Source organism: Anguilla rostrata, chromosome 13, assembly GCF_018555375.3.
Source record: "Anguilla rostrata isolate EN2019 chromosome 13, ASM1855537v3, whole genome shotgun sequence".
In the NCBI taxonomy this organism is placed as follows: Eukaryota; Metazoa; Chordata; class Actinopteri; order Anguilliformes; family Anguillidae; genus Anguilla; species Anguilla rostrata.
The window spans coordinates 31,944,037-32,087,689 of NC_057945.1; the positions used below are offsets into that span (position 1 = coordinate 31,944,037).

Sequence of the window (143,653 nt, forward strand, 5' to 3'; positions counted from 1 at the left end):
CGTGCTCTTGCCCGAGAGAGGAAGGCAAAATAATTTAACCGTTTTTTAATTTAATTTTTTTTTTTTTTTGAGGAAATATAAAAAAAAAAAAAAAAAAAAACAAACTCCCAGACATGGACCGGAATGAGTCAAAGGAGGAAGGAACTCGCCACAACTATGCATTCCACGGATCAATACCAAAGATAACAGGATGCGATCTCGGTGGTACGCACCTCCACACAGCCTGCTGGCCCGTGCTGTACCGGACAGCGCCCAGAAGGGGGCAGACTGTGGCCCATGCTCGTGCGACGGGGTGGGGGGACCGATAAGACTGAGCCGCCCTTGTGCTCTACAGCCCCCCACCCCCGCCTATTTGAACTTTAACCTTTTTCTTTGGCCTACATTTGGGACACAGGAAGTGCCTGGCAGCAGAACTCGGCTCACGTTTGTGGATAGCGGCTCTGTCAGTCCTGGACGTCTGTACGATCTACGTTTACTACTGTGGGAGAACAAACTAAGCCTAATTGTACAGTAACTCATTATGAACTTTAAAAAAAAAATTATCCTGAAGGTTACATAAGTGGTACTTTTTGTTAAGTGTAGTTGCACGTACCCAGCCCCCCCCCCCCCCCCCACCCCTTACTGAACAAAATATGACTTGCTAATATTGGTGGTACTTTTAGTTTTTTTTTTCTCTCCAACATTTCCTGTTTGATACGCAGTCTATTGTAACATTAAAAGCCCCTACCTTCAAATGCTGCTTAATAGCAAAATAAATATGAAAAACCCTGAAAATATTTATAGCTCTTTTGTTATAGTCAGGTTGACATGATACATAATTATTCATCCTATAAATGGATGCCAAAGATCAACCTTTATATTGTTCTGTTTTCCTCTGTTACAGGGAAGTGAAAGGCACAGAGCTCTTTATGCAAATCTTAGAGTCCGTCACGGCTTTTTTTAACAAAAAAAAAATGTAAACAAAGACAAATTAAAATGGTCTGTAGATTTTCCCGTCGATGTTGGATTATTTTGCTTTCTGTTTATTTAGTGCAGGAAAATAAATTCCCCGAATGAAGTTTCTACTGGTTGCCTTTACCCCTCTCCACCAATGACGGGTCAGGATTTATGCGAGGTGCTCCTGTTGATTTCAGAAGGTGGTTTGTGAGTGGGGGGGTGGGTGGGGGTGGGTTGTATAATCTATGGCTGGACAGCAGATTAGGGAGGGGCAGGTTGAATGGTCCACTGGCCCTCCCTTACCCCTCTCCATACAGCCCTATGGGACAGCTGCCATCTTAAAAGCCAGTGCCAGGTGTTCTGCATGATATGGTCTCTGGGATATCATCGGCCTGCCTGCACGCACATACACACATGCTCTCTCTCTCTCTCTCTCTCACACACCCACACACGCACACACACATGCTCGCTCTCTCTCTCTCACACACACACGCACGCACATACACACACGCTCTCTCTCTCTCTCACCACACACACACACGCATACACACACACACACACACGCTCCCTCTCTCTCACACACACACGCACACGCTCGCTCTCTCACACACACACACACACACACGCACGCACGCACGCACGCACATACACACATGCTCTCTCTCTCTCTCTCTCTCACACACACACACACACACGCACGCACATACACACACGCTCTCTCTCTCACACACACACACACGCTCCCTCTCTCTCACACACACACACACACACACACGCTCGCTCGCTCTCTCTCACACACACGCGCATATACACATATGCTCTCTCTCACACACACACACACATACACACGTTCTCTCACTCACACACACATACACCCACACTTTCCCCTCCACACAAGCCCCTCCATACATCTCGCCACCAGTCTCCTCACCACACAAAATAGCGCCTTCCTTGACAAACACAGCTATCAGCTCTCTTATCTACCCACTGTGAAAGCCTTCTCGGCAAACTAAGCAAACACACTGCGTGCACACGTCCACCACAAGAGACCCTTTCAGAACTCGCTTTTCTGCATCGATACACACCGTCTTCGTAGTCAGGAACCAGGGCTTTGATCACTCATTATGCCACCATTAAACATCTCACACGAGCATAAAAATAATCTGCAGTGGTTTGTTTTTATATAAATGTAAAAAAAAAAATAAAAAAAAAAGATAGCTGGGTTGGATTGCGATTACCTCAGCATCAACCCTAGATTTACGCAACACATTTTATATAACTTAACGTTTCCAATGATAATATTCTGATAGCCCGTTGGGTGGGCCTCTGCACACATTCATATATTCCACAGCTGAACACAAGTCTACACTACAAGTACTGTGGTAGGTCTGTATTCACGTGGTTAACAATGGGAAAATGGCAGATGTATGAAAAACCATTTTAATGGTCAAATCACTCAGACCAGGTTTACTGGCACAGATATGGCTCAACCAGTTGGTTTTTTTTGTTTTCGGTTCCATACTTTCAAATTTTGTTTACTGCTTCTTTTTAGCAGAGCAAGAAGCAACACTAAACTTCACGGTAATCGGTGCGTTAGCACGCCATTCACAAATGACTTGATTTGAGAACCTTAATGTGACTGAGCATTTCATCTACAAATCCAAATATGAGGCAGCAGGCTGCAGCTGGAGGTACCGCAGCGGGAGAGCCAAGCGAGCCGCGTTCCCCAGGACCGGGCCGGGTTCTGGGGGGTGGGGACGGGGTGTGTGTGTGCGAGGAGGAGTCCCACAATGCACTGCGGACCGAACGCTGACCTCCGAAGCGCCCGCTCCCAAACTCGCTGCGAGGGATTGTGATTCAGGAAGGCCCCACGGCCCCCCAGCCCTGCATTATTCACCGCCTGTCAATGAGCGCGGGATGAAAGGCAGGAGGGACGGAGCGGGAGAGGAAGAGGGACGCGGGGGTAGCCGGGGGAAACGCTGGCGGACAGAACAGCGCGGCCTGTGTTCTCGCTCCGCCACCTGGGCGGAGAGGCGCGCGGGTCACACGCTCGCTCGGGGCGAGAACTCCGCCCAGTCCTCCGTGTGCGTGTGTGTGTGTGTGAGTTGTGGTGTTGTGCTCCAGTTGTGTTGTGTGTGTGTGTTGACGTGTTGTGTGTTAGTGTGTGTGCTTGTCGTGTTTCTGTGTTAGTGTGTATGTGTGCGCTGTTGTGTGGTTAGTGTGTATGTGCTTGTGCGTGTTCGTGTTAGTGTGTATGTGTGGCGCGCTGTGTTTGTTAGTGTGTTGTGCGTGTGCGTGTTTGTGTTGTGTGGTGCTGCGTGTGTGTAGTGTGTGTGTTGTGCGTGCGTGTTCTGGTTAGTGTGTGTGTGGGCGCCGCGTGTTTGTGTTGACGTGTATGTGCGTTGTGTTTGTGTGTTAGTGTGTATGTGCGTTTGTGCGTGTTTCTGTGTTAGTGTGTGTGTGTGTGCGCGCAAGTTTGTGTGTGTGCTTGAGCACCGCAGAACTGCCCCAGGCTAGCAGAGATGCCGGGCCAGACCTCATCCTCTCTAATACAGGCACGCATGCTAACACAGCTAGTACACACACACACACACACACACACACACACAAGGCAGCTACGACTGGGCTGAAAATCCATGGAAGGAATACAGATTTGTTGTTGGTGGGGAAGATGTCAGATTTACTTTTGAATCTGAATGTATTACAGATTGTATATCCTGAATGCAAACTCCCATTCGCAGCAGCAAGTCATTTCCATATCCCTTCCAAACGCTTTCATTTTCACTAAATTGCAAAAATGTGAAGAAAAAAAAAAAAGTATGGACGATTCAAAAAGCATGCACGCTGTTTGCAAGGCAGCACATTAGAAATGCTCATATACCCCAGCGTACAGCTTTAAAATTTCTGGTACACAGGAGAAGAGGGGGGAAAAAAAAAAAAAAAAGAAAACACGCCCTGACTTTTAGTAAAACTGGTTTATTTTATGTACATCCGTTACTCTACGCAGTAAATAGGAGTGAAATGCAACGTGGCAGTATTAATGATCATCAATCCCGGTATTAAAGGGTGGTATGTGAAAACTGGGGAGGATTAGAGCCCAGGCCTCAGGGGTTAAGTCCTCCGGGGTTCAGTCCTCCGGGGCTCAGTCCTCGTCCGACAGCTCCAGATCTTCCACCAGGTCCTCGTCTCCGTCGGCCAGCTCCTTCAGGTCCGACTTGGACAGCTGCGCAGGCGCTCGGACCTTCTTACTCTTCCCCTCTTCCTCCTCATCATCATCATCATCATCGTCCCCACCTGCGAAACAGACCAGAGTAATGCATCACAGTTTAAGCTGGCTTCCCATGTCCAGGGGAGCAGGGCATCTGTCCCATTCAGCGCTGAAACCTGAGGATTCATCCACTTCAGCGAAAGAGGTGACTCAGGTGACGTTTGTACGGGTGAGGAATACACAAGGAAGCTGGGGGAACCTCGGCTGCCATGTTAAGATCTTAGTGGGAATTCCAAGGGCAATGTTTGCCATGAACTTCCCATCTGGAGTCAGAAACTGAGGGCCATCAAACGCAGAGACTTCCGTCCGATTCCTGACTGAATCACACAGTCCCGCAGTTTGCCCACTCCTTCCCCAACAAAGCCACACCTCATTCAACAGCTGGAGATCAAGTGGCTACAGTCAATCGGGGGTGTATCAAATTAGGGTGGAAATGGGCACCTACAGGACGGTAGATCTCCAGAAACAAGGGTTTGGGGCAGCCTTGGCATTGAAGGTTGTGAGTCACTGTCATAACATTTATTAGTTGAAATGGAAGTCATCTGAATATTATTAAAATCACTTTGTATTCCTGAGCCCCTTGCGCATTGACCCGCTAGGACTCTTGGATCTAGGGTCTGCTGCGATTAACCACAGGCAGGAGAGAGGTCTCTCAGCCGCTCAACAATATACGCAGAGCACAGCTGCATCATGGGAAGTGTAGTGTACAACGGGAGGCACTTTAAAAAAGCAGCAACAAGGTGTTCAATGCTCATCTTTGCAGATTAACAAGTAAAGGAAGCTCATTCTATGAGCACCAGTGCCATTCTAAAATTTTCTTTAAGAATCCAGTTTCATTTTTATTCATTTTTAATGCCCTTTAAAAAATGATTCCATCCTTTGAATTGCATTTGTTTGCCTTAGAAAAAAAAATGACACAAAGCAAGTGAGTTTCAGGACCGCTTTCAGGAACATGAGGTACGCCCAGAAAAGACAGACCCTGTTCAATCCCTCCCCCACATCACAAAGAAGACTTCCCTTTCCCTTTACTAACCTGAAGAACCCTCCACTTCATACTGTCCCTCTTCGTCATCATCGTCATCCTCACCGCTCAGGTCGGACAGATCATCCGGGTCCTCGTCGTCTGTGGCTCCTCTGCGTTTGCCTGCTGTAAATAAGGGGCAGAGATCAATTTTTATTTTATTTTATTTTTTATTTTAAGAGAGGCCCCGCTCAGCCCCCGGCCCCCGAAGGGACGGCTCTGCGGGGGCCACTTTGATCTCCAGGGTGCCGCGGCAACTGGAACGCGGCGAGGGCCACTCTCCTCTCCGGCCTTTATCTCCCGCCCCCCTTTACCTCCCGGCTGGGGGGGGAGGGGGAGCTGCTTCCAGTCTAATTCACACTCCAATATCACGCTGCAAAAATGCTGAAGGAAGATTTTAAAAAGCTAAAAAACGGAAAAAAATTCATAAATGAATGTTAACGGCCCGACAGGGAGAGAGACTATTCTGCAGTCGTTTTGATCTCCGAACATTTCTGACGGCAGCCACCGACGTCCCGTAAGGAAGGGTGCTGACGTGAGACACCCCCGAACCAGAGCGAGGTCGCGCGCGCCTGCTAATTGGGATATATCGTCCCTCCGCATTAATGGTCCCATTCAACACAGCAGCAGAGAGGCTTCTGGGACGTTTATGAGCAGAATGCTGAACGCAGCATCGCTTCCTAATGGCACGCTGTTTCTAAACAAGAAACGCCCTGATTGCCCCGCGTTTTACAGATCCCAAACATCTTAGCAAAGCTCAGCCGCTCCATCAAATTAACTGGTGCCTTATTCCAGACTCATCCAAGCAGCAAGAACAACCTGCTTTTTCCTTTTTATCCCTCTGAAGAGTAGGTTTTTCCAAAAAGTCAGTGTTCTAGAACTCTCAACTACCAGAAGTGACATCAGCATTAGAATGCTGGGTTAAGAACACTGTAACCTTGTGTGGCCTAAAGGGTTAAATACACTGAATGACAGAACTGAGAGAGAGAGAAAGTATGTAAGGAAATGAGACAGAAAGATCAAGTGCCATTTGCCATCGACAACATAACAGCTATTACAGCATTTATGAGTGCGATGAACTGCACACCGATTTAAAGAATGGACTTTGCCTTAACCATGAATAGAAACTGGGAGGGGGAAAAAAAAAAACTAAATGGGCTGCAATTACAGAGCAGGAGCTTTTAAAGCTGCTCTTTAAGAGCAGATTCAGGAGGAGCAACACAATGCGAGACAAGTCCTAAAGTTTATCTGCAAAATACATTCGTCAGATAGGACACGGTTAGTGCCATCGAGACAAAGGCCCACTCGAATGGCTTTGAGCGACAGGCAGACCGCAGAGCTCCAGTTTGCAACCATGGCCCCAGATTGACGAACGCAACCGACGCAGGGCTCAAAACCGTCAAGAAACGAACCTCATGACTGCCAAGGAAACCGCAGCACGCAGACATGTAACAGCTCCTGCTACGCACACGGGTATTTTTATTTTATTTTTGTCGCGAGGCCCGCGAGCCGCCTAGCGCTAATCCCCAAACGAGGATCGCCTGCTGCGGGTGGCCGGGCCGGTTCAGCAGGAAGACGGCCAAATCCCCGCACTTTGAAGGAGGATTTGTTTAGAAGCTGCCCAGGAGGCGCTCCCTCGCCGACGCCGCCCGCTCTAATTATTAAGACGCCGTGGCGACGGGGCCGGCGGCGGGCCGGGGAGGGGAGGGGCCCCGCCTCACTGCGCTCAGAGGGCAACACTGACTGAGTCTGACTGCCCCGAACGCACAGGGCAGCCCTGAACACAACCCACCCAGCCAGCACTGAACACAACTCACCCAGTCAACACTGAACACAACCCACCCAGTCAACACTGAACACAACTCACCCAGTCAACAGGGCAGTCCTGAACACAACTCACCCAGTCAACACTGAACACAACTCACCCAGTCAACACTGAACACAACTCACCCAGTCAACACTGAACACAACTCACCCAGTCAACACTGAACACAACTCACCCAGTCAACACTGAACACAACTCACCCAGTCAACACTGAACACAACTCATCCAGTCAGCACTGAACACAACTCACCCAGTCAACACTGAACACAACTCATCCAGTCAACACTGAACACAACTCATCCAGTTGACAGGGAAAGCCTGAGGCCAACTCCCTGAGCAGAGGGGGCAAGGGTCAGAGGCAGCCGCAGAACGGCAGTGAAGAGTGTGTGTGTGTGTGTGTGTGTGAATGTGTGTGCGCATGCGTGTGAATGTGTGGGTCTATGCGCACACGCGTGTGTGGACATGTGCGTGGATGTGTGCGTGTGGGTGTGTGTGTGTGTGTGTGAGTGCCTGCGTGTGTGTCTGTGTGCCTGTGTGCGTGCAGGCGTGTGTGTGTGCGTGCGCCTGTGTGTGTGTCTGTGTGCGTGTGGCTGTGTGTGTGCGTGTGCCTGTGCCTGTGTCTGTGTGTGTGTGTGTGTGCCTGTGTGCGTGCGGCTGTGTGTGTGCGTGTGCCTGTGCCTGTGCCTGTGTCTGTGTGTGTGTGTGTGTGTGCCTGTGTGCGTGCGGCTGTGTGTGTGTGCGCCTGTGCCTGTGCGTGTGTCTGTGTGCCTGTGTGTGTGTGTCTATGTCTGTGTGTCTGTGTGTCTTGTGTGTGTGTGCCTGTGCCTGTGTGTCTGTGTGTGCGTGCGGGCGTGTGTGTGAGTGTGTATCTGTGTGCCTGTGCCTGTGTGTGTGTCTGTGTGTGTGTGTGTGCGCCTGTGTGGGCGTGTGTCCCCCCCCTTCCCGCCACAGAATCCCTAATTACGCGCCGCCGCCTCACAGGCAGTGGAGCCGCCACCTCAGCTCCGGCAGCCGCTCCCCGGGAGCCGGCACATGAAAAGCCTTTAATTGTTTTCAGAGCGCTCGCTGGAAGATTTCCGAGCGGAGGTTGGCTCGCTTTTTTTTTTCCTTTTTCCTCCCCCCCGCCCCCCTCCCCCCTCCCCCCCCGGCTCTTATCCAGACGGGGCTGGGGCGACGGTTGGTAACCAGCGTCTGCCCTCAAAAACCTGCATGCGATGAGATCACCAGGAGGAGGAAAAAAAAAAAAAAAAAAAAGGAAAAACAGAATGTGCAAAAAAAAAAAAAAAAAGCCTAAAAAAATAGGGCTAATTACCAAGCAAGAGAAGGAGAGAAGAGAGAAAAAAAAAGCTTCCCTCTCCTTTTTTAATTCCTTCCCGCCCTGTAGCGCTCCCTTCTCTCCGCTGTATCTATGACAACTATTTGATCGGTCTACCACCAGCCAGGCCTCCGTGGGCTGCCAAGTCGCCAAGCGTTCCGGATGGAGGGACGGGGGAGGGGGAGGGTGGGGGGCCGGGGGATAGCAGCCCATTAAACCGGGTGCTGCGGGAGCGGAGGGGGGGGGGGGAGGCGGGGAGGGGGGGGAGCGGGGCCGCCAGCGTCTTTCCCGGCCAACTGTTCTGAATTAGGAACCCCCGCCGGGATCCAAGCCTGCGAAAAGAAAAGCGCTTCCTGTGAGAGAGCGGCGCCCCCCCCCCCCCCACACCCCCACCCTCCCCCGGGGCAGCCGCCCGCCCGGCCGCTCGCGCGGACTTCACACAATGAATACCAGATGCAGGGAGGGAAGAGACAAAAAAAAAAAAAAAAAACTGCCGCCACCCTTCCCCTTCCCCCTTTTTTCTTTTTTTTTTTTTTTTGGGAGGGCCGCCGGACTGAGCCGCATGTGTCAGCGGCCGGCCGTGACCCGCGGCTGACCCGCCCACAAACAGAGGTCGCCGCGGCGCCGTGGAGACAGCGCCGCCGAGCCCGCCGAGCCTCTCTCAGCGGCCGATTTCTCACACAGCGGCGAAGGGAAACAGACTCCCACAGAGCCGACCGTTTTACTGGGGGGGGGGGGGGGGGGAGGAGGGGGTTTCACAAACACACTCCGCCTCACTTCGCTTGTGAGCGTCAGGGACGGCTGTGTGTGTGTGTGTGAGCCTTCGCTTCCCAACCGAAGATTGAGCAGGCTGGGACCTGCCGTGGCTCTGCTCTTACAGCCGATGCCACAGATAGAGGCTCAGACGGCACTCTTAGACCTGGCTGGCAAGTTCGTACTCTATGAAACAAGCTCTTACTCTACTGTAAGAACACACAACAAACAAGTCTAATACGCCCTAAAAACATTTGAACTGAACTAAAATGCAGCGAAGTTTTAGCTGCTGGAATATCCCTTTTCCACATCTACAGTGTTTTTGCTTCTCAGTAGGAGCGCTGTGCATGGAGCGCCGAACAAAGAAACACAGCCTCCTAGTGGCAGCTCCGAGAATTACACCGAGTTTTTTATTATTATATCGCTTGCGACTACTGCACGCTACGAACTAATAGGTCCTTTAACACTGGACGCAGTGGCTCAATTCAAAAACAAACCTGCCAGCAGTACATTCCCACCTGCGTACAACTCCCACCGACTGACTGCAGTGCGTGACCTTTACCCCAAAGGAATAGTCATCCTACTCTTCACCCAAACAGACAGACTACTAGCATCTAACTCAGATATCACATATTTTCAGTCATGTCAAAACTGGTCCAACTGGCTATAGCTATTGTCTACAGATGCTAAAAAATACATTAGTAAATTTTGGCCTTCTGAGGGTGTCGGCAAAAGTACTTCCAGAATGCCTTTAGTGGTCCAATCAGCCTTCTCTTGTAAGGTCTGCTTTTAAACACCCCCCCCCCCTTAGCGTGTTGGAGCCATTACATCTGCTCTGTGTGGGGGGTGGGGGGACATAATGCGTATCAGGAACGCAAAATCAGGGAGGGGGAGGCCCAATTGTGAGGGAATCGCAGGTCACACACAGTCACACGCACGCACACGCACACACAGAAACCAATCTTCCAGCGGGTGAATATTGGCTTAGTCAGGACACATTCCAAACTAAATTAAAGAAGGCTTCCCCCAGAGCCGTCAAACTCGGGGGAGGACCGGCGGTGAAGAGCCTCGTCTTCCTCCTGGAACGAGGCGGAAAAGGGGAAAACCAGGAAATGACAGGGTCCCATTTTTATTTTTTGTTTTTTTATTTTTACCTTTGACTTTGAGTCCCGCGCTTTCATCGGCAGAGTCGCTGTCGGATTCAAAGAGATCCTTAAACTCTTTCTTGTCGTGCGCCTTTCTGTCCTGCAGCTTCTTGCGTTTGATCTCGGGCAAGTCCAAATCTTCCATCTTCACACAGAGGGGAGGGAAAAAAAGAGCAGGTTTTAAGACATAAACAGAGCCCAAATGCATTCATTTATTAATCTAATGTAAGGAAGGGGGGGGGGGGACATAACTACTCTATCAGCAGTGAGACTGTGCAGAATGCCAGGGATATCAAGCGCGGTGCGTCCCCCCCCCCGGGGCCCGAGCGTTGGAATCGGTTTGATTTACGCCCGAGCGCCGCGTTCCCGGTGTCATTAAAAAGCGCGTTCTCAAAAACACATCAAACGGCGGCGCCGAGGCGAGGTGTCCCCCCTCCCCCCCACCCTGCCCCCCCCCGCCCCGGCCGCCGCCTGAGAGAGAGAGAGAGAGAGGCCGCCGCACGTCTCGCCCTGTCCCCCAACATTTTCCGCTCCGTTTGAAGTCCCCGCTTCCTTTCTTGTGGAGCGGCGGGAGGAAAAGAGCACGTCTTAAAAGGCTGCCGATTCCCCGGGGGGGAAAGGGGGGGGCGGGGGGCGGTGGGACGGGATGGGCGGGGGGGGGGGGGAGACGCGCCTCCAGCTCCGGGGTGGCGGGGCCCGGCAGGTTGCCAAACGGCCCCCGCGCGCCCCTCCCCCCCGCTCCCCCCCTCCCCCCCACCCGACAACAACCCTGCCGCGCTGAACTGCCGGCGTTCTCGCTTTTAAAAATAAACCCTGCGAGTCTCTGCACGTGAAACTGCACTGCGGCTCACTGACGCTCGCTGCCATCTTACCCCCCGCCTCCCCGCCCCCCCCCCGTCGCTCTCAGTCTCTAAACACGGCGGCCATGTTGCACACCGCTCGCGTGGGGCCCATAAACAGACGCCGTCCCCACGGTCACCTACGAATCGCACATAACGGCCGCGATACGGCAATTAGTCCGCCGGTTCCGCTAACGATCGCGATGCACGAAGGCGACGGCGGCCATTTTGATGGTCCGCTGGAGGGACGGGGTCGTACGGTGTGACGCTATCAGCGGGGTAAACACCGCAACGGTTAGCCAGTCACAATGGGCGGCTACTCGCTAAGCCCCGCCCATCCGTCGTAACCGAGCCGACCGCTTCCGCCAAACTCGGCTCCGGCAGCGCGCCCCACGCCCCCCCACGCCCCCCTGCGTCCGACGGGACTCACCCTCTCCTTCCCGGAGATCTCCAGCTGGATCTCCTTCTCCCGAAGCTTCTTCCACTGGCTGTAGTAGCGGGTGAGCGGCGTGCCCTCCTCAGCCGTCTCCTTCTCCCAGGACTCCTGCAAGAAGCACCAGCACAGCGGCGGGTCAGGGCCCGGCTCCACACAGCTGGGCGACCGAGCTAGCCGGGTCACTGCGCCCGGTAAAACCCGGAAAACGGCTCTTTACACTTCAGTCCGCGCTCCGGATTTGGGAGGTTTCCGGGTTTTTACCCCGTGCAGCTATCCTGGGCGCAGGGCGCGCACAGCCACAGCAAAGCGAAGAGCGCGCGCACTAGCGAGAGGCGCTCCAACCAGACAGACCCAACGTACAGCAGCGCAGCGGCCATCTTCGGAAGATGCGATAAGCATGAGCAGGGACTTCTCTCAGCTATGCAGAGCAGCCTTGTGTGTCTAAGGGGCCCCAGGAAAGATCTAAAAATGAGCCTTAAAATAATAAATAATAAAAATGATAAATTTTAAAAAACAGCATACGGGGGCCCCTTAACCACACCGGGGCCCTGGGTGGTCACCTACACGGCCTAATGGAAAGGTCGGCATCGCAGACGTGTGCAGAAATGCACCCAAAGGTCACACACCTGACACAGGAACAAGGACCGAAATGGGGGATCAAGGTGTTACCTCTAATGAGAAATCATTTACAAAAGACTGGAAACCGGAATCAGACACACACCTGAGCCACAGATCCCGCGCAAGCTCTTAAAGACACCCTCTCCCTCTCTACCCACATGCTGTTTCTCTCTCAGCATGAAGAACCTCACAACAGAAGATCAGACACTGCACTCTCTCAGCACCTCTTAAATCTCAAAGTCTACATAAAAAAAACCTACATAGTAATTAGAAAGACAAAAGGTCACAAGGCAAATTTTAACGAACAGTTGAGATTTAAATGTGCTGTAATTCTGTGAGAGAGAAGGGACTGGGAGGATAGAGAGAGAGAGAGAGAAGAAACAGAAGGTGGTCTGGAGAGGAGAGAGGGAGAAGACAGAGAAGCAGTTCCCCGCCAGCCCTTCCCAGAGGTCCTCGCTGCTGGTATTGATCAGGTCAAATAAGATTATCTAACCTTGAAACCCGGCGGACGGCAATGGATTGTGGCCTCGGTCGACTCTTATCGGAATGCATTTATAAAAATTTGTGGAGTTATTACGACTGGGAGGGGTGGGGGGGGGAGGGGGGGGGGCTGGGGAGAGGGGACGCCGAAAACAACGCCTCCTGCATTCACCGCACTGCAGGCCATGTTAAACAGCCCGGTAGCACAACAACAGCAAGGGTGCACAATGCACTCGACCCCAGCCTTTGCTTTGTAATGTCGTTGTTTTAATGTAATGCTTTCCCTCCCTCTGGGGTGCACCTGTAGCTCCAAAACGTGACCCATGTCTCAGCCCAAAGGACCCAGCGACCCGGCTCTCCATCCCAAAAACGAGGCCTGGATACTGGCTTCGTTAGCGGCGCTAACACCCAGCAGCGCTAGCATTAAAAATAACGACAGCAGCACGTGACCTGCTGATAAACTCCTCTTCATGTCACACCGCAGTGCGCAACACTGAACTTTGCCATAAAATATAGCATCGACACTTCAGCGTCAAACAAGCTGTGGCCAAATACACATTTAAATGACGAATTCAAATTAAACTAGTAACGTCGGTGTTTGATTAGAAATGTAAGCGCGTCAGTTCAAAGAATGATATACTAAGACAGTTTGTTGACGTTTTTTTCCCCCATTTATAATGTGACTGCCATTACAAAGTTATTGCACTTAAATAAAACTTTAAAAATAGGATCGTGAACTCAGGCATTAGACATATGGTTTTCATTTCCTCTTTCGATACGATCTCCCCGTGTTACTTCACAGGTCATGACAACAACCCTGACCAAAGTTAAACCCTGTGACATTTCACAAAACAGAAAAAAACATTTGGTGGTGGGGGTTTAAAAATTTGTGATCTTTTTTAATTAATTGAACTAATAGCTCCCAATTAAGCAACACACACGTGAATCTTTTATCGTCGTCTCCACAGCCCGTGGAACTGGCCGTAAACGAAGGAGACGCGTTCTGAGCGGTTTGACTGAGCTGAGCGGCGCAGGCCGAGAGGACGTCCTTTCAGCCGAGCGGCCCGAGTGCTGATGGCAAGGTTACGCAGCCTGCGGGGCGGAAACACAGCGAAGGACACACACACTCACACTCAGTATCTCACACACACACACACAGTATCACACTCACACACACACACTCAGTATCACACACACAGTATCACACACACACACTCAGTATCACACACACACACACAGCCCCTTCGCCGCACAAATACACACACACACACACACCACCTTTACCACACACACAGCCTCTTCGCCACACAAAGACAGGCAGACACACAGCGCCTTTGCCCCACACACACACAGCTCCAGTGCCACACACACAGCCCTGGTGCCCCACACACACACACACACACACACACAGCCCCGGTGCCCCACACACACACACACACTCAGTATCACACACACACACACACACACACACACACACACACACAGCCCCGGTGCCATGCAGTCTGGCTCTGCAGAGAGCAGCACACCTCCTCAGGTCTACATTACATGCGCGGGGCCCCTCTTTAATTCCGCTCTTAAATATTTATTAATGCGGCCGGCCGGAGAGGAGGGGCGGGGCGGGGGGGGGTGGTGTGGCGGCGCGGCGGCGCTGGGACTGCAGACGTGCGGGGGCGTAGCCCTGTCACGCAGAGAGAGGGGGGGGGGCGCTGCCAAACTCTACTGAGAGCTACAGCCTAGAATAGACAAGAATAGCAGGCCTCTGTGCTCTCTGACCACCCTCCATTCTCACCAAGCCTTTTTTTTTTTTAGTAGTGCACTAACGCTGCTCCCTAAAACAAAAGAAGGCCTGTTCTGTTAACAGGGGTGCCATCCCGGTCATACCCCCGCCCCGCCCCTCCCCCTGCCCGCCCCCTGCTCGGGCTGGCACCGCGCGGGACGCTGTGGCGGGTCCCTGGTTGGCGGTATTGTCCTCCCCCCTCTCCTGTCCTCTTCACAGCCTTAGCGCACACGCTCATCTGCACAGGCTGCTGGGACCACACAGTGGCTACACGCAGTTACTGCTGTGTGTGTGTGTGTGTGTGTGTGTGTGTGTGAGAAAGAGAGAAAGCGAAAGTGTGCGTCTGTTTGAGAGTGCGAGTACACGTGTGTGTGTGTGTGTGAGAGAGAGAGTGTGTGTGTGTGTGTACACGCAGATCTTGCATTTGCTGCATGCTCACTTCGCCCCCCACACCACAGAGCTTGGCTCTGATTGGTCCAGTCAGCGGGTGCCCCGTCGCCCCCACAGAGCAGGTGGCCGTTGCTCGGTTACGGCGGCCGATGAGCGGCAGGCCTCCCGCACATCAGGCTGCAGCTGGAATACTGGTCCAGACAGAGGTGGGCGGAGAGCAGCTGACATCTGCAGGGCCCGCCTTAGAGGGGTCACCGCGGTGACGAGGACTGGGGGTGGGTGTGGCACCAGGGGTTTTGGGGGGTGGAATTTATTCCATGTGAAACTCAAAACTAATCAACCGTCAGCCAGCTGCTGCTCTGACAACACCACTGTTGCTATCGCTGCTTAGGAAAACATGCTCAGAGTCCCAAATTAAAGTTCACACGCAAGGAAATCTGTCCAAATAAGACGCATATGGTGGTAAAGGGAGTAGAAAGAAGTATCGACTCCAGCGTCTTGACGAAATTCATATTTTCAGAAATAATACGCTTGATGTTATGGCCCAACCACAACTTTGACGAGTAAGGCTGACGGTTTCTCTCGCGAGCGCGGCCACAGGCCAGGAATAAAAGGTGAGATGAGGGCTCCTACTTCTGTTTAAAAAAAGCAGATGAACTTAGAGCACGACTGCACTGTAGGTTCTGTTTTTATAGTTGCATAACCTCTTGTCCTCCACTACGTATATATATAAAAAAAGAAACTGGACGGCATATGGTATCACACACACACACACACACACACACATATATATATATACACACACACACACAGACCACAGTTCTCCGATAAAGCAGAAACGCTAGTGCCACACACACACTCGCAGGACTGCAGGGTTGGACCGTGCGTGTGTGGCAGCAGCAGCAGGGGAGAGACAGGCCGTGAGGAGGAGGAGGAGGAGGCGGAGGCAGGCGCAAACATGGCCGCCGCTGCTAGCGCGTGTGTGTGTGTGTGTGTGTGTGTGTGCGGTCAGGCTAATGCAGCGCGGACCCCGCCAGCGCCGGGCCGGGCTGGGCCTGGTCCCGGGCCAAATGGACCAGCCCCCCCCACCCCCCGCCCCTCGCCGCCGCCCGCGGCGCGCTCACTCACCACCGCCGGCCCGTCGGCCACGCCGAAGGCGGCCCTCTGTCTGCGGGCCGTGATGTAAGCGGCGTTCTCCTGCACCTTCTCCAGGAGCTGCCGGATCTGCTTGCAGTAATTGGCCACTTTGCATTCCTTCAGAAAGGCTTTCAGCTGCGGGGCAAGAGGAGGGAGCGGTCAGCCCGGTCAGGAAATAACCACGGCACAGCACGCCCTCAGATAAATAAAGAAATAAAATAAAATAAAGGTCCTGGAAATTTTAAGATGCAGAGAATCTGACTAATATCTGTTTGCACAGGACTGCAGTCTCCACTCTACAGGCCTGGAACCACTGGTAAATATTTACTGGGCGTGTTAATGCATGTGAAGGTCCCAGTTACGTAGCAGGTCTATTAGAGAAGGGCACTTATACTTTTGTAAAGGTGCATTTGGTGCCTGTAGAGATTCTGCAACAGATGAAAGATACTGCAAGAAATTATTATAATTATTCGAGTAGTCAGTCACATAGATGGCAGTTATCTGACAAGTTCTGTTGCACAAATTTGAAAAGGCCATTATGACAGAATAATACAATGACACAATATAGGTAATGTGCAAGTAAACTGGGAGCAACAAGGCTGCTATTGGTTCATCCAGTAAAGGCACTGCTGCGGTTAGTCTGCTAGTTGGGCTGCACGTGTGAAGCATCTTTCTCCGACCGGTGTCTTTGCCAGCCCGACTTCAGAACCATGGAGTGATAAGCGATGACATCACACGCTACGGAGCACAGCATGTGCTTATCTGTGCCCGCCCAAATCAATAGGGGGGGTTGCAGTAATGATCACTGACGAATATGGCTGGGGTATTTCAAATTGGGGACAAAAATGAGGAAAGAAAATAAACCTTTTTTTTTTTAAACTGGGAAGACCACACTATTCCAGTTCCAGGTCAGACTGATTCAGTTTACCTTCAGTGAAAATTCTAGCAGCAGTGATCGCGAGCCCAAACACAGAAAGCAACGGGACTTTGGCGAACGCCGCAGACGATGACCGGAGAAAAGAAGTTTATAAGATCAGTCTCCCACAAGAGGGACTGCCAAACCCACGGGCTGCCCGCCCTGTGCCCTCAGCCTGTCGGCTGGCTCGGCGCAGACACGAGGCCGTCTGCGTTTTGTCTGGGCAGGGAGGAGGGGGGGGGGGGGAGGGTGTGGCTCCGCCCCTGAAATGCGGGCGGGCGCGCGTCTGAGACGGAGAGCCCCGCGCCGGAGGCCTTCCTGCAGGAAGTGCGGCCCGGCGGTCACCGGAGCGCACGCAGACATAACAGCAGACTGAGAGGGCCGCCGCCACCGCCACCGCCGCCGCCACTGGGCCAGGCTCAAGCCGCCCCCGCCGCGGGCTAGGAGGCTAACTGCCCCGGAGTCCAACTCCACAACAATAATAAAAAACTATTTTTAAAAAACCCCCACTGTAACCTGTTTTACCAACTCTTCAGAGCAAAACGTAACCAGTCTGCCTTTCAAAAGTGTTGCCTTTTTCACTGGCATAGATGAATAAACGCAAGTCTGGTGACTGAGCGGCTCAGTCAGAGGAGCTCACCATGAACGCAGGCGGGATCCCTATAGCCCAGACCTGACGTGTTCCACCAGTCACACATCTATGACTGAAGGCCACAGAGGCTGGAGATGTAGCCGGTGGACCCCAAACACGTCACCACTGGTGAGACTCTGCTCTGTCTCCAGTATTATAGCGTGCTCTAGTGTGGGGTAACAGGGTCACTGGCACACAGGTGAGCGGACTGGAAAAGGGCATGAGCAAAGCCTCTAGTGCTGCTTGTCAAAGCGTGGGTGTCACCAGTGGCCCGACTGCCCATTCCACATTGGGGAGCCCCAATAAGGGAGCGGGATGAGGGGAGGGGGGGGTTTAAAAAATAAAACTAAATCTTTGGTTGGTGTGTGTGAACCTCACCAGGCCACTACGAGTCAGAATCGGTAGAGAACCTGGCAGTCGTGCAGTTAGGTAATGCAGCTTTCTCTTCAGAGCGGTTTAACTCTGGGAGAATCACTGATCAAAGGCTGACTGACAGAACTGAGTCAGTACTGGCGGGAGACCAAAGAGACCCATCTGACCACGCTCCTTTGCCAATGGCTATGTTGAGATAACTGGCAGCAGCACCTCATGCTGAGAGAGAGAGAGGTGTATTGTGGGTAAAAGGGCTGAGAGTGTGCGGTACCTGAATGACGGTGGGTAGAGCCAGCTCTGGGAAGCCGATAGCGCTGGCCTGGGTGTGGAAGTACTCCAGCAGAAGGTCATACATCTGCTCTACGAGACCGTCCTGCGGTAAATATGCACATACAATACCGTTATACACACAAACACAAAGCGATTATGACACAGTTAACGGACACAAAATGGAGGACAGAAGCTAAGAGCGACCTAGACCCACATCTATGGTGTTCTCCGCTGAAATGTCAAAGGTCTGGGCAGAGCGACAGAACACAGGAGGCGATTTCATGACACGAGTGGGGAAAGATCAGTTTGCTTCTGATGTTAGACGAGTACTCAGGATACGCTTAAAAAATAAATAAAAATCGGTGCCGTCAAGTGGTCCAAGACATCTTTTGGTATTTAAGCGGACATCCTACAAGCCTCCCCTTCCTCCCAGCGTGCAGTTCTGGGACTGGCTGACCGAGCCAGCCGGACACGCCCCGCCCCGCCCCGCCCTGCCACTCACCCGGAAGGCCTTCTCCTGCAGGTTGACGTTGTTGAGCTTCAGAATCACGGCGAAGTTGATGGGCTTGGCAGTCATCCGCCCAGGCTTCTTGTTGAAGTCCACCTGCTGGAAGACCTGGATGACAGGCGACACGCAAACACAAGATCAGAACGCGGGGAGACGGTGACCGGAGGAAAATGGAGGCGACGCAAACGGCTCACTGCATAAAACAACAAATGGAGTCAAAACAAGCGTCATTCGGTGAATCTGCTGCAATATATTGGTATCGATCAATCTTTACTGCGCACACAAACAAAGAACAGGAAGTTAGCTCAGAGTTAAACAGAGCTGCCAGCTGAGATTTATGGCCTTTTTTTAAAACTGATAAATGTGAAAAGGAACTCAATGTTGGAGATGCTTTTACTGGCTGAATTCTAATGAGAAAAATCTATACAATATGCATGCACACATTCAGAAGGACCAAAACTACAAGTAAGAGTTAAAAAATAATTCACATTTATACCAGTCAAAAAAAATAAATAAAAAAACTCCCATAATGCACCATCACAACCCTTCAACCCAGCAGAGAATGCTCAATGTTTATGTTTACTAAATAAATGTTCAGTCGCTTATGTTTCCTTGGGTTCTTCCATATGAATGTGGACGGTAGCTAGAGGTCCATCCTTGAGCTGACACGCAGAAGATTAAACTTCACACAGATAAGCATTTCCTGATAGGTCCGGAACATTGAGTCTATGGGCTCACATGCAATGCATTCTGCAGACTGCTTGTGGAGCACGGAGGTCAGGTGTGAGGTTGTTGGGTGCGTGTGTGTGCGTGTGTGTGTGTGTGTGTGTTGGCTCAGGACCGCTCTGTCTGTGTAAACATCGGATGTGGTGTCGGACTGTGGGGGGACGAGCGGCCAACTGGCCCAAGCCAGAAATGAAGACAGGCTCCTAAAGCAGAGAGAAGCTCACTGTCATGCAGCAAGAGAACGAGAGAGACAGAGAGAGAGCAAGAAAGAGAGAGGGACAGAGCGAGAAAGGCAGAAAGAGACAAAGAGAGTAAGAGAGACTAATTTTAGAAAGAGCAGCGCACTTATTTGAAACTGAATGCAGTGACGCATATAATGAATACAAGGTTGTCTTTTTTTTTTTTTGGGGGGGGGGGGGCTCGCTTTAGCTGCCAGAGGCAGAGGATGTGGGCTGCGCAGAGCTTTACAGCAGAGCGCACAAACCACACAGCGCCCACACAACCCCCACCCCCCCCGCCCCCCACCCTTCCCCAAAAGGCAAGACCAGTTCTGCTCAGGCAGTGACCACTCCCCGCGAGGTAACGCTTCACCCCCCCCGCCCCCCCTTGCCCGACCTCCTGTCTTCCTGTGGTCGCAGCTGTTTGCCGTCTCCACTCTGCCGTTGTCACGGCAGCAGAAACCGCGGCGGCCCAGGAGCCGCGCTCGCCGCCCCGGCCCGTGGAAACCGTTGACGGTTGGGCGCCCTCCGCCTCACCTGAACGCGAAGGTGCAGCGCGAGCTAGCGGAGCGCACCTCCGTGAGCGGGCCTACGCTCAGAGAGACCCTGCGCTCAGCAACCCTGCGTTCAGAGACCCCGCGCTCAGTGAGACCCCGCTACTGCTCCACCGCCTCAGCCCTCCAGCGCTGTCTTCAGCACAGAAAGGCAGTTACTCTGCGCTGGCGAGCAGCCAGCCAATTAACAGCCTCCAACCTGCTCTCTATCTCGCTCTCTCTCTCTCTCTCTCTCTCTTTCCATCTGGAACACAACTGACCCCACCGCAGATACTTTTTTTTTTTTTTTTTACTTAATGCTCGAAACTGAATCAAAGCTCTACAAACCAAACGTATAAGCCTTCATGCGTTCTATGAAAGATTCATTTGATTCCTGAAAGTAACTGCCATTCATGACCATATTGGCCCCCTACCCACACACTACTCCCCCAGTACTCATAGTATCTTCACCTACCACACAGACTACAGACACAACCGACAGGCGAGGCAAAACAGAATCATTTCCTTTGTTAAACATTATTTCCATCTGAGTCTTTGTATCGGTTTCACATCGCAGTTTTCTCCGATAGTCCCTGGAAGTAAGACCATCGCTTAGAAAGTCAGCGAGGCCTAACGAAGGTCAATGAAACTACAACAGCAGGCGGAGAAGTGAACAGCAAAGTACAAAGACTAACACCCTAAATGATGCACTGTTTAAACCATAACAAGGAGAAAACGACATTAATTCAACCTAAATACTGAATTCTCACAACAACAAAAAAAGCCTTCCTGAACTGGTATCATATGGATATAAATTAGAGTATTGAAGTGACAGTTTCGCTCTTCCCCTAATCAACAGCTACATAAGGGAACACTAGTAATACCATGCAAACATTTCAGTGGCAATATGCATGTGACCACATACCAGCTTGCAAAATAGCACTTAGAACGGGAGCTACAGGCTAAAGGGAGAAAAAAGAGCAGTTGGCGCAGGTGGCATTGGGTGAAGATAAGACCAAGCTGGGTTGATGCAATGGGTTGGAAACAGTGGTCAGTGTGTTTATGTAATAGGTGACCTTGGATGAAAATCTGTAAGTAATACAAATGTCCTAATAAAGTGGTTTCAGGTTGTAATGGTTAAAAGCTTGAAATCCATCAAATGCACAAGCCTATGCAAAGAGGCTGACAAACATGCTTTAATTTAAGAAATTAAATTAAATTTTTTTTTTTTTTTAAACAGAAAAACTACAGCTCAGACCACGTCATACCTCCAGTAGAAAGGGCAAGACGGGAACGAAGGTCTTGGTGCGCTCGGAGAGCAAGGTGAGGGCTCGGACGCAGTGCATGCGCAGGGGGTAGTACCGGGTCGTGGGCACCAGCCTGTCAAACACAGAAAACGGGCCTTTCAAACAGAACAACAACCGCGATCATCACTTACACTGCTTCAGCTGGCTGCTGCATATAGCTGTGTGAGGAACCCTTTGTGTTTTATTTAAAGCCCGTGGAAGGAGGAAGTGAATTTGGTGGCTTGGTCAACAGTGCCACCTGCTGGTAGAAATGCAAAAATGCAGTATACCCTACTGATTCTGCCTCATTAGCAAAAAGCAACTTACAGGACAATTGATCTGAATTGACCTGAGCTTCCAGTTGTTTACTTTTGGTTTAACCCACAAGGGCTCTATATGCCAACCAAGATTTAAAAAAACAAACAAGCACACCTGCTTGTGCATGTATGCAGAATCACTCAAACCAATGCTTGTGTCACGTTCAGGAAGGTTAATTCAGCCTCAGGATTTCACAATGGGCAGGAAGACATTTTAAAATGATTCCACTAAACTGCTATTCCTAGTGAGACAGATTGAGCATTGGACCAGAGAAAGAAGCAGGTCCTTACTTGATGCAGCCCACGGTGACCTGGCACAGAGGGTATATCAGGGGCTCCAGGACGTCGCTGGGGTGAAGGGTGCTCAGCACCCGGCACCACAGGAACAGACAGTGCACAAACTGCCAGTTATACACAGACTGGTACGTTTCCTGTGGATACAGACAACGCAGTTATACTGACTGCTACGAATGGCAAAAGCTCAAACATCTTTATACTGACAGCTATGTCCCATCTACACACATCTCTGAATACAGACAAACTCGTTATACTGACTACTACCGAGGAAAGATAACACCTACGAAAGGCACAAACATACTAGACATGCTAGACTACATACATACTGACTCATAAGAGCACAAACATTAACTGTGGTATACCTACGAGCACAAAATACTGACCGTACTACGCAAGACTCAAACACTATACGACTCATACCCTGAGCACAAACATACTAACTGCTACGTGTGCTAAGAGCTCAAAAATACTTAATGACTGGTATACACCCTCTGCGCACAGGCAACAGCTATACTGACTGCTGCATAGCCTATGAGCTCAGTCAACATATTTATACTGACAGGCAGCAGCATCAAATGCAGATTGACAACATTCAAAGCTTTTATAAACGACAAATTGTGCAATCACCAACTGATAAAAACAAAACTGAACATTCCAGAACTTGAATGAAATTTTAAGTTTCCTATAAAAAGAAGTTTTCTTGCAGAGCATCCCTAGGTGGCCATTAATGTGCCTGCAGAAAATGAGGCCGGGGAATACCTTCTTCTTCATGGTCATGGCGTTGCGCAGGTGGATGGCCAGCTGCCGGATGTAGATGAAGCCGTGCTGGTAGGACACCTGAGTGTCCAGCGAGTACATCTCCGTCAGCGTCCGCTGCATGAAGTTGATCATGGGGAGGACGTTGGGCGACGTGAACTTGCAGTTCTTCACGTAGGCGATGTACATTTGCTGAAACCACAGAACAAAACAAGGGTTCGGATCAAATTAAAACAAGCTGCTGGATGGTTCATTCGGTTAAGGCACAACACGGTCGGTCCGTGCCAGGCCGTGCCTGTGTCAGCTGTGGCCGGTAGACACCACAGGGTGATGTGCAGTCAGCGACTGCGTAGGGAATTCAGTCGGACAGGATTCCAGTGACCACAGGGTGCGTTCAAGACCGCATAACCGACTACACTCTTTGCGAGCTTAGCTGTAGTCTAGTGTGAAAAGAAGCAGCCAGTCACAATACGTATTTAGAAGAACCGTGGATGTCTACACTCTCCTGAATCGGCAGGGTCTGCAGCTGCAGATGATCAGCCATTCCAAATTGGGCTGGGAATCGGATATGCTCAACCAAAAACGTTTTGTTAAAAATGAAGAAAACCAGCAATATTACAGAAATATCGATGGCAATAGTGGGTCACATTTTGGAAAGCCGTACCTTGAGGACGGGGTTGAGGTAGGACGCCTGCTTGTGCCGGCAGATCTTGTTGAGCGCGAGGAAGGCCAGGACTCGAACCGTCTCCTCCCCCGTGCTCCACTGCTTGATCAGTTGCTGAATTCCCACAATTCCGCAGTTAAACACAAGAACTCGGGCACAGGCTACAACTTTTCTCTAACACAGCACATGAGTAGCTCACAATTTCAATGCCATTAACAAGCGCTAATTTCCCTTTCTGAACAGGATAAACGGCCACATTTCAAACACACTTTACTTGCTGAAAGCATTCAGTGGTGACTGGCCACCTTTTTGGCCAGGCTGTAAAAATGTCAAAACTTAATCTTATGCCTTTCAACAGCAGTTCCATTTTGCTTTTAGTAAAACGGTCATGAAATTGAACATTAAAAAAGAGTTTCAACTTTATGATGCATGACCCTGCCTGCATTCACTCTGCAAACAGAAACATTTTAAAAACACACTTTAATGACAGTATTAAAACGCTGACTGCGCAGCCCGTGGTGAACTGTTCACCTTGAGGAGGTGTCGGCATTGTTTGGGCAGACACAGGTAATACGGCACCATCTGGTTGGCATGTTTCAGCACCGCGCTGATGACCGTAGCCTCCGTTAAGCAAGACAGGAGCTGTGGGGGCCAAACAGCATCGTACGTTAGCTACGCAAGCTGCATCAACACAAAGGCAAATTCCCACATGTGGTCAATGTGAACTCAAGACCAACGTCAGCGAGCCGGCCAGACTTGAGGCTACACACCTGAACGATACCGCTCAGGTACATCTTGATGTCCAGCTGGTTCTTCTGCCACCGGGGGCTGGACGATGGCAGCACCAGTCTTGGAAAACCAGAGGGCGAGTATAAGTCACACACAGACAGTTTTAAAAGTTTGCAAGAATATTATCTGCACTTGCATCGATGTCTGCAGACATCAGTAAATATTAAGAAAATAATTCATTCTTCTCCTGAAAGCCCTACCCCGTTAACATAGCCCGTTTTCCCACACTCAAAGTCAGGCATTTTAAAGGTTACAAAGTCCGCCCTGAAACCCTAAAAGTCGAGCGCTCTCGAGCTTTCAAAAGGAACCCCCGTGGAGGGGCCTGAGGTCCCCGGCCATGGGAACGGCAGTGCACACTCACGTTTTTTGGTCCTTCTGTGGTTTGAGGTTAAGCATCCGCTGCAGGGCCACGAACATATCTCTGATGCAGAAGAGCACCAGAGCATTGAACACTGGACCAGAGAGACAGGGCATCAGTGAAAGCGCTCGCAGCACATCAACGCTTTGTTAGAAAACTCAAAGTTCAGCAGACCACAAACATTTTTTCTTCTTTTTTTTAAAAAACATTTTAATCGGTTTAACAGCAACTGATCTTATGTCTGATATTTAGACGGTTTATTTTGACCATGTCCTTTAACTGTTTTAACCGTTTTAACCGTTTTGTGGGAAGTGGCTTTCAGCCCAGTTTGAAAGGCAGCGAAAGGCATGAACAAACACCGTTAGCACTACTGCTGTCGGATATGGAGAGGCGAGCTACCTGAGCTGTCCTCCACCTTGTAGCGACACGGGTCACCCCCTTCGCCTTTGGTGGTTGCCACGGCAGCCTTGAAGGCCTGGGTAATGTCCCGAAACAGCTTGAGAGTGAGTTCCTCCTGGAAAAAAAAACACCATCATCACATTATCATTACATACTCAATATGTTACCATGGCAATCGTGATGCATTACAGCAGAACTTAACCTACTTTGTTTAGGTCCAGTCTTTATATCAAGTACTGTTTATTTCCCCTCATATTCTGTAGCAAATGTGCCAAGACAAGCCTGTAACTTTGACGGTATTTATTTTTTCATCAATACCACTCATTTCAGTTTAATGCCCTTCTGAATCAGCGATGAAAAGCTTGCTGTAAGGTGTTAGTGTGTGCTACTTCTGGTTTTATACCCATTTTGTGGACCAGTAATTTGCTAACTGAGATCTGACGTTATTTCATATACATTTCCCACTCTGTTCTCCTGGCCAATTTGCAGGACCACATTTTGCAGCTGCAGGAACAACCCCTTGCTCACAATTTTAGAGGTCAGGATGAGCATGAGCGTCTGAAGCGTTAAATCTACCAACCACTTCATCGCCGTATCAGCTACCGCTCTTGAGGAACAAACAAACAACCAACAGATGTCTGGCACCCATTTGAAGGTAATGGTGAGAGATAATTCCAGAGTTACCGTGCTGGGTGACACTGGCCAATTATGTGTCTGCAGCGCCCCAGCAACAGTACACACTGGTGTGGCCAATCAAGGCCAAGTGACTAATGTAACTTAAAGGCCCCAGAACACATTATTACTATGCCGAGCACCTCAACTGGGTGGGCCACTCTGGAAACCATCCGTTGTCTTTGCAATTACTAGTCATTTTGAATGACTTATTTTCAAAATGTGAACATATTTTTACAACCTTGATGGCTGCTCTCCATTCTTCCACCATTTTTTCGGTCACTTTGATGACTTCTGCTTTAGCTTTCTTGGATTTCTTTGCTGCTGCTGCTGCCTCTGCCACCTTTTCATCTTCTTCCTCTTCCCCAGAGCTGGCCTCCTGAAGACACGGACACAGGACACACACAAATATGTAGTACACGCAGGAACCGTGTTCAGAGAGTGAAGAAAAAAAATAACAGGATATAACCTTTAAACTAGAACATTCCATTAATTTAGCATCTGCACAGCCTTTGAAAAATGTTAAATCAGCTGACCAATCCTTTGCTGGGTGTGCCAAGAAGCAACACACACTGCCAGCAGGACAGAATTACAAGATCAAAATGAAAAAAGGTTTACAACTGGCACAAAAAAAGAATCATACACAAAGCAGGAAGACCAGAATGGTGTTATATAGTAGGCACCTCCAGTTGGTTGGGCAGCGTGTGGTACTTGCTCTCGTCCTCGTCTTCAGAACTATCCGTGTCATCGAAATTGAGGAGCGAGCGGTCATTCTCCTCCAAGAACTTGTAGAACTCGGGGTCCTTGTTCTTTAGCCGGGAGAGCTGGTCCTTGTGCTGGGACGCCTCGCCTTTCTTTTTCTCGCCCCTGTAGAAAAGTCACGTCACGGCAAGTGTCATACTGTAGCAAACCGTGTTTTCAATATTTAAATGTTATTCCCAGAATTTCCATTATTCCAAACATAGCTTCTGCAGCTGGGATTTGTGGAGGTTCCAACTAAATTAAGAGCTTTACAAAAGAGTATAGACAGTGTACCGGTTAAAGGAAATAAATCTAATTTTTAAAAAAAGAATAAATAAGATAACACTGCAGTATAATGCTACTGTGTTTTAACAGTTTTCCATATCCCCATCTTAGAGAGTCCACTGAATATCAGGTCAGATTAAATGTGTTTGAGCATTGACTCCTGCTGTATATTTGAAAAGGAAGTGGCATTTAAGATCACCACCCATCACATATTAATCGCTACCGTCTGCTCATTCTTAACTCTTGTCACGCTTACTTGACTTGCGCTCCGTCACTGGACTTTCCAGATTTCTTGCCCCCTCCATTTTGCAGTACAGAAGACTCCTCCTCAGAGTCTTCCTCATCTCCTGAATCAAAACCTGAGGCCAGGAACTCATCCACGCTCAGGTCCTCCAGCTTCCTGAAAGGTGAGACAGCAACACTACTGAAAACTTAATACAGCAACAAGGCTACATAGTGCAGCACAGTTCCACTAATCAGCATGTGGATTGGCTGATACTGTGGGCTCGGTGAGCCATCTAGAGCCATGTAGAGATCACTGATGTTTGTCCATGGCACTGATCCAACAGCAAACCTACTCTTCTCAGAGCCAGTAATGCTCTAGCATTTCCAAATCCTGGATCTTCAAACCCACAGAGTATGCTAGCGTCCATTAAAACAGTTGTTAGATATAAGGTTTGATTAAACTGTGGATTTCTCATTCATTTGACATCTCTTGACAATTAAAACTTTCTCTTGTAGCAGCATGCTTAAGTTTGCAGAATACAAAGTAGGTCAAAGGTGTTTAACATATTATTCCACTTAAATTAGGGGTGGCTGTTTCCATTAACCTTTCATAATTGTTCCTTTAAATACAATAATAACAAATCAGTCAACTGCATGAATAATTAATCAAAATTATGTTCAGGATTTATTTATTTATATTTGTTTTTTTTACCTTTACCAGATTGAGAAAGAGGAGAAATAAGTTTTTAAAAATACACATACATAATTCGAATGCTCCGTTAAATTAAATGGTGGGTCCACAAGAGCTGGCTCATTAGGCCCAGAGAGTAAATGGATTAAATGGTACCCAAGAAGTGAAACAATATTTCAATCACTTGAAGAGCGTCTTGGCCCACAATAATAAGGATCATACAACGGCAATGTATTCAAACAACTGCCCCGTACAAGGCAACATAACGGCCGTGTTTGGTTTAACTACTAGCGTCAATACTTTAACGATATTTGTAAACAAACTAAATATAATCATGGCAGCGACCTCATAAAACGCAGCAGTTAACTAACAAACAAGCTTTATTTAAACAAATGTAACTTTCTAGCCAGCAAACTTAAATCAATTAAACCTGGTAGTAACGTTACTGTAGCCTGCCAAATTAGAACTGCTTATGTCGTACTCGGTGTTTGCAGCTGCCTACACGTGGGTATTACTTTAACAGGCCAACCAAGATGCAACTCTGCACCTTGCAAACTAACGTACAAGGCGCTGAATTTTTGGGAGGGATTAAAAGCTTCATGTAATGACAGCAGAACTCACTGCTGGTTCATAATGCCTTGTGCTGGGCCAGCACATATACCAGTTAGTAGGCCTATAAGTTATAACTAGGCACACTGTACATACCGTATCAGAATAGCTAGCTTGCGCTCACCAGACCCCAACCACGTAGCTAAGCTTAAGGGCCTTGCATGCTAGTATGTAGCTACGATATCGAATAGGGAAAGGCTTACACAGAACTTTCATTCCATCACTCAGCCATTCTCTAACAACAAAAAACACACAGTAAAAAAAAAATAGAGCGGACATTTCGTTTGGGATAAATATCGCTGTCGAAACGAGAATATCAATAGCCTTACCGCTTGCTCGTTGATGCCATGCTGGATCCAAAATGTGACTACACCTTCCGCCCAACATCACATCCGGGGCCGACCAACTAATCAGCTGAGTAGCTTGGTCTTCTGTTTCACGACAACTTTCACATTAGCAAGGCTCATTGGAAGGGCTAAACAAAAGGTTTGCACACTCCGCAAGTATGATATGCTAACGTGAATTACTATAACTAATTGTCGCTTCAGACTATCACAGTTCAAGTGACAAAATGTTAGACCTGTCATGACTCACAAGAAACATCCATCTCTTCAATCTTAAATTAATTTTGATATAGTATAAGCACATATTTCAGGCCGCCAAAGCATGATATAAGGTCATTGTTATTCTAACTAAGTTGCATACTTACCTAATAAAAAGGTGCTCAAGATAGGAGTAGGCTATTTGCCAAACCACTACCACCATTTCCTCATTAGGTTTACATATTTCTTTAATATCCGATTACACTGAAACAATAAACCCCCATCCAGTTCAGGTGAGCTGCTTTTGATCATCCCTTAAAAATAAAAATCAGGGATTTTCGCGACTGACCTTCCTCTTGCTCAATGGGGAAATTGGTGGTTTGCCTTGCAAGAGAGTTTGCCGATTACCCGAATCATACTGGATCAGATGGGCTCTTCGGGGACTGGACCACTTAAAACATATGCACCTACGTCAAACATGCCCAATGCAGTAGGAGAACCAGGTATGACAGTGTGTTCTATAACAAGTACATTTGACATGAAAAACATTGTCCCATGCATCGTAAATGTGTATGAATGTTAAACAATGGGTCGTTATACGATTTCTGTGCAGACTTAAAAATATTTGCGGGAAGGCTGATAGAACCAAGATATTTACCAGCTCTTCTTTCAAACTGACTCTAGAGAGCTGTGTTTTGATGCGGACATGTGATCCCGAACTCCTCAAATCGCAGAGCTATTCAGGTCTCTTGGTTTAAACAAAGAACCAAATCCCCGATTTTATAGTATAGGCATCAGTTTTTCCAATGCTGCGAAATAATCTGGAAAGGTTTGCGAACTATCTGTAAGAAAGTCGCTGCCCCTGCAAACATACATAACGGGTAAGTTGCGATCGACTTCCAACTGACCGTCTTGCTAATGTTATAACTAAAATGCAGTGTGTCTCTTTTCGATATGTAGCTCAATTAAAACTTCAGATTGTTGTCATTTAATGTGGACAACGTTTAGTAAACAGTTGGCATGATTAATATTGTTTGGCTTGGCTAACTGGGCTATATTTTGGTTCATAAACGGCTTCCTTTGAATGTCAAAAGCGTTCATGTGTTAACATTTATCGATACTAATATTATTACGCTAGAGTCTAACGTAATGATTGTCAACAGTATTCGACATCATCAGTAGCCTATCACGATGGCAAGCACCAGTTAAATCCAGTCGTTAGTTGGTATCAATTTTTCGGTAGATAGGAAGCTATTGTAGCTAGCTAAATTTGCCTTCGGGCGAGTTTTAATTCCTGTCGCACGGTTTTGTTTGCATAATGCTATTATGGCCAGCCAGCTAGCGATCTGTGTTGTTTCGCGTAGCTAGAGAAACCAATGTCAACAATATGTTTCGCTGCCACAGGCTGAATCCACGCGAATATATTCAATTGCTTCCTGTAGATAATATTTCTTACTTGTTAAAACAAGTTTCCTATGCATGTTGTAATATGTAGCTAACGCTGGCTAATGCAGATTTTAATTCAAGCTTCCTCGAAAATTCAGTGCAGACTGTGTCATCATTGGCGTATTAAGGTAGTATAGAATCGACTGTGTGGACGACGCAGAATGGCATCCCGTATGCTCTGTAGAAATTATTTTAGACATTTAAATACAAATCCGTGTTCGATAGACTGGCACATCCAGGCCGGAATGAGGTCAAATGCGGTGGTGTCAATGGGCAAAATTTAAGGGATAATTTTAGTTGCTTTTGTTTAATGAAGGTTTGCTTCGTTGACCAGCCCTAGGTACCGAAACTACCTTAAATGAATATCGGTGCTCGTGCGGTTTGCATTTACGTCAACACGACTGATGGCTTGCTTCATATTTTTATGCCTTGCACGGTTATGTAGATGGGCCGTATGAAGATGCCAAAGGCAAACATCATTTAGTAGGATCCTACAGTATGTAAGCTCTGCTAAGGATATATTAAAGAAGAAAGGAAATAAACCGTAGATCGTTCATATTACGAAGTAGTCTTTTTTTCCTTCTTATCTTTGGACAATAAACTCAACTGTATTCTGCCAAAGGAAGGTACCAGGGGATTCTAAAGCACAGATACACGTTCAAGCAATGTCTGGATTGTTTTGACATATGTAAGTACACGAGACATAATTTGAAAACGTGTGTATATCTGAATTAATTGCAATCGTAGATTTCAGTTGCACAGTGTGTTGCAGATGTGCTGAATAAGGACCAGGGTATGGATCTTTACAGATTTTGAAGTAGCCTACCTAATGCAGTCAGGGAGTGAAAAAATGACCGTTGCAGCGCAGGGCTTGGTTCATGCTCCCTGAGTATTGTGCTTACCTTTTATGTATAGGCTACTATCATTTTATGAATATCAATATATCCTGGAGCAAAATGTGACTGTGTCCTGTACCCTCAACTAGGATATAGGTTGTAACTCCCACTAAGGATATAGGCTAGATATGGGTAGCCTTGGTCCCATCCTGCTGTTCCATGGTATCCGTTAGCTTGTACACCCTGAAATTTGAATGTGATGGATATGCACTGTGTGTATACAGCCCTATTTTGCTACTGAATTGCAGCACTTACGAAAACTGAGACCGTTCAGCATCAGTAGCGAGCAAAAGCCTGACGTAAGGAAACTGGACATTGTCCCTGCTGAAACAATGTTCCTCCCTAACACAACATATTTGAGCAGGAAAGAAAAGACCCCTTCACATGTCAGAGGGGGCCCCTTTTGTTTAATCACACTTATTATAAAAGATCTATCAATGATTCTTCATTGTTTTGTTGCTTGGTAACCAAATATTTTTTCCCCCCACAAATGATCCCTCTGGCAGTTTTGCCTCCTGCATCCTATTTGACAAGTAAATGAAAAGCAAAAGGGTTTAGTGCCTGAGGATTGAGTGAATGCTTTGTGTCTAATGGAAGAAAAACAAAATCGAACATTTCCATTTGCCCATTATGACTGTATTCATTTGAGATTGTGCAACATAACCAAGTGTACTGTCTATTAATTTTCTTTGTCTCACGAGACAGAACCATGTCTATGATGCAAAAAACATAACTGAAAGCTTCAATCTCTTTTTCCTATGTAAAAGTGTAGGCTAACTACAGAATTACACTTTTAGGTAAGAAATTGACTGTGTGCCCTATATCAACATAATGACCTCTACAATATATAACATTTCTATACACACAAACACTAATTAAAACGTAATTTGTGTAGCAGTAGGTTCTTGCTGCCTTCGAACATGCGTTGAATAAGCAGTGGCCATCTTCTGTGCCGTTTATCTTTCGCACATGGAGACTATGGGGGAAAATTACCTCCCCCAAACTTCTGTCCCCACAGACAGAAGAGGGTCTGGAGTAGAGTGTACTTTCCTACTCTTTTTCTGCACCTGATGTTTCAATTTTCAGTTATTCAACTGATGGTCTTTGGGTACATTTACACAAAAATGTAGCTCTTATCCTCCAATTAAGTTTAAAAAAAAAAGTCGTTGGGAGAAAAAAAAAAAACCCCAAAGTGATGCAGGAAATACAGCGCAATATGTTCACTCATTTATCATTCACTAATGGGATGGGAGCGCATGTCACTGGAAGATGCCAAATGTCTCATGGTAGTACTGTCTCTCAAGTCCAGGTCTAAATACAAGGGCCTGCATAAGAAGCAGAGAATGTCTCTGGTAGATTTCCCTTCGTCGTCAGGCTCCCTTGCACTTGTTGTTGAAGCCGGGCTACATTCCCAGGACATTTGACTGGTGAATCACCTCTAAAATGGAAGCTGTGTGTCTCTCGCTCTCCCTCTCTGGCTGCCCATAGGGGCAGCTGTGCCCTAGCAAAGAGGGCTGAGAGTAGCAGGTCTGCGCGCTGGGCCTTACGGTTGTTTCAAGTCAACGTGCCTGCCAGTGGGTACATGTCAGTTTGTAGTGCCTCATCTCCACCATTTCCCTGCTGATTGTTCTCATTGGAAGGTGAGTTCCAGGAAGCACTGTAAGCAGATTCATTGATCTGCACTGATCTGTGTAAGTATTTTGACAGTGACAATTCTTTTTTTATTTTTTATTATTGTTTTGGCTCTGTACTCCAGCACATTGGACAATTGGATGCGGAGCTGTTCCTTGGCCAATTGTGTGTTGCATCATTAGTCCATGCGCAAAGGTCTAGTATTCATTTTAAGCTTGGCATTTATATTTGGAGCCTGTTGCTGTTGCCTCTCAACATAGAGACCTAACTAAGTGTCAAATACCTGTAAACCAGGCCATCATAAAGCTGAAAAAACAGAATAAATCGATCAGACATAGGCAAAACATTGGATGTGTCGAATGCAACAGTTTGATACATTGTTAAGAAGCAAGAACACACCGGTGAGCTCGGCAACATCGAACAACTTGGTAGACCGTGGTAGTGGATGACTTCATTTTGAAGAAAAACCCCTGTCAGACAGATCAAGAACACTCCAAGATGCAGGCATAGATGTGTCAACGCCTGACACAATGAGAAGACCACACCAGCATCACCCCAGAAGGTTCACTGCAAGATGCAAACCACTGGTAAGCATCAAGAACAGAACGGTGAGGTTAGACTTGGAGAACTAAAAAGTTAGTTTAAAACAAAGTTCTGGGACAAACTCTTATTGACAGGTGAGATTAGTACTAACCTCTAACAAAATTGTGGGGAAAGAAAGGAACTGCTCATGATCCAATGCATACCACCTGATCTTTGAAACATGGTGGAGGTAGTGTTAGGGCTCTGGCATGTATGAGCGAGAATGAGTTTGCATTTTAACCTTATACTCATCGTTTCAAATCCAGTATCCAGGAGTACAGAGCCAGAACAAAAATTGTCACTGTATGTCATGTTAACTACAACATATTTATTACTGTTACCATGTGCCTCGACTCCTTACCCTAGTTAGTAGGTGCCACAGTTTTAAATTTTAGAATTGTTTATTTTATGTTAAATTCTAAAGCAGGGGTTGTCAAACTTTTCTGATCAAGGGGACCCCAATAAGTTAAAAAGGTTGCTTTAAAAATAAATAAATAATATTTAAACATTTTTTTCCAAATCTATATGCAGTCATTGCATATCAAGTCTGACCAGAGACACCCTGCAGTTCCTTCAGGGAGCCCCAGAGGTCCGGGAGCCCCCTGTTTTACAACACAACAAGTGCACTATAAGAAGTGTATCCATTTGAGGAACACACAAAGTGTACAGTGAAAAACTGGTTTTTGCTCCATACGTTTACCCTGCGGTGTAACCGACACCAGCATCTGTGGTGGTTATTGTGTTGGGACATCCGTTTGCTCAGTCATAACGCTAACGTCTTCTCCGTTCTCCCATTTCCCTGGACGTGCAGCGAAGCGGGCTGTGCCTGACAGTGGGGGACTTTTAAAGAGAGCCTGCTGAATTATTTAAAGCATGAAGCCACTTTCAGAAGCTCATCTGTGAGTCGGTGCAAGTCAGGAGGAGACATTTTGGCCACACAATGGACCTGGAACTAGTTTAATTGACTCATTTTAAAGTAAAAAAATGTATGAAAAAGAAAAAATATATATTGATGTGATGCTAGAGCAATTGCCTCCCTTATTACAAGGAGTTGAAGCAAAATGCATTAAGCAAAGTTTTGACCCGTTACAAAGAATGAAAAGTTGTAAATTGATGGGAAAATACACAGACCACAAAGCTTTCTCAAGAGGTTAAGGCTTTTGAACGCGCTCAACAACAAAAAATGTGTCACTGTCAAAATACTTATGAACTGTACTGTATCCTGTTCATTAGTGGACTGGTTCAATTTTGAGTATGCCATAATTTTGGGGAGTGTCTCATCTGTTAGTGATTTGGAACAATAGGAAACAAAGGGCTGTGCTTTAGTCACCTCAGTCTGGGGGAGGTGTTTTTTGCCACTATTGACTTACATGGCCACATTGATGCCTCTGTACAGCATATCCGTTACTGAGACAGCTTTCATCCCAATGTGTATTTCTACATGGACACATGTAGGCTGAGCTCCCACATGAGAACTTTCCAATGCCATTACTAATGTTAAAGCTATTATCCAACATCACGTGTAATGCACCACACATTTTATGGGAATACGATTAACTTTGCAGATGGATGGCAAAATGTATCCTATGCAAGATATGATTCAGGTCTCATCATACAGTGAAAATATGGAGTTTACCAGATGAGATTTTCGGGTTACCTCCGCTCTGGATGAACCACATAGGCCCATATCCTGGTGTCTGGAAACATGGAAAGAACATTGTATAAGGCAGAGACATTCCTGACGTGAATGTGTAATTTGGTTATTACGTCAGGACAGATTGGTTTCTGAGGCTTGAGGTCTTGTGATCACATTGACAGCCTTGTGGGTCCAATTTTGTGTAAGAGCTGTTGGGTGGGGGGAAAAGTGGGGAAACTGAACTGCTAACCCTTCATTTTGTGCCTGGAACCTGTCATTGGTCTCAGTCTGGTTCTCTTTCAGAACGCATCATCACAGCGCCGACCAATGACATAAAAGAAAGCCTGTCTGTTTGGAATAGTCCCGGTTGTCTCATCTCAGTCTGGATTCAGGGGGGATGGAGGGGTCTCCTCACGACTTTGTCAGCAACAGATTGATTTATTGTGTTCCCCTCAGCCAATTTGTGAAGGCTTTAGCTCCAAGCACCAGACAATTCTGTGGAGGATGTGTCATTACAGTTTAAATTCAGGCCAACTCTGACGGTTTCTCATCAATACTCATTCTGAAATCACACCATGTGCAAGTAACAAAAAAAAAAAAAAGAAAAAAAAAAGGCTCAAACACGTATCCAGCTTCATGTCATCATCTGCTGCGTATCGTTAGCTTGTTAGTGTGATTTGTAATTCAGACAATGACAACGTTATCCCCTCTGCAAACTGTTTTATGCAAATAACAACATAAGGACACATTAAAAAAGAAAAGAACAGGTCGTTCAGCCCATCTAGGCTCACCATTTACCTGCAAACTGGGAGTATCCAGCTCTTGAATCCCCCCGAGGCTCTCTGTCTCTAATACATGGCTTGGCAAGCTGTTCCGTGCTGTTGATGCCTCTTTAAATGAAAGAAAAGAAGTTCCTGATATGTGCAGAATATGTACATTAAGCTGAAGTTCTGCTTATTGTATAGGTACAAAGGCATTGGGTAACTTTAATATAGCCGCCTTTAATTTGTACTCGCAACGTTTTGCTTTATATCCCAGCAATTTTTTCTGTTTCCCACATGCATAACTTTGTATTTTATTATGATGGATATCATTCACCGGGTTATTGCCCACTTGATTCTGTTTAAATGATCTCAAATTACTTTAGTGTGTTCCAATCAGTTTGCGGAACTGGAACAGTAAAATGGAACTAATGTTCTCATCACGATCATTTACAAATAATAAAGAATGATTGTTTTAATAAAGAATGCAGACCCTTCTCTCAGTGAGTGAGGTGTATGGAGCTGATGTTCTCACGAGGGGATTAGTGAATGTGCAAACAAACACCTTGTTTCCATTGAGCACAACAGGGTTGTTTTTCCAGAGTTAGGTTGTGGGTAATGGAAGCATGGGCAATGCTCACACCCCCGAAAGCCTCTTGGGCTTTTGATGTTTTTTAGAAAGGGCTTTTTCTTGCTGCTGAGTTGTGGACTTAGTCAGACACGCACACGCACACGTTTTTTGGCCAAAGGTGGGGGATGTGGGACATCCCATGAAAGAAACATGCCGTCCTAATGTGGTGGATGGAGCGGAGCCGGGTTTATGGGCCTCGTCAAACCTGCAAGTGGGAGAATGCAGAAGAAGCCGCCGGAGCAGAAGCAGATGGATAAACACACAGTTACATGACGAGTACTGAAGAGGTTTCAGAGGTGTATTCCTCCCCACAGAACGTCATCTTACACAAAGATGGCTGTTCCACAACAAGCTGCCGTTTCCGGATTGCGCAGAAGTGCCCGACCGGGAAGGCATTTAGGGTGTGTCTGTTGGTTGTTCCATGAGCACTGATTGAGTAGAGGGACAGGCGCAGATGATTAAACAGAAGTGGAACCGAGCCTGGCCATCGCATTGCGGGAATATTGCATGTACAGTTTTGGAAAGCGGGATAGAAAGGAAAGCCTTTAAGTTATTTTTAGTGTGATGTTAAGCTCAGGAAAATCTCTGGGCCCAGGGGTTACAAATCTACTGAGGGAATTCTGCTAGCTTGGGCAGAGGGCATTCTGGGAGTATGTGATGCTGATCTGTGAGCACTACATCACACAGACACCTGTTTGACAGACATTAGACAAAATTAATTGAGCAGCTGAAGTTCAAGAAAAAGGATGCGCTGTCTACACTTTAAATGTTAGCTTGTGATCTAAATACAAAATACAGGCAGTTGCTTTTACTGTGTTCAGCAACCACTGCACCAGGTGGCAAGGCTATGCAAACGTTTGTAGATGACTGCTTGTGAATGTGGTGGAAAAGGGTGGTGGGGGTGGGGTCAAATCTGGAGGATTTGGAGGAACTGCCTAAACTTATCAGAACCCAGGACCACACAGTAAAAACAAAAGCTGACTGAACTGGTTTTGGGTTCCCAGGGGGTCCCAGCTGGATTTTTATTGGCTGTGACTTTTAATCAGGAGAGATGCAGGTGCGAGTTGGTCTCAAGGTATTCATTACGACGTACGAGGAGATCACAGGTGAAGGTTTGGATTAGTATAAAACTGACTTGCTTGAATCAGTCATGACTCATGAGGTGGGCATTTTGACTCCTCCTTCATATGTGGCCAAGTGCTGCTCACTCCATTCCAGAAGCATCACAACAGGGAAGAAATAGAAAACAGATGAGTCCCAGTGCTTTGATCTAATGGGGATCTTAATTAGCACTTAAAAGATCGTAGGGCTATTGCGCAGCTTCAAAGTACTGTTTGAGTTGGACGTTTTCATTGAATAGCAATGGTTGATTGAGCCTTCATGAAGAACAAAATTTGTGGAGCCATCATGTGTTAATTAGTGATGTTAAATCAGTCACAAGTGTTTCGCTGTGGTGAGCTGTATTTTCAGTCATCAAAGCAAGCTGGTGATTGACAGGTGTAATGGTAGCTCCACTCACCACGTAGTCCAAAGTTTCACTGATTTGTATTAAAATTTTTTTAAGGATCTTGATTTTTGAATAATGTCTCTGGTGCTTTTTCTTTCTCTTTCACCAATCCTGCAACCGTGCCACACCGGGGGGTGAAAAAAAAAAAAAGAGGCTTGTCGTTCGCTGTTGAGTCCCCGAGCGAGGTCAGGGAAGGACCCGGCCACCGACCGCCACGCCATGATGGAGGGCGGCATGCAGCTGCTGAACCGCGACGGCCACAGCATCTCCCACAATTCCAAGCGGCACTACCACGACTCCTTCGTCTCCATGAACCGCATGCGGCAGCGCAGCCTGCTGTGCGACATCGTGCTGCACGTGGCCGCCAAGGAGATCAAGGCGCACAAGGTGGTGCTGGCGTCCTGCAGCCCCTACTTCCACGCCATGTTCACCAGTAAGTGCCCCCCCCCCCCCTCCAGCCGTCAGCACCCACCCCCTCACCATAGCACCGGCAGGTAGATTCTGACCCAGGTGGCACATCCAAGAAGGGCCGTTAGCACTGAAATACATGTTTCTACCCGTGATAAATTCCTCTTCTGCCCTTACATTATGTTTAAAAAAGGGAACGCCCCCTCCCTCACTTGTGCGTGCACAAAGTTGTCTTCTCTATCATAAATGCACTCACACCTTTTTGGCAGGAGTGTGTGTGTTTAGTAAGCCCTCTCTACTGGTGTGGTCTGCTGAAAAGGCATGTTGGGAAAGCTCGAAGAAATGAATCCTACCGAGGCGAGGGGTCATTGGTGTGTGATGAGTCATGGATGTCACACTGACCTGGGACTGGCAGGGTCTAGAGTTGACACCAGACCGTGGGGCCATTCTACACCCTACAAGTGTCTTTTAGACACCCAGCAGCCCCCACTAATGCAGTTTAGCGCTGTCAAATTTCACATTTAGATTTTATATTCAAATATATATTTGAATAGGAAAAAAACAGTATTTAGCAACATGGCTGAAAGCTGGGAAGTAGTGGTGGGAACTTAAGTTCCTTTTGGTGAGCCCAGAGAACCGCTTAGCTGCATCCCTCTTGAAAAGGAAAATGGAAATAAAAATGTTAAGGCCTGAAATTGGGGAAAAGTAAATGAAATCGGTTTCCTGTGAAAACGTTCTTCTTGGCGTCTCACCGCGCAGATGAGATGTCGGAGAGCCGGCAGACCCACGTCACGCTCCACGACATCGACCCGCAGGCGCTGGAGCAGCTGGTGCAGTACGCGTACACCGCCGAGATCGTGGTGGGCGAGGGCAACGTGCAGGTGAGACCCTGTCCCTCTGCGGGACATTTTTACAGTGATGACCCCCCCCCCCCACGCCCATGCTCTAAACCCCTGTTACTCAAATCATGGCCCCCAAGGTCCGAGCACTGCTGGTTTTCCACCCGCCCTTTACCAGGGAGTCAGGTGTGAATGCAGTCTGGCCGATCGGTAGCACTAATTATTCAGTTAATTAGCTGGGGGAAAAGAAAACCAGGGACGGATTTGGAATTGAGGTCCAGATTTGAGTATCCATGCTCTAAACAGGCCTCCTCATTACAGGGCTCCACAGTAAGCTGGGCTCAGTTGCCTGGGGTGGGCCCAGAGCGAGAGCACTGGGAAGTCACCCGGGTTGGCCTCATTTCCATCGTCTCTTTTGCAAAGGTCTCACTGTAAATAATGCAGCAAATATAAATGATTGATATGTATCAGTTAATGTGGGTACACAGTTGTGCTAATCTTTATGTGCCCAAACAAAGCAAAGCTATATGTAGCTACTGTTACCTCTTCGCAGTTATGTCAAATCCATAGCCTTTTTTGTGAGATGCCAAGGCTAGTGCTTTCTCTGCACTTCAGCTGTGTGTCTTTATTTCTTTGTTTGACAGCTCTTGTTCAATGAAAGAAAAAATGTGCCATTCAATGGTTCTACGAAAACATCCACTTCTTGACACGCAGAACTGTATGACGGAACTCCGTAATAAAATGCGATTAATAATAAACCATCTTCCAAATTTAAATCCTTTTAAAAATGGTGTTCACTTTATCATCCACCATGTATAAGCATAATAATAAATAAATATGGTTTAAAATGTTGAACAAAATCTCATTGAGGATATGATTCTTTTCTTGGCCTGTACAGTATGTATGTGTGAATTAGAGAGCCAATCAGTTTGCATATGGTGCACAGACATAATGAAAGTTGTGTGTCCGGTTTAATTATCAGTGATTAAAATTTGCATTGGCCTCTGTCCATTCCGGAGGCAGCATGACAGCTGAATATAGCAGCCATGCTGGTATTAAGTTGCACACTGTCTGCTCCAGACCGACTCTCATGGCCGGCTGGGCATCCTGTACGCCTCTTAAACAGTTTTCTTTGGCTCTTGACAGGTCATATAAAGACTTACTGCAGTGCTGATGCAGTGCTATTTAAGCCACTTCCATTCGAAAGCACCACAGGGCTTTCTCCGACAGAGAATGCTGTCAGATTATAATGTGTGAATTGTGTGATTATCGGCTTGCCAAAATGACAGAATCTGTAGCCGAGCCCATTCCTATGCCAATACAAATGAAACTTAAAATGAATCAGAATTTTATGCAGTTGTGTGTTGACATATTCACTTTCATAGTTCAGAATCTGTTCATAATTCCACATGAATGATTAAGATAGGGTATAGGAGAAGAAAGAACTGCATTTCTTTGTAGCCATGGCGAATGCTAATAATAAAGAGAGCCTAATTATTATCTTTAGTAGCACTGTTTGTATACAGTTTTAATTGAGTCGCACCACAGTTCTGTTGACTCAGTTTTGTTTGTCTTTTAAAATGTTCTTAAAATGTCCCCCCCCCCCCACCCCACCCAGACTCTCCTTCCGGCCGCCAGCCTCCTGCAGCTGAACGGGGTGCGGGACGCCTGCTGCAAGTTCCTCCTGAGCCAGCTGGACCCGTCCAACTGCCTGGGCATCCGCAGCTTCGCCGACACGCACTCCTGCAGCGACCTGCTCAAGTCCGCGCACAAGTACGTCCTGCAGCACTTCGTGGAGGTCTCCAAGACCGAGGAGTTCATGCTGCTGCCTCTCAAACAGGTAAATGGGCGGGGAAGCGCTGATCTCAGGTCAGTTGCAGATCTGTGTGTGTGTAATGGCTGTGGTTGTGATTAGGACTAGAGAAAATGTTCCTGGACCAGTTGTGAGGGGGTGTCAGGGTTAAGTAATTTCAGGGGAGTGCATAAAGCAGAGATGGCGTGGTCTTTTTCTGTGGAATCACTAGCCTCGTTATACATGCATAATATTTAATTATTTAATATTTAATTATTCCAAAAACGTTCATTCAGACTGTAGATTCCAAACTGTTTACATGGATGCTAAATTGAGTGATCTGATTAAATGTTAAATGTTAAATTAAATGCCCCAAGCATGTAATCAGAATAAAACTATGGACATGCAGAGAACCCCAAGCTCTTGCAATACCTATGACATGTACTGAATGATGTCATGTTTGGTAAATGGTAAATGGACTGCATTTAAATGCATTTATCAGCGCTAAATGTGCCTTATTCGCCAAGCATTGGGTTGGTTAGTGTCTGCTCAAGGACATTGACATGCCAGCGGGGTTGAAGAACCCTCCACTGCCAGACATCGTCTTACCTCCTGAGCTATGTCGCACCAATATGTTTGAGTACACAATGCACATTCCTAATATAAATACAGGTTGTGTGGGGTGTACAGTACTTGATACTGTTCTTGCATATCATGCATCAGCATGAGCAGAATATATATTCTCCTGTGATCATTAAACAGGAGAAGGCGAGCACAAGAGCAGCTTTACTGCAATGACAAATTAGCAAGGTGTTTAGGGAAAAAGTTGTTCCAGAGTGTATACAAATCTCAGTGCTTTTATCAAGCAACTCTGGGGGGTAGCGAGACCAAACTAGCTTATTAAGTAGGCTTGACAACTCTGGTATGGAGCATTGGTACGGTGTCAAACTCAAACTCAAAATCAACGTTACTTAACCTGTGAACTAACATGCACAGAAATTACATGTATTCCATCAAAGAAAGTGTTCAGTTTAAGCATTTAGATGGCTAGTATTTCCTACTGTTTGGATTATCAAAAGGTTTACACCACCCCTTGAATGGGATAGTCTGTCCCAGCTGAGCTGTGATTACATAACACATTTCCTTCCCCCCCCACGGGCCCCTTAACCATAACAGGACCCTAGGTGGTCGCCTATATGGCCGAATGGAATGGCTCTGGAGAAGGCATTTCATTTGCACACTGGGTCATCAAAATTATTATTATTTTTTGGTTTCGCAAGATTCTTGTTTGGATGTACCAAATAAACATGCATTTTAATGAATTGTTTTCCTTTGGTGAACGTGCTATGTGCAACGTTCACATTCATTACCATTTCAAAAACACATTTTCACTGTCTTTCGAGCTCAAGTTAGCCCGGGACTTACATTAACTGCCAAATGTACAGCATTTCTTTCCTGTGTACATTTCTCTATTCACCAGGAAAAGAATAAGGGTTCCATTTTAAATCACATTTTCTAATCATTTCAACCTGTAGAAAAGTAAAAGGGGAGAATGATTAGCCAAAGCCGTGCTGTGGATGGGGATGGTCATAATTGCCGACGAAGCCTGTTTTCCACACTAAACAGGAGACAACCGGTTGCATGCTGATTGGTTGTTATCATGAAGAGACCCTGTCTGAGCTGCAGAGTGCTCTATTTATAGGCCTGCTGAACCCTGACACTGAATAATTGGTTCTGTAGACAGCTGGCCAGATGAGCTCAGCTCCACGCTCAGCCGGAGGAACAAAGACCCGAAACGGGCCAACCTGAGCAGCCTGCACCAAGGTCCCGTAAAAAAATAAAAATAAAAATAAAAAATAATAAAAATGCTAGACTGCAGGGCAGACCTGTTCTCTTATCAGCCGAGTCTCAGTTCCTCCTGTCAGTCCTTCTGAAAAGCATCGTGAACAAGGGAGAAAAGAACTGGGAGGGGAGGAGTGATTGGTGGTGAGTTGGAAAGGGAGAAGAGAGAGGAGGGATGCAGTTCAGTAGATACGGATCGCTGTATCGGATCACCGGCTCATTGTTGTTGAAGTGAAAATGGCGGGATTCTTCCGAGGCTCCCGTTACACGCCGCGTAGAACCCGGCCTCTCCTTTAGTGTCCTCGGCTTGTCTTAGCCTCCGCCCCCCAGCTCTTTGTTCCGACGGTGACACTGAGTAGGGAGACAGGAACAGGACACCCGGAGGAGAGGGCTAAACCCGCTCCCCTGGGGCCCGAGCTCATCGAAGGCTGGTAAGCATGGGTGGTGAGGCCACCAGCAAGGGCCTGCATTCAGCCTTTTATTACCCTGATCCAGGGGGCCTGCATGAGGCTCACCAGGCTGGCCTTTTTTACCCTGATCCAGGGGCCTGCATGCAGGCTTATTACCCCAATCCAGGGGCCTGCATTCAGCCTTTTATTACCCTGACCCAGGGGGCCTGCATGCAGGCGTATTACCCTGATCCAGGGGCCTGCATTCAGCCTTTTATTACCCTGATCCAGGGGCCTGCATTCAGCCTTTTATTACCCTGACCCAGGGGGCCTGCATGCAGGCTTATTACCCTGATCCAGGGGCCTGCATGCAGGCTTATTACCCATCCAGGGGCCTGCATGCAGGCCTTTATTACCCTGATCCAGGGGGCCTGTATGCAGGCTTTTATTACCCTGACGCAGAGCGGGCCTGCATGCAGGCTTATTACCCTGACCGAGGGGGCCTGTGTGCAGGCTTATTACCCTGACCGAGGGGGCCTGCATGCAGGCTTATTACCCTGATCCAGGGGGCCTGCATGTAGGCTTGTATTACCCTGATCCAGGGGCCTGCATGCAGGCTTTTATTGCCCTGATCCAGGGGTCTGTGTACAGGCTTGTATTACCCTGATCCAGGGGGTCTGTATGCAGGGCTCCTTTTCCATCTTACAGCCACCTGACCCAGCACATCAATCAGCACACTCCCCGGGCGGCTCCCTAGTGCCCAGGCAAGGAACGGTCACGGTCAGCGGTGCCAACGGCCGTGCTGGAGAGCGGAAAATCTAAGCCCCGGTTTCACGGCCTGACGCGTCAGGGGAAATGTGGCGTAGCGGTTAGAGCGCCGGACTCTGGACCGCACGGCCAGGGGTGTGCGCCGCGGCGGAGACGCAGTCATTACACCCTCGAGTGCTCACCAAATCTGCTGTGGAACTGAGAACGAGTAACACGGGAAATTATCACCAGACTATTTAGATGATATACGACTTATTACAAATCAAAAAGATTGCCTGCTGTAAGCTGCGGAACTGCAGTTGTTGTTGAGGCTATCGATTTCAGATTTTTAGTTGTTTACAGTCAAATACACCTAATGAGCCCAAAATTAATGTGTGTAAAACTGCCAGCAAACATTTGAAAAATAATCCCAGGTAGTGTAGCCTTATGCCTGGCATTTAGAAGAACCATTCTGTTGGCTGCACGTTTCATTGAACATCTGCTCACAGCTCTTTCCCTGGAGCTTTGGAAGGAAGAGAAGATGCTGTAGACATGCTGGGTTTGTTAGAATGGTACCCTGCTCTAGTCTTTCTACATGTAAAACATGGTGGTGTTGCTTTTTAATTCAAAGTGATTTTTCATGCACATTGTGCAGTACTAAACAAATAAAACTAAGCCAATCTGTAATTTGATTAGACCAAACAACCACAAATACTACCATACATGGTCTCTGTATTCTAAAAAGAGAAATTCCCAGACTGCTATGCCTTTATAAATACTTAGATTCATTTAGCTTAAAACAAAAATATTTTAAAACATTAATTGCCAAGATAGCTCTGGGTTAGTGGGTAGTTCCTGGGCCAGGGAATAAGCATTTTTTTTGTTAAAGTGGCGTACTCCAGAAAATAAGTAGCTTCCAATGGGTAGGTAAACACTTGTTGCTAAGGACAGGTGGTCTTTGAAGATGTCACTGAGAAGTATTCCCATTAGTGGTTACAAACTTGCAAGTGAAACTTTCGCTGTAACACTTCCATGATCAGAATCACTCTTACACTCTCTTCAGTGTCAGTTCTCATACGATTTGTGTGATCAGTTTTCTGGGTCACATGAAATATACTTAAATGCGGGAAGTGTTCGACGCTGGAAGCAAAAAGGCTGAGTGGAGATGGCCAGTATTCGGTCCGATGTTAAAATGTGTATGGAGCACCTCGTAGTCTTGCTTCACAAAGCTACTGTCTTTGTCCCTCTGTGTGGGTGTGTGTGTGAGCGTGTGCGATGGGGTCAGGGGTCAGGGATGACAGCGTGGCAGGCTTGGATGCAGTGGACACAGGCCTTGCAGTGTGGAATTACAGCTCAGAGAGCTCTCCGCTCAGCAGCTGACAGATCAGGCCAGGCCAGGCCCACCCAGAATGGGAGCCGAGCCAGTGCCCCCCCCCCTTTCCTCCGCCTCTCTGCAGCACGAACCACATACATGAGTCACATCTGTGAGGCTCTCTCCTTTTGTAATTAGGATAGGGGCAGCTGTGTTTCACAATAGGGAGGAGAACTTTATTTTTAACCAGCTGGTCATGGGTTCCAATCCCAAGCAGAATATTGTTTTTGTAGACTTGAGAAAAAGCACAAGGTGCTGAATTACCTTCAGTAAATCTCCAGCTCTATAAAAATGAATATCTATAAATGAATAGTAAAAAAAAATAAAGCCCTGTAAATCTACAACGGTAAGTGCATTGCCTCACAGCCTTCATGTTATTGTAATTAATGTGCAGCAGTTATGGCTGTGCTCTCCCTCTCCGGTGCCCTGTGTTCTGTGGAGTCACTCTGCAGCGGTTCGCGTGGGTTCTGCTCTCCACAGGTCCTGGATCTGATCTCCAGCGATAATCTGAACGTCCCGTCAGAGGAGGAGGTGTACAGGGCGGTGCTCAGCTGGGTCAAGCATGACATCGACGGGCGGAGGCAGCACGTGCCTCGGGTAAGCCTGCCCCGTGTTTATCCTGCCACACACACACACGCAAATGAGCAGCAAAGACCTAGGCCACAACCAAATCAGTGTGCTTGCCTACTGTGGAGCATGCTAGTTGAGTATACTTTTTTAAACAGCTGTATGTAACATTGAGCGTACAAAAAAAAATGAATTAAATTTAAATGCTTATTTCTGTGTTTTTGCCAAGTAAGTTCAGGAGTATGCTATTCAGGAAGTAAATTAACACTTTGGTCCCTTTTAATATGACATGCAGCTTGATGTTGTATTCCATCAGACAAACACAGCTGGCTAAAGGAAATTTAAATACATTTACATGCAGTCCCAGTGTCAGTGGTATGTGGTGAAGTTTACTTTTTACGGTACATTGTCTGAACTGACCTCACACTTTACAGAATAGCTTTGAGATGGCTTATTGCTACACAGGTACAGGACGATTTACGACAGTCATAGTATGGTTAGAATAGTATGGTGGCTATTTTAGATACGCCCATCGCTAACTGAACACGTTGTACTACTTTTATCCATACTGCATCATCGCTATCTTTGAGGACACAGTGCATTTAGAGGATCAGCACACCCCCACTCTCACTGAATTCTACCACTGATCTTACTGTCCCTGTTTTTATCCACTCGTCCTAATCTCTAACGGTGCTCCTATTTAGACTCCAATTCTCCCCCCCCTCACTCCCCTATCATCCTCCTCTCCCCCATTGACAACACTTCTCCTCTTTCTTTCTTTCTTTCTTTCCCTCCCTCCTCCTCCTCCTCTCCCCAGCTGATGAAGTGCGTGCGGCTGCCGCTGCTGACGCGGGACTTCCTGATGAGTCACGTGGACACGGAGCTGCTGGTGCGGCACCACTCCGAGTGCAAGGACCTGCTGATCGAGGCGCTCAAGTACCACCTGATGCCCGAGCAGCGGGGCGTGCTGAGCAACAGCCGCACCCGCCCGCGCCGCTGCGAGGGGGCCAGCCCCGTGCTCTTCGCCGTCGGTCAGCGCCCCCCCTCCTCCTCCTCCTCCTCCTCCTCAGCCCCGCCCCCTTTTTAAAATCACTAAAGACACGCCCGCTTCCCACAGCACCGCACCGCTGAAGTATCGATCGGGGATATATATAAAGGCCTGGGCTCTTAAACTGCCTGCTCTCTCTCTCTCTCCAAATGAGCGAAGGCCTTTTCCAGCCATTACCTGCGTTTATTATGGAGAGTGCAGCCCAGCGCTGGTTTACAGCACTGCAGTTTTACAGAGGTGGGGGTTTTGCTCCGCACTCACTCATAATGAGAAATGCTCCCTGAATGTTAATTAAGCACTTGAAACGCCCGCTGCTTTTTAATCTCTCAGTCTGTCGGTCCACATCAGCTCCGTTTATACAGTTTCCTTCAGACTTGTCAGGTATAATATGTGGCTGGTAAGTGAGGCTAATTCTTGGCCTCAATCTCACAATCCAGCGGAAGCACTAATATCAGCCAGCAATGGCTACGCCACAATACACGTAAGCAAACCAATGTGGGCAGTGCCACCGCTACAGTGGCAGTGTTGTATAATGGGCAAGGAGTTACCAAGGTCGTGTAACCTAAAGGTCGCTGGTTCATTTCCCCGGTAGGACACTGCTGTTGTACCCCTGAGCAAGGTACTTAACCTGCATTTCTTCAGTATTATCCAGCGCATAATGAATGCATGTAATGCTATATACAAAATGGTTGTGTCGAAGTCGCTCTGGATAAGAGCATGTAATGTAATGTAATGCTAATGTTGGTTACGCTTCTCGTACATGAAGGCAGTGCTGGTCAAGCTCTGTTGCTGCGCCATCCACACGGGGACTGCGAGGCCTACGACACGCGCACGGACCGCTGGCACATGGTCGCGTCCATGTCCACGCGCAGGGCACGGGTGGGCGTGGCCGCCATCGGGAATAAACTGTACGCCGTCGGAGGGTAAGAGGACACCGGGAAAGAACCCGGATCTGACGGACGCATCCGACTGACCAATAGCGAAAATAGTCAAACTTAGAAATGTAGCCCTCCGACTCCGCTTTTGTTCCTCATGGATAACCCCCTTCCCTCAGATATGATGGCACCTCAGACCTGGCCACTGTGGAGTCGTACGACCCCATTACCAACTCCTGGCAGCCGGAGGTCTCCATGGGAACGCGGCGCAGCTGCCTGGGCGTGGCCATCCTGCACGGGCTGCTCTACGCGGCGGGGGGTTACGATGGCGCTTCCTGTTTGAACAGGTACTGCGTGCTTCCTGTTTGAACAGGTACTGCGTGACCTCCTCTAACCCACATCTAGGGCCCGAGTATGGTTTTTAAAATGTTTACGGCTCGCTAAATGTTCACGCGTGGGACCGTTTCTCTGTCCCGTGTAGCGCCGAGAGATTTGACCCCCTGACCGGCACCTGGACCTCCGTCGCGGCCATGAGCACCAGGAGGAGATACGTCCGCGTGGCCACTCTGGGTGAGCACCAGAGCGCTCTGCTCATCACCCAGTCATTTAAAGGTCACCAGTGACAAAGGGATTCCATCCAACTCTAAAGCAGCTTGCTTTGTCTGCTGAACTATGGATTTACACACATTTATAACACATTTGCAATTACCAATTGCAAATTTACAAAAGAGTAGCACTTGCATAAATGTGATTTGTCCGAGTTAAGAACCAACCACTTTGCAGTTAGATTGAATCAGGCCCTTAAGATACATACATCTGAAACTGAACTTCTGACTCCAACCATTTAATATTGTGCATTAAGCTAATTTTCCAAGAGATGCTTAAAAACACCAAGTTCACGCATTTGACTGAGCTTCTGTTTGTGTGTGTTTTCCAGATGGAAATCTGTATGCGGTGGGTGGATACGACAGCTCTTCACACTTAGCAACGGTAGAAAAGTATGACCCTCAGGTAAAGCCAATGCAGGTGTACACAGAAGTACACATTTTCATAGTCAGCATGTCTGAGATTTAAAAATGAATGCAGGGATGAATAGATTTTTATTTTTTTGAATTGTGTTCACTTTAATCTGATTTACGTGGTTCAAAACATCACCTCAGAGCTTTAAGAAATGCGCCCATGCTTAAGAACCCTCTGGAATGTGTAGTATGTTTAAAGAACACAGACCAGGATTAATCACCTATGAGGCAATGTGCCAGGCAGTTGGCCTATGGAACAGTGCCTGTACCAGCATGTGCACTAACAGCAGTTAGGTCATGATGACTGCAGTCATGTGACACATGACATCACTGGTCTGATCTTTCATTGGTCTGCCTCAGAGCAATGCCTGGACTGCCATCAACATGCTCAGCTGTGGAGCAGCATGTGCGCACTAGCAGCAGTTAGGTCATGACTGCAGTCATGTGACACATGACATCACTGGTCTGCTCTCTCATTGGTCTGCCTCAGAGCAACGCCTGGACCGCCATCGCCAACATGCTGAGCCGCCGGAGCAGCGCCGGCGTGGCCGTGCTGGAGGGCATGCTCTATGTCGCCGGGGGCAACGACGGCACCAGCTGCCTCAACTCGGTGGAGAGGTACAACCCGAAAACCAACACGTGGGAGAGCGTGGCGCCCATGAACATCCGCAGGTAAGGCGGTGGTGCAGTCGTGCCTGATCCAGGGGGAGGATAGGCTGTGCATCAATTCCTCCCTGGACATATTGTAAAGCGCTTTAGGATAAAAGCGCTATATAAATGCAGTCCATTTACCATTTTGGGGCGATATAGCTCAGGAGGTAAGACCGATTGTCTGGCAGTCGGAGGGTTGCCGGTTCAAACCCCGCCCTGGGAATGTCGAAGTGTCCTTGAGCAAGACACCTAACCCCTAACCCCTAACTGCTCTGGCGAATGAGAGGCATCAATTGTAAAGCGCTTTGGATAAAAGCGCTATATAAATGCAGTCCATTTACCAGAAGTGCTGCTTAATCAGTAATGCTGGGCCTTAAAATGCAGTAGCTGTCCTTCCACACTCTTTAAAACTAGGGCTGAGAGTCATAAGGGGAGTGCAGCTCAGCTCATAGACCCACAACAAAGGCACCAACGCATCACAAAGCAAATTGAAGTGCTATATTGGCAGAAAGAACCCAGGACTGAAAGAACCGTGGTCTCAAAAAATATAAAAGGTGGCCGGCTGTCCCTCACTTCCCCACGTGGTTCAGGGTTGCTGCGTGTTCAGCTCCCATACCCTTCCCCACAACAGGTAGGTGAGTATCGCCAGTTAGCACACCCAACAGAAACAACCAAAAAAAAAAAAAGAAGAAAACCTACCCAATACATTTCAAATAATAAAAAGTAACCGACAAGAGGCTTCCAGCGCAAATAAGAAATTAAATAAAAACCTTTTTCAGCAGTGGCTTTGAGCAAACCAGCTCTGGTAGCAGCAGAACTGGAAAGTCAGTGAGAGGGAGAGACAAAACCCCAAACAATTCCCCGGAGAGCTTCTATATAGGCTCCAGCCTTGTGGTAATTAATCCAGGTGTGTTCAATTGAAGCTCACTTCCTGGGGAAACACACAACACACAAGACAATGGACACATATGGCCAAGAGGGGGCGCCAGAGGAGCGTAACAGGGATGCTGAATGAATTTAGACAAGACTGCGAATCATGTGATTCATGACGTTCATGTACGTCTGCATTTAGACCATCCTGAGGTGGGTCTGTCTATAAATAACAAACACATTCAAAGGGCACTTGGATTACTGCTCTCAGATTATCCTGTTACTTCACACACCTCCTTTCAAGTGTGTCTAATCAGAATTTAATTTAATTGAGTTAAACACACTTGCACACACAAACACATGCACACATAGTAACCCACAAACCGTAGGAAAAGGACTTCTTTGGATGCTGAAAGCACGCTCCTATAGGTCTGATTCAGAAACAATTGATACTGTTGCATCTACACAAAGCACTCTAAGCACTTTACCTGGGTATTGTAGTCTCCCCGGACATATTTTTAAATCAACAGTGGGTTTCCTGCTGATAATATTGCCGCAAACTCAATTGTCCACTGTAAAAGCTTCCTGGGGTTAAGTGAATCAGAGTCTCACATTTATGACAATGAATGTATATTGCAGTCCAGAGACTTCTCCATTATAGCCTCATTTGACAATAATATGCAGTGCCCTCTCTTCACTGGCCATGCTATGAAGGGTAGGTATCAGCAACCATGCACACATCAGTGGGAAGATGGGTGAAATACCTTTGCTTAGATTTCATATTAAATGACAAACCGACGCAGTCCCGCAATACCGCCATGCGACCTGCCTTTAAGGAGTCTTATTGGCTCCTTTCTGTGTGACCGAATGTCCAGCTGTCCAATGAGCTTGCGTGCGTCCCCATGTCTGTGTTCTGTCCCGTCTGCACGGCGGTCTGTCCGTCCCCCAGGAGCACGCACGACCTGGTGGCGATGGACGGCTGGCTGTACGCCGTGGGCGGGAACGACGGCAGCTCCAGCCTCAACTCCATCGAGAAGTACAACCCGCGCAGCAACAAGTGGGCGGCGGCCTCCTGCATGTTCACCCGCCGCAGCAGCGTGGGCGTGGCCGTGCTGGAGCTGCTCAACTTCCCGCCGCCCTCCTCCCCCACCCTCTCCGTCTCCTCCACCAGCCTTTGACAAAGAGCCCAGCCCCGCCAAGCCCCGAGCCCGGGCCCCGGCCCCGGCCCCAGCGCTGGCCCCGGGCCCGGGCCCTCCTCCCGCCCGCCCTGCCTGTCCAAGAGACGCAACTGCTCCGTCTGACCCCCGGGGAGCGGGGCCGCGCGGGCGGAGGGGCGGCTGAGGACGGCGGGGCGGAGGACGGCGGAGGCGGAGGAAGGGGAGGGGGGCGAGAGGAGGGAGGAGTCGGGTCCGGCGGTGGCGGGGGGGGAGAGACGGAAGCGCCCGGTGCTGTGCTGTTCTGCAGCCTGAGTTCCATCAGAACTCTGTTACCATGGAGATGCTAGGTCGTCTGGGGGGAACGCTTCGGCATCCCTCGGATGCAGGCATTCCCAAAAAACACACACCTGCCCCTGCCCACGCTCACCTGGGCAACACCCCAACCTCAGAGTGCAAGCAGTCACTTTTTGTATCATAATTTCCATGTACTGTAGTATAACCTCTTTCTGTTCTTGTTGGGTTTTTTTTTTTTATTTTTTTATTATTGCTATAATATTATAATACAAAATTATATTTATTCTATATAGGAATCTAGCTGTTGACTGAATCTGCCTTGCATGTTTACTGAATTCGATCCTCTTTGGCAGAATATTAGGCTGCAGCGCTGCTGTGTCACAGTAGGTGGCAGTAACGAGCAATGGTGTTACCTTTTTACAAACTGCAGACAGGCTGACAGGTCGGGGCAGTGATGCAGTGCAGAACTGTGCACTTGCAGAAATGTGTCACTGCCGCAGTTCCTGGCAAGCTTGAAAAAATGAAGTATGGAACAATCAACAGTATACTTAAGAAATATAACTATAATATTTATTAGAGAAATATCATTTCAAGAACAAATTCAGACAACTTGAACTTTTTGGGGGGGGATCTTAAGTGGTGGTCAGTGAACTACAATTGGTGGGTGGTGGGTGGTTGGCATGGGGGATAGGTAACTTGTCCTGAACCCGTTTTAATTGATTGCTCAGTTTGACAGCTTTACTAATGATCACCCACCAGCAGCACGTTTCTTTTTTACCTCAGTTGTGTCTAATATGGCTGCATTACACTCACATACTTCATATACAGTCATTTTGATTGTATCATTTTTTTGGACAAAGGAAGCGTGCGCACAGAGCACAGTCAGAGGGAATTAGCACCTGACCTGACGGGTGATTCAAAGTTAATTAGGTCAGTTTGTTTAACATGCATACCCGAAACAGGTCGAGTCCAGGCATGGTGGTAGATCCTGGGGTGGTGCTGGGGGGTGGATATGTCCCCCCTCAACTTTCGGAAGTCAAATGCCCCCCCCCTCCCCCCCCCAAAGAAAAAAAAAGAATCCTAAAGAAAATTTCCTGTTTGTTGTCCTGGCCAAAAATGATGTTTGTAGACCACCACTGTCTCATGCTTTACTGTTGTTCTGTTACTTGCATCAGGAAAGACTGATGTAAAAGAGAAGGACGGTGTCACTGGATAAGTTCTCAACCCATTTTAAAATATTTTGGCTGGGATGAAAGTTATAAAGCTTTTGAAGAACTTAAGTATTTTTAGTTTTAAATGTCCCTTATATTTATTTACAAATTAATTTTAAACTTAAAAATAACTGTTATATATTATTTTGGAAAGATCCATAATTTAGTAAAAAATAAAAAAGAAGAAGAATAAAGTATGTGGAGTGTGTTCAGTGAGCATTGAAATGTGTGACTGTGATGGTGCAGTGAAACGTAAAGATGGAAACGTGATTGGAACAAAATTAGTTTAGCCTTAATATTAATGCTTTTATTACTTATGAAGATGTAATCATAGGAATGGTGTATTGTGGGAATGTCGGCACGTTAGCATTGCTATCTCTCCTGGAACACCGCACAGGAAATGGCTCAAAGACCAAATTATAGTACACAGGGACAAAACCGGAACCTTAATTTTACTAGTCCTCCCAATTCTTCCCTCTCCTTGCGTTGTTATTTATTAATTTGCTTCACTCCGAGTACTGCATTAAAATCTCAGCAAAAACAAACAAAACAAAAACATTTTTAATGCTCCACATTATTTAGACGGCGATGATCAATGTCAGCTGACTGAGTGACTGAACTGCATGCCTTTTCTCAAATATTATCTGTGATAAACACATGAAATACTGTATACTGGGAACCTTGGCCTACTTAGTATTAGATATTGTAAACATAGAGTAACATTTGAACACATTCCATCCATCACCTCATTGGTTGGCCTGTCCATTTACCCACCACCTGTGTGCACATTTTTTATTAAAAGTATTAAATCTAAAGACCATTTTCATTGACTGTCAGATTTTTATTTTAATCAACTGTTATATTCCTTTATCATGCAAACTCAGCAGTAAAATCAGTATGGGTCACAAATTAAGGCTTAATCTGAATCTAAATCAGTAGTTGTACAAAATAAAAATCAGTAAAGGTGTGTGGGGTCAGTTATGCATTGACCTGATGTACAATCTGACTGCTGAATGACTTTAGTTTACTCTCTGATGTCTGTTTCGGTTCTCCATGTAGTGACACATTCACAGCATTGCATGATAGCATTTGCTAAATTAAAAGTGCAACTGTAATCACACAAAAGCAAAATGGAGGGAAGTAGTGTTGCTTTTAAGAGTCACACAGAAAATTGTTCCATACGGTCACCAAATGGTGTCAGCGCTCACTACATGCTTCGGTGTAAATGTAGCATATTAGGACTATGGTATGATCACAAACTTCTGAGAAGTTACATTTTCCTTTTTTTGAAGGATTCTGCTTATCAGACATAGCTTGTTGTACGTAGGGGGTGGTGAACAGCATTGTGAATGAATTGCATCTTATTTTCTGTTTTTAGTTTCGCTTCTGTATTGATGATGATGATGATGATAGTGATGGTGATGGTGATGATGATATTGTTGATGATGACGACGATTAGGATGTTGGTCACTGTGTCATGTTCTTGTTCATAATGGGTCAGGACCATGGAAGAATGTTGTGCTACACACAAACTTGGCCTTTTATTTTTTGCAAATACCGTGTATAAATGTTAACTAAGTATAAATATCCAATGAGGCATTTGCTTGATGTTGATGTAAATGTATTTTTTTTTTCAGTTCTAACTTATTCAAAGTGATGTGCATTATTTATTCATGTGTAAATTATGTTTGCTGTATTTATGTGGAACCTAACTAAATTTTGCACTACGGTCAAAAGAGAAGAGCAATACACTCCTGTATAAACACGAATAAAGAGGTTTTTCAAGGAGAGTTATTCTTGTGTTTCACTAGTGTGCAGTTCTCTCTGTCTCATATCTGTCAGAAACTTAAGCAGGACCGTTAGTTTGCTTGAAAAGTGTCCAGAGAATATGACCCCCCTGCTGATCTGATTCAGTATTTACATTATTCCTTTCTGAATGTTTTGGCAGGTGAGATTAGGGCTCGGCGGGCTGATCCTAGATCAGTTACGGGGGGCAGAAAGTTACCCCCGGCTTCTCTTTCAGGCTCGCCATCTGATCTATCCAGCACCTGTGTCCTCTGCTGAGGGTGCTGCTGCCTCAGGTTACCGGGGCCAGTTGCTCCGTGCATTGCGGAATCGTAAGGTTTTTTAGTCATGTGACCGGGTCAGCGGCTTTGTGTTCTCCCGCCCCCCTGCTCCCCCCCCCCCTCGCTATCTGCCCCGTCTGATCCGCCCCAACAGCTGAACACTCTCACTTTACCCCCAGTGACCTCAGGCGCCCAGAACGCCCACCTGTGTTCACTGACTGTGCCGAAAGCAGGCTGAGATCCGCTTGGAGCTGCTTGAGCTGGGGAACCTGTGTTAAAGGACTGCCTCTTGGCAAATGACATCGTCTTTCGCCATCGCTTGACGTGCACCTTTCCTCCAGTACGTTCTCGCGTTTTGAAGAGAGCATGGAATATATAGTACTTGACTGCTGGGGAGATACAGAACCACAGTTTCCAGCACAGTGCTGGTCTCATACAGGTTTGGTGACGGAACCTTGAGAGCGCACGCATTTCTTTTAACTGCTCTGTCCTGTTTTCTGTCCTGTTGCGGCTGCGTTTTTGAAACATTGTGAGTGAGCGAGTGTTCCCTTCCATTACCCCCAATCATAAATGTTCAGCGCTGGAGAGGAGACAGCACCTGGCTGTGGAAAATCAGGTCGGGGAGGTAACGTTGGGCCGTGACACACCTTAGCGCGGGGCAGTGAGGTCAGGATCCCCCCGGTCTCTGTGTGCGTCACGGCAGTTAGAGGCTGAAAGGCCCCTGTGCAGACATGCAGGCCCTAATGGTTTTACAGCCTGCACATGCTCACACAGCGGCCCTCGGGCCACTAGCTGCTCTGCTCAGCGCAGGCGATCCCTGGATGATTCACTTACCGCAGCTGGTTCAGTTTTGTGGTACAAGACTGAAAAGACATGTTATCCTCCAACACAGCAATGCTATACGAGCAGTGGGAGTGATCATTCATCTTCCCACAGAGTTCTTTATCAGATTCTTCAGAAAAAAGTACCCATGCCTGCGGTCAGGACGACGTGGTACTGTATGTGACATCGCTACAATCACCAATTTTTATTTTATTTTATTTTCTGGGAACTTTAAAAAAATCATTTTAAATTATCAATCAAAAGAGTCTCATACAGAGTATATACAACCATAGCTGATGTCCAGGACTTGTTCTTCAACAGTAGCATACACCCCTGCATGTACTGCATATGCACTACACCCCATTACAGTACATCGTATACATAGCACCAAAAGCCCCATTTCATATAGCAACTTTGCTGTAGGAATAAATTATACAGATTGCCTCTGCTAATGTTATGTGTTATGAATAAGCAACCAGTTTTCCATAAAGTTTGTGTGTTTGAATCCAGCAAAAAGGCTCTTCAAAAAGCCGCCAGTTATGTCTCCTAAGAATGTTTTGTGTGATAATTATTTCAGTAAGGAGTTTCAGTTAATGAGCGCTCGGTCAAAGGAAAACATGAAAGAGCATTAAACGGCGTTCGGTTGCTCCGCATCAAAAAGAGGCCCTTCCAAATGGGGTGTCTCTGCGGTTCGATTCCGTGAGAAATGTCGCGCCGCCGCCTCTTTCTCAGTCACATGAGGCGAGCACCCCCTCACGCGCTCCCTGATAAAACAAGCGGAGGTGCGACTTTGGCACCCCCCCCCCCCCCCCCCCCCCCGCTGTGCGGCTGGGAAAACTGTTCTTACAGGTGCAGACTTCATCTGAAAAGGGCTATGAAAACACACAGAAACGTCTGATGGAAAGGGCGAGGCTGATGGTAAAATGAGAGGACTTTTAGCGAAGGACGTTGATTTGATTTCTGTGACGATGCGCGAATGAGCAGGAGAACTGTGCAAATGCATACACAAAAATCCATGGAGAAACAAGCATATCTGGAAAGATTTATCTCTGGAAAAAACCAAAGGCCACAATGAACGGCCGGCATATTCATGAATGAATTGAATTGGAAATGGTGAAGATGGAACATGCTGCATAAAAAAACAGTTATGGGAATCTTATGCATGTTGACATAGAAAATTTATGGTGGCAAATATAATTTAATGGGTTTTATATGGGTTAGTATTGGTGACTGGCCAGATAACCCTCAAGTGTTTTCTTTAGAGGGAGGAAATAAATGAGAAGGCAGACATTATTACATGTTCTACCAAGCTTCAACAATCCATCTAAAGTCTTTCAAATTCCAGAAAAATTATGTTCCTTTTCCAACGAATAATCTTTGCGTGTCAAAAACTGACCTAGTGTATGTGGCAATACCATGACACCATTATGAGCATGAATAATGGAAAAGAACGAAACTGGACCTATTTTTGTCTTCCAACAAAAACTGTACCTTGTGCAATCCTTCTTTTGAGATGAGTAGAGTTACAGTTTGGAGAAAGCATCAAGTTGTGCGCCCAAACGTGATACGTTAAACCTGTCTTCTTTATTTCGGAAAGTGTGCCATCTATAAATTAAATTTTCAGCTCAGTGGATGTTATATCTATGTAATTCTCAAGTATGAACAAATTGTCACGTAAGAAAGTTTAGAAAGAGAATTGAACACTATCCCCAACAAATAGTTGGATGTTTATTGCATACCCTTCGGAATGGTGTCATTCCCATAGACAAAAAAGTGTAACAATTTGCCTCCGGGGGCGCGCACGTTTCCGTCCCAGTTTCTGCCTGGCAACCGCTGTCGAAACTCAGAGACAGCGGAACAGAGGATAGCCAGGATAACCGCAGAATAAACTTTCCCAGGCTTGTTCCGAACCCCCTCTGTTCGCATTACTAAAAGACCGTCACGTCCCTGCGGGGAATGCGCTGCGTCATGACAGAGCGCGGTGAGTCAGCTTCTCGACCTGGTGTCTTTTGATGCAAACCAGGTCGCGAATCCACTTTTTCCTTTCATCGTCAAGTGATGACGGCGCTGCCGACACGTGCAAAACTCGGCCATGAATCCGACCGCGTTGTTTCCTCATGTCCCCCACAAATCTCCACGGACTTTTTATTTTCCGAATGAAGCACAAACAGCTGGTCTACGCATGAGCAACTGTGGTCCTTACCCCCACTAACACACCAGCTAGCCACATTGGCATTCAGTCACGCTGTTAGTTTTCCAGTTTTAAATGAAAACCAAACACCACATTCCACATGCCTTAATAATTCATAGGGCATAGACACTTTTTTTCTGAAAATAGTTTTTGTGTAACCATCGTGTACTTTAGGTCCAGCTAAAATGTGCTTTATAGCTTTTGGGTTGTCAGAATAGAAAAGTGCGGTGGAAATTTCTTATAATTGCAAAAATAGGTCAAAGTAATTAGAGCCAAATGAATGCAAAAAATGCACGTGTCAAAAACAACCAAATGATTCATTATAATATAGACTCATTGTGTGGTTGACCAGAGAAAGATTGAGCAACAGTTTTCAAGCAGCGGCAATAGAGTTTCTTGAAAAAATCAATGACTCCCATGTAATTTTCTCAAATCAAAAATGGCCCTTCATTTGTCTTTGTTAAAAAGAACACAATACAAGTTCAATCAAGGTGTTTTTAATTTGTTGTATATGCACCAATTGTTATTGTTAGTATATGATATGCTACATATGTATTTCAATGTTATACTGGGCCAAATATTATATCGCTGACTGAAATTAGAGGACAAGTATTACAAATATTACACTCAATTCCAGATACACATCATTGAGGTCTCTCTAATGATATGGTCTGTACCTACTGATCATAAATGCTGGTGGCACATTCTATCTGTACTTTACACTCAGATGAAGCATGAAAACATTTGGTATAACTGCACTAAAACCTACTGTTTAGGTCAATATTTGCATTCCAATCTCAGTCCATGAAGTTCACGCAGGGGTCTTGGGAAACAGTCCTGAGTGGAGACACTTCAAAGCCGTTGTCATGCTATGCTGCTGCACTTGCTGTGCGGGTTTTAACCATGTAACTGTCCTCCAGAGATCCACAAGCAAACCAGGAATGTAGCGGGAAATGCAGACGACGGAACACCGCTGCTCAGATAAATACAGAAATCTTTTGAAACGCTGGGCCGGGAATACCAGCCACCACCCTTTGCAAATAAAAACCCCTTCTCGAATGACTGATTGTCTTCACAAGTGCTACCAATGTGGTTTTGTTTATGCGAAAGGTTCCAGTTAAAATCCCGTTCAAATATACTGAGCGTGGAAAAGCTTTGTACAGAAACAAATATTACGATAAAATAAATATCCGGTTTACTGCCGAACAAAGGAGTCAGGTGATGCATGGCTGGCATCTTCAACTTTGATCTCAGGTTGATTTCACCTGGTTGACAGGGCTATGGAAACCGCTAGTACTTACATATCATGCATACGCACATGAAGTGTACAGCAGATGAACCCATATTGGTAATGAATTCAAACAGTCATATATAATCATATATTTTCTATTCATACTAGAACAGTGAAAGTAAGAATGCAAGACTAGTTTATGAACCTAAGATATACAAGCCTTCACAGTTGCTTTACATTTGCTTTTTTTAACTAATAAAGGTTTTCATGTTGAGACATGTCTTGGTAAACCTGTGACAGTCCCACAGTTCTGTCACCTCAAGTCCTGTGCTTTAAGGGTTTTAGGGCTGTGAACCTTTTTTTTTTTTAAAAAGAGCACCATTTGTCCCTCTGAAAGTGTGAAAAATGCCACTTCAACAGCTCCCTGTCTCCCTCCTGGAGCTAATTTAGTGCCGAAATCCCACACAAAAGTATGAAGTTCGATAGCCAAGGGTTCGCTCCTCCCCTCAGACCTCATAGAGGGCACACAAACGCACGGACTCACAGAAGCAGATAAGCTCAGAGACAGCTACACAGTCACTAGACAGAGAGAGAGAGAGAGAGAGAGAGACACGCACACACACACACACACGCACACACACACACACGCACAGACTCACAGTCACATTCCCCTCTTCTGGCGCGAGGACCGCCCTCCCACCCCCCACCCCCTCCAAACCCCCCAGTCTGACACACCCACACACGAGTGCAGTATAGCTCCGGTTTACTGCTCTGTCTCCCTCACTGTCTGCCTCACCTTGTCAGAGAACACATCGCTGCCTGGATTACAGCAGGGCTTTTTTGTAACCAAAGGGATACAGCGCAGAGACAACGCGGATAAGAAGAGAGCTCAGACGAACCCTCCCAGCGCACACAGGGTCACCATGGGGAGCAGCATGTCGTGCGTTCCTCACCACAACTTCAGGTTCTCCAGCAAGAGCTTCATCCGACGGAACAGGTGAGCGCAGTGGGCTTTATTATGGTCTTTATGATTTACTTGACTTTTGTGGGTTCTTCTGAATCGGTTTAGGACCATTTCTGGTGTTCAGCTCCGGTCCCAACCGTTTGCCCGATTCTGGTCTGTTGTGGCAGACTTGGCGCCGGTGTTACCGCAGCCTCCGCGTTGGTGCATACTGGAACTGGTCGTTATTCACTGGACAGAAATGTGTGCGGTTATGGGCGTTAACTGTGGACTGAACTGTTCTGCGGGGTAGTGGATAATGAGAAAGCCGGGGTCACTCTGTTCATGTGTCCATGTTGTATTAACTGCGCACTGCCTGGTCCGTTGGGATTTGCTTGCTGTTTTGCATGCTGTACCTGTTCTAGGTTAGAGAAGAACCGGTCCCAGAGGTTTTATACAGCAGTACTCTTCTCAAATGTATAATGCCCTGCACACTCTGCGTTTTTAAAGTGTCCATTGATTACCTGACACTGCTGACAGTGCACCCCTTTTCTGACACCACCCTCACTTAGCCTGCAGTTTTATCTTTGGGTCCTATAAAATTATTATATAAAGGATCCGTAACTGAAAACCATTCAACAAAAAACTGCTGAGAAATGTTAAATTGTCTCCATCTTTGACCTAATCACATACTTAAAAAATAAACACACAAATCAGTGAGGGCTGACTTTATTGCATTTAAAGCCTTCTCATATGATGGTGTTGGTGAAACTAATATATATATATGTGATATATATATGATTGTTAGCCTTTATAGTGATGAACAAAATTAGGACCGCCTGCATCTGGATCAAACTGAGAAAGACGTGATTGGTGCTGTGGTCAGTTTAAGTGACAGTGGTGGTTTTGAGAAATACGGCACAAACACCGAACCACAGCTGAATACATCGTTTTCCAGCGCAGCACGGTGGAATGCCGCTCCGCTCTAAAGTTTCTGCGCAGGGGCCTTCCGTCCGCTTATCGGGACGCCGCCGGCGAATCGCTCAGTCCCCGCGGTGTATCGGCTTTCGCCCCCCTGCCAGGGCGCGCGCGCGCGCTGCCGCGGAGCAGGAGCTCGCCCGAGCCAGAGAGCCGGGCATTTTCAAATAAAAACAGGGGACAATAGTCCAAAGGGCCCGTTGCCCCCTCTGACAAGGCGGTTATCAACAACAATGACTGCAGTGTTTCCTCTTTCACTATTCCACGCTTCGCAGATCGAAATTCTGATGCACAAGCAAAGGCAAGGAAACGCTTAAGATAGATAGGAAATATTGGTCCGCTGCTTCCTGTGCACTTGTTATATTCTGTTGTCCCTTTGTTAGGATTTTCGAAGATACGCCAGCGACCATTTTATTGGCATTGACGCTTATTGCAATCTCTTCTCATTCAGACTGTGAGGGAACCCTTTGTCTCCATCTTAATCACTTGCAAATTAGAAACTGACTCACAAGTGATTTAAACTGGACTATCAAGTTTACTAGGATGGATTTCCTTTCTCATCAATACACATGGCTTGAAAGGAAGTCGTTTGTTTAAATGATGGCATTTAAGACAAAAAGTAGAGATCAGCTGTGACAAAGGAAAGCATTGAAGCCTTATTTTAACATTTGTATTCTACAGCTACATAACAGTGGCGGTTTTGTGTTGGAGAAACTAATGAATGCTACACTCTAATGACAGTGACTGAAAGGCAGATTACAATGGATGTTTGGTCAGTAGTTTGGTTCAGTTTATCCACAGCCAACTGCAGCAGTGCAATGTAAATTTAAACTGCAGTGGTGAAAACTATTGTGACAAATACCAAAAAAAAGCTGTAAAAAATACCACAAAATACACAACTTGCTCTGAAGGAGATGACAAAATCCTTAGGCTAACTGAGCTACTCAAGGTAAATTCAGTTGGACAGCATTGCCCCCAAGATCTGCCTTCAGCAGTTTAAAAAAATCAGCATTTCCCCAAATACAAATGTAGCATTTATGTGTTTTGAAATATTGCAGTGGTACCGATTTCATCATACCTGTCACATAGCGCCATGAAAACAGCAAAGGAAAAGCAACTGAGCAATCTCTGCTGTATTTCTTTAGAAACATACCACTTTCCTAGAGCAAGTGCTTTGTACAGGGACTAATGATCAAAACATTTTGATCTGAGAGTAAAAATGAGACATGCCTATTTTTAAAGCTAGTTTTCCCTAAAAAAAATCTCTCTTATTTTAATTGTTCCCTTGGAAACAGCAACCGCTTGTTCCGTAAGAAGAACCCACAGGAGGGCCAGGTGAAGTCCAACAGCATCATAAACATCCTCTGCACCGTCACGCCCAGGAAGGTGAGGCCTCTAAGCTAGGGACTTGCTTTTTTGTTTTATTTTATTTTTTTCAAAATTGTGTTTGTTCCTTCTTCTCCCAGTCTCGAATGCCCAGCTGTATTCATTAGCGCTCGCTGCAGCAACCTCTGCTGTCGCTTTAGAAGAGCGGAGACAAGCGCGTGCTCTCTCCCAGAAGCGAGGGATGCCAGCCTCCTCTTCATATCACGCCACAGTTTGCCGTCAGGCTCGTGCTGAAAGTCAGAGGAAGCCACTTCACGGGCAGCTTAACCGCTTAACAGATGGACTTGTGGGAACCTGATCGACTAACAAGGGGCAACACAAGTGCACCTGTCTCTGACCCCGAAAGGCTCCTCTCCACTTTTGGCATTGGCACGGTTTGGGTTTGATTCCACACTATGAGGCCCCTTCCATACACTAGAACAGTGCATTATAACAGGATAAGCCACAAAAGTAACCCTTGGGCCTTCTATTTCAATTGATTTGAGATTCATAAATTATACAGCTATACAGATTGACTATTCCACTTATCTGTGCTCCTAGTGCCCCCCCACAAATCCTGAATTAAACACCAGTTCTTTTTGTGTCAAAAATTAATCACTGCAAATAAATGGGTATATGCATACACTCACATATTTCAAGCATAAAAAGAGCAGACTTAACGAATGTCGTTTTACAAAGGATGGCACTCCCTCATTAATTTTGATGAGAAAAAATAAAACCGATACTTCTTAATTCCTTTGTTAATTAACAAGTGTTAAAATCCTGACACTAATGCGAAATTGGTGAGCTTCGGCGTGAATACAAAAATAGCACAACATTTGGTCTCAGATCTATTCCGTGCACATCACAGAATAATTCACTTCTCAAATTTCCTTTAGAACATGCTGTACATTCTACAAACACTTGTGATGCATTCTTGTACAGTGTCTAATGCTATGCTGCCAGGAGCCTTGTTGTCGTGGCTGACTGCAAGCAGATTATTAGGAACCTTCACAAACCACATTTTAAGTACTATCAAACACTTGAATTTTAGAAGTATTTTAGATTCCAACACCAAGAGGCAAATCCCTGCCACAACCGTTTACCTTTATATTTACTCAATTGCTCACCATGGTATGGGTAGGAGTGGGTCCACCATTTTGCCATTATGAATCCTTGCACTGTTTACCTGGAGTTCGATTGGACCACAGTCTTTGACCTATAGGCCTGCTGTGTGTGTTTTCAGGATGTAGTCTTACCATCAGTGCTTAGGTTTGTCATAGTGACTGTTTTCAGAACGCACACCTGACCAGTCATTTCTCTTTCATTCAGGAAATGTCACAGAAGGATCTCAAAACGATAGAGAACATAAAATGGAACCCGCCGTTTGCCTACGACCCCTCTGGCGGCTGGAAGAAGAGCAGCGTCAACGTGAAGAACTACGGCAGGATGATCCACAGCTCCAAAGTGCGCTTCCGCTTCCTGCACTGCCAGGTAAGCCCCGCCCTCGTAACCAGGACAACATGGTTATTACGAACGGAACGTGGCTTAATGTTGCTGTGCTACGTTCCGTCACCTCTGTGATGCCGCCGTGTGACCCAGCTGTGAAACCTGCTTGATGTTCTAAAATAAATGCTGGTTATGAAAGTGTGAGTTTAATTATCGGTGCTAGAATCAATGTGCAATCAAGCCATAAGGGGGAGGGACTACTGAAAGCTGAAAATGCAGAAGTGCGAAGTTGGGGGGGGGGGGGGTTCACCGATGAAATGCTGCTGCTTCATCTCACAGGAACAGTGAACTGCTGAAACGCAGAGCATAGGCGATCATAGCCCATGTCTGAACATGCAGAACCATCAGGGTTGCGAAACATCCTTGTGCTCAGTTATGTGCGTACTGGGAGGAGAGGAAGAGGATGAGGGAGGGAGAGGCAGGCTGGTAGAGAGTCAGAGGAGGGGCGTTGTTTTCTTATTTGTTCTTTCTTATTTTATTCTTTTTTTATTACTTTAATTCTATCTTTTTTTTAAATTTTTTTACAGTTTTCAGTTAATATAATTATTACACAAACAAATTAGTCTTTAAGGTGCTGTTTGAATTATACAACCATAACTATTGCCATTGCATCATTTATATGTTGTAGATAAAGACATCCCTACACAACATTATATGACATTACATATGACATTACATTACATTGCTGAAAAGTCACATCAAAGGCTAAGACAGCTTGAATTTGAATTGGATTTGAATCAGGATTTGAATTTAAGTCGCACAGGAAGGGAAGAAAATTAAAGAAAGCTTCCATCTGAATTGAATTTGAATCAGGACTTGGATTTGAATCATACAGGAAGGGAGGAGCAGATGAAGAGAGAGTGTGAGATTGGGGGCAGTGCCTGTAATCCACCTGCAGCCAAGGCAGTGTGAGAACACCACTCAGTGAGCTGCGTCATGCCATTTTTCTCAATGAAAAAGAGCGGCAGTCATATTTTGGCAGTTAACAGAGTGCCGGTGTGAAAGAAGGAAAAATACAAAAGCGTCAAACAGAACCAATCAAGTGGTACTAAATTACTGGCCGATGTTGGTGCTGTTTCATAAAAAAAGGTTGGCTGTGTCTTTATGAAACCAAACGAGGGTAAGTTCATCTGTACAGCGTGAAACAACCATTTCAGCTCTACACACTGCTGTAGCGAGCCACGCACAGGCTGAGTAAGCGGCAACGGAACAAGTGTGTGTCATGATCTTTGAAAGCTATCATATTGAATAACATCCAGTGACCTTAGAATTTGTAGGCTTCAAGGGCAGTATTGAGATAAATGACTGGGTCCAGCCCTGGGTAATCACTGACGTGAAGTTGTGCAATCAAACTTCTCTCATACTCGGTCTCTCTTTGTTAAAAAAAAAAATGCCACTGGCCAATCTCTTTCTCTATCTCATCTCCTCCCTCAGGACATACACGACTGCTTCTTGGACCTCTTCCAGACACACCTTCATTTCGTCTCCAACAACCCAGCTGGGCTGACCTACCAGGTGAGGGCTTGCTCACTGAAGACCGCACGTCTTCCTGTGCCTCAGCATCTCACTGCTGGCCTGGGCAGAGCCCGGTCTCTCTCCCACGTAGAAGCATTTCTGTCAGTCAGGACCGTGATCGGAATGAGCAAACTTAATGAACGGTTGCTGCATTATGCCTGCTGGTTGACATCTGTTTCGCTAACTGTGGACCTTTTCCTCTAAGATGAGAAATAGCTAAAATATTCACTTTTATCAGCCGAAATTCCCACAGGACCGAGACAAGGAGAAGCGTGACTCTGGTAATCATACACTGACGCAGCTATGGGATGAATAGATGAGGAAAACAAAAAGCTGATACTGTACGTCCTAATATGTACGGATGTCCCTTGTAAGGTTCCAAAGGTGTTCTGTCCTTTAATTTCTTTGTAAAAAAAGACCATAGAAAGTTAATTCACTTGGCCAATTGGGCAATCACTATTGGCTTCTGATGAGACATACATGGTCAGTGTGTCTGGCGTGGTGCCCTGCTCAGCCCGGGCCGTGGCAGCTTAGATAAGAGCCCCAATTCCTGTCATAAAAGAATTTCTCCCGGCTGTGACTTCATCAATATCGCTGTATCATAGATCACTATGTCACTTGCTGTATTTACCAGGTGACTAGTTTTAATACCGTTTTTTTCCCCTTGTCTAAAATGTGTTTATCAAATGGGTGGGACCTTCCTCCATGCTCTATGGTCTAGGCAACTTGGAGGAGTGTATTTGCATTGTGCTTTTGCAAATGCTGTTGTAAATTAGTTTTATTGAACTGTGCAAAAAAGATAGGAATTTTTTTTTCTCTTCACCAATGGCATTAAGTAACTTTTGTACTGGACTGTATATGGGAAATATTTAGCATGTTCATGGGGATCAATACAAGGGAAACATAATGCAGTATGGTGATGTCATGTATGAATATGACATTACCCAGTTCCCATCCTTATTCAAATGGCTGTTTAATCTTCCCACAGGGCACGCTTCCACTGAAGGAACTGACAATTTGCAAACTCCCCAACGGCGGCGGCACCGGGGAGCCCAACGACTTTGCATTCCAAGTTAACGGTAAGCGGCCTGTGTCTTTAAAAGACCCACCAGTCCCACCGGCAGGGCCGAAAGGAGAGCACAACCCCGAAACGTTCATGTTACAGAGTTTAGGGCACCCTGCCCCGACTTGCTCTGCAGGGGAAGATTCCAACTGGGCACAGGACTGACGGGTAGACAGGAAACCATACAGTGTAACTACTAAACAAAAACCAAACACATACTCGAAATACAAATATGTGCCCATCACATGTTTAAGATGGCTTCCACATGAAACTATATTTAGCACTTATACGAGCTGTGAATTTTACATGCCATCTGATACAAGCAGGTCAACACACAGCTGACACTTTCAGTTTTTTTCTGAATAAAAAAAACAGAACACCAAACATATACAGTAGAATCACAGGGACAAACTTATGTACCATATTAATATTTGGGGGGTTTCAGGTTATTCCCTTCTCTTGTGACCACATCAGCACTTTGATTTGCATCTGACCAACACAACAAAAAAAAGAAGCACAATCTGTATGTGGACTTATGCTGCTTGCTGCTGTATGTACAAAAATGTGGTGAGCCAACTCTAGCCAATCCCCGATAATGATGATAATCAGGGAAACGTTTGACATGCCCTGGCAAATATCTCTGACCGATCTTTAAGTGAGTGCGCTAGGTGCTCATCGTATACTTGCCTTAAGCACGTCTCCCATGGCTCTTTATCTCACGCCCAAAAAAAAAAAAAAAAAAATTTGAAGCGGTTTACAGCAGGGATAGACATTCCACCGATTCTAAAGGGCCATAAAGCATCACTTGTGGTGCCTCCAAACCCCACCCTTTCGGCCTGGACTGATTTAAGGCCTTCTGGCTATACAAAGTGCTTCTTGTTAACTGGCAGGTGCACTAGAACTTGTTCAGCTGTTGAGCGAAGATGCCATTGCACGCTCTGGCTAAAGTATGGCACATTCTAACAAGGCCTTCTACTTGCACAGCTTGCCACCAAGACAGGTTTTCTCGATTCACATTAATTATTAACAAATGCCTTAGGGAAAAATCTTTCTCGAAAGAATAAAGAAAAACATTCAGTTATGACCTGAACGTGGTAAAAACACCATGTTCCGCAGACTAACTGAACATTCCTCAGCAATGTGTTCAGTTTAAAATTGGCATTTGGTTTTAATATGCAACTCTGAGCAGGAGGTGGAAGGCTCTAATTTAGTATCAACAAATGCCTATCAAGAACAAAAACTCAAGTTATTCTAGCTCAGACCTGAGTAATCAATCAAACGTATATCCATGATGTAGCATGACAATACACAAGAACTGGAAAACAACAGAAAATGAAATGCTCAGACAAATGCTCTTGGTCATACACGGAACAAAAAGCGAATAAGACCATTCCAGCTATATTGGTTTTTTTTTTTTCAAAATGATGTGCCTGCCATGTCGCTGCTTAATATAACTTCACATGCTCACGTGAAAGCTCCACCACACCTTTCAGCACCTAGGATCTAACCATCCAATTAAGACAGGAATGTATGGGAAGCAGACAAATGATATTGCACACACATGCCATAGACTCTAGCTGCATGAATAAAATCTTGAACTTGCACTAGTATGCCATTGGTTACAATGGCCTGCTTCAAAATCTCAGTTTCTCTAAGATACTCTAAGTATCACCAGCATTGGGTCCTCGAGTAGCATGCTTTCCAATCAAAGACAGATTTCTGGGAAGGACTGGGATGTAATCTGTCCTGTTATCTTTGGTATGCAGGTGTGGCCTAAGGAGAGGTCCAGCCTTACGCCTGGTCTGTAAGGCAGCTCTTCAGATGGGTGGATTGTTTTTCAGTATGGTGTGGAACAATGTTAGCTGCATAGTGTACATTTTATTAAGGCCAGTGATTATAGTCAATTCCTGAAAGAACATTCCTTAAAAAAGAACATTGCTTTAAAAAAAAAAAAAATTTAAAAAAATAGCAGCACAAGAACAGCAAGCCCGAAAGCTTAATATCCGCTCTGCAATGATTACATTACATTACATTACATTCATTTGGCAGACGCTTTTATCCAAAGCGACGTACAAAAAGTGCATTTCACGGTCGTAGACAACTGCTAAACACGGGTTCAGTAAGGTACAATACTTATTTTGTACAGCTATTTCTAGCAGAGAACAGTGAACACTATTCTGGCCTAACATCTGCAAAGCCAACTAGGCAGAAGAATAAGCTACAGTATTAGGACAAATACAAATTACCAAGAGGTGTTGGGATGGGGCAACATGTAACAAGTGACAGGAAAAGGGTTTTTTTTTTAATTTTTTTTATTTTTATAAAAGAGTGAAATATACAGCGTGGTGGTGGTTACGTCTTGGAAATGATAGAAGTGATGAAAAGGATTTAGTAAAACATTTCCAAGACGTTCACACATCCTACAAGAGAGGCTGTGAAGTTCTCCAGCCCTCCGGCACACCCAGTGCAATACAGCTCGATATTCGCACTGCCGTATCTGTGGCCATTATATCCCATTACATTGTGTTACAATCACTTTGCACACTCTCTTATCCAGAGTGATATACGAAAGTGGAGGGCACCAGTGTTAGCGATGAAAATGTAATGTGAACATTATTATCCCCCAGTATTTAACCAGGTAGGTCAGTCAGAATAACTTATAATTTACAATAATGACTTGCCATATAAAATGTAGTTAATATGTAGCACACAAGATAATGAAAGAGACAACACACACAAACACATACACACACACACACAAAATTCACACTTGCAGCGTTTATCTTTCAAACACAACTTCCCAGAGATTAAAATTCAGTTGGCACAAGGCAACCAACTGCACAGTTAGTTTAAACTGTATTTATTTCCGTTAAGCTGCTAACCAGCAGCCACCAGCTATCACCTCTCATATAAGCGCACTAGTTTGTTTCTCTTCTGGAATCCGTGTGGAAGCGGGCCGCCTACACAACCCTGACCTGCTCCTCTCCCCCCTCCGCAGGCGTCAGCTTGAACCCCATCATCGTGTACTGCGCAGACCAGGAGGAGCTGGACGCCTGGTTCGGCCTCCTGAAGGAGCACGTCGAAGCCAACGGCGGCGTCGTTGCCTCGGATGAAATGAACGCGTACACTAGGCTCAAGGTTCGTCATTACATTACATTACATTACAGGCATTTAGCAGACGCTCTTATCCAGAGCGACTTACACAACATAGCATTTTACATTGTATACATTTATACAGCTGGATATATACTGAAGCAATTACGGTTAAGTACCTTGCTCAAGGGTACAACGGCAGTGTCCTTACCCGGGAATCGAACCTGCAACCTTTCGGTTACAAGCTCAGTTCCTTACCCACTGTGCTACACTCGTCAGCCTTCGGCCCTTAGCATTATAGCTTGTTAACTATGGACTTGTATTAATATTTAGTCTCCATTCTAGACTCACGTGTGACGCTTACATTCCTTTGAGACTAAAAATGATGCTATTGCAGTAGTCGTTTTTTAATGTCTGTACCAGCATTTGTTTAACCTTATTGAATGGCTATGTTGAGCTTGAGTGTCTGATAAATAAATAAGTCCTCTGTGGGACTCACTCTACGTATCACAGGGCTGAGAACAAACAAGCACTGCATAAATGACAGCACGGGGTCCATTAACTGATATGCAGTGACTGTGGACTGTGCTGTGCTCAGACTGTACTGTGTGGGGGTGGGAACAAGCAGTAGTCGTAGCGACTACATCAAACGAGAGGTAATGGCTCATCTGTGCTGTGGCGTGTCCTCATTGCACACGCCCGTACCTGTGTTGCAACATGTTGCAAAATCTGACAGGCCAAATCCGTTTACTACCCTGTGCCGGATTAGAGACCGGAAAGGAGCTTGCAATTCTGTGACAGCCCTGGATGGCCAGGTGCTCAGCCACAAACCATGCAAATGCCAGTCTTGATGCCAGTCTCAGAGCGTAACCCCAGCAACTGGTGATGGCTGATTACTTTAATGAGTGAATGGAAAAAAAAAAAAAAACCACTCACAATTTCTGTGAACACAGGATTAACATGTTGGCAAGAGCTCTGGGAATTTTCTGTACCAGCATTTTAACCTTGTGTGTGTGCGTGTGTGTGTGTTTTTTTTTACACAGTACACAGATGACAGCAGCAAGGGTGGAGAGGAGCTGAGGAATTCGGTGATGAACGAGCCCATTTATGAATGGGAGGGGTCCCAGAGGGACTCCCTGGGGCCCGTCACCTACGTCAGCAAAGTCAGGCTGCAGCACCTGCCGTGCAAGGTAACGCCAACCTGTCAATCAAGTCTGTTTCCGCAGCCTGTTTCATTAGACCGGATAAAGTCACAATGTACACTCCGTCGTTCAAAAGGTAAACCCTCTGGGTGCCTTTGACGAAAGGCGGTTTTCCTGTAACAAACGGGAAAATAATAATACTGTTCTGACTGACTTTCCAGCATTATGCAACCCTGTGCTTTTTGCTCCAGGCATAATTTCTATTCCTGCTGTACTTGTGGGACAGTTGCAGGATGCTCTTTGTCTCAGCTGCATAATTACAGAATCTTGCGTGGAACATCCTGTGCAGACATGAAATAGCCAATCGAAGCTGCATACTGGTCTTAGCCTTGTGGTGTGGTTAGTTAATGAAAACCTGGTCCCTGACTGTGGGTTCGTTATTGAACTGTACATAAAAAGCCAATATAACCATGTCCCCACTGTACACAAATCTCAAAAATCTAAATACAGGAAGTAATCAACCAACCCTTAAAAAAACTTTGTTTGACTTGGCTGGCAGCTAAATAGACTTTAGACTCTCTCACTTGGTTTTGACTTGATTCACCAGCTGCCAGCTGACACACCCTCATTAGTGAAGACACACAAAGAACATGTCAGCTGAAAATGTTCTGAATAGCCTACGCAATGAAATTCTGCAATCAAATGTTTTTTATTTTGTGAAATTACATACTGCATATACACAGCATGTGTTGAGAACCTTACCTAGTAGTTATGCTGCATCTAATAGACTTCCATATCGTGGGCGACAGCATTGACCAATAGACATTTTTGTTTATGTATATTCAACACAAAGCCTCATCCAACTGCAGCATCAAAATCACATCAATCATATAATTCATGATTGGGAACTACAGTAGTTGTTGGCTAAAATGGCTGACTGAATGCAAGGTGTCCATTTTTCTTTCTGTCTTTTCAGGAACAGTACAGCAGGCTACTGGTGATGTACCCATCCACACTCATCATCCTTTCTGAGGAGAGCGATGGGCTCTTCTACAAGGTAATTCATCATAATGAGTCATATCAAACTCATTAAGTTATGTAGCATATTGTAGGGAGAGAGCAAGTATCACACTATGCTGTTATACGTGCAGACAATCTGCCCCCAAAACTAACTGCGCTTCTGTAGAGATAGAGAGAAATGAATGCCTAGGAAGAGCTGGGTGGTCAGATTGACAGAGATATATACTTGGAAACTCTACTCTCTGTTGGGAGTGGCCATGGGATCTAAAAGACCAGGACCTCAGTTAACCTCTGGGAGCATACACCTCCTATTGCCCAGTGTCCCAGTCATTACATATACGCATGTGAGGTGCCTAATCTGAGCAAAACACAAATATGGTATAATAATATCATTAAAACTATCATAAGTGAAATTAAAAGGGAATACTGGATGTAAATGGAAATATATCAGCCACTCCTACATTTATCATTAATATAACCCATTATCAGCTGGGTTTTCTTTGAAGCACCACTGGTATTTATGACAATATGTGCATTTGCAGGGGAAGCTTCCTCTAGACACCGTCAGTGTGACCCTGCCTTGCCACAATGTGAAACCCAACACGTTCGTGATTGAAGGTGAACTATTTTAAAAGCCGAACTGTGTATTTGTGCATCATTTGCCAGATGTCCCTCTAAAATTCATAGCTGGGATTATTACCTGGTCTACCCGTACACGTAACTTTAAGATAGTCATCTGGAAAGTCCCGCTGACTCTCACAGCCGCGGTTCTGTTTCCAGGGAAAATGATACACCCCATCATGGTGACCTGCCTGGAAGAGACCGACTTCCATGAGTGGATTCGCCATTTCCAGGACACACCAGCGGCAGTGCACATCCCCCCTCCTCCGGTCTATGACATCATCTACACACCGACACAGACAGAGGTGAGACATGTAGGAAAAAAAATACTGCACCCAGTCAGGGAGCGACAGCCTGTTCGTCCACTTTCTCACTCCCCTCACGGCAGACCAAAGGAGATGGATGTTTTGTCTCATTGTGCATTCCTCCACATTAGCCACCACACTAATTAGCCACCACATGCTATTAGCACGTTAGCTTGCTGAGGTACAGAGGCAAGGCACCAAAAGTCACGGACACTTTGTCCTGCTACTCTGGTGCGGGTGTCACTTGCTGTAGCGAATACTTCCAGTACACCCACTCACACACTGCTGGATTCCGCTGCTCTGTGCTGCTCTTAAGGTCTCTTTGCACGCCCCATCGTAGGCTCCGGCGCTTGACAGATGGAGTGGACAGAGCGGCCAGGAGCTGAGCAACTCCCTGAATACGAGGGCGTCCAACGGGCTCCCGTTCCTCAACCATGTGGACGATCTGCTGTCTCCCGGTTACACCGAGCCGCTCTGCGTAAGTCCAGTCATTCGCGAGTTCGCATGCTGTGTGGACCAAAAAGCCAACATGAATTACAAAAATAATGTAAATATAGAAAATCAAAGCATATTAAAAATCCAAAATATATTATAAACACTTGTAATGTCCTTATTGAGATGTCTAATTCTTCATTGAAAAAAGATTTACGCAAACCCACAATAGGTTAACAGGTATACCTATTAATTGCTCAACTGTGACCCTACGCTAAGCTGAAAGCGTTAGGCAGCGAGGCGCACACCCGTGAAATTGAAACCAGACAAAGCCGTTGTGTTTCACGCTGAATGGGATTTTATGGCGGTGTCATGTGACCCCAGGATCCCTTGGGGAGGCTGCCCATCAAATTAGTTGATAAGGGGCCAGGCAGAAAACCCTCGCGGAACACAAGGCCGCTTTGTTCTTCAGCGCTTGTAATGCAACCGCTGTGTGGTTTTCCATCTCCCCCAACCGTGAGTTAAAGAGGGAACTAATAACCGACCCTTTCGTAAGCTCCTGGCAGGTACGCTGGTAAATGAAGCGTCATGTTTTTTGTAGTGTCTCAAATTTTGCTGCCATTTAAAAAATATAACCAATTAAATACTGTTAGCATAAATATTACATTGTGTCGTTTCTGTAATATAATTGAATTTTTTGGGAGGGTTGGTTGGCTGTCATTTTTGGATTTGTTTCTCAACGCAAACCTGTTCACTTTGTCAGGTGGAATTAAGTGCTAACTGATGTGTCGCATAAGACAATACTAACCTCTTTAAGGTGTACAATCACAAATATATGATTACAGTGTTCTTAAGTGAACATTCTAATGCTGATGTAACAATAACTACTGGTAACTGAACAGCGGAATTCTAGAACACTGACTTTGACTGAATTTTGAAAAAAAAGAAGAAAAAAAAACATTCCAAAAAAACCTACTCTTCAAAGGGTTAAATCTTTTACAGTATTGTGTAAATAAGTGAATAACTCCGCCCACTGCCTCCATCCTGTCGATGGTGTTGCGTGATGCCACTCCTTTATGGAATGTGTGGGTGATTAAAATGCTGTGCTGACCTGTCCCCTCTGCAGTACATCTCCAGCCGGCCAACCTCGGGGGAGACGGAACTGTCTGCGCACGCGAGCAGCCGGAGCAGCAGCGTGTCCTCCCGCCTGCGGCCCGTCCCCGAGCTCCGCCCCCCCTCCTCGCTGTGCTACTCCTCCCCCCAGCACAGCTTGGACCGGCCGGACAATGTACCGCCATCGCCTGTCTACAACATGCCCTACACCTCCATGCATCAGGGCGCCCCTGTTCGGCAGGTGGAGAAGGCCCCCTTGGTCAAGGTACCAACATCTCTCCAGCCGTACACTCTATACCCATTTATCTAACTTTTAACCCTACCCTTAACCATGACTGGGAGAAAAGAAAACCAGAAATGGATTTGGATTTCGAGGGCCAGATTTGAGTATCCATGCAATAGACGCAAAAGGTCAATGTATCATTTAAAAACCAAAATCTCTCCTCTCCCCTGTGTTCAGTCAAACAGCTGGAGCACTACCCAAACCAGTTACCAGCACTCGGCCCCCCAGAGGCACTCGGTCATGTGCGGCCCCCGGAAGCCGCTGTCCCCCCTCTACGATGACCCCTGCACCCCCGGCGGGTACCTCTTTGAGGACAACTATGCGAGGCCACCGGTAAGTGGGTCAGAGAGTATTGGATCTCACCCCTCGCTCTACACAGAGCCTGGGCTCACCCAGGGCGGCAGATTGGACAGGGCAACGGGGCCGCATGCTTGACATTTCCCCACACTCATCATGATTAATTGGTAGCGTGGAGCATTAAGGCATTAAACACCATCTCGGGTGGCTCACCAGGGAAGCAAGCTTACCCGAATGCGTCTCCTAATGGCCATTTAATACTGTATGTGCCTGGCTGACCATCGGACCTCCAAAACACTTTCCCATTTAGGTTTGTGATGCATTTCATTTTCAGACACTTTTTAAACACTTCTGCCACGCCAACGATCACACTCAAATAGTAATTACAGTGAACTTTGGCCTTGGGTGACAGCTGATACAATGATCCTCTGTTAATGATGTTTAAAGTGAATAATGTCCTCTCACCTGGTAAAAGTGCCGTTTGCGGCACATGAGTGAGCGCCATGGTCTTGGACCCGTGCCAGTGTTGACTGTAGCCAGCAGCCCTGCAGGGGTGGTGCATGATCAGCTTTCCAAAGCGACATATGGGAGGGATTTGGTTAGCGGGGATAGTGTTCATTGCTTTTGGCTGTCCACTCGCCTGTGGCTTGCCCTCTGTGCACACGTATGATTGGGTCTCCTCCATCGCCCGTTCTAAGCATGCACAGCTCCAGTTACAAAAAGAAGCTGGCAGCAGGGGACGTATATGAGCACGCTTGTCCATCGTTTGCAAAGTAGACATTCCAAATTTGGGTGGAATTGGAGGTGCCAAATATTAAAGAAGAGATACATTTCGTTGTATCCTTTATTTTGTATAAGCAGATGCATGCAGTGAAACTAAAGTGATGATTTTTGATTTGTGTATGAACTTAAGTCATGATCCAGGCTTAAAGGAAGCAGAGCTCGTGCCCTGTTGCATCATTTCTGATGCCGTGTTCTGCACACAGCAGGTGTCGAGACAGTTCTGGGAGAGGTCGGCACTCCATCAGGGCCCCCAGATTGTGCCCCCACCCTTCCGGCTGCAAAGCCCTCCCTTGGGCAAGAAGTACAGGAACACCCAGCCCCTGAAACAGGAAGCGCAAAACGCTCACAGGGGTGTCGATCCGAGGACTGAAGACTTCTCCAAACTGAAGCTGCTGTCCACCCCCACGGCCGTGCCCAAACACAGCATCACCGCACAGGTATGCACAGGACTCACACCCCGGGCCTACTGCAAGTCCCAGAATGCACCAGTGGGCTCCTGTGAATGTGCGTCTTATCAGGCCTCCATTCTGCCACTTATTAATTTGGCAGTTGGCTCCAGAGCATTAAAAAATAGAAGCGTAAAGAGTGCAAAGAATAACCATTGTGTGTAATATTCATTATTTGTGCAATAGTAAAATGTGGTACGATTATAATAATATAATTTATGTATATAGTGTATTATGTATATAGTAATCAATATAGTATATATAATTCATGCAAAAAATCATGCAAGTAACTATGCTTATTAAATGGAACAGTGTTATTATACAGTCATCTAGCAAGCCAAAGGTACCTGAGAAGGCTCCCGCATGTGCGTAATGAAAAGATGTAATGCAAACTGCAAGTCGTGGCAAATGACTGGATCTGTGCGAGCACCGTAAAAATGCCTCAGTTTAAGGTTTAAGGCCAGGCAGTGTCTGCGTGTAACCGAGCTCCGGCCACCCGGGAGACCAGTCGACCGCGAGCATGCGACGCCCCGCTGATCCGGTTGGAATTCCAGGGAGGACGTGCTAAATTTAACCGCGATCAAACAGATAAAATCACCCTCTGTTTTTTCTGTTGCTCACAGGCGACCTTCCCCGCACAATGCCAGCGGATGTCCACGGATTATTCGCAAGGTAGGAATGTCCGGCATGCCGGTCGGCTCTCCGCCGTTTCGCGGTCGCATTCAGCATTTTGTCTTTCCGCTCGGGAACTGGAATGCGCCGTGTGAGTTTGCATTATTGCTGACGCGCGCGCTGCACCCGCAAATCTCGTTGTGACTGAGCTGAGCCGGCAGCTCATTTGAATTTTACATTCCGTTTCTCATGTAAAACCATTTCTGGAAAGCAGTGATGAGAAAAGTTGAAAAACTTCTCTTTTGCGTAAAATAGGTCAGAGCGCACTCATTTAGATGGCTTGGGAAAACACAAAATATGCAAAAATCCTGATTCTGACACTTCCAAAAATAGGGAGAACATTTTACCTTTTAATTTATGTAGAATGTTGAAGCGCATCCTAATCCTGGGTGACATACCCTGCGTGCAGTAGCATACGTACGTGTATAAATATGGTCTGTTTGTGCAGCTGGAAATTGTCTGAAGCAGCACAGTGCATTCTGGTGTGGTGCGTGTGCTCTACCTGAGTCACACCTGCTGCCTCCTGTTTGCAAACCCAGTTTCTGGAGCACCGAGCTGCACTACACTGCCTGCTGTAAATTTCCAGGTCAACAGCAGGCTAATGAAGGCTGATGCTCTAGAGATAAGCACCAAGTAATTTAACCCGTTAAAGCTCAGGAGTGTAGGGCCATTATGACAGTGATTTATACATGAATATCAACATCCAGTCCGATGCTTTTTCTAAGCAGTGGTCTCACAGAAGCGAGCTGTATGCCTGCAATGTGAAACTGTATACGCCAGCCTGACCTGGCCTTTGTGATCGTCTTGCTCCGTCCCTGTTGTCTGAGTCCGCCCCTGCGATCCTATCCCAAAGTCGCAGGCCAGGCTGTACAGGCACGTCGCTCCGCTCTGTCGATGATACCCTGACCTTCTCTCCGAGTCGTGACACGCTCTGTTTCTGGGCAGATTGGGAGGGGGGGGGGGGGGGGGGCTCGGCCGGGTGTGGCAGCCCAAGGCTGGGCATGCTATCAGGGCAGTAACAGTGGAGATTGCAAACACAGATGTGGGTGTGAAGCTAGGCTTAGAAAGGGCTTCAACAGCATTTTTTTTACTGCAGCACACCCACACACACACACACACACACACACAGTACAGACAATCACAGAATTATGTAGAAGAGCATATAAGGACACCTTATGACTCGGCCATTACATGCTTTGATATACAACACACAGCTGGCACTTTCATGGAGTCATATTTTTTTTGTCTGTTATTCCTTATCATTTCACTTATCCACACAACTTAAATTTGGGTTACAGAAGTCTTACATGTTTAGAAATTAAGTTTATGTATTAGAACCAATTAATGAGTTTTTTTTTAGTATATAAAAATGTACAGCATATCATCATTTTCACGGATGTGTGTATGCAGTAGGCAAGTATTTACAGTATGTAAATGTAGGCTTATCTTATACTGTCACATTAAAGTACACAAATCATTGAAATTTTACTGTTAGTGTAATGTAAATATGACCTATGTTTCCGTTATGAATCACAGTTGCGTCATTTTAATTTACCTGCACGCCAGATCTTTGGAGACGTGTGCCACAAGGCATATATCAACTTGAGTGCTCAAAGAACACAGTAAATGTACTTTTAGCCAAATAGAAATAGTCATTTTGCCACCAAATCTTTTTTTTCAGGTAGTTTTAACTAACCACCTGAAAATCCCTCTGTCGTCCCAACAGACAAATTTACTGACCTGGAACACAAGGAATCGGCCATTCTGGAGGAAGACTATGACAACGTCTGGGACTTCAACTGCAATTCTGGGATGTTTGCAGGATCTGGGATTTTAGCACACCAAACGCAGGCAAACCAGGGCAGGAGTGATGTCACTCACATGATGTCACGACAGAGATGGTCGTAAGAAGACAACTGTGCAGGGGGCTTTTGTGCCAGTTTCACATTTCATATATAACTGCCAGTTTAGAACATTGGACTCGAGAGGCAATGCAAGTAAGGAAAAAAGAAAGAAAAAAAAGTGGGGGGGGGAATTGTTTTACAAAAGGAATAAATCTGGATTATAATTCGTCTGATGTAAAATATCTTGCAGGAAGTCGCACAAGGAGTGTCTCCACATTGCTATGGGCTGCGTGCCGCATGGTGGTTCACTCCCAGATGAGTCAAGTGGCCAAACCAAATTTTTTTTGTAACTTTGACCCCATCCTTCCCGAGCACACAGTGACTGCATTCCAAAGCACTTCCTCGTGTCCTCTATCGCCACACGAAGAGCAATAAAAATGTCAACTTTGATTTCAAGACTAAAGGGTACCCCTCATAACAAAATGTTACAATGTGCCAGTAGTCAAAAAGCAACTGGTCGAAAGAAGTACTTGTCTAGATTTAGGCACAATATTTCAGGCAAATACATTAAAATGCCTCCTTCAGTACTGCACTCCACGCTCTCCAGGACCTGAATTTGGAACTTAAAGACAACTTGAAGATAACAGATCTATCGCATAAAGTGTGGTGTTACATTACATTGTGCAATATGTAAATAGTTTATTTTAGAGTGCTTTTAGTTTTTAAATGTCTTATTTTTTCCTGTTTAGTTTTTAGTCATCAAAACTGTGGTTACATTGATTCACTTTTTTATTTATTGAGAATCAGACAGAGAAAAACAACGTAGCATGAAATTATCTTGCCTGTGTATTTTAGTGATCTTTTGATTGTGGTTATACTGCTATATTTATGAGGCTTTTTCATGTTTTCTTCTGTAGAACTCAATGCTTTCAGAAGTATAATTTAAGTTATTTAAAGAGAAATCGTCTTGAGAGACTGCTGAACATATGTGTTGCTCCTCTGTTTGTGTCTGTATTTAATCTGAAAATAAACAGAATTACACTGCAGATGTGATCTTTTTTTTAAATGGACCTAATTTAACAAAAACTATTCTAATATTTCCAGTTTCACTGCCTATTTGTGTGTGTGTGTGTTTGGTTGTGTGTTGGGGAAAGGGGTAATGGGACATTCTTCAAATTGTGATCTTATATTGCCCTCTGCTGGTATATGTGAATTATTGCACATATGGTTCAATTCATGGCCTTGTAATTAAAACATAATTAAAATTTCACAGCTACATAATGGCATTTGTGAATTTGTTTACTCTCCCATAAAATAATATGCATTCTCAGAAATTACAGAATGGAGATTACTTATGAAGACCAGTGGCTCACAAAACCCAGTACTTTTTTTAATATAAAAAAGGGTTGAGGATCTTTTTTAAGGAAAAAGCTTTTTATTTCATTGGAACAGATATCAAATTTAGGTTTTCATTAAATTCATGTTCAGTGTTTTGCACATCTGCCATGTCTACACCCTAGCGCCTCAGAAAACTCTAATAAAACACAGAACCCTGAAGATGCAGAGACTCTTTGACAAATCACTTCTACCTGAAAATTCACATTCATTTTAACACATACACTCTCCATATAAAAAACTAAACAAAACCATCACTAAGTTCATGTCATCTGAAAATATCAAACCAAATACATGCAGTATTTTGGCAACAAAACTTGGTTTACAGAATTGGCTACTGAACAGCAATAACACAAACAGAAAAGCATCAACGGCACGATCAGCAGCATCTTTCATATTCATTGCTACCAATAACCGACCAACGAATGTTTAGCTCAGATGGGGAGAACTTGGATAGGGCAGGAGAGCATATGGACAGAGCACAACAGGTGTTCACATGTGACCCGTGACACAGCCTATCATGTTCCGGTACTTTCCACAACTGTTTTTTAATTAGAAGCTTTCGACAGAGAAGAAACCTTTTCCTTCGGCAAATGTCTGCATTGATGAAAGGACAATGCAACAAAATGTAGTCTAATTTATATATAAAAATAATTACTTTATAAGAAAATATTATCAAGCAGCAATATGAAGAGTAAATAATGATGGCACTACACGCACAACAGTTTCAAAATAAACATAGGTTTGTAAGATTGTCTTAACCTTGCACCACTACCGGAGGAAAAGTACATCACAGTGAATCGGCACCAAACCACTCACGAGCTCTGGTCCCAAGTAGAATGCCCCGGAAAGTCTTTGCGGAAGACGGGACTGAACCGGACAGCCTGGAGACATCATCTCTTGTTCTCTGATGCGTCCTCTCGCATGTACCTCCGCAGGTACTGAATAGCTGAGATCGCACTCACGTTCGCCAGGAGAGCTGAATAATATTCCAAGGGAGAATTTAGAGTGTTAGTGAGTGAAGATGAAGATGACAGATACATGAAAAAGGTGCTTATTGTGGGGAAAAAAAACCCTAAATGTTTTGAAAAGGACCTGACATGATGTTTTTAAATGCAAGGCAGGGATATAGCACCTTTTCATACACATACACAAAAGACAAGAAACTGCTCCCAAACAAGGCATGACTTTCATGTTCTGTAAACAGTTGTAATTAAATGATATTGTCAATACTACAGGCACCTGCTTTTCGTTGCATTTCTCTTTTTTTGTAGCATTGAGGTCACCATTTAATGGGCCTCATTCACAAAACTTTTCTTAAATTATTCTTACTTATGTTATTAAATACGTTCCTACAAAAAACCAATATGGGATTCATGAGACATGTGCAGACCTTTGTTCTTGTGCATATCCCAGGTGTATGAGATGATGAATGCTGACTGTAAATTTAATGCACAGTCCTGTTCATGTGATTAGCATAGGGAAACAGCCATGAACAAATAAAGATAAGAAAAAAAATGACAAATGTTGAAATGTTCTTGGAAAGATCCTTACAATCAAATGTGATCATACACCTTTTCGTGAATGAGGCCCGATGTCCGTACCTGTTTTCCAAGTGTCTGCTGACTGTGGGTTGGCAGACTTCAGGACCCAGGAGGCAAAGGCAATGCAAACCAAGCATATATCAGACTGTCTGAGCGTGAAGAGGAAGCCCTTTCCTACAGGAGAAAAATTAATGAAAATTAATGACCGTGTAACTGGTGTACAAACATAAAATATAGCCTGAATGAAAACATGATGTAATCCTTGAGATCACCCTCAGTAACCGTAAACTATCAGTGGCTTCTCTGTGGGTCTGTGTGTTCAGAATCCTGAATTTATTTTGCTTGTTCTGTGTGAATATATGATAATATGAATATGAATGAATGTGATTCATAACAGCACTAGACTAACTGCATGTGATGCAACCATAGCTTTAAACCACTGTATTGCATTTTACTAGCATAAACCATTGATACTTTGTGCCATCAGTTTATTGAGCAAGGAAATGGATTTCAAAAAGCTTTAGTTTTACAGAATAGCATTTGCTCTCACTTCATGCAGTCAATGGAAACACAGGAACTGATAGTTGTGACACTAAAATGCAATAAATTTAAATGCTCAAGGAAGCAGCAGAGTACAGGATCAGTGCCATCAACTCACAGTAATGTAGGGAAAACAGCCATGTGCCCTCCCCCATCATACCACAGACACCTACATGCACTGGACGCTCTCGCACGGCACTGATTCAAGCTGAAGTTCACAAAAGTGGAACGCAAAATCGCAACCATTTGTATGCATTTATTCGATTATTTATGAATTTGTTGATTGAGTAAGCTTTGGAAAAATAAGACGCAAAGCCTTTGGGAAAATGTCCTGGTGACACACACGCAAGCGCAGCTCTTGATCCAGGCCGCCCCATCGAAGGTGACAGAGATTTAAGTGTCTGTTTTGCTTGTTCCACTGGAGCCCGACTATTTTTACCGCTCCCTCTGCGCCAAAGATCTAAATAGCACCTGGCAGTGCATTTTGTTTGGTGGGGAACAGCGCTTATGGTTTTTCCAGCAGAGCACTACCGCACCGAGAGCATTTGGGCTCTGACAAAAGTCAGCACGATCGATATACGAGAGTGATTTATTTTCCAACTTGTAATTAGAGCATCAACGGGAGAGGAAGGCTTAATGAACAGCCATATATTATCAGTGATTAAATTTGAACCAATCAGACTTTTGCTGTGAGTTTTAAAAAAGTGATTGACAGCATTATGGCGCTCTACCCATCGTGGAGCTCAGGAATACTATTGCCCTTTGGCTTCCTTGTTCCAGACGTATTAAAAAATATGCTCTGATGAAGGAGTTTATCTCTGATACATGTTAGCGTCTTGTGGTTCAGTAAATATTTTCTGTCTGAGCCCTCTCTTTTCTGAGCATTCACAAATGCTTGCAACATCAAAGAAATCATAACAGAACATCGAAAGAAAAGGAGCCTTACTTGGGAAAGAGACCACCGCTTGCATGCCTGTGTCTCTCTGCTCCCTGAATTCGTTACAGAGCTGGTTCTCCAGGTAGAGGTTAGGATGAGAATGGCTGCGGCCTCGATCATCCATGGGATTGCCTGGGTCTGTGGTGCTGAAGAGCGATGATCTTTCCCTCCAGCCTGTGGCTGCAAATGCCCAGGAGGTGGACCTATCACGAGAGCTGTACAGCCCTCCTGTGAACCTCAGTCTTCGGAGGGACAGCAGGTTCCTCCCGAAGAGACTCCCCCGCCAGTCCTTGTCTATGAAAAAGTGTTCATCCAAGGCATCCAGGGGTCCATGGGGCTGGTCGTCGAAGCATGTGACCACGTGGATTGGTGAGTGCCTATCCTCATCTTCGGATTCAACTGGTGACTCTTCAGGAAAGACACAATCGTACTCCTCGGCGAACTGGAACTCCCGCTTTACCGAGCGAGAGCAGGAAAAAATGGGAACGCCTGTGTCTGCGCTGAGACTCCGGATCGAAGGAAAGAAAATATTCCCTGCCTCAAAGTCCGAGAAGAAATAATCGTAGGTCTCAGGTAAGGAGAGAGCACTTGGTGCCCTGTCACAGAGTGAAACAATAGGGCTATCTCTGTCCGACAGTCTGATCTCAGATAGGGAGCAGACAATAGGGCTATTGTCTGACTCTGCTCAATAGACAGACATAGGAGTCCTGACAGAGTGGGTGATAGGGAGACAACAAAGGCTAGCCCCTGCGACTGATCAGTAGGAGCAACAGGGCTAGCTCTGACAAACTGGTTTCACATAGGGAGTAAACAGTAGGGCTAGCTCTGCCTGACAGACTGGTTTCACATAGGGAGTAGACAATAGAGCTAGTTCTGTCTGACAGACTGGTTTCACATTGGGAATAGGCAGTAGGGCTAGCCTGCCCGGACCGTTCAAGAGACAACAAAAGCTGGTCTGTCTGACGTTTGATTAAAGGGAACGTAGCTAGCTCGCGACAATGGTTCATAGGGGCAGGCTCCTGCCTGACAGACTGGTTTCAGGTAGGGAGACAACAATAGGGCTAGATCGATCTGACAGACTGGTTTCACATAGGGAGTAGGCAGTAGGGCTAGCTCTGCCTGACAGTCTGATGTCAGATGGGGAGTAGACAGTGGGGCTAGCTCTGCCTGATACACTGGTTTCAGGTAGGGAGATAACAATAGGGCTAGCATTGTCTGACATACTGGTTTCAAGTAGGGAGTAGGCAGTAGGGCTAGCTCTAACTGACAGAGTGGTTTCAGATAGGGAGACAACAATAGGGCTAGATCGATCTGACAGACTGGTTTCACATAGGGAGTAGGCAGTAGGGCTATCTCTGCCTGACAGACTGATTTCACATAGGGAGTAGGCAGTAGGGCTATCTCTGCCTGACAGACTGGTTTCACATAGGGAGTAGGCAGTAGGGCTATCTCTGCCTGACAGACTGGTTTCACATAGGGAGTAGGCAGTAGGGCTATCTCTGCCTGACAGACTGGTTTCAGATGGTGGGGCAGAGGTAGGGCTAGCTCTGGCTGACAGTCTGGTCTCAGCTTCATCTTCACCAATGAAATGCCTCGATATTTCAGGGAAAGTCATCACATAGGTCTCTGGTGAGGCCTTTCCAGAAAGAAGAGGCAGAGGTGAGCTCATCGCATCATTCCCATACTCCAGTGGAGCCAAGCTGCAAGTTTCCACAGGTCTCTGCTGAAGGCTGGAAAGCATGCTGCTCTCACCCGCCCCTCCAGCAGTCACTGGCAAGGACATAGAAGACTGTTCCTCTTCCTCCAGAGTCTGCAGATTCTGCGCAGTCGCAGCCTTACACAGAGTCTTGAAGCTCTGGGTCCCGTCCGAGAACAGATGCTGGGAAACGGTGTCCTCTGAGGGACGCTCCATACATCCCCCTGCTTCGTTACCAGACCCCGTGGAGGTGGCATCACTTTCCCACCACTCCCCGCAAGGCTCTGTTGACCACAGCACTGGTGATTTTCCATCTTGGGGTTCAGGGCTGGGGTTTGCGCTGGCACTCAGGGTTTGCTGGAACTCGTCTTCGAAATCTGATAAAAGGGAGGTGTCCCCAGCCCAGCGGTCAGGCTTAGAGTCATCGGGGTGGGCAAAGTAGCCCGAGTCCGCAGCATCTGAAGCATCGGCCACAGCCGCGTCTTGCACGCGGGGGAGGTCACTGGGGCGCCGGGCGTTACTCACTAACCTCAGGTGCAAGATATCATTTATCGTTAGCTTCTCCATCTCATCCCAAAAGGAGGATATGGCATAAACTGGGCGTGTGGAGTCCAGGACTGGATCCAGCTCCCTGCTTACCGGGTCTTCTGTGCAGGTGCCTGGCTCTTTTGGGAGAACGGACTCATCTTCCATGATACTCTGAATGTTGCAGTCAGGAGACGCAACAGCACTGAGGCTTGCAGTAGGCGAGTCCTCTGCTAATGTTTCTTCACTGTCCAACTCCTGCGCTTCGCCTTTGATTGGATCTAATGGAGGCCGCAGGAATTCTGGGAACGTTTGATTGGACAAATTTTCTGCACTGTTGGCCTGTGATACGTTCGTGCTCCTTAGGCACAGATCGTCTCCTGTGAGATTATTCTCATTCCTCTCGGGATTGTGGGAGATGGAGTTCCTAAGCATCATGACTGAGCTTTCAATTGGGCTTAGGTCGACTGCGCGTTCATCTGAAACTGTTGTGTCTACGGGGTGCAATATGGCAGCTTCTAAACGGGGCTTTTCTTCTATGCTTTGCTGATCTGCAGTTAGAAAGCATGAATTCACTTTGGTTACTGTTAGGGGCTGAGCATTAGCAGTAGCAGAGAGAGTGGAGTCTCTTTCATGAATTACATATTTTGCTGATGTATGACCGCTTTCATCGGTATATAAACACGGGATGCTTGTCTCTTCTGAGCACATTAGTTTGTTGTTTGATTTTTTCACTTCTTCTTGATCTGGACAAGTGTGGTCCTTTTGAATTCTTGGACTGTTGTGGACTTTATCTGGGGTTACGAAATCTTTTGACTGGTCGAATTCACCAGAACCATTGTTGATTTCAGAAACGAATGGTCCGCTAGGTTCTGACACATTTGTAATTTGCGGCACCACTGAAAGAAACCTTTTAGATTCCAAGTCAACTTGCTGATCTGCACTCAAACATCTGTGCAATGAGTAGGAACCAGGAATGGTGTCAAAGACACAACTGTTTGAAATTTCTGGCGATTCTATGGAGATGGATGTCTCTGAGGAGATTATGCCTTCTTCTGAGCACCTTTTGGGTGTGCTATCGGTCTGTGAGTGTGTGGGACAGTTCTTACACTGGTTTTCAGCTTCTGCATCATCCTGTGAAGCTCTCTCTTCTCGGGAGAATGGAAGATCCTCTTGGTCAGAATTCTTGCAGAAGACTAACATTTCCCAACCGGTGTCACTTTGACTGGAAAAAAGCAGCTTCACCAGAAGGTTCTGGTGATTCAGAGGGTTAGGGGTTACAACAGTGATAGGTTTTGATGGCTCTGTCCAGCCAGACATCATAGGGCAGACTGGCTGAGAACTCTTGGGCATACTATCATTCTGTTCTAATGCTAATTTGCGCTCAAGGGCAGCATTCATTTGCAAACTGCTTCCAACTGACACTTTTTGTTGTTCTTGGTGATTATTTACATCCTGGGAGTTTTGACAGTTTACTTTGTGTCCCTCAAACTCACAGACAGTCTGAAATACAGGCAATGGTTCCTTTGAAAGAACCAGTGCATTGTGATTTTTTAATATGTGGTGTTGGGTTCTGGTTGACGTGACAGATTCATTTGAGCTAGACCCCTCTGCATCAGATATGGAGTCATCAGGGTTATTGTCTATTTCCTGACTCTGTGGCTCAGAAACTCCAAGTCTCTCTGCTCCTGAATTACACTCAATGTCTGGGTCCTGCCCCTCGGACCCAGTGCCCAGTTCAGGCCCATCTTCACTGCAACTTTTTTTTCTTTTTTTTTTTTTTGCCGGTGGCCCGGGACTTTCTCTGGAGTGGGTCTGGCCCATGTTAACGGTCACAAACCAGCGTTCCTTTTCCTTCCTATGAGGTTTCTCACGGTCACTGAGGTGGCCAGCTCTCGCTGAGATATTAGCATCAGACTGTGCTTCTGTGTTCATTGGTGAATCCTTCTGAGGGTCAGAGAATGAGATAGAAGGAGTTGCCAAAGATGACTGGCCTGCCTCTGACTCTTCTATTTCCATGTTCATTTCCTCTGGTGATCCTTTCAGCACAGAGAAGAATTCCCCTGCAGAGAGGCCTCTGCAATGTCCACACTTATTACTAGCTTGGAGGTTTGATAATGCAGATCTAACATCACCGCAATTTGAGGCGTGAACTGCTATCTCCCCTTGAGGAACTGATTCTGTAAACAGATTGATAGCTGCAGTTGCATTCATTTGAATCGCAGGCTCTCTGCTCGTGCTGCCAGTTGCATCCACACAGTCCCAGGCTGTCTCTTGGTAAACGTCTACACCACATGCAGCACAGCACGCACCAGCTGGTTCTGTAGCTTCTTGGGGTTTATCCAGGCTGCAGTCTTTGCTTAAATCTGCACTTGCCTGCTCACCACAGCTGAGCTTTGCAGGATCCTCGTCCTCCCCAGAGATCACAGTTCTTTCAGAGAACACATTTACAGTCTCTTCACTCCCTCCAGCAGCTAGAACATCCTCAGGACCATGAAGGTCTTTGGTGCTCTCAGGAGGTTTAACAGGCAGTCCTTCCAAGTCCGAGGGGCTGTCAATAGACCTGTGAGTCCCCAAGGGGCCCGACTCCAGGCTGGCCCGCACCTCCTGGCTTGAGAGGCAAAATTCTGCTTCATCAAAGTCACTCAGTCCCGAGTCGTCCAGGCCCGCTAGCGCTCCCTGCTGAAGGTTGCACTCCTCGCTCTCCTGGAAAAAGGAGTCCCAGTCTTGCTCTGCCATGTACACACTGTGGTCCAAATCGTCCATTGTGAAAGGGATGCCTCCAGATGCACCAACATCTGTAAAGCGTACAATGTCATATTTGAACATCATCAACTTCCATGGACACTTTTTCTTTCTCAGATAACATTCTCTGATAAACATTATTTAATTTAATTTTACAATTACCTAATTGCCAATGTAATTAATGCCATGACCATAGACCTTAATTTTAAAGATTCAGTGAGCTAAAGTTTAATGTCAAGATAAAAAGCCTAAAAGATTTCATATTTTAAGTTCCACTATTGGGTGAAAAAGTTACTGGTATAAACATTTTAGCACATGCAAAAATACTTCCTATAACAGCTGTCTCACATTTACTCAAAAAATGAGAGAGAGAGAGAGAGAGAGAGAGAGAGCAGTGGAAAAAAGTGCATCAGAGCATCGTACAACTGTAATTGAGCCCAGAATACACATGAAAATGACTTCCTGGAAAGCTTATATGATGGGCACCAGCGCCATTCAGTGACCCCCACCCCTCCACCACCAGTGAGCACAGTGATATGTGCAGTTCACTGCATCACTGCACACCATTGCATGAATGGTGGTCATACCCTGCTCCCTAAAACTGTCATGCAAGAGCTTGTGTGACCTTAGAAAGTCCACTCGTGTGACCTTAAAAAGTCCACTACTGACATAAACAGCATCACTCAAATGTACACATTTACGTGAACAATGCACAGATACTGTCAAATCCGTGAATTTCTCATGAACATGTACACATAGTCTGTGTTTTAAAGTAAATTATTCTATTTTTGTATCTTTTGGTTCTACTTACTGAGGAGTCATTGCCCTTATCGAAACAAAATCAAATTTTCAGTCAAAGAAATAAAATGCAAAATCCATCTTGTGAAGTCTAATACATGAAATCCAGTTTCCTTTTGTACACTTTCTTACAAAATATGACACATATATTGATTATGGTACTTTTTAACACCACTGATCATAAAGCCCTTCTAAGTGAAATGACATTTGTGAGCAAACGCAAATGTAAATGTAAGACTGAAGCTCAGTACTGAACTGAAGTCGCCCAACAGAACAAAACATGTAGTGCAATCAGCCCGTAATTATGAAAAGAAATGGTCTATGATCGAAGACCAATCGAAGCACGTGGCTTTTTGGCACAGGCCTTTTACGGTGCGCGTTTGGTAAGCCTTACCTGTCACAGCTCGCCTGTGCGGCTTCTGCTCCCCGACCTGCAGCGGTGCAAGTCCAGCAGAACGTCTGCGCCGACACGGGAAAAAATGTCCTCCCTAGAGCCCGTCCTTGTGCGTGGGAGAGAGAGAGAGAGAGAGAGAGAGCGGCCGCCCCATTCTCCCGTTATAAATAGAGAGGTGTTCGGAGTCACATGCAGCGGCCCCCCGCTCCGGTGGTGTTAGCGTCCGGGGGAGGCGTACCCATTTCAGCGCCCTAAATAGACAGCCCTCGCATGCACCGACACATGTTGCTGTCTTTGTTACTCTGGCTTACCGTGGTCACTGGACGCCCCAATCCACCCCCCCCCCACCCCTCTCAATTTAGGTCATCTCCTCTTTTTGTGTGGAGACCTGGCCTTTTCTGAGGGGGTCTCGGTCTGTATTCTTGCCTCAGAAGGCGAGGGTGAGGGACTATGGTGCTTGAACACAATCTAACTGTAATTTTCACGAGATTCGGTTTTCCTGCGTATTTGCTGTTCGTATGCGTGGAACGTATCAAGGCAGAGACAGAGCTAAGGGGGCATAACAGGAAAAGCTTTTCTGGGCACCAGCGGGTTCAGAAGACCAAAGGTGTGGGGTGTGTATGAGTGCGTACATGTGGGGGGTTGAGCATTTCTCATATTTTTTTTTCCCCTTCAGGCATTGTTTCTAGATCCATCCATGTGTCAAGGCGGGCCCTGATTCAGTATCACTACAAAAAGCCTCTGCTTATGATAGCAGTCAGAGTGCTGTAGTAAAAATTATGTTGGTCACCCAACTCCAACAAGGGTCACCCAGGGCTAAATGGAGATTCCAGTGAATTCCAGTCCATACCTGTATAGACCACATCCACATAAAATGATGCTTGACTGGGCAGACGTCACAGGGCATGCAAGGCATGTGCATATAGATAGAGCTGACCTATGTGATGGTAATCTAACATGCTGTTTGTACATGCCAGAAAGTGGTTTACTCCATGTTATGAAACCATGTAACGTAGTACTGCTACAAAGCTGAAAGAGACTCAGTGCATACACCAAGAAGCATAGCATATTATCGAAGTTAATGTATTTCATTTTTTTGTCAAATAAGGGGATCTATCACTGAAATTGCTTATTGCTTGGCTAGCTAGAACAAAAGCTTTCATTTTATTTTCATTCTGCTGCTGCTTTGTGGTACAAAAATGACATAATTTGGAGTTCAATGTGCTCATGAGCTAATGCATAATACAGCCTTGGGTTCACCATTCCACTGACAAAGGGCAGATTCACAAGGAACTGAAATGCAGGACATTCTGTCCTGAATCCCTATTGCTACATAGCAGGTACTGCTATCCACAGTTCACAGCTGCTGATCAGATCCTTGCTTTCTGGTCCGTATTAGATGTACCGAGCAGAAGGACACCTAACCGACTTAGCCTAGCCAGACCTGGTACTTTTGGCACTAAAATGACTGTGATTAAACCAATGTGTGGCAGGTCTAAATCCGAGGCAGAGAATTGCAAAGGGACACTTGTGTGTGGAAAGTGGACAGAACCATGTCTGATTTTCAGCTGGATGACAGGAAGGCAATTCAAGCAGCCTTGACGATTAAAGGAGAACTCCACCCAAACAATTTGCTATGTTGTCTCACTTTCAGAATTTTAGTTGTGAAATGTATTTCATGTGTCAAAACCAGATCTTTCATCTGATGATTTGGAGTCTTGTTTTAGTTTCACCTGACCTGTGATATGCATTACAGATGCTACAGAGACACCTGGTGGTAAAAGGATAAATTGTTACAAAGTTTTTTCTAGTTGCATTACATTTAAAATGATGTTTCATATCTAAAAGATGGAGAGCTTGGATATCAAACATCTTTTTTAAATTGAAGGTAACACAAATAATTTCCGGTTTTTCTGTGGATACAGAGATACTAGACGAACGCTTTAATGCTCAGCACCTTTTGTCCACACCTGTTGAGTGCACTCTCTCACATTCACCTTTCCTTAATGAATTCCATCATAGCTTGTTGACATATGTTATATCCCAGACCCACTGCTTACACTTAGCGGGATTATTTCAGGTCAACAATGAGACAGGACCACCCCTTCTCTCAAAAGGCTAATAACTTTAATCTGTTAAGCAATTTAACAGGAGGGATGATGCAAGGCAGTGCATTTGCAAAATGCTCTTGTACACAGGGGCTTAAATGTGCTCCACGAAGGGCTGAATGTATACATTTATTCTATCCCATAATTACTGTTTTTGGCCAAAGGGAATGATTACAGATTAGATAAACTGATCCTGGGTCAGTCCACGAGGACAGAATGTACTCACAAAGAGAGATAATGTACTTGGTCTGCAACTCTACCATACCCGTAAAGGGCAACAGAGCATTCACACACTGGGGGGGGGGTTATCCCCATTTGTGAGTCTTTGGGATTAAGATCAGAATCTGCTGCGGCTACTTAGCGGTGACTAATTGAAGGGCGATCTTCTGGTTGTTGTGGCTCGTCAGCTCCTGCAATAGGCTGTCGGTAAAATGGATCCCCTTGAACAGCATCTACGAGAAACAGGTGGAGAAACGCTGTTCTTTACGGCAACAACCAGCGTCTGTGGTGTACCCCTGGGGTACACCGCTCGAGGCAGGCAGGGGGGGGGAAACACAAATAGCGTTTAAAAACGTGATGCAACTCAGGGCATACCAAGCCTTTTCCATTTGAACGGCCCCATAAAATGGCCACACTAATTTAGGTCTCCTACCTCAATAAACTGGTCATTTGACACACTTATGCGACAACCGCAAAACACGGAAAAAGCAAAGTGTGATAAAAAAAAAATGAAAATTTAAAGTCTAACATCTCATGAAAAAAAATGTATCAAAATGGCATAAATCCAATGAGACCTCCATCATTTAAATTAACAAGCATATGACCCAAGAGAGAATATGCATTCTAAGTTTCAGACCTATAAACCTTACAACAGATTTATTATGAAAGGCTGCATGGATATAAAATCTGTCATAGTGAATTGAGTAGCTGGCCATTGCTTGGCCCTTTAGGCTGATCATAATTAAAACATCTTTTTTACTATAAAGTATTGATTTTAAAAACCACAACAGGAACCTGCAGTTCTGCACAAACCACTCCTACTTCTGCCAAAAAGTCCTCAATTCTGCTTCTCACACACCTGCTTTTAACTCATGGTGATTGCAACGATCAGCAGGTGTGCAACCGTCCTTAATCAGTCACGGATTCTGAGACCATTAGCAGCTTAAAGTAGGCTGGAATTACAACGTATTGAACAGAAGACACGTTTCCTTTGGAGCTCCTGTGAGAATGTTCTGTTTCATGCCTCAATGTCCCTTAAATTATTTCTGTTTCTACACAATAATTCAAAACGAAAACAGGATCATATTTTTTTTATCACTGGCCAAATGAGCCAATTAGCTGATTGCACTTAAGCTGTTTTTTTTTTTTTTGTCTTCAGGCACAGGGACAGTTTTCAAATAGCATTCATGAACAGGAACCTATCATGAAATATGGCTATCAATCACTAAATCATCGGGCTAATTAAATAATTGATATTAATCCACCTCCTTGTCTGCGCCTGCTCTAGACAGAACCTCTGCTGAAAACCAAAATGTAAGTCAATGTCATGTAATTAAAACCATTTATCACATTGTTCATACTCCTGGCCACAAGGTGGCGTGGAAGATTTTCAGAAATGTAAGTGTTCATGTACAGACAAACGTAGAGCTTAGGTACTCTGCTAAATAGAAAGCAATGTGGTCCAGTTTAGGGGTAAACTAACACTGACATATGCAGCTGTTTGGAAAATGAACCTATAAAGAATTGGCTGAAGCAAAAGCTAAGTATGAGCTACATACCAGATTGCCCTCCAGGAAAAGAGGCCTAAGGGCTGTGGTGTTTTATCAGATCTTTCGCCATTTCCACAGCCACCTCCCAGCTGTTTGCCTCTCTCACCTACCCAGGCACAGACTGGGACCCCTCTCCATAATCTCTATGTGGAACGCCCCAGGGCTGGCTCAGCAGACTTGCTCTCAGTCTACACTTATTAAAGGATGAGTAACTGCAGACAGTGCGGATTAATTTAAGGACTGAAGACTGAGAAAAGGTCTGTTGATGTGGCCCAAAGGAATCCCACACAAGGTTTGTGGGCCTATCTGAGGGTGCCCTAAAGCACCCCACTGAGCCTTGAAGGTATTTGGAAAAATCCTACTTAAAAAGGCTCTTTGGCTGTGATCAATGGGAATCAGTAACTCCTGCAGTAACAGCATTTCACCACTAGAGACCAGTATCTGTTCCCCCCCCCACACACACACATACTCGCTTTCTCTGGAAGGGTGGCCAGGCTGCGATGTCTATAGATGCGGACATCATCCCTCATAGAGTCTGCTTTATCTGCCTTCAGCTCCACAAGTGTCACACTCAACATTTTACACATGAAAACATTAATTTAAATATAGTATAGGTGTACTTTCAAACGTACATATTCTAATTAAAGGTATAAAAAAAAGAATGTAGTGTCACTCCTATAGGGTGCGATGTATCAACAGAGCTCTTAAGACAGAGACAGAGTGAACACTAAGACATTAAATATCTTTGAGGGTTTGAACACACACAGCAGGATTAGCCGTGGAAGGAAGTGCCAGGGGAGAGGGACTATGAAACATAAACGCACTTGTTCCTCTGGGCGTGGCATCAGAAGAGGATCGCCATAAAGTCTGAAGTGGAGTCTGGAACAGGCCATAAATCACAGCTGCCCCTGCAGGCCCCTCCCACCCCCTCCCCCTTTTACCACTAACACCCCACTCAACGCTGAGAGGCCTATCATTGTACAACTGCTCACTCTTTCTCCGTGATGCGTCGCTTCATCTTCTCTGTCTTTTTCTCTCTAACTTATGTTATTTGGGGAAAGGAGGGGGGTTGAGAGAGAAAGACAGAGGGAGACAGAGCGAGAGAGAGACAGAGAGAGAGAGAGAAAGTGAGAGAGAGAGAGAGAAAGTGAGAGACAGAGCTACAGTAGACCACTCAAGGTTATGGCAGGAAACCAAGGTGCTCTTTTATCTTTTTTCATTTTTTTCATTTCAGATCTCCACGATCTTCCGCTTTGCTGCACGGAGGTATTTATAGACAATGCACGGTACCTCTGTGAATTATCTATGTCTATTACCCTGTCGTGGAAGCTTTTAAACCTCAGAAAATAAACGAAACGCCTCCGAGCAATTCCTTCCTCGCTCATTAATTCAAGGGCAGGGCCTTCCCGTGCGGCAGCCTGGCCACCCTCCCCCGGGCCGATGTTCTGCACCAGCGTGTCCAGTCCCTCTTAGTCATCCCCATTAAGGGGCTGTGTTCTCTTTGTCGATGCTCAGGCCGGTGTTGCATTCCCAATTAAAATGACACATTCTCGTCGTCCGGAGCTTTCAAACGACGCGGCCGCTCAATGGGCCTAGCGGGGCCGCGGCCGGCGAACGCCTCGCACCGAAGAACAAAGCCGGCGGCGCAGTCAATGCCGCCTTTCTCCCCGTCGAGAGCGTGGAGGAATTCGCATTGAGACGGGACCATTCACGGTCACAAAGGACCCGGCCTTTCCGGCCGTCCCCAAAAAGCCGGGACCCAGACCTGGCGATGCACGCGCTCTCGAGGAGAAGTGGCTCTCCTCTTGGGTGACTGTAATGCCAGTGCAAAGGATTATGACCCCCCCCCCCACCTCACCGCGCCCCCCCCCACCCCCTCCAGCCACATGAGGCCTGGCCATAGCAGGGAGAGTAACAAGTGGCGCCAACTGCTGCGCCGTGTTTAACGACAAGCGAGAGAAAACATGGGTCAAAGGTCAGATGGCATTTCAGTTGTCAAAATACGGAGTACTCTCCCTTTAAATAAATGTGCCATGGGAATTTAAAAAAAAAAAGCTTGCTGGAGTGATCTTGTGTGAAAAGACTAACACAGAACAAGCCACTATACAAAGGCTGCAAACAGGTCATCTGCATTGTTTTTAATCGATGATTCTGAGTGCATAGTTCAACACGGGCCTGGTTCTGTGCAGGCTGTGTCTCACAGGCCCACAGTCACCTATCACAGAATGCCGAGATGTAAGGGAATGACATCACTGTGATATTTACTCACACAGTTGCCCGGGGGCAAAGAGCGAGAGAGAGAGACAGAGCGAGAGAGACAATGAGACAAAGAAAAGAAAAAAGAAACACCTGTCAGATGAGCGCCGATGATGTCACTGCAATCCCACGGTGCACTGCAGGCTCTCCCCGCCTGGGGCTGGCGGGCGGCCCGGGACAGGGAAGCCGCAGACGGCCTCAAGGCCCCTCTCATCTGCTCCATCTCTTTCTTTTCTCCTCCCTTTCTTCTTTCCTGTTGTCTTTGAGGCAGCCAGTGATGATGCACCTGGAGAGATAAGAAGCCATTTTCAACCCCCCATCCCCCCCCGCTCCCTTGCCCCTCCACGCTCCCCAATCTGAGAAGACGAAAGACATGTAAATCAAGTCGCTTCGCAAAAAAAGGAATGTCCCCAAAACAAGGCCGTGAAGGAAGAAGTCGCCACCCAAACGTGCCTGCGACAGGACTTGCTCATCAGGACTCCATTTGTGTATTCAGACAAGCAGCAGCGCTGGTAAACCAACGCTGTTTATGTCTGTCCCGCTACTGTCATTCAAATGTTGCAACAACAGAACAATTTGTTTCATTAACATTGAATGTATGGATTCGTTAATCATAGAATGCCATGCACCTTGCATCCACCAAGGGGCTGAGAGAATGGAAAACTACAGGAATAATGGTAGGTGTGTGAAACAGGCCGCTGTGCGTATGGCCAAGCCCATGGGAGAGCAATCTGTTTAATGAAACTACAGACGGAGGGAAAATGGCCCGGTGGGGGCGACACCACCCCCACTGCCTCCTGGGAAACATTCCAGACGCCGATGCTGGGAACCTCAAATTAATAACTTTTTCTCCCTTTCTTCTACCGTTTTTTTTGGGGAAGTCCCACCGAGAGTAATATCGCAGAAGATGGGGTGCGGAGGGGGACAAGGACAGAGACCGGTTGCGGGGGCAAGTGCGAGTGGGAGGGGTGGGTGGTTGGCATGAAGCGGAGGTGGTATTAGGAGGATATAGAGAGTGCGGTTCTTCATAGGTTTTACTTAAAGGAAAGAGTAAATGAGCTATACTCACTTGGATCCATTCAGATGCCCCCCGCCCTCCCACCGAACAGTTTCATCACTCTCACACACACATATCCGTTCTGCTTCGCACGCTGAGGACGTCCTGCTGCACTTTATTTGTTCAGTTAGGTGCCATGGCTACCCCTATAATTCCCTCACTGCCCACAGCGTACAAAATCATTTTGTTTCCTCAGTTCAACCCTTTGAAGAGTAGGTATTGTGGAATGTTTTTTTCAAAGTTTTAGTCCGTGTTGTTTTCAGTTACCAGCAGTGATTGGTGATTGTTACATCAGCATTAGAATTATAAAAAAAGACCATTTTAATCACCCATTTGTAATCTCACACCTTAAAAGGTTACTTTATTCTCTTAAGAACGCTATTGATTTTAGGCCAAAAATAATTTTTGTTAAGTAAAAATGTTTTTGTAAGGTGCCAATTCTAGTCTGAAATATATATAGCAACTCAGACTTAAAACTACAGGCAACGCCCCCCCTTCCCTTCACCCCCTGTTGAACATAATAACTGTTTGACCTTTGGCCCTGCCCCCTCTGTAGCCCCCCCATGGTGATGGAGCTGACAAGGCTGCTACAGTAGCTGATTCCCCAGGGCGCTCTGTTGTGTCTCCCATTTTTGTCACGAGAGTGAAGGCACAATCCGTCATGACCAACAGGAGCCCAGCTACATTGAACTACAGTGATGGAGCTGCTCTGAGTTTGTTTGCAATGGATCATTCACATTCCAAAATGGGGGAAAAAATTATTCCATTTGGGGGTGATATCAAGCCTTTTAGCAGGAGGATTCATGTCAGAGACCATGCATACTTTCGTTTGTTGGAGGTTTCCTCTGTACTTGAAAAAGAACAAATATATGGTCAGAATTGCAACCTAAAGTCCAGGGCATATTTGCCTGCTTGATAAGTAATTACAAGTGAGTTGGGTTTGTTGTAATGACTACTATAAATTGGACTGTTAAACACAAAGACACCTTTAGCAGTTTCTCAAAAGTCATGAGGTTTGTAGAAAAGAAAAATGTATTTTTGACTTCTCGGTAATAGCAACAGAGGATGTGTGTAAATCGTTTCTGGGGATGCAGATGAGCTGACCTTCCCTTTAAAAATACGTCCAGTGGTACTGATCCATTTTGCTACTGAACTGATTGGCTGCTGAGTAGTAGTATGCTGGCTTTTCTTGTGCACACAGTCTTAAAGACGCTTTCTTTTTCCCACTTTGAAGGAAAAGGCTCTTTCTGGGGCAGGGGGGAAAAAACACAGGGAGGGAACACAGCACGCTTAGCAGAACATTCCGGCAGCGACGGCCGCGCTCGCAAGAAGCCCCTGCAGCTGTTTCTCTCTCCCGACCGCCGGAGCTCAAGTTATTTCTGAAGTTATTGATGCCCGGACCAACTGTGCTGCTGGGACTCCACTAAATACCAGCCCCCCAAAAGCCCCGCAGGTTACAAGTCCAAATCCTGCCCATTAGGGCCTAATTGATTGTAATCTGGCCTTTGAGAAGCGCCCCCCCCCTCCCCAGCCCTGGATGTCACCTCCCCGCGTTCTGCTTCTGTGGCAGCGGGGGCCGCGGCACCTGAACAATCGCCCCCCCGCGCGGACGGGCCATTACCGGAGGCGGGATGGCGTCGGGCCGCTCACCGGCCCGGCTACCGTCTGACGGTTTGAGCCCCCCCGCTCCACGGGCTGCCCCCTGCCCCCCGCCCCCCGAGGGAGAGCCCCATCCTGAGCGGGCCATTGTCCCGCTCCCCTCCGAGCCGGCCACCCCGCGACTCCGGCGGCACCGCCTCGATCCGTCCTCCGCGGTTCCCCCGCTACCAGCCGGCCGCGCGGGGGGAGCCGGGTCAATATTGGTTTTTGAGAGCAGATGGAAAAAAAAAAAATGTTGAAATGTTAAAATTCTTTTCACTTTCCCCCCCGTGCGCCGTTTGTTTCCACAGCGAAGGGCCTAGTGGGCCATTAGTGTAAATGGCACTTTGTCTTACCAATCAAACTCCGGCAGGAGCCCGAAGAACAAAACATTGACACAGAGATGAAAGCCTGGGCTAAAAATGGAGGAGCCGCAGGAAGCAGAAAGACTTTCAAAACGCAGCAAAGGGAAAAGAAGGCAAAGAGAAAACAAAAACTGTAAATCGCCCCGACTTGGTGCCACCTGAATTTGTGCTCTGCAATCTGGAACATGTGTAATTTAACACGCATTGGCGACATTTAATGTTTTGCATTGCCATTTTTTTATATTAAGATATGTGCCAATGTAAAATGCAGTATTTGAGGACGATGATGCGATAATTTTCCATGTAGCATGTCATGAACAGTGCATGATATTTAAATTAAAGTCAGTTACATAGCATCACTATGTACTTTGCAAAAATAATCTGTCCCTGCAAAATGAAAGTGCCAAAAATAATTCTGTAAAATTAAAGTACAGCTGTAAGAGGTTCCTTACCACTCAGCTCAAACTATTCAGAGAGGTTTAGCATTTTAAATCAGAAGCGAAGCAGATGCGTCCTGCAACACGACTCCTACATACATGCAAACAATTCAAACGCTATTCGGCTGTTATCACTTAGCAACCATGCCGATTACTGGAAATCACAGGCCATGGTTGAGGCAAAAAGCAACCATTTTATAGTCATACGCCCCCTTACCCATTCCACAGCCCTCCTTCTTCTTTTGAGAAAGGTAGACTGCTCTTTTGACACGTTTAACATCGACATGTTTCGCATGAAGCAGTTAAACTGCCCTAATCTCACAAATCTATAAAGCTACCTCTCATGTTCTCCTCTTAACTATCTTTTTTTTTTGTATTTGAGGAGAAAGAGTATTATATTATTATTCGATGTACAGACACTCTTAGGAAGCCACTGTGGCAGTAGACACACATACAGTGAGTGTCACAGGAGCAACACACAAGGGAATGGGTAAAGAAGGCACAACTGGATTGTGTTTCGTCTCCATTATGCTTGAAAAAAAAAAACCACGATAAAGCAACACGTCCTTACAGCATGGCTTATACATAATGCAGTGTCCTGTAAATGCAGCATTATTACACGCACTAGCAAATGATGGTTTCTCGTATACTTCTCCCACAGGTCTTAGCAGAACATTCTGGCTAAGGGGATAGAGGAACTGGCCAAACAGCTCCATTCCAGTCTCACCTTTCAAAGAACCAGGAAGGTATCACTGAGATATCACTGGCCTGCTTTGCCATGAACTGTACGTCATCGCTTTTAGAAACAGAACACTATTGGTTGTCGAAAAATGTGATTCCCGATAGAAAAGTAGATATCATTTCATGTATATATACACAAATAAGGAGCGGCCTAACTTGTTTAACCTGGAGATATTTACTCATTCACGTTGGTTATCTCCCTCCATGAGTTTATCTTTCTCAGATGTTAATGGGGTGTGTAATTATGCCTTTTTAAAAATACAGACACGGCCTGCGTACACTCAGGAATGGGTGAGAATGCAAATGGAGTCCATGGCTGATAGACTTATTCATGAAACAAAACAAAACTTCCTGCTGAGCAGTTTTTCCAGTTCTGTGGCCATTTTTTTCAGTACTTTGGACTCCCTTGGCACTTTTCTTTTGCAACAGGAAAAGTATTTTGTGATCAATAATGAACAAAGTGGAAAATATAAAATAATGTAAGTGCTATTTGCTTGTATCGGTTTCATGTACTTGATTTGCACAAAATATTGTCTGTGTTGTTCTTTCACTAGAGGCTATTAAAATGCATGGCAAACATACCATCCCTCGGCTGATCAAAGTCAACGTGTGTGGGTGTGTGGAGAAGGGTAACAGACATGCTGAACATTCAGCCAGGTAATAACTTGATGACATCATCACATAAACCCGGCATAGCTCGATCTAGGTATGTGTCGGGCCAGCTACAGATAGAAAAGAAAATGGGGCTTTTAATTCAGAAGTAAAGCTCTAGCAGTGGAACAATGGGACGGGGCCTGGAGAAGTCAGTACAGGACAATCCCACAATGCCATCTGTTCCTTACCGTTCAAACGTCAGGTGGGAATACACCGGGAGGTTAAAGTAGGAAGTGTCCCCTCACGATGTCGTCCCCGAGGGTCGAGTCCCCACACAATGCTGGCCCTTTCACTGGCCCCGAACACACGCAGTCACCTCATTTCTTTCACACAACGTCCAGACTTATTTCCACATTGTTATTGTCGACTGCGTGTAACACAATCTTGTCCCTTCGACTGAAAACTCTAAACCAAGTGATTCACTCTTCCAGCGAACTATTGTCGACTCGTGATTCCCACGGTCTTTTCACAAAGGTGAGAGAGAGGGAGAACAAGAGAGAGGGACAAGGAGAAAGGGCAATTTAGAATACTTTAAAAAAATCTTATTGGTATGCTCATTTGTACTGACTCTGGGTAATTTAGAATGAGGTCATCGTGTACATACAGCACATATACGTGCAGTACATGTACAGCTACTCCTGAATTAACGTCTCATATTATCCCCTGTGCCCCTGTGGCGTACACCGCTGTAGGAACATGTGCAAGTTAGATATCTACTTACTAGACACACAAGCCATGTGCACCTGTGTGGAGTGGGACTCTTTGGACGTTATTGGGGATCATGGTTTCTTGGGACCGCTTTTTTTTGCCGGGGGGGAGGGGGGGAAGGGGGGGAGGGTGTTACAACAATACCTGCTTTGTTAAGAATATTTAATAACAGTCACAAAACCTTGGTTGGCCACTGTTGGCCAGGTTTTAACAACAAAGCAGTTTTACTGGATTCATACAGTCATATATAAAACTGACAGCTCAGCTGGCTAATTGCGCTTCAGAAAGTCCCCGGTCACGTTCGCTGTTACTGAAAGCTTCACTTTAACACAGAACAGTTGGTCAGAGACAGAGCTGAGACTCATCATCAGATATGCGCCATTGCGCAAACTTCACGCAGACATCAAAAGACACCGCGCCTCCAGCGATCTCCCCACCCAAAATGTTGCAGCAGGTACACTCACACCCTACCGCAAACGGCAGGCAAACCAAACCCTCGGCCGCATGCCGATGAGCAAAGACTGAGCGTCAGCAAAATGGCAATCCCCGGGTGTTGAATGCGGAAGGAAGCACTGGCTGGAAGGAGGGACGGGTGAGGGCGAGGGCTCGCCCCGGCACCCTCGCCTTGTGATTCATTTACTGGCAGTGACTGTGCGACAGTCACGGAGGTTGAAAAATAGTGGCTCAGAAGTGTTGTCACATGAAAGGCCCATGGCATGCTTTCATCCTTTTTTCCATCGTCACTCACACGATGGAAAAAAGGAACTTCAAGTGGGGAACTTTCCTCAGAACCAACACACTATTTTACTACCCCCCCCCCCCTTGCAGGTGGTCAGATAATCATGTATGTAATGTAAAACAATCGACTTCTCTGAATTTTTTGGTTTCAAGGAAAATAAATACAGCTGCACATCATCCATGTAACGATGATACAAAATACCTTTAAATACTCTGCCCCAGGGGCAGCATATACAACGCGAACAAAATAGAACCAAAGACTGAACCTTGTGGGACACCACATGCCAGAGCAGCTAACGAGCATACAAAGACACAAAAAGACACTGCAAAGCTCCTATCTGACAGGATACTGTGGTCCATGGTTTCAAAAGATCCAGCCATGTCAGAACAGAACAGAACAGAACAGAACAGAAAAAAAAAAAAAACCCTTTTTTCCTTGTCACTTGTTACATGTTGCCCCATCCCTGCACTTCTTGGTAATTTGTATTTGTCCTAATACTGTAGCTTATTCTTCTGCCTAGTTGGCTTTGCAGATGTTAGACCAGAATAGTGTTCATTGTTCTCGGCTAGAAATAGCTGTACAAAATAAGTAATTGTACCTTACTGAACCCGTGTTCAGCAGTTGTCTACGATCATGAAAATGCACTTTTTTCGTACGTCGCTTTGGATAAAAGCGTCCGCCAAATGAATGTAATGTAATGTAATATAATGTTCTCCTGCGTCAGCACACGTCATGATGTCACTAGAGACTCTGAGGAGAGCCGTTTCGGTACGATGCCTCCGATGGAAACCAGACTGGAATTTATCAAAAAATATTCTCCTCTTCCAGAAAAACCATTAACTGCTTGACCACCACTTTTTCCCCCAAGATTTTAGAAATGTAAGGCAGTTTGGAGATAAGTCTATGATACTTTTATTAGGGATGGATCAAGGTTGGTTTTTAAGGCAGCTCCGATCCTTTAGATTATCTTTCCAGCCAAATTTAAAAACCACTCAATCCCACATGTCCCTTTAACCCCAGTTAGGCTCCCCTCTGCCATTCCAAGAACACAAGTCATTCGGGAAGTGGGAAAAGCTGTCCGGTCACGGCCCACCGTATTTGAGTAGGGCCAGTCTGCAGGCTGAGGACAGTCTTCTCCCAAATGTACAAAAAAAAATAAAAAATAACTCGATGAAACACATGTATGTCATCACACTGGGCTGGAGCGCAGCCAGATTATGCAAGCGAGCTCGGACGGCCCGCAGAGCCGTGTTCTCTGAGTGTGACTCGGTAATTCGCAGGGGGAGACGCACTCCCCAGCGGAGAGGCACAGGGGCCACGGGCTGACCCGTTTAGCAGCGGGACAGATGTTTTAACGCACCCTTCTGGTCGGGACATGACCCAGAAACCCGCATTGCTCAAACGCAGGGAGGTAGTCCAGAGGTCTGTCCTATCAAACCCCCAGCTGAGGGGTTGTGGTTGCATGGATAACGCACGCAGTGTGGACTTTCTTGGCCAACCGAAATGGAAAACAATTAGTATTTTGCTCATGTTCAGTGGGGTGGGGGACGGGGAGGGGGTTGACATTGGAAATGGACAACATTTTGGAGCTGGGATGCAAAATGATTGTGAACAGGAGGGGGGTGAGTGAATAATTAATTTTACTAATGTAAATGTAGGCAGTTTTTTCAAAGCCTAAGATATGTTTATGTATCTATGTGTTGTCCTTATATAATAATAATTTAGGCACATGAGGACTGATGAATAAGATTTTCATGTACAGACAAATGTTGCATGGTAGAAAACTGCAAATACTGTAGTTTGAATGCAACCTCAGAATGCAGGGAGCTCAGACGTTGACTGCTATTAGGTTGCAGTACCATTTTGTCACAGTGAGGGGCAGTACTGGAACTAGAGAACAGCTTCTGCAAGCTCTGAAAATTTAGGCAGTAAAAATTCTGAAGACAAGATAAATCCTGCTTTCCCAGTGTTCAGCTTTAAGAGACAACAGAAGGAATGCCTTTTGATGCGAGCGCACACAGGAATGGCCTTTCCCAAAGCTGTCACAACCCTACATTTATATGAAAATTCAACAGGCAATTCCGCCGACAGCGTTTGCCTTTTCATACCCTGCGCCCGCGATGTGCTAATTGATTTGGAAAGAGCAAATTTCAGCTGTCCTCAGGTGGGCTGCTGGCATATTTTCTCTGCCGTTTGAGTTGAGAGGAGCTTCACATAACAGGCGTCGCCTCAGGTCTCGTACCGACAGGTTCCGCCGCGTGTGGGTTCTCAGGAACACTCCTGTACTTCGTTCAGCAGCAGGCGAATTACCTCCTCTTTAGAAACGTGAGGGAAATGTGCAGCTCCTACATTTAGAGACAAGCCCCACAGCTGCAAGAAAGGTCTGAAAACACAGCGTGGGATATGACAGGACAATCTGAAGGGATACGGGGAATTCATTTTACAGCCCCCTCTCCACTCTCCGCCTCTCATTACACTCAAAATGCATGAGATTATTATTTTCCAGTTGTACGTAAAGATAGTTTTCAATCTCAATTTTTGAAGTGCAACATGCATAATAATAAATATATTTTTATACATTTGTATTTTTAAATGAAATATTCTTAGTGGATTATCACAAGTGACTAGTGAAGGTTACACATTGCAGACACTAATCCTCATATATATATATATAGTTTTTTTAAAACATGGAATCTAAAACAGAGAGATTAGAGCAACAGAAGATACAGACAAAGGAGAGTGTGTAGCAGTCCTTTGGTCTACTCTACCTGTGGAACAGGTGCAGACAGATTACAGGCAGGGATAACAGCACTGAAACCGCCACAACGCCTAGGTGCGGGAGAAGAAAGGAAGAAGAAAAGTTCCCACACTTCAACTTCTATTTTTTTCTTTCATTCTCTCTCTCTCTCTCTCTCTCTCTCTCTCTCTTCCTTTAATGAGCCCTTGAGACGGCTGCCTTGGGGAGTTATGCCAGACGTGCGAAAAATATGAGGAAAACAAAGCGCTTGCGTGCGTGACCTTTGAGCCTCACCTGTCGGCGTGTGCTTTCTTAATGCCGGTGGTTTTCTAGCCCCTCCCACAGGCGGTGGCAGTGCCGGCGGTGGAGAGGGCGAAGGCGAGACAGCAGGGGGTGGAGAGTTCCCACAACGCCGGCTGGCTGCTGTTCACAAAAGCGGATTGGGCAACTCTTGCCTCACACAGGGTCACGTGACCTACAGGAACAGAGAGTTGTTGCCTGGAGACACGTATGCCAGTGTACATGCATTGGCACTGCTGTCCGCCAGTCTTACCCACACCAGTCCTTACTGCCCGTGTATTCACTCCTTCAGTGTACTCTCATTATGATAACTACCCGCACAGCCTTTTCAAAGAGCAACCACAAACTGGGTTTGTCCACCATTCATTATATCCACTTGTAACGTCAACTGTTTCTACACAGATTTTATACACGCCTTCCCCTATCCCCACTACGAGGACAGTGTGTAAAATCGGGGTACGTACGCATGCAGTGCATATCCACTTAGAACGGCTGGACGGGGAAACCGTCTGTGTATACAGTGTCAGAGACTGTACTTGTAGCGAGACAATATGCGAAGTTGAGCTTCAATTGTAACGCCACAACCAGCGCCATTTCGGTTCTGGACTGCAGCACATGCCCACACTCACGCGTGCACGCGTGTGCGCGCACGGCCAATATTTACGCAGGGAACAATACTTCATAAGTGTTTATGTGGATGCTTATCTTGGGGGGGGGGGGGAGGGAGAATTGGGTGTTTATTTTTTGGCATGGGCTCGAGGGAGTGATCTCATCTCTGACCCAGAAGTGGTGCTGATGGTGGGTGTGGAGTCGAAGAGGAGGGGGGGGGGTGAGGGGGGGTGGGGCTGGAAGGAGAGATAACAAAGGTTAGTGTGTGCATTGCCAACACAGTAGGAACGTGCAGCTGAGGCCACGCCCACCCCGGTCACGCCCGCATCTCGTAAAACCTTTTTTTTTTTTCCCGCAGCGTTCCCACACCACAGGCTGCACACCACTTCCTGGTTTGGGTTTCAGCTCTAAGGGGATGTTTAACAGGGGTTCCCTCACCCCAGTGTACACACACACACACACACACACACACACACACGCACACACAAGCATGCACGCACACACACACGTACACACACACGCACACACACACACGCACACACACACAGTACACACACGCACACATACACACACACACACACACACACACGAACACACACACACATACACACAAGCATGCACGCACACACACACAGTACACACACACGCACACACACGCACACACGCACACACGCACACACGCACACGCACACATGAGCATGCGCGCACGCACATACACACACACACACACGTGTACACACACAAGCACACACACATACACACACACACACACACACACACACGCACACACGGGCATGTGCGCACACACACACACACACACATACACATACAGACACCCATGTGCAAATTCATATAATACATATACACATAATACATATAATGTGTTCACCTCCCAAAGAGCAGATTCGTTTTATCTCACAAAGGGTTTTAAGCAAGATTTTTTCTGTCTAGTGGATATGTTCATCGCTCAGTAAGCAAAGGTTCCCCCTTCTCCTCTTGATTAATTTTGGTGGCTATTTTGAAGAAGAGCTCATTATTCTCCAGTATGCCTAAAAACAGTCTATGGCGACAGTCCATCACGCTAAAGACAAAGGCTTGCATTTTCCCAGCAGCGTCGCTGGGATTTGATCTGGTCGTCATTCATACAGCAGCGCTCTGCGTGGTGGGTGGTAAGCCCTGTGTACTGTTTATTGTGTCTCGGACACGGGGAGGAAGGGGTGTGGTGAGGGGACTCAGTGGGCGATGCTTAGCCTGAGGTCCACAGAGAGAAACATTCACCACCGTGCCAAGTGGGGGAGTGTCCATAATTTCCTCTACCCTGTGTGTGTGTGTGTGTGTGTGTGTGTGCTTGCATGTCTGCCTGTGTGCGTGTGCATATGCGTTTGTGTGTGTGTGCGCGTTATCATGTTTGCGTGTGGGTGTGTGTTTGTGTGTGTGTGCACATGCGTATGTGTGTATAAGTACGTGTGTGTGCGTGTGTGCGTGCGTGTGTGTGCATGCATGTGTGTGTGTATGTATGTGTGTGTGCCTATATGTATATGTGTGAGCGTGCATTTGTGTGTGCCCATGTGTCCATGTGCATGTATGTGTTTCTGTGCGTGTGTGTATGTGTATGAGCGTATGTTTGCATGCATGCGTGTGTGTGCTTGTGTGTGTGTGTATGTATGTGTGTGTGCCTATATGTATATGTGTGAGCGTGCATTTGTGTGTGCCCATGTGTGCATGTGCATGTATGTGTTTCTGTGCGTGTGTGTATGTGTATGAGCGTATGTTTGCATGCATGCGTGTGTGTGCTTGTGTGTGTGTATATGTGTGTGTGGGTGTGTGCTTGTGTATATGTATGAGTGTATGCGTGCATGCGTGTGTGCATGTGTGTGTGTGTGTGTGTGTGTGCGTGTGTGTGTGTGTGCTCGTGTGTGCGTGCGTGCATGTGTGTGTGTGTGTGTGTGTGTGTGTGTGTGTGTGTGTGTGTGTGTGTGTGTGTGTGTGTGTGTGTGTGTGTGTGTTTGTGCGTGTAGGTGTATGAGTGTATGTGTGTGTGTGTGTGTATGTATATGTATGAGTGTATGCGTGCATGCGTGAGTGTGTGTGTGCGTGTGTGTGCCTGTGTGTGTCCCCGTGTCTCCGCTCTGCCGGGAGCGTGTGACGGCGCGTGTGTGTCTGCGTGTGTGGCTGCTGTGTGACGGGAGCTGCCGCTATCGCGCACACACATCTCTGGCGCGGGCGGTGTTGACACTGTGCCTGAGGGGGAACGCGTCTGCCGGCAGAGGTTGCGGAGAGCAGCGGTTTCCCACGGTTGGGGCTCTCGGCCCCAGCCCTGCCTGTGCATTCCTGGGCTGCCAGCGCTCTGTAAATGTTTGGACAGCCTTGAACAAATAGCACACCTTGAAAGGCACAAGAGCAGGCTCTCTCTACCTCCTGCCACCTTTCAAACTGTCTCTAGCCAGACACACACACACACACACACACACACACACACAGGCGCGTGTGTACAGACGCACACACACACACACACACACGCGCGCACGCACACATGCACATACACGGATTGCAACAATTTTTCCGTCAAGTTTCATGTAAATTATGAAACTTTAATAGATCTGTAAAATGTGTCGAGAATAAAAATAAAAAAGAACATTCTTTCTAATGTCTAGTTCTAAACTTCAGTTTTGAAGAATTTTTTTCCAAATTCCAGATTTTTGCTGAATCTTTAAAGCACAGTTCAATAATATTTAGAAAAATCAGTAAGAAATTAATCATTTTAATCGTTTGCCAAATAATGGCCCATGCATATTTTTTTCAGTGGAGTTCTTTACAAAAGGCAATGTTACTGCTGAAAACCCAGAAGTAGTAAAAGGCTAAGATGAAATAAACAATTTTATATCATCTTATTGTACCATCTACCTGGATTTGTGACTGGTTAAATTAGACTTAATATCAGTGTGCTTCTATTTGCAGGGCTTCTCCATCCGCTCCCAGACTAACTCTTTTCGGGATGCAAACCAAGAGTCACAAGGCTGAGAATTCTCTAGGCTTCAAACAAGACTTAATTCGATCCATCAAATCAGATCTCCCCTCTCTTCTTTCTGTGAAAGTGGAAGGCTCCTCTGACAATATCAGCATTTAACTACACATAGGCCTACCAATAATTGTATTACCGCAAAACTTTTTTTATTATAGAAGTATAATTCTAAATATATTATTATCGCTGCTTTTGTCTCAGTGAGACATATTTGAATAGAAGAAACAAGATGTATTATAAAAAATTAATATACAGCAATGTACTGGAAATACACTTATATTATAATTACATTACAATTACTGTTCAGATGCTCTCATCTAGTGGCATTATATAATGAACGTATACAGTTCATATAGTCCTCTGTTTAGTATTACAATCTTTGTGTAAATGTGATTATTATCTTGCTTTGAGAAGATGTTTCTACTATTTTTAGCTTTTCTATTAAATCTGTAATTTACAGCATACCTTTCAAAACTGGCAATACCCTCTGCTTCAGAACTGATTTTGTGTTACATTGAGTCAAGTGGATAGGGGGCAGTGAATGTAAAAACGCAAGTAATACGTTTAGCCTCAAGAAAATAGTTTCAATCTATATTGCAAAATCACGTTAACACAACGTTTAAATATGAAGCCGTTAAGCTGCTTTCAAACCTCAGGACAAATAGCAATAACATTTCGAAAGCCATTTCGTTGAGTATATGCGCTGTACTGATGAAAAGCTGTGAGATTCGGTGTCCGCAGCGTAAAGGGGAATTGACACGCGACCGTTCCAGCATGCGCGGAAGTCGAGAGACCGGCACAACTTGACAGCGCGTGCCCAAGCGCGTGCCGCTATTGTGGAGCTGCTGCTGCGGAGAGAGAGGGAGTGAACGAGAAGCTGACAGAAATCACGGAAAAAATGATCGCCATATAGGAACTTTAGATTTTAAAACTAAAACAAACGATAAAATATTAAGCGCGAACAGGTAAATAAATCGTGTCGTAGGCTATAGGTGTTGTAGTAGATGTTTCAAGTAATAATCACGCATTACTTTCTTGTAATATCGTTTTTTAGCTATATGATGAACGACCTGTCTGGCGTTTAAACACGAATGTCCATTCTAAAAAGCGAATTCTCATTTTAGATTTCATTTAACGATTCCTTTGCTAGTCCTCTTACTTCCTTTACGAGTTAGACAACAGTTCTGCATATGCCCTCGACATACTGTACATGCAGTAGATATGATTTGCGTGATAATACGCACTTCACAGTTGATGTGGACAGTTACGAGAGTTGCTCGGGGTGCGGGGAATTTCCCCGCTACTAAGGACAGACAAACAGCCCGATGCCTCTTCATCTATATCTGATGGTGCCATTCGGAGGAGTATGCAGCTGTGGGTGGGGTCAGTGAAGGGCTGTCTTGTGTGTCCCATTATGCACTGACAGTAGCTCAGTGCTGGAGAGTGCGTGGGTGGCACTGGTAATGTCAGCTGTCCATGCCTCAGTCCACTTTCCCAGGCTAGGCCCAGACAGTGTTTCCACTGGGAGGGGAAAAAATTGTTGTTGGTGACCGGATTACATCTCTGAGTGAACTTTGTATACCCTCCTAACGTGCGGCATCTGATTTCTGGTCAGGTTTTAAAAAAAAAAAAAAATTTACAATGACCCTTTCATACTGAATGAGAGAACTGATATTTTTTTAAATCATAGATACATTTCAACAACAGAAATATGCAGTTGGCAAAGAGCAATTTCCCCCAAATGGCATACAATAACCAGCGAAAATCCAGCACATTTTTATACCTATGTGCGTGCTGGAATGTATTTACTTAGCTTGTTTGCGCTGAAACAGAAAAAAGGGAGCTGTAAAGCTTAAGAAATGTTAATGTAAACTCGTGGTGTTTGGCTCAGATTAGGCCAGCGATGGGACACACACGGATTGTTTACGCGGTTCCTACCCCGCGGCTTGTCCCTGACTTCCTGTCCGCAAGTATGTACGAGAACCCCTCTTAAACTGCGCTGTTCACCAGTCCAAACACACTCAGATGGGGCCCGATAACAGCAGTATCGCGTTTCCATATTTTCAAGGGCTTCCAGAAACGGTTGTTCTGTTTCATTGAAGAACAGGAGGTGGATTTTGCGAAATAAATAAATGAAAGCGGTGATTTCTCAATAGGAAACTTGTATTCAATAAGCAGATTGTTCAATTCGGTGAGGAAAACAGAGGCGTTGAATGAGTTCATACGCTGGGTTCATACGCTGGTTACCCCAGTGATTACTATTTTAAAATCGTTGGAGTCTCGTCGGAGGATAGCAGTTTTTTTTTGTTGTGGTTTGAATCATCAAGCACTTCTGTTCATTCCATTAACACTGGCATTCGGACTTTGAGGCTGATTTTCCAAAGGAAACGTGCTTTGCCTACTGTATACAGAAGATTTCCTTAGCCTGTTTGCTGGGCATGCGATTTAAAATATTGTTATGTTTGAAGAACATTTGAAGAACACAAGCCAACCTGGGAAAACATCAGTATTTCACTTCTAGATGTATGAAAGAGATGCTGCGATGAGAGGTGGACGATTTTTTTTCACCCTTTTGAGTGTTCCACATCAATGAATGTTGAGGTGATGCTCCCTCTCTGTGTAACACACTTGTAATGAATCATTGTTGATCTAATGTTGGGTTGAAAGGTCAGATGCTCACTCAGTCTTGCTTATTTTTTGTGAAACACACACACGTCTAGCTGTCTGAAATACGACTTTTCTGTTTCCCTCTAGTAGTTTTCAGGTCTCGTGAATAAAAATATTCCACAGCAATTGTGGATAAAAATAAATATGCCAAATAACTTTTATCCTTTTACATTTGTAAAAATGAAAATTAGTTATAGATTAACTACTTTTTTTCCCCTCTGCTCATTTCTCCACCATAAAATCGGATAACAAAACACTTGGGATTCAGACTGTAGTGCAGTATAATAACCATTCACCTTGTAATAATGATTTAAATTTCCTTCCTCTCTCTCTCTCCCTTCTTCTCTCAGGCTCACTCACTCACACACTCACCTGCCCTTTCTCTCTCTCTCTCTCACACACACACACATGGCTACACACACACACGTGCACACACACACACATACACCCACACACGCACACACACACATACGCACACGCATGCACACACACACACACCCACACACGCACACACACACAGGGACACACACGCACACAGACACACACACGCGCGCGCACACACGCACGCACACACGCAGCATGTGCTGATGCCTGGCAGCAGCTGTGGAATTCTGGGATTCCTCTCTCGTAGTAAGTCCCACGCGGAGCGCGGCGCGGGACCAGTCGCTCTCCGGCCGTGGAGCTCGCCCTGGCAGCGGCCGGCCGGCCGGGCCGCGCCAAACGCGTCTCTGTTTTCATTGTGGGGAGGCCGCGGGGCACATATTTCTGTAATTAGGCCTTTATGCTCAGCAGTTTTGCAGCTGTGATGACATTTGGGTGTCGGCCCCCCTGTTTCTCACGGTCTCTCTGCCAGCGCTGCCCCCCCACCCCCCGGGCCCCGCTGGGCGCGAGCCAAGGCTGCGGCCTGTGGCCCGACCCCCCCCCATGTACACACCGGGGAGAAGGTGCTCTTTAAAAATACTCCCGGGGCAAGTGGAAGTTAACCAACGGTGCCTCGCAGAGGTCAGCTTTAAAGCAGTCGCTCACTACACTTGAGGTAAAAGGAGCGGGACAGATTAAAAGCACTGGGGGGGGGGGGTTAAAACAGAAACACAAAGAGCCTTTCTCCTTTGTCTGTGGCCTGCACTCTCCCCTCTCTGACTCTGTTTTTACTTTCGCGAATACAACACGAGCTCGCTGGACTCTGAAGCGGCTGCTTGGCTCCCTCTTTTCTCATTCTATAAGGATTATTTATTCATCTTCCGTCGCTTTATGTCATTCATGTTGAAAGAAAGAAAGAAAGGCTCTTTGTATTACACCCCTACCCCCTCACCCCCCCAACCCTGCCAGGATATTATGTGTTTTTAGTGCGAGCGATCCAGGGATATTTTCTCAAAGCTTTCCAGCCTCTTAAAAAGAGTCTTTAAATACCTGCAAAGAAACGTGCTGGACTTCTGGTGTATCTTTTCAGTAGAGGAAGTCGTATTTCCCCAAAATGGCTCACTCTCTGTTTTATAAAAACCAATGTGTAGGCACTGGCACCCTGCCACAATCACCGCCTTGTTCCTCTACCCTGTGAAAGAGATGTTAGCAGGAGGGCAACTGAAGGTGCTCTTCCCTCTTCCTCACATCAGTTCAGCCACTTCCTCTCCACCACAGATACACTGCATGGCCCAAAGTATGTGGGCACCCGACATCCATCATCTCATCCAAAATTATGGTCAATAATATGGAGTTAGTAGACCCTTTGCTGCTATAACAACCTCCACTCTTCTGGGAAGGCTTTGTAGTAAATGTTGGAGCATTGCTGCAGGAATGTGCTTCCATTCAGCCAGAAGAGCATTAGTGAGGTCGGGCACTGATTGGGCGATTAGGCCTGGCACACAGTTGGCTTTCCAATTGGTCCAAAAGGTGTTCAATGGAGTTGAGGTCAGGGCTCTGTGCAGGTCACTCAAGTTCTTCCACACCATTCTTGACAAAACCATTTCTATATGGACCTCGCTGTGTGCCTGGAGGCATTGTCGTGCTGAAACAGGAAAGCACAGAATCATCTAGAATGTCATTGCCTTAAGATTTGCCTTCACCTGAAGGGGTCTAGCCTAAACCATGAAAAATATCCCCAGACCAAGGGGTGTCCAGATACTTTTGGGCTATGTTTACACTGCAGGTCTTGGTGCCCAGTTCCGATTTTTTGCCTATATCCTATTTTTTCGATCCCCTGTTTACCTGTTCTACTTTTTAAAGTGACCCATGTCCGATACCTGTGCCCGCAGTTTACACTGGAAACAGCCCGCATGCATACACGAGGGTTTGGTTAACTATATGAAAGTAAACAACCACACCGTCACGGTCGTATTGCCATATACAATGGACGCAAAATGAGACAGAAAAAATAATTCAAGCTGTTGCTTTTCAAAGTGGCTAAGGTCTGCAATGAACATCCCCTGTATTTTGGACTATACCGCAACTTCGCCCCACATATTTAAAAGGCACATGACCTAATATACATAACGTGCATATGCTTTTTTCCTCTTCACACGTTCATAGTACATATCCGATCTGTGCCACACGTGAGCAAAAAATCTGAATTGGGTCACTTTTACCAGGCGGTATAAACGTAGCCCGGGTCATATTGTGTGCTAGTTTTTCCCATTAAGAAATGTAAACAGTCAGTCAATACTACTGGACACACTAGGTACCCTCTCCAGGCCTAGCTTGAGAGAGATGTACACATTACAGAAGCACACTGACATACAAAAACAAGGTAAAACGGTGATAGGAATGGCCGTTGTTAGCCTTTTGCAAAAACCTTCGCTATTCACTGATTGCACATCGCTTTGGATGAAAGCATCTGCCAAACAAAGCGTGATGTGACGTTCCCAGCAGTAGTGTCCGTCCGCCTGGCTCTCAGCTGTCGGCCCGGAAACCCCAGTCCAGCTGCCGCCCATTAGGGGCAGGAATTCCCCCCCCCCCCCCCGGCCCGAATGGCACGGGTGCAGAGACACATTAATAATCGGGGTGGCCACCGGCCCGCGCCACTTGTGAGTTATTAACATTGCTCACTGAGATGCCTCCCATGGCCCCCTGCACCAGATGCTGGGACCAGCTTTTCCCACAGTCATCTTCCAGCTCTGCTTCATCTGTGGTATGTACGAGGTAAAACGCACTAAACCATGCGTATGTATCACAGACACACACACACACACACACACACACACATTAAAACAGCTTAAAATCCAGTTTTTTTGCGAAAAAGTCTGTGTATGTACACCAAATTTCAGGTGAACATGGATGAAACTTTATTTATTTATTTGTTACAAATTTAGAGCAATTTATACTTGTGCATTTCTGTACGAAGAAATAAGAGCTTAGGAAAATAGCAGTGGTCAGACAGAAAGGGACCACTACGCAACTCCCAGATAGTTTTACAGGTGGGACAATGGAAACCTGAGCCCCAATATGTTGTGATATGTTTTCCTTTTTTTTTTTTTTGTGACTCGGAATATGCTTGTGTGTGCCCTACTCCCAGACAAAACATTCTATTCAGAAAGTGGACAATCGTCCTCTGTTTGGACGAAACGAGGACATTGAAGCTGCGCTGTGTGATTCACTTCCTAATTTCCCACCATCAAAGGCAGCAGAAGCGCTGTGGTTAGTTTTTCCACGGGGCGGGGGGGGGGGGGGGGGGGGGTTGATGCAGCTCTGCCTCTTTCTCAAAAAAATGTTTCTGAACACATGAAAGCTCTGCGCTGCAGAATGGGGGTGAATAAACAGGGGGGCTGGTCATTGGTCATTGGTTTCACAGCCCACCGGCCAATCAGCTAAAAGACAGTTTTTCCTTGGTTTCTGACTCCCTCTGAACCTAACAAAAAGTAAAAAAAAAAAAGAAAAAAACAAACAAACAAAAAAAAAACGGAAGAACTGCGGGCATCTGCCCACTCGGTCTGTGGTAGTCTTTCAGAGTTACGGCGGCAGAAGTGGTGAAATAAAGACGGGGCGGATGCAAGCAGAGATGTTTGTTGCCCGTCCTTCCTTGAAGAATTTGTTTGTTTAGCAACCACGGCTATCCTGTGTGATGTACGTACTACATAGCCTCAATTTTAAACAGTTTCCTTGTGTGTGTGCCTTGCTCAATGATGCCACTGCAGTGCCTGACCCTGGGAGATTAACCAACAACATCTGAGCTACATATCCAGCCCCCTGTGCAATACACAGCAGTGCTGCCCAAACACAGCAAGTCATAGAATGCTGGGTATAAGGAGACCCAGTGATACAGGTTAAACAAACATACTCAACAGACCCTTAAAATGATGTGTTATGATAAATGTCTAATGGTGCAGAAAGATTCAAGATTATTTGGTTTCCTCTTGGCTTTTCTTCTCCAAAGCTCTATAGATGCAGTTTGAACTAGAGAGGAAGTCAGACAAAAAAAAAAACCTCTCTTTTTTAAAAAAAGCTCTCATCTGAAACTCCTCTCTAATTAGCTCTGCTCAGCTAAACGAGCTTGCTGAATCCACACTCTGCCTCCTGATTGGAGTTGATTTGTATCAGTGAAGGTCCTCTGTAGCTATCTGTTTCGTGCAAATAACAAACAATGTTGCCTTCTGAGAGTGATATATTTTAGTTTTATTATGCTACTTTCTATTTAAAATGCTTGTGGAGCACAGCTTTTAGTCAAAATGCAAATGCAAATTTTCCTGATTCATTGCAATTATTAGCTGTGTCTGCTGAATACAATGCCTGGTGAAGCATTCCCCGATGTGCATGGATATGTGCTTATATACTGTATATATATATATATATATATATACATATAACATTATAACATTGCAGCTGCTGGCTGTCTGGTATTTGGTCGTCTGAAATTAAAATCTACTTCTGAACTAAAAAATGCAGCATAAAAAAACAATTTAATCATCAGGTGTTTATGGTACATATAAAGGTAAATTTTAACTCTATATATAAATAAAAGAGAGAAGCAAAAATATGTAAACACACACAACAACTGAGCCTCCTGCTATTAACTGACCTCCACGATGCCACAGTAGAGAGGATGGACAGAATACGGGAGCCGACAGCCTCCTGTTTAGCGGTTTTTGGCGGCATCTTCATTACCACTCTAGTGTGTTGAACTGTTTAGTGTCATCGGCCATTTGCTGTGTGCATAACAGACCCACGCCAGGACGACACCGCACGTTGAATGTGTGACTCAACAGCCATCACCGCCGCAGACGTTCGCACGACAAAGAGCACTGTCATTTTCCCGACTTCTGCTTTGCGGTCCCTAGTCACAGAAAGATCTGTAGCGACACGCAAATATTACCTTTCATTCAGATTTGGATTGTGCAATTGTATGTCTTGGCCAGCTGTTGCTTCTCCTAATGCAGCAGTTCCACACATGCACCTGGTTCAGGCAGACTGAACCCCAATTAACCCAGAGGAGTTGTGCAGTGAAGCAAAAGACATTTTACCAAATATAACCCCTCGGCCCTCGGGTGATGCAATGGCTAATTATGTGGCACAATCAAGAAATGATCTTGCTTCAGGGATTCAAAATAACACACCGTGTAATGCATGTGCCACCGGGGTTTCAGCTGGTCAGGCAAAGAGCTGAAATTCTGCAGCCATAGGTCCGAGACACAGCGCTATCTAAACATTATTTTGAATCATTATTGAAAATTATTTTGGCGAGGCTACCGACTGCTGGTGGCAACGATATGATTTAGTCGCTTGGCAACGTTATGATTTAGGCATGCACTTGCATCGAGACGCACGCCCACTTGTTCCATATACACAAGCTCTCCACGCGCTTACGATATTATTAACGTTTAATTGTCAGCGCACAACGGACGCACACACACTCTGGCCTTTGCACGCACTTAGAAGTGGAGAGGGCCCACGTGCAGCACCAGCAGCACCAGCATGCAGAGAGGCAGGCCTGCAGCGAAGGCATTCGGGGGCAGACAAGTGTAGAGAATCTGCCTGTGTCTGAAAGAGACAGAGGAGCCCTGTGATAAAACCCGTCCAGGCCCTCTTTGCACCGGTCTGTCATTCAGCGCAGAATTCGAGTCCAATCCCTGACCCCTCGATAAGCTGCATTCAGACTTCATCAAACCACGCAGGCGAGTGTTGGTGAAGAAGAGGGGGGGTGTGGGCAGGGGGAAGAGGGGGGGCTTGGCTGGAGGTGGGGGGACCAACCTCTACCTTTAATTGTCCTCCACCTTTTTAAAGAGTATTAAGCTGCATTAGCTTTCTTTCTTTCCGGACTATTATTTCAGCGGGGGCTACAGCGGCCCACTCAGCCAAAAGGCCATTAGAAGTGACAGGTCTTTGCAACGGAGGCTGCTGGGGCTGGAGGTGGAGGGGGGGGGGGGGGCGGTGGTGATCCATGGGATGAGCACTGCTTTCATCACGAAGCACCAGAGGTGTGACTCCTTTGAAAAAAAAATTCACCCTTCCCACGTTAATATTTGGAGGGGAAAAGGGAAACTGGAAGGTTGCAAACCTGGATCCCAAGAAGCACACGCTTCTGGTACTAATTTGTTCACGTGTGACATTCTACCTGCTGAACAGTTCCTCTGCTTGAGCAGTGACCCCAACTCCATACGAGTAGAAGTTCATTAGTACTCATGAGCCGGCCCACCCCAGAATGAACTGTGATTATGCAACCCTGGCACGGACGCAATGTGTAAAATCCCATTACTGCCTGCCACGCACGTCACTGCCTGCTCTTTGCACTTATTGCTTGAAAGGTCATAGCCAGTGTCGCTAAAGGGCTGAGTTACCGTGGGCCGGATGATGCAGAAGGAAACTGACCAGGAAGTGAGCCCGGCTGGCTCCAGAAGGGGCTCCACTGTGCCGGCCCTCCTGCTCTGCTCGCCTGGCTTTTGCAGAGTGCTCTTGGGTTGCTCTCTGAACAGGAGGCTGGTGGGTGGAGCCGGGAAGAGCGGTCTTCAACTAAGGCACACCCGTGCTTAGTTTCTCCAGCTTTCTTTCTCCATTTCTATGCTAGCACGTTTGTTCCCTTGCCCTCTCTCTCAGTATGTTGGTTTTTTCTGAGTTGTCGCACCTTGCAACTTTTGCTATGATGCTTTTCAGTCATCCCTACTCATGCATACACAACTGACCTCCACACCACATATTTCTCCTTTATATTGTATGTGGTTTTTGTTTAATTAATAATTTCATCCTGTGGTCTCCTTGTTTTGTCATGGCCTTTTCGAGCCAGGCTGTGACACTATGGTCCATCAGTACTCATTGAACAGGTATAGTACACTCAAAATGGATCTGCTTAGAGCACCATACTGGATGCACTCTCGTAGAGACTTGTTCAGTGAGCCAGGTCTGATATGCTTCCTCAAGCACACGCATCTGAACGTTGACTGAAAGGCTAATGGGTACCAGGCACGTACTTACTTGCCTGTGGGATTTTTTAAAAAAAGGCTTTCATTTCAAACATCTGGAACCTATAATCATTCAGCGTGTCAACATTTGTTGCTTGATTGTCGCTGGCTTTCGGTGCTCAACAAGAAACCTTTGACACCAGAACTTTTAAGAGCTTACTTTTCTTTTCTGCCAATTAGGGCTGTTCATTCACATTAGTAGGCCTGTCCCCCGCCAGTTTGGGAGAGTGCAGACTAGCATGCACGTCCTCAGCCCGGTGCTGTTTCTTTCCACTCCACCGTCTGCACTGCACGGCAATCATATGAAATAAAAGCACTTCCTGCACAACTGGCTCAGACGACCTGCGGTCTCCTGGACAATTACTCTCACTGACGTGCGGTGAGGTGAAGGATATCCTACCAACCGAAACTCTCTCCCTGGGAGACGCAAGGGGAAATTACGCGTCTCCCTGTGGGGTGCATTTTTATAAATTTGTCATTATAGTGCCATATTTTATGGCAGTATATATGCAAAAGTTTACATATTTAGGGCTTTAGGGCTCTAGGTTAGTTTTTAAAATTTTAAATCTATGGCCATGTATATATTACCTGCCAATTTTGCATTATGAGAATTAATAATAATAATAATAATAATAATAATAATAATAACATTTATTTGAGCTCTTTTCATGGTACAGAAAGATGCTTACACATTTAACACAGCTTACTCGCAGACATAAACTCAGGCTCCACTTCATCCAGTGATCACAGAGAACACCACACAATCACACGTACATAGTCCACATGTGCGTTCCCACGGGTGAGCCTCTTTGGATATCCTCCAACGAATTCACACAAAATAAGAAGTGCAAACAACATGCACAGAAGTGGGCGTCGCTGTTTCCAAAATGGTTCTATTTTTACACTGTGGAAGGAAGTTCAACGAGTCGCTCTGGATTTCTGTGAGGTAATTGCAATGTAATGTTATGTAAAGTTCGAGTGCTCAAGTTAATTTTTCTCTCACGGAGGTTAACGTGAGGAGGAAGGGAGGGAAGGAGTGGATTGGCACCAAACTCGTCCCCTTGTCGAGAGGAGAACCCGGGGCCCCCCCAGCACAATAGCCTGAAATAGTTAACAAATGCATAACCCCTCTGGACGGCTCTTAAAAGTGGCATATGCTCCTGAGAGGGGAGCACCCATAAATCAACAAGTGTTTAGTGAGAAAAGGGCACGGAGTCCAAGGAGAGCGAGCTGGGGGCTGGGGGCTGGGGGCTGGGGGGCTGGGGGGTGCTAGGGGCTGGGGGGGTCTAGGAGGGCAAGTGGATGGAGGCGCTCGCGTTTTTGGCGGCAATCTCATTCAGCCCCACTGACGGAGGAATTCATCACCTTGTCATCTCTTCAGAGACAACTGCGGTGGAGACAGACGCAGGGAGGGGACGCTGGAGCTGAAGAGCAGAACGGGCTGGGGGTGAGGGGGGGACGTGGGGCTGCGGATTGAGGGGTGGGGGGGCTGGGGGGGAGGGGGGGTTGACATGACACAAAGCCCGTCGCCGTGCAATCAGCTCTGTGTTAAATTGGCGCTCTTCGGCGAGCACAATGCGGCACAATGGCGGGGGGCTGGTGGCCCGGTCAGGAGCGCAGCAGCCACAGCTGTGGCCAGGGCCGACACAGCCCCGCTCAATATGGGCTGACCTCTCCCCCGCGGCGGCCCGCCGCCCCGCCGCCCCGCCCCAGCCCCAGCCAGACCCCCGCACAAAACCCCTTTGTCGTCACTTCCAAGACTTCGCCCCCCCCACCCCCCACCCCACCCCAACACCCAAACCCCCCCACCACCACACTCATCCTGAATCTTAAATATTTCATTAGACCTCCTCCTTCTCCTGCTCCTTTTCTTTCCCTCCATTCTGTCGAAAACGCAGCCCGCCGATCCCCTGTCCTGCCGCCCCCCCTCCCGCCCAAGCCCCGGAGTCAACAAAAGATCCCGGAAAAATTTTGTTTGAGTTCCTGCACACTCCCGCCGCACCGCAAACCCAGATAATGTCCAGTTTAAACAGTGTGTGGGAGAGGGGAAAACCCTTATCTGAAACTTAGCCTTTGTCACCTCAAACTGGCTACTTATTACAACACACGGCTTCCTTGCGCTGTGAAAACCAGCTTGTTGTTCAATTTGGAACTTTGCGCCGTGAAGGCAGTTTTGGCCAAGCGCTGTTTTTGCAGAACAAAATATGAAATATGTTAATTGTGAAATTAAATTGACGATAGGAGTTGGAAGTGCTTTGAGACCAAGAAAGTTCTTCAATTAAACTTTTGTTCAAGATAAAGATGTGTTGAGTTCCTCTGCTCGAGCAGTGACCCCCACTCCATCCGTTTCGTTGCAACCATCAATGTCCGTCAAATCACCATTTTATTGTTTTTCAAATTTTATTAGAGAAAGTTCTCAGGTAGGCCTATAAAAAGGCACGTTCAAATGAAAACATTGAGGGCATGTGGGCTCTACACACAAACAGGGGGAAGAGCAAGGAAAGGCCATATTTAAACTTTTTTATGGTGGGGCCTCATGAAGTGCTTTTTGCCAGGCAGAACATCTTTGCCATTGTGGAGGGTGAGTGAGTGCTCGATGACAGAGAGAGATAGAGAGAGCGTGACAATGCGGCAGATACTAATATTAAACACTTGTTAATAAGTTTTCCTCGCATGGAGCACAGCCCTGTCAGGAGGGCTAAATGGGGCCTGAAAGGGACTTCCTTTTATGTGCGGGGTTTAAACTGTCTTTCGGTGATTCGGCCGCACACAAAGAGCAGCCTTTGTAAAAAAGAAAGAGTTGGGGGGGGGGGGGATGCGGGGTGGCCATGATTTATCCAGCACTTTAAGGAACCCCCCCTCCCTAATGAATAATTCAGTGTTATCATTCAGTTGACGTTTGATTATTATGTTTTTATTCTTTTTTTTTTTCTCTCTTTCACACGTGAGGGCCCTTGTTGGATAGGAGGGGATTTTGCAGGGTGGGGGCCACTGGAGAAGGAGGGCCGGGGCTGGGGGTGGGGGGACTTCGAGGGGCGGGGGGCGGTTACGATGGCACTAAACAAGAAAGGCCCGGGGGAGCAGGGCTCCGCTGTCAACTTGATAAATATAATGTGTCACCAATTAAAAACTCATTGCCATTCTCTAATTCAGCCCGCGCCTTGTTAACCGCGTTCTGCCAGGGAGGTTTCTGTGCTCTCCTCCGCGGCCGCCGCTACCAGCACCCGCCATAATAGGAGCCCTGCTTTTCCCATCCTTTAAAGCACCATCTCGTCCCCTTTGGGATGTAAATAAGACATTCATTCGCAAAACCTCCTCTTTTTTTTTTTTCCGGACCCCCGCAAAAAAAAAAAAAAAAAAAAAAAAAATGACCATCAATGTCTTTGATTTCACCTTTTTTCACCCCCGCTAAAAAAGGAATACAAAGAATTCTATAGTTTCAGATTTTTATTCAGAAAAGAACTTTTTCCTGGCTTTTCTTTTCCCCCCTTTCTTTCGCTCCTGTCATTCTCATGCTAATGGTATTGACACAAGTTTGCGCGACGCGGGCACACAGCAGCCTATGGACCCCTAGCAGGAGTCCATTACCCAGATGCCATTTAGCAAGCTGTTTTCGGTGAGAAAGTCAAATGTTTAGAGGGCTTTTGGGGCAAAAAGGGCTGGGAAATTTTGGCAGAGGGGTTTTTTTCTCTCGCGCGGGACCAGCGGGAGTCCTTTCTGTCGGGTGGGTTCGGCGGGGCTGCCGGCTTTTCAAGTCGGACGTGTTAAATGGCTGAAGTGTCGAAAAAATGCGAGAATGCAGATTATTCTCTCTGCGATGCGCGATGCCCTTACACGACGGCCTGTGTTCTCTTTGCCCACTCCTTTCTGCTCTTGAGTTCTTGTGTATTCAGTGTTGATGGATCTTGTTGTTATACACCACACCAAGACAAGCCAAAGGACCTGGAAAAAAAAAGATTTAACTAAAAAGAGTGTCAAAGAAAGGAGACAGCAGTCGATATTTCTTAGGAACCACAACGCGTGGTTTAAGATGGTAACAGAAGAACTTGACTCAATGTTTTTAAATGTAAAAAAAAAAAAAAAATCAGTAACTAAAATTTAAAATAGCACAAATAAATACAATGAATTGTTGTACAGTGGGTAGGTGGATATAATACGAAATAACCATAATAATCTAATCGTCATCATAAAAATACAAAATGACAATGATCCAGAAATTGAGTATAGAAAATACGCTAACACGCTGCCATATTGTTTGTGAGTACTGTGGTTCATTTTAGGTAACAAAAGATCATTTTTGGCACATTTGAAGCATAGCCCTCATGTTTTTGCATTTTCTCACATCACTGGGTGTGTGTGAGCGATCTGTGTTCAGAAGTGATGCAGGCAAAATCTACATTTGATGGATGGACTTTCTAGGCCAGGGGTACATAACGGGGGTCAATTCATTTCTGGATTTATTTCCCAATGTCTGCGCTTAATTATTTAATTAGCTCAACCATATCTTGATCAGACATTTATACCAGCACCATCTACAGCCGCAGACTGCAAGCGTATCCGAAAAAAGTTGTTGTGCTCAAGTATAGGACTAAATCGACAAAGTTTAAAGAGCTGCCAACAAAACTAAAACTTAATTGGTTGGGACAAAAACCAGCACGCAGACCTGCTCTTCAGGACCAGAGTTGTTCACCCCAGTTCAAGGCACAATAACTGCTTGTGTCTCTTGAATCCCATTGGTGCGGCAGTGTTGGAATGTCAAAAATGCCCTTTAAACAGAATTAAATGAGTGTTGCTGGATGTTTTCAGCATATCAAACTCTTACTCTCTTTATGCACAGGGGCACTGTGAAGAGACCTGATTTAAAAAGAGCCTCCCCAAACTCCTGCCCCCCCCACCCCCCCCTCCCCCCGCCTGCTGAAAACACCAGCTCATTACCACTGTCACGCTGTCCCGGGATCTCCTGGCACAACCTCCTGTACGTAATTGCATTTGACATACCTTTGTGTTTGACCGCTGTGTGAATGCGTGAGAATCGGGCGGCTTTTCCTTGCGCTAAAGAACCCAAAAAAACCCTCACCGCGAGGGAGGCGATACCGCCGTGGAGTTCAGAAGTGTGTCCCCAGCAAAGTGCGGCCTCCCGCTCCACCTCTTCTGCACACCGTCGCACATAAAGTATGTAAAACTGTGCTGCAAATTGGAGGCAGCGTTCACCAGCGTGCACAACTCCCACGACAGGCAGAGGATGCTTATGTGCCTTCTTCCCAAAAAAAAAACTCACTGGGTGAACACAAATGGTCCCACCTCCAGTCATCCCAGAGATCATTGTGCAACTTCAGGACTTTTCCCACAACCTTTTACCTCTAGAAATGACTTTCAAACGTGACATGAACAATATGCATTACCTTTGCCTAAGTTAAAAAATGTATTATGAATGCAGGGTATTTTTCCTTCGGTCTCCAGGTTCTACTCATAATTTACCAGGCATAGATGCTGAGTTTGGCGTTCTGTTATAGGAACTTTGGGCAACATCTCTATGCAGTCTGCTGTTGATTGTACCAGTGCAATGCTTTGATCCACTGATCCTCTCAACAGGAAAATGAGCCACTTTGAAGACCTAGCTACTATAATGCATTGAAATAGTTTATATAGATATTATCTACAGGACCTTTTCAATATGAGAATCATGTCTACCTGGTCTCTCATAACAACTTTCACAAGTAGCAGGTTGGTACGTTTCATCAAAATATTTTGTCAAATCCCACTAATACCTGGCAGACAATTTGGCTCTGATTCTGACAAAATGGTGGGATAAAGCTGGAATAAGGCAATGCCGTTTCTTGTATTTTTTATAGTTTGGATTGCTCTGTGTGTGTGTGTGTGTGTGTGAGAGAGAGAGAGAGAGAGAGAGAGAGAGAGCAAAAATAAAGTGACAAAGAATAGCCCTCTAAGCCAGAAGCACCAGTTTGGCTTGGTGACTTTTGCCACCAGTCTTTCACACTGACAGCCTGGCGGCCTTTGAAGTCATCAGCCAGGATGCAGCCTGGGATTATTGGGTTTTTGCTGTAAGAAAAAGAAAAAAGAAAAAAAAAACTCTGATGCGATTGCCCTCCCCATTTATCCGGCCCGGGCTTTTAAAGACCAGGGGCTAAGAGGGGATCCCCCCGGACTGTCACCTCATCATGTCACCCCTGCCACCCCTCCCCCAGGAGGTCACCCAGAGATTGACACCGTAACCCGTGCCCCTGATCCACCTCTGGTCCCCATACGGGTGCACCCGGCTGTCAGTAATGTGCCCCAAACTTTATTCATTTAGAGATCAGGGGATGTGAGGGGATAATCTCTGAATAATTGGTGCCTATGGACCTGGGAGCTTCTCCTTCTCGTTTTTTTCTCTTCCCCCTTTCCTCTTCTCTTTTTTTAACGGTGTAGTTCTGACTTCTGCTGGACTACCAGTTGCATGATTATATCTGACAATTCTGTGTGCAATGCATGGCTAGAAGTTAGTTGTTTTGCTATGCAAATGTAGCTAACATTGAAGTTAAATATACCTATAAAGCCTAATCTGTAGGTGATCGTATCTATCAGATTGAAATTAAACAGTATGTAGCTATTATGCTTTTTTGTTCAGTTTACCATTGTAAATGGGAGAATGTTCCCAATTGACTGGTCTGGTTAAATAAAGGTTCATGAAAATATTAGTTGATGAAGGTGCTTGCATTTATATATACATATGTATCTAGATATATATCTATTTGGTGGAGTGTGTGTGTGTGTGTGTGTGTGTGTGTGAGTGTGAGTGTGTGTGTGTGTGTGTGTGTGCGTGTAAGTGTATGCACCTGTGCGTGTGTCTGTGTGTGTCTGCGTGTGTGCGTATGCCTGCTTACAGGGGGCATGCCCATAGGCCAATGATTGCGTTTAAGAGTACAATGCGCGTCTGCCCTGTGTGAGGGATCTCAGTAATGTATGCAGTCGCAGGGAGAGCGAGCGCTCAGAGGGGCGTCCCATTATAAATATGAGAGGCCTCTTGATCGCCCCGGCCCCCGTCGAAGCTGTCACACCGCTGCACACTCCACGTCAAGCGCTCCGGAGGAAGGGCGGCGCGCTAATAGAGATCGTATCTCCTCCCGAGCGCTCGGTAATGGGCCGGGACAATGGCGGGCGAGAATGGTCGTTCACGGGGGGGGCAGCGCTACTGTAATCAGTCATTGCGGTGTCAGAGCGCCGCGCGTAGCTCTGACCCGACCAGGAGCCGCCGCTCGAGGTGGGGGGGGGGGGGGTCGGGACCGCCAGAAAATTTCGGCTTCGGCAGCGGCTGGCGCACGGCGTCTGCGGCCTTTCGGCGGTTCCTCCTTTTCAAGGCTTTCCCCCCTTTTCTATTCGGGATATATGCAGTGTTGGTGCCACTTAAATATTTGCCCTGTGAAGGCCCAATGAGAGCACTGGGGGTTCCGGGCCCATTGAGACAGAGTGGCACGGAGCGAGGAGAGCCATGCCAGTCCCTTTTATTCTACCCCGGGCCTCCACCAACAAGCCTCCGGGGCACAATTGGAGCCGTTGCCCGGACGACGTTTTCACATCCCTGTGTTTACCCACTCTCCTCTCCCAATTCTGCTTCACAGAGAAAGCAGCTCTTCTGAATAAGTGGGGCCGAATGTCTTTAAGCCACCAGAAAAGTGGTGAAACGCAACTGTGTCGCGCACCACTTTGCCCAGCACACAGAGCTGTATAACCAGCTGTATAAGAACCGCTACAGCCACAATAACACTTTGTCCATTGGCGCTGAGTTGTGTACATTGATGTACACAATATGAAAGAAAGATTGGCAGGACATTCAACTTTCGAAAGATGCTTTAGCGTAGCTCAGACGATGGCCCAGAGTGTGTGTTTGGTGCCGCTTGCAGGAGTACTTAACTCTTACTTAAAAGTGTATGATCTGAGGCAAGCTCTGAGGCAAAAAAGTGAAATAATACAATGGCTTCTACAGTAATATATAAAATTCAAAGTTCAGTTAGATACAGTATGCCTGTTGAATGATAATTGCATTTTTCAGAGAATGACTGTTGGGGCTGTTTAAGGGCTTTGGCTTCAGATTGGGGAATAGGACATGGCAGAAAGACCTCAGACTCTGTAGAGATAATGGCAAAGAAACAAGACGACTACAGACCGACCTTTATATGGGCTTTCCCAGCGTCATGTGACAGTTCTATATGAGGATGTTTGCCTGGAGGGCCAGTACTGGCCATATCAGCACCGCCGCATGCCCATGGCAAAGTGAGCGCACAGTGCTGTAGGACAAATCCTATCCAGGGTTCAGCTGAATCATCTTCCTGCCCAGCCATAGGGTAGCAGTAGCTTATGCCGCGCCCATTGCTTCCTGTCCCAAAGGCGTTCGTTAAAACAACACACACACACACAGACACACACACTGAAAAAAACACAGTCTGTGTCCCACCCCAGGTCCTCATCAGCATGAATGATACTCTTATAAAATAAGAATGAGAAAAAGTTCATTCTGTTCTCATGAACCCCTGCCATTCTTAGGGGTGGGGATTGCACCCCAGCCATTCAGGCCCAGCTGAGGTCTGGTCACTGTGGCAGGACAGTAATATTTTTAAAAATCATTTCAATTTAGGGCTCAGCGTCCAGCAAGCCCAGCTAATGATAGGGCCTTGCAGCTAGCAAAAGGTGACTGTTATGTCATTGTTTATGGCACCTCATTGGGCAGAACATGTTCTTGACAGCCAATCCCATTTCAAATTTGACTGGCAATCACACCAACAAGGCAACACATGGAAGCTGCATTTAAAATTAATGGAACAACTTCAGTTTTATGTTTACTTTATTGTAACAGAGAACAATTTCAAATACAGTTCGCAAAACATTCTAATATACAAAATACTAAAATTGCATTTGAAGATATAAACATTTAATATTATAAAAATAGTAGATAATAACTCTATGTATAAAAATAAGTTAGCCTTTCTTACCCAATTTTCATTAACATTTTTTTAAACATGGGCAGATATTCAACAATGGTGTATTCCAAGAACTATAAATAAAATTTCTTCCGTTCCATGATTCGTTTTGTATTTGATGTCCACATTTCAGCTCCTTTAGAAATGTAAAAATAGATAGTTTGTTATACTGTATACATAACAGTATGGAAATAGTTCATTGGTCTGTAAAAGCAGGGGCATTTTTTTGGGTAAATAATTCTATTTTAATTTGCTTTAGAGAAAAATCAAAATCTTTAGGTTGGCTTTACTTGTATTTTTAGAAATCGTAATTATATATGGCTTCAAACATGTGAAAGGTGCATCCCATTTACATTACATACATTACATTACATTATAGGTTCTTAGCAGACGCTCTTATCCAGAGCGACTTACAAGTGCATTACAAAACTCGGAGACAAGCGCTTTACAACATTCCTGCAAGAGAGCTACAATAGGTATAACTTTGCTTAGGTATAAGTGTGAATTGTACACCTATTTTTTTTTTTTTTTTTTTTTTTTTTTTTTTTTTTTTTTTTTTTTTTTTTAGAAAAAAAAAAAATGTTAGAGGGTAGTGGGGGGTGATGAGGTGAGATGTAGCTTGAAGAGGTGAGTCTTCAGTCTACGTTTGAAGACGGCCAGGGTCTCTGCTGTTCTGACTTGCACAGGAAGGTCATTCCACCACCGTGGGGCTAGAACAGACAGGAGGCGTGACCGGGTGCTGGTGCGAGCCGGGGCAGGGACCAGGCGACATGTGGCAGCAGAACGGAGAGGTCTAGCTGGGGTGTAGGGTTTAGATTATTTGCATGATTATGATGAACTTGAAAAGTTGAAATTTCACATTACATTTTATATTTGTTTCATGTGATGAAGAAAAAAATTCAAGCAAATTGTTTTTTTTTTTCATGGAAAATTTATACAAAAATGTAGGATAATGTATTGTATCACATTTATTTACTTAATTGAAACATAACAGATGTTTTTTATGAATAAATTTAAAGATTTATCAAACATTATTATCAATGTTTTAAATTTCTTCTTCAGAAAAGAAAAAATCTTCTCAATATAATCAATTAATTTATAAACTGGATGTCCATAGATTGAATATTTACTATGTTATATTCATGTGTGTATTTGAAGGTATCTGTAAGATGAATATTCCTACTTTTTTATGTTGTGGGGCCAATGAGGCTAAATGTTTATATTTATGTATGTAACTATGTTTTATTTGTCAGATAATGAAAATTCATTTCATTTAATGACTTATAAGATTTATAAAAACCTTGTTTAATATGGTTGTTGAGACAAATAATGTTCCAGTGTGTCCATCTTCAATGGTTTTGCCATCAACAACGACCTCGTAATAACTTTAAAAAGGGACGCATTTGCGATCGCACTTCTCTTTTTCAAAAGCTGACTAGTTAGCACACGAGGGCGATAATGCAGGCGAGCAGCTCGAGTGGTCAGTTATCATAAATCAATGACGGTTTGTAATTCTGTTAATTCAGACAAAGGGGGACGGAATAAAAAGCCATTAAAATGACATGTGAATTGGCAAACAAACTGTTTAATGTGTGTCTCTGGTGTGAAGGGGGCTCTCGTGAGGCGGGGGCTCGGGGAGAAATTTACATCTCATTGGAGTTTAATGGGCCACGTCGGGCCGACCTCCTTATCCCCATGGCGACCAATCTTTTCTCAAGATTTTCAACAGGCCGAAATGTTCTTTTTTGTCCCGTTTGAAATGTGTCATGTGAGCCTGACGGGACTGGGGCTTGTATGTATCAATTTGTTTCTGTTCTGGGGTCCCCAATAGACGCGCAATGAATATATGGGCTATTGAGCCCCGGGGCACAATGGCCACAGCTGACGCGGTCGCCACGGATACCCGCCCGCACAATGGCTCGGAATGATGACATATGGTCCCGGGTTACCCCGGCCCGCGGAGGCCCAATAGCCTTGCCCCCGCAGCCGGACAAAAACCCCTAAAGTTAGCCATTTATCCGTGCCTACTCATTTCATGGTAAAATAAACTTTTTATACAGTTTTAACAGCAGACACACACAAAAAAAGTGAAAGACAAGGAGAAAAGCCGCCATGTAAAGTGGGGGGAATTCATCATTAAGTGATTCACAAAAGGGGTTTTTTTTCCACCTGCTTCTACATGAATACGCAAATTGTAGAGGATTTCCTTCCTAGAAAAAGGAACTCTTTTAATCTGTTATCAGATACGTAGCTTTCAGAAGAAGAAAAAAAAGACGAAATGAGCCATATGGTTAAAACAACTTTTAATCCCACGGGTCCATCAGTCCCAGTTTCCTTATTAACTCTTCTCAGTATAGATACACAAGAAAGAAACCCTGGAAGTACTTTTCTAGAAATTATTTTTGTGGTTTAGGGGCATGCAAGTAATAAAAAGCAGCGTACTTATAGTGTAACGTGCTGCTGTAGTATGATTGCATTACATCCAGGGATGCATTTGAATAATATTACTTTATGTTCCCTAGCACTGAGTTGAATTTTTAAGTTCAACAAAAGGGTCATAAAACAACTGGATTGTAGAGTATGCTTATCCACAACTTTACAAAAGCACTGCTGTGAATGCTCTCTCTGTACAATGTGATACCAGTCTGCTTAAATAATTTCTAAACAGTTTTGATTCAGATTTACCTCTTTCTAAAAGTGGCTTTGTGATTATGTACTGGTTGCCTCACACTTTTGGCCATTTATTATGCACACAGTAGGCCCCATTATCAGAAGGGTTTTTTAAAAAAAAGAATATGAAGAAGACATCTCATGTCAGAGTTATCCTGCTGCATCACTTAGAGGGTGGTGGGGTGCGGTGGAGGGGGGGTGGGGGGGGTGGGGGGGGTAAGGTGATGTCACGGGGGGGGACTCTTTTGTCTGGGGGGCCCTGGATTCTGTAGGCCCAGTCTATCTCATCCCATTCAGTCTTTTCAGGTGCAACAACAATGAGGGCTTCACGGCCCAGAGGATCTGAAGAGGCTCTGGAGAGACTGGGCCTGGGCGCGGAGCTCGGACACCACGCACCCCAAGCTGTCCGACACACATGAGGGAGCCCCTAGACTTTGACAGCTGTCAATCAATTCATTTTTTTTGGGAGGTGGGGTGTGGGAGGGGTGTGGTCATTAGCTATTCACTCAACCGGCATATCTATACAGTGCTGGGTAGTGAGGGTGGATTAAATGTTGGGTATGGGCCTGTATCTGGTAGAACACACATTTTTTTTACAAAAAGTATGTAAATGTTCAATAGCTAGGCAATTTGTTGGCTACCATCGCATTGCAATGTTTGCTCATTGTAGGTGCTGCTGCTGTTTCTTTGCTAATAAGAGTTTTGTTGTTTTAAGGTTTGTATTTCGTGAATAGCAGGTGGTCCATTGTCTAATTCGTACATTAAGGCCCCGGGAGTAAAATAAAGATGAACTGTCAGAGGTTCACCCCCCCCCCCCCCCCCACCTCTTTGCATTGGCAGGGAGAAGAGCGGAAACCAGGTCTGGCCTGGAACGAGAAGAGGGTCTTCCTGCTGGATGTCCCATTGGACAGGAACTGCCTGCCACCAGATGTTTCCTCTGTACCAGAAAATGGATGAAATAGATAGAAGTGCGTATATGTACGTGTGTATGTATGTCACCATAAGGCAAAAATTATCGATATGACAGAAATCTACAAGCTATTCTTCACCCTCAATGAATGAGTTTCTGTGCTGTCAGCAAATATGTCCAAAATCCAGATGATTTTACCATAATATACTGAGGGCAGTGATCTTTAAGCCACTCCCTTCAATGACAGATTAGAGAAACGGTGTTTAAGGATTCCTTTTGCTTCTGGGAGCTCATGGGGTCAACGAAGGAACCCTTTTTCACTTCTACAACACTAGAGCATCAGTCCTGCATTGTCCACACAGGTGGCCCAACCCCCTCCTCGGAACGCACGAGTGACCCCCTAAAATGACTCAGCAGCGAACGCCATGGCAGTGCTGTCTGCTAGACCTACTCTTGGCTTGGAATAGCCTGGCAATCAGTTAAAACGAAACAGCGCTTCCCAGAAACACTCCGGGCGTCCGAAAATAATTCACAGGAAACTCATCTTTCCAGAACCGTAAATCCGCGCAGCGCGCTAAAAAGAAACGCAAACAGTAAATGGTCTTCGAAAGAGGAATCGCTGGAGACAGTAAAGGAAGAGGGCCGGGTCTGGGAGCTTCTCCTCACAGACAGCTTGTTGTGTCTAAGTGCTGAGAGTCTGGCCAATGGGATTTCAGAAATGGCAAGTGGTCACATCAAAAGGACGGGCACTCTAAACACAGATTTCCGCCACATAGCACGCGTCGCATTGATGTCAATGGACGGAAACTGTCGGACTTCCAGGGAGATCGTCACGTCTTCCTGCGTATCCCTGGTGGATCCCTGGACACTTTGGTGTTAAAGGCCTTCCAGGACTCACATGCGACTTTTTGTAACTGATGGAGAATGTCTGCCCACCATACAATGACTTGTCACACAAGATGGCTAGCTGAGAAGTAGCATGCATAGAAAGATATAGCACGGTCCATATCCCGCTCCAAGCCCAGGAAAAGGACTACAAGATGCAAAGAGATACGGATCTGTCAGTGAGGAGAATCAGGAGTCCAGGAAAGAGCAGGGTGCTATCAGCTCCAGAACTCAGACATCGGACAGAAACTAGGCATCTCACATTTGTCCGGCTCAGTGCGGACAGGTTGAAGAGAAAGGACATACAATGACAAATGGTTTTGTCCTCTGTCCTTCTTGGGGAGTGAAGGCTAGCCTATGTGCATCTGTCAGCTACTGCTGCTATTCACTCTGAAATGCAGGGTAGTTTCTCTTGCACAATGAGATATGAAGGCATAACATGTTGGCTATGACTGAAGTAAATAATGTCAGGTATAATGTAACATAAGGGCACACGATCTGTCTATTTACAGAAGATGCGCATTTTCAGAAATCAATCATTTCAAAGGAATTAAAGCCCATGTTTAATTGCTTGACATGACAACACTATTGCCAAATTCCTTCCTTCAGCTATAAGGTGTTAACTCAGGGTTCACATGAGGGGAGGGCAGGGGAGGGGGCACACCTTCTAGTTGACTGACACACAAACAAAGGAAGCTTTTGGAGTTTAGCAAGTGAATGCAGAAAAACCCGCACAAAGAAGTATTGATTGCCCGGAGAGAAAAGGAGTGGGGAAAAAAAAAACAATTAGCATCGGCTGTGGGATAGGTGAAGCAATCAATACTGGAACTCCGCAGGGCCACAGGACCCGCGTTCCACTTGAGGATCCCTCCTCAATGCACTTATACAGTGGGACCGGGACCGGGAGGGCGTCGATACCCACAGCGGGCGAGCACTGTCACTCACGACATAGAAAGAAGGGATGGACGGGGGAGGGGGGGAGGGGGGGGGGAGTGGAGGGAAAGAGAATAGCTTGTGGGAAAGGAGCAGAGGAGGTGGAGATGTGTTCTTTTCCCCAGAGTGCTGAGTCCAGAGGGCAGAGCCTGAATCTCTTGTCAGGGGGCGCTTACAGCCACAGGTTGTTATGTGAACAGTCCTTTGTGGGAAAACACTGTGCTGAAACCAGATCAAGATACTAGAGACAGGGTTACGGTTCCTGATTTGGTCAAATCAAACTGAAGATGCTTAGTCATGTGCGTGTGGGTACGGTATTCTGCGGTGGTGAGAGCAACCATTTTGAGTTTTCTGTTCCGGGATGCGGGTGCACTCTTGCCCTCTTTCTTTGTGACAAAAGATAAGTCCCTGGACAATAATATGAGAACACTTATAGCCTCACTCATACACATAGGCACATGTCTGCCTTCTTTATTTGAAAATATAACTAAACATAGACTGTACAGAGCTCCACATTTTTTGATATCAGGATATCTCAAACCTTATATCTGCTCAATGGTATTGTCAATACAGAAAATAATTCTCTCACAATTAGCTAAATTGAGTTCACACAAGTACTTCACAGTGGTTATCTGATGATGCGGAAAGAGGTACTTTCTTCAGATGAGAGGCTGCTCTCATTGGCTGAAATGACACAATATTTTAACAATACTTTTTGTTTCTTTTAGGAGCGGCTTTCAAACTGTAATCTAGTCTACATATATCTCCCTGACTCCCTGAAATTTATGTATATGTATAAAAATAAACAGTTTGCACTTGTCTAAATTCGTGGTCACCCATACACTTTCAGACACCGACAAACGAGCACACACACCTCCTTGACAGACTGGTTATTTGTGTGTTTGCAGTGCTTTTGTGCTGTTTTGTCCAGCTCTGGGCCGTTTTCAAAACCGGGTTTGATTACAATGGGTCACGGCGGGGGGCTTGTGGGCCCGAAGACGAGGTTTTGTAAATTCGGCTGGTCACATGGGAGCTGCAAGGGGAGCGCTCTTTCACGGGAGGGCCTTCCGAGTGCCACCGGCGAATAGAAGTGTTTGCTGACAGCAAACAGGAGGGCCCTGTTTCCACACTGACATGGGAAAACCCTTTCCACCCACTTTTATTGTCTGTTTTGCCTCCCCCCCCCCCCCCCCCCTTCCCTCCAGGGTCAAGAAGGCAGGTAGATAGACCGTAACCTTTACTCCCTGCCCCAGTGCATTGAAGAGGACGTGAAGAAAGTGCCTCTCCCCCTCAGGGTAAATGCCATGTTTCTGTAATTTAGTGTAATTTGGCCGTCCACGTAAAAGCAATAACACTTATCTCTTGATATATAACCTGCTACATACTTCAAATGATGTCATATACTTTTTGTTCATGTGGCATTGCCATCACTAATGAAGTACATCTATCTATTGGCCTACTGAACATTTGTTTACGTGTCTGTCAATGCAACCAACCGTGTATTTGTCTGAAAGAGTAACAATGAGTCCTGATCGCAACTAATCAAGTTCTACAGAGTAAAAAGCGGTTGACGTCAAGCAGGATATTGCCAAATCTGACGCAAAACTCACACCTGCTGTGTTGTTTTAATGCTGGTCTGGTTAGTTGGGTGAGACGTGGAGCCTCCTCTCTGACTCGTACCATCCATTAACAGTCCTATGCTGATAAACACACTGGCACAGAAAAACAAGGTTCCCTCTTATTCTGTTTGTCCTTCTCAGACTCACAGCAATCTTCTCCCGCTGCGTGTGTGTGTGTGTGTGTGTGTGTGTGTGTGTGTGTGTGTGAGTGTGTGTGTGTGTGCGTGTGCGTGCATGTGTCTTTATGGAAGTTTGATCTGGTTAAGTGTGTGTGTGTCTGTGTGAGTGTGAGTGTGTGTGTGTGAGTGTGTATATGTGCTCATGTGCAAGGGTGTGTGTGCGTGAGGGCATGTTAGTTTAAGTCTTATCTTTGCACATATATTCTTCTACCCTTTCCGGCAATAATATCCTCTGAAAGGAGGCTTAAATGTCAGATGGGCATTCAAGACCGCAGGCAATTTATCATCTGCTAATTGCTATTACTGATGATAAAAGACGCTTAATTGTATGAAATGATTTAAGAAAATGTTTACTCTCTGAGATAGAGCAGGGAGCCCATCGACATTCTACCACATCTACTAGCGTGAGCTTGAAATATTAGCCACCACAGATAAGACCTACCAAAGAGACGATAAGACTGCCATTAGATATGAGTAAGTGTGTACACCTCTACAAACACCCTTCAAAGATCTACAATTATTGTGGAGGGAGAAAAGCAAAACCATCCTGAACAGAGACTTTATTGCATCATATATCCCTTTGCATTTGAGGCGTAAAATATTAAGTTGGGTCCTAAAAGTTTACACTTGTATAGCAAAAGATCAAATGAGACAAAAGAAAACAAGGAAAGATTATTTGTTTGTATCATTATTACGTTATTCAATGGGTGTCAGATGCTAAAGGCCGTTGTCCTGAGCGCAGACCGTGCTCTATATTTGAAAGATTCTCACACATCATAGGTCTATGGTTTCACTATGTCATTACCTGGGTTTGACCAGGAGTCTTTAGATGCACAGGACACAACAGGCACTTCAACCTTCCAAGGGTAGGTTGGGTCTGTCAGTCATGTTCCTCTGATTACAGCCCCCCCCCCCACAAGATCACACCTACAGGCGCCTTGTTAAACTGACATCTGTATTAGATACGCCTCTCCACTGATCGTCACTAACTTTCTTGTCGTACTCTGTGGCCTGGTGTACAGTACAAACGCTGAGATATGAACACATTAGGAAAAGAGACTTGATTTTGCATTGCTGTGTGGGGTTGTAAATTGTAACTCGATGTTGTGTTGGTGGAGAAACACATCATGCACGCACAAAGCATGCTTATTGGAAAAATACCAAATATTAATTGGGGTGTTGGAGGCCCCATTTAAAAAAATAAATAAATAACCAGTCTTCAATTAACTGAATGCTTGTAGTAATTACAGTAGTAAGAACAGTTTCTGATGAGCATATTTGTCGTTGTTTAATAGAAAACAATGACCTGTGTTCATATGGCAGCGAAGAGATGCCATTTAGCCAAATACATTTTACACCTCATTTTGCACCTACAAGGAAAAAAGAAATGATAGGAAAGGTCTCAGTCTCATGAAAGCCAGGGGCAGACCTAGGTCAAATACGTATTTGTTTTGGATTCAAATACTTTACTACGCTTTACTGATCTTGTCTGGTGTATTGGAACCAAAGCAATACTCTCAAAAAGTGCAGACCCCGCCTTCTGGCCATATTGGCAGGCTCAATTACACCAGGCAAGATCAACAGAGCACAGAAAAGTATTTGAACTCAAAACAAATACGTATTTGACCCCCGCCTGGCCAGGGGTAGTGTGAGGACCAGCAATAAGCATGTTTCTGCCCTCTGTGCTAGACAACCACAACTGAGAGGCAGGAAACAAACAGGAAAGAGGCCAATGGCTGTCTGTGTACGCGGCTGCGGACTCAGTTTTGCTTTGTTTGGAGTGAGGTCGTTCTGACTCGTTCACTTATTGACGTTTTCCTGCTTTCCCTGCATAAAAATGTGAGCCATAAACCCACCAGGTGGGGGGAAAACACTGTCCGCCATTTTACATGAGAAAAAAACCTCCATGCAGGGGGAGTGGAGTTTACTCTCTAACTGAATCAGAATAAGAGGTAACTACAATACAGAGAGAAAAAAAGGGAGGGGGGGGATAAACACCTTCCGTTACTGGTAGTAACAGCCGGTATTTATAATCCAAACCCTCAAGTGGGGGGAACACGGTGATAAAGCAGGAAACAGAGAGAAAAAATCTGATCCACTGACACTGAGGGGGACAGAAAGGAGCCAGGCTTGAGCAGTGGCCAGCTTCTTGAAAGGTCGCGAACATCTGGCGAGGGGGGTTTGGCGGCCGCGGCAGAGGTCTCCTGCCCTCCCAAAGTCTGGCGGCTGCTGTCCGTCCGGGACGGGCCGGGCCGGGCACCAGGACATCCTGTACCAGAACAATGTGCCACACGGCCGCATCCTCATCCTCACCGTGGGCCTTTTAAACTCATTACCGCCACGTCACGCTGTCTCCCAGATCCCCCACGTCTAATCCAGCCGTATGATGGGAGATCATAGAGCTGGTGAGCGGGACTGAGTACCTGCTGACCAATGAAAAGGCTTCAAACTGGTTTGGCAAGTTACAGGACAGAGGAAAGAAAAATTATCTAACCTCAGGTGTATATACAAGCTGTATTAGTCAAAAAATCATGCCATGATTACCAACCACCTACATTCAGTATCACGTCTTAATTATGCATATTAAATCTGTTTGTCTGCTGCTGGTGGGAAGTTAAATTTCTCCATGTGGCATCAATAAAGAATATTCTCTATAGTCTATTCTATTCGGAGCCTCTTTTTAACACATAATGCTGCAAGTCCTTATTCAGAGCAGGAGATAATAAATTCCACAATAAGTCATTAAATTCTCTGTTTAAATTACTGGAAGACAAGAGAGGTATGTGCACTGCAAGGGAAACAGGAAACAGAAGCTGGTCCTCCATCCAGCCTGATGCCACTTTAGCAAGAAGTTGGCAAATTGGATCAATTTCTTTAAAAGCTTTGTTTTTTGGTTGGTATAGGGGCTTTTGCGGGTTTGCGGTTGAAAGCAAAAATATATTTTTCATGTAACTCCAAAGCAGCTTTTATAGTAACAAAATTTAACTGCAGCATCACCTTAAGGAGGCGGGTTGATGGTCCTTCGAGCTCTTGATATACAATAACTCACACCTTACGAGGCCCCACACCTGTTATTCCTTCCAGTGCCAGCTAAGAGGTCCGATTTTTTTTTACCAAAGCTAAATATTTCAAATTCCCTGTGAATGAAGTGTACATTTATACATACACTCACATGCTAAGACACACGGTGAGACCAATATGTTTGCGTGCGTAAGCCAAAGAGGAGGTTCCTCCGCCTGTCTGATCGAGCAGAGTACTAAGACCATGTGTCGATTAGCGTTTCACTGGGGCCTGACTCACTCAGGGGAAAGTTCAGTGAGGGTCTAAGTGACATCATTAGCCTTTAACACACCCACATCTGCCTGCTCCTCCAGAACAAAGTCACACATTATGAACTGCACTCTTGGTGTACCATGGAAGGAATTTGGGAGGCATGGTGAGGCAGAGGTCTCTTCCCTGCCATAAAAGAGAGACTAAAATTCCCTGTCCAAGACTGGACAACACTGCGTTGCACCCATAGTCCAGCAATTTTTTTTTGAGTGACTTGCACCCCTGACCAACGCTTGCGAAAGGCTACTAACAGGATGGCCTGTCTGTATGAGAACGCACAAGCTTTGGGAAGTCCATATGTAATTTTGAAAAGAGAAGAACCTTGTGGCCATTTCTCTCTCTCTCTCTGTCTCTCTCTCTCACACACACACACACACACACACACACACACACACACACACACTCTCTGTCCCCAGTCCCCTGCCTGCCCCCTCTCCTGAAAAGAAAAGAAAGAAAAGACTTTGAGGGTTGGAGATCAGCACTCAACCATTCACAAGTTCAGCGCTCCCCCGGGGGCCATGGTTAAGTCCCTGGATTTGTATAAAGGGAAATCACCTAATCCGCTTGTGAGAGGGCCCCCTCTGTCCTAACCCCCCCTCTGGTGTCCCATCCAGGGGCATGCAGCCAGGCGTGAGGTTGGATAGCCGCACACACTCAGGCCAATGCAAGCCCCCAATAGCCAGCAGATGCCTGGCTTTGCGTTTTCTCTATGTCTCAAGAGCCCTTATCTATACCAAGCCGCTGAACCACACAGAAAATACGTTTTCAACTTGCTTTTCGTGAAACAACCAAACGGTTAAAATGTTATCATGATGAAATGGTTCGGGGTACGAATTCAAGCTTTTAGATTTTAAGAGAACACTGACCTGAGATAGACTGTGATCTTATATCATCAAAGAAAAAGCCAAATATGTCTTTACACAAGCTGGTATCTGGGGACTCAATGGACATCCAGTTTGTCTAGACAAATTACATACAATTTTAATGTCACTCAGGATATAGCACAGCACCACTACCCACAAAATCCCAAAAAGATGGTCCAAAAAAGCCCTTCATAGAGAAAAAAAAACAAACATGCCTAACAGGCCAGAACAGGTGGTGGCATTTATTTTTCCATACTAAGTGAGCTACTGACAAACAAAACAGAACACACTACAAGAAGGCACTACAAACTACAGGTAAACAGGAACTTGTCTTTGCATTAGCAAGAGTTTGCATTTTACTACATTTTCAAACTGCATACTTTTTTTTCCAAGCAGCAAAAATGCCAATTCTCGGACCTCCCTGACAGCCGAAAGTGCCAGTCGTTTGTGCAGTGGCATACCACCTGGTTCAGAATCAAACCCTGTCAGTGCCATTGACAACAATTGGCCATAGCTTCACCATGGGATTGGTGGGCTTCAGGTGTAACAGGGACTCTTGCTGATTGGATGACAGCAGCTGCATACATGATGAGTCATCCGAGGACTGAACAGCTCTGCTGATGGACAACAGACTGAAAAAAGGGAATAAAATGAAAATATTATTGCCGCGCAAGAAGTTGCCTTTTCAGTAGTTTCCAATTTCTGAGATTCTAACTAATAAAGTAGATGCTAAATACTAAAGTAATAACTGAGCAGCTGTTGAGTTGAATGTAATGAAATGTTAAATGCTTCGCAGGGCTCTGTATAACGTGGGTTTTTCAAATAGCAGTGAAATGTACATTCATGTAAAACAATTAAATTTCAAAGCCACATTGCATTCCTAATTTCCTACCTATAGTGTGGCACTGGCTCGGTGGTTAGTGAACTTGCCTTGTAACCATAGGAAGCCATTCACTAGTGAGGAACCTTTCTGGTAACCGCACTGCTACTTCTACAAAATAGCAAGAAGAAAAAGAAGAACATTAACAAACAAAAACCAAGAACACGTAGAAGATGATGATTACTGCAAGTGGCCTAACAGCAGCAACACAGATGCGCCCAGATATTGAGAATTAAATATGCCTAGATATATCGGTTCACTCCAGTTAAACAAAAGGAATAATGTTTTTTTTTTTTTTTACATAAACCTGCAATATAATACTGAAATACATGCTACAGCTCTGCAGGTCCCTCCCTTGTGAACATATTAGCAGTGAACCATGACCTGACCGTGGATCCACCCTCTTACTTGTTTTATTATTTTCAAGTGCTAATTTTCAAAAACAAATTCTGACCTGCTGCTAAAATTAGATGACCGACAGCTGACTGCTCCGGTACAGGAGACAACGATCCCCCAGAGAGGTAAATACATAAATAAAATTAGTTCTAAATTCAGGGCCATTTCTCCTGAGGCCATTCAGGGGTTGAGGCGCATAAATGCTTAGCGAGACCTTTGACCTGTGAGAGGAGTCTTTACTTTTCCCGGTGGAATCTCTGCCATTCCTGTGGGGATGGGGGAGGGGGGGGGGGGCGTAAGGCTGCTGCGACCGCCGCTCCCGAAACCGGAGCCCCCCCCGGTTGAAAAGTGAAACCCCCGGCCTCAGAAATGCGTTCCGCAGACAGGTGACACCGCGCCGCGCCAGTGCGCCAGCGCGCCACGCCCTCGGTGAGACATCGGATCGCGGCCGACGCACCGACCCCCGCGTCTGCCCACACGCCCCCCCCCGCCCACCTCACACGCTGCTGCTCCACGGCCTGAGCGACGCACCGCTATAAATACCAGGAAAGAGGGGCGTCTCGTAATTCACTACTTGTGGAGGAGGAGGAAGGGGGGGGGGGGGGGATTTCCAAGCTGCTCCTTTCCGATTGAAACCCATTAGTGTTGTCACCGCGCTGCAAACGTGTGCGAGTGCTGTCACCACCGCCCTCGAAAACAAGCGGGGGGGACGCAGCGCACCGGCGGGGGCGCTCCGAGCGCCTCTCTGCAGCACAGTGAGGAAGGAAGAAAAACCCCTTAAAGCTCCAGAGCTCGCAAAAGCAGCCCCATGCGACTTTCGCCAAGTTGAACTGAGAGTCACACACAGGAGGCGGACACTGATTAGTCAGGTGAGTAATAACAGGACAGGCAACAAAATCAGTGAAAAACATAAGCTACCACTGTGGGTCAGCGCGGCTTGAGTTTTCTAAAATGCTTTTATAAATTATAGCGTTCAGTAATATTACCCTGTACCTAAATGATCTTTGTTTTTTTAATTCTGCTTAGAAAAACATTTATATTTTATTCTGTTTATGTGTTGCCTGTTTAAATGTCATAAAGTAAGGACTTCCTGTATAAAATGCACCCCCTCCCCCCCCACCCACCCACACACACACACACACACCCCACCCCCCTCTGTGTGGAAACAGGTGCAGTGGGAGGTGGTGTCTCTCTGTTTCTTCTCTGAAATTCCCTCACCCCACCTCTCCCATCGCCCCCCCAACCCTCTTCCACGTCTCAACTCAGACATGCTGGGAATTTCCTTGGACCCTTGTGAATGGAGCCCTTGACCACAGCTAATTTAGAACTACGTCAGTGAGGATGTGTCTCAAATCATAGATGATCAACACTAATGTGAAAATACCAGTAACTATTTGTCATGCTGTTATACTGCTGTGAATACTTTTATTTCTGCAGCCAAGAATAAACCAATATCTTGGCTCCCTTAAAAAGGCAGCTTAGTTCATGTCTTCATCTGATATATTGCAATGTCCTTCGCAGAGCAACAATTTCGCATGAATTGTCGTATCTCCTGAAGCTGAGTTCGGGAATCTCCAATCTAACATTCATAAAGCTTTGAGGTACTGGGGTGCAATACCTCCTTGTGGTCAAAACAGAGAATGCTCATCTTAGTGCCTCAAGAGAGCTTTGAAAATAGACTTCTCAAGCACAATCAAAGCTGAGGGTGTCCAAACACTCATGCTTTGAACCATACTTCTCATTGACCTCAGTTGTAAAAATTCATATTTTAATACTGTTTTTTATATTTGAGAAATTGTAAAAAGATATAAGATTTTTCCCCCTCTTTTATGATACATGCAAAAAGAGACATATTAAAACTCTTGTCACTAATAACTCAGTGTCTGTTTTAGAGAAAAAGTACATTGTTGGCTAAGGATTAAGATTAAAGGTGGGCAAGAGTTCTTGAACAGTTTTGGGAAGGGAGGAATTGGATAAATAACCCCTGTATGTGAATTTGCAGGTGAGTTTTGAGAAAAATGGTTTTTCCCATTGCCCAGACTTCTGCGGAACTCCAACCTTTTCCAGGATGGATTCTAAATCATTTTGGGGGAGCAGTTATACACATATATCGTAAAACACAACCAATGAGAATAGCCTTTTAAAAACATGCAACAGGTATCGGTCATTTAGAGCAAGACTATGTGTATCAACATAACATTTAAAATATTCCAGGATAACAAAACATGACATTGAACAGCATAAATAGGTTGTTGAATAAATATATGGTTAAGATGATTTTAATGGCGAGTCAAAACAACTAATCAAATAACTGATTCACAACAATGGCGAGCACTGTTGTGCTGAATGGCCTGTTCTCGTCATTATGTTATGTTATTTATTATATGCTGACTGTTAAGACTACAAATTAATAATTACAATATATGTCTTTATTTGCAGAGACATAGCACACCTATTAATGCATTCAACAATAAATTATACACTTCTGTCGTATTTGGTGAATTTTACAATTGATGAGAATCATATCAGCTAAAATTATTCAGACAATTTCCTACTGCTGAACACTATACCCGTCGAAACTATGTCGAAACTTTACAAGCAATCCAAACGACAGAATGCTGATGGTATGTTTTGGTTTTGCCTCCGCCTCTAAGTTTCACGCCTGTATTGCCCGCTTGTTGAGTGCTTGGGAATGAAAGCACGAGATCTAATTAGCCAGCTCAGAGCTCGCGACCCTGACCCGCACAAGAACCGACTACCATCTCAAATAAATGGACCTCATTGAACTCTTGCTAATGAGAAAAACGCCCGCGGCCATATGGCTCCATTTCCCCGCAAACGAGTTAGCTGCTTGAGTGCAAGACCTGTGTGCACAGCGAATGAATGATGAAAAGTGAACGTCTTGCCTATGAAACTGACCGACCCTGACTGTGGTAGATTAACAGACGTGGATTAAATTTAGGTTATCTGACTGAACCTGTTAACGTTTGGTTACATGTACACCAACGACGCCGTTGCCACAGAACATGGAAAACAAAGTACACGCAAACTGATGCCGTGGTAAAAATATAAGAAAATAATGGTTAAATACGAAAAAGGTTATTTCCTAACCACTTTCTTTGCTTGAAATAGCTTATTTGTCTCGTAGCCTGGCGTCGCTTTAACATTGGCGAAAACGTTTCACTTTCAGATGGAGAAAAATAATCTATTTAAGCATAGTTTTTATACCGCCGTTGTTTCTACTAGTCTTAATAGGTCTGCTAGTGGTCGTTCCTAAAGTAGCTGGAGTGTGTTAGTCATGAAGTTCAGTGCGGTGGCTGCTGTAATTAGACTCCAGGCTGACGCCTTGCCGGCCGCGCGCGTGCGCCTCCTCACCTCCTGAGAGCACTGCTGCGGCCAATGCGCGACCCGTGCTGCCAGCGGGGATTTACTGACTGGCTTAGTGCCCGACCGCAAGCAGTCTGGTTCGCTCGGTTCTCACGACCTCAGCACTACGCAGGCGTCTCTGAAATATTAACATAGACGCGCCGCGCGGAGGGAACAGCCACGGGGCCCACACACTGCCAACTAGCGTTCCAGTGACGCCTGTGCAAATGGAAGCT

At 45.9% G+C, this 143,653-nt stretch overlaps 6 protein-coding genes and 1 long non-coding RNA gene across 13 annotated transcripts in view; 3 read left to right on the forward strand and 4 right to left on the reverse strand.

Moving 5' to 3' along the window:
- Positions 1–997, forward strand: part of samd11 (sterile alpha motif domain containing 11) — a 72,287-nt gene extending 71,290 nt beyond the window's left edge. For all 5 annotated transcript variants that reach the window (XM_064304709.1, XM_064304707.1, XM_064304708.1 and 2 more), the window contains one exon: positions 1–997. This exon is cut by the window's left edge and continues 768 nt beyond it. The gene's annotated coding sequence lies outside the window, so the exon portion shown is untranslated.
- A 2,895-nt stretch (positions 998–3,892) lies between these two features.
- noc2l (NOC2-like nucleolar associated transcriptional repressor) lies at positions 3,893–28,687 on the reverse strand. Of its 2 annotated transcripts, none has more exons than XM_064306625.1 (19): positions 28,533–28,687; positions 26,935–27,078; positions 26,336–26,519; positions 25,894–26,031; positions 24,981–25,095; positions 24,585–24,675; positions 24,205–24,283; positions 23,966–24,076; positions 23,435–23,548; positions 22,774–22,962; positions 22,009–22,148; positions 21,383–21,494; positions 18,632–18,745; positions 18,131–18,232; positions 15,932–16,075; positions 11,533–11,646; positions 10,273–10,408; positions 5,238–5,351; positions 3,893–4,230 (listed from the first exon to the last, which is right to left on the reverse strand). In XM_064306625.1, the coding sequence occupies exons 1-19, from the start codon at positions 28,550–28,552 to the stop codon at positions 4,079–4,081; spliced, it is 2,313 nt and encodes a 770-aa protein (XP_064162695.1). In that variant the 5' UTR covers positions 28,553–28,687; the 3' UTR covers positions 3,893–4,078. The 2 variants fall into 2 exon arrangements, with proteins under 2 accessions (XP_064162695.1, XP_064162696.1); XM_064306626.1 differs by having other exon boundaries at positions 5,238–5,348; positions 28,533–28,678.
- Positions 28,688–29,364: 677 nt separating this feature from the next.
- Positions 29,365–54,707, forward strand: klhl17 (kelch-like family member 17). Its single transcript, XM_064306627.1, has 12 exons — positions 29,365–29,626; positions 37,988–38,269; positions 39,004–39,125; positions 40,702–40,923; positions 45,706–45,822; positions 46,610–46,823; positions 47,607–47,763; positions 47,895–48,062; positions 48,197–48,285; positions 48,653–48,726; positions 49,225–49,406; positions 51,205–54,707. The coding sequence occupies exons 2-12, from the start codon at positions 38,056–38,058 to the stop codon at positions 51,431–51,433; spliced, it is 1,788 nt and encodes a 595-aa protein (XP_064162697.1). The 5' UTR covers positions 29,365–29,626; positions 37,988–38,055; the 3' UTR covers positions 51,434–54,707.
- Positions 54,708–59,960: 5,253 nt separating this feature from the next.
- On the forward strand, positions 59,961–79,694 carry plekhn1 (pleckstrin homology domain containing, family N member 1). Of its 2 annotated transcripts, none has more exons than XM_064305681.1 (16): positions 59,961–60,224; positions 62,441–62,531; positions 63,843–64,004; positions 65,454–65,534; positions 66,523–66,613; positions 69,596–69,735; positions 70,734–70,880; positions 71,809–71,889; positions 72,395–72,470; positions 72,633–72,778; positions 73,119–73,256; positions 74,337–74,588; positions 74,784–74,939; positions 75,890–76,123; positions 76,756–76,804; positions 78,531–79,694. In XM_064305681.1, exons 1-16 carry the CDS (start codon positions 60,151–60,153, stop codon positions 78,710–78,712), a joined length of 2,100 nt encoding a protein of 699 aa, XP_064161751.1. In that variant the 5' UTR covers positions 59,961–60,150; the 3' UTR covers positions 78,713–79,694. The 2 variants fall into 2 exon arrangements, with proteins under 2 accessions (XP_064161751.1, XP_064161752.1); XM_064305682.1 differs by having other exon boundaries at positions 75,893–76,123.
- Positions 79,695–80,063: 369 nt separating this feature from the next.
- On the reverse strand, positions 80,064–84,071 carry LOC135238340 (PGC-1 and ERR-induced regulator in muscle protein 1-like). The gene is made up of 4 exons (XM_064306127.1): positions 83,836–84,071; positions 83,074–83,732; positions 81,648–81,761; positions 80,064–81,022 (listed from the first exon to the last, which is right to left on the reverse strand). Exons 1-4 carry the CDS (start codon positions 84,069–84,071, stop codon positions 80,937–80,939), a joined length of 1,095 nt encoding a protein of 364 aa, XP_064162197.1. The 3' UTR covers positions 80,064–80,936.
- On the reverse strand, positions 84,068–95,639 carry LOC135238341 (mucin-4-like). The gene is made up of 3 exons (XM_064306128.1): positions 95,449–95,639; positions 89,223–89,328; positions 84,068–88,083 (listed from the first exon to the last, which is right to left on the reverse strand). Exon 3 carries the CDS (start codon positions 88,049–88,051, stop codon positions 84,068–84,070), a length of 3,984 nt encoding a protein of 1,327 aa, XP_064162198.1. The 5' UTR covers positions 88,052–88,083; positions 89,223–89,328; positions 95,449–95,639.
- Positions 95,640–138,736: 43,097 nt separating this feature from the next.
- LOC135238507 (uncharacterized) lies at positions 138,737–143,546 on the reverse strand. The gene is made up of 3 exons (XR_010325135.1): positions 143,427–143,546; positions 139,668–139,766; positions 138,737–139,407 (listed from the first exon to the last, which is right to left on the reverse strand). It is a non-coding gene; the product is annotated as an uncharacterized LOC135238507 (long non-coding RNA).
- Positions 143,547–143,653: the final 107 nt, after the last annotated feature.

Bases quoted from the DNA above. Each gene is read 5' to 3' on its own strand.
- plekhn1 (XM_064305681.1), top strand. From the start codon at position 60,151: ATGGGGAGCAGCATGTCGTGCGTTCCTCACCACAACTTCAGGTTCTCC. The intron at 65,535-66,522 runs GTGAGGGCTTGC...ATCTTCCCACAG, and splicing joins CAGCTGGGCTGACCTACCAG to GGCACGCTTCCACTGAAGGA. The intron at 76,805-78,530 runs GTAGGAATGTCC...TCGTCCCAACAG, and splicing joins GTCCACGGATTATTCGCAAG to ACAAATTTACTGACCTGGAA.
- LOC135238340 (XM_064306127.1), bottom strand. From the start codon at position 84,071: ATGAACCATTGTCGCGAGCTAGCTACGTTCCCTTTAATCAAACGTCAG. The intron at 83,733-83,835 runs GTTGCTCCTACT...GTCAGACAATAG, and splicing joins AGTTTGTCAGAGCTAGCCCT to CCCTATTGTCTGCTCCCTAT. The intron at 81,023-81,647 runs GTACGGACATCG...AATATTATTCAG, and splicing joins AGCAGACACTTGGAAAACAG to CTCTCCTGGCGAACGTGAGT.
- noc2l (XM_064306625.1), bottom strand. From the start codon at position 28,552: ATGGCATCAACGAGCAAGCG. The intron at 26,032-26,335 runs GTGCCTACTATA...CCGTGTCTTCAG, and splicing joins CGCTGCCCAACCAACTGGAG to GAGGCCAGCTCTGGGGAAGA. The intron at 11,647-15,931 runs GTGAGTGAGCGC...TGCTTCTTGCAG, and splicing joins TGGCCGACGGGCCGGCGGTG to GAGTCCTGGGAGAAGGAGAC.
- klhl17 (XM_064306627.1), top strand. From the start codon at position 38,056: ATGATGGAGGGCGGCATGCAGCTGCTGAACCGCGACGGCCACAGCATC. The intron at 46,824-47,606 runs GTCAGCGCCCCC...TCGTACATGAAG, and splicing joins CCCCGTGCTCTTCGCCGTCG to GCAGTGCTGGTCAAGCTCTG. The intron at 48,063-48,196 runs GTACTGCGTGCT...TGTCCCGTGTAG, and splicing joins GGCGCTTCCTGTTTGAACAG to CGCCGAGAGATTTGACCCCC.
- LOC135238341 (XM_064306128.1), bottom strand. From the start codon at position 88,051: ATGGACGATTTGGACCACAGTGTGTACATGGCAGAGCAAGACTGGGAC.